Source organism: Dioscorea cayenensis, chromosome 8 (genome assembly GCF_009730915.1).
Source record: "Dioscorea cayenensis subsp. rotundata cultivar TDr96_F1 chromosome 8, TDr96_F1_v2_PseudoChromosome.rev07_lg8_w22 25.fasta, whole genome shotgun sequence".
In the NCBI taxonomy this organism is placed as follows: Eukaryota; Viridiplantae; Streptophyta; class Magnoliopsida; order Dioscoreales; family Dioscoreaceae; genus Dioscorea; species Dioscorea cayenensis.
Genome location: NC_052478.1, coordinates 9593759 through 9737937, shown reverse-complemented (window position 1 = coordinate 9737937; position 144179 = coordinate 9593759). Strand labels below are relative to the sequence as shown.

At 38.2% G+C, this 144179-nt stretch overlaps 3 protein-coding genes and 4 non-coding genes across 7 annotated transcripts; 5 read left to right on the top strand and 2 right to left on the bottom strand.

The window, feature by feature from the left end:
* The first annotated feature begins 3820 nt into the window (after positions 1 to 3820).
* Positions 3821 to 3927, top strand: LOC120268206. Its single transcript, XR_005538874.1, has one exon. It is a non-coding gene; the product is annotated as a small nucleolar RNA R71 (small nucleolar RNA).
* Positions 3928 to 15369: 11442 nt separating this feature from the next.
* Positions 15370 to 15476, top strand: LOC120268194. The gene has a single exon (XR_005538862.1). It is a non-coding gene; the product is annotated as a small nucleolar RNA R71 (small nucleolar RNA).
* A 30869-nt stretch (positions 15477 to 46345) lies between these two features.
* LOC120268154 lies at positions 46346 to 46452 on the bottom strand. The gene has a single exon (XR_005538823.1). It is a non-coding gene; the product is annotated as a small nucleolar RNA R71 (small nucleolar RNA).
* A 39783-nt stretch (positions 46453 to 86235) lies between these two features.
* LOC120267261 lies at positions 86236 to 87763 on the top strand. The gene is made up of 3 exons (XM_039274941.1): positions 86236 to 86292; positions 86389 to 86701; positions 87078 to 87763. Exons 1-3 carry the CDS (start codon positions 86236 to 86238, stop codon positions 87761 to 87763), a joined length of 1056 nt encoding a protein of 351 aa, XP_039130875.1.
* Positions 87764 to 113880: 26117 nt separating this feature from the next.
* On the top strand, positions 113881 to 116888 carry LOC120266347. The gene is made up of 11 exons (XM_039273974.1): positions 113881 to 113941; positions 114180 to 114325; positions 114475 to 114541; positions 114707 to 114760; positions 114875 to 115213; positions 115340 to 115734; positions 115837 to 115936; positions 116027 to 116089; positions 116174 to 116260; positions 116339 to 116467; positions 116545 to 116888. Exons 2-11 carry the CDS (start codon positions 114291 to 114293, stop codon positions 116854 to 116856), a joined length of 1581 nt encoding a protein of 526 aa, XP_039129908.1. The 5' UTR covers positions 113881 to 113941; positions 114180 to 114290; the 3' UTR covers positions 116857 to 116888.
* LOC120266348 (2-oxoglutarate-dependent dioxygenase DAO-like) lies at positions 116786 to 118014 on the bottom strand. The gene is made up of 2 exons (XM_039273975.1): positions 117254 to 118014; positions 116786 to 117168 (listed from the first exon to the last, which is right to left on the bottom strand). The coding sequence occupies exons 1-2, from the start codon at positions 117893 to 117895 to the stop codon at positions 116926 to 116928; spliced, it is 885 nt and encodes a 294-aa protein (XP_039129909.1). The 5' UTR covers positions 117896 to 118014; the 3' UTR covers positions 116786 to 116925.
* Positions 118015 to 129070: 11056 nt separating this feature from the next.
* Positions 129071 to 129177, top strand: LOC120268061. Its single transcript, XR_005538732.1, has one exon. It is a non-coding gene; the product is annotated as a small nucleolar RNA R71 (small nucleolar RNA).
* The last annotated feature ends 15002 nt before the right edge of the window (positions 129178 to 144179 follow it).

The following is a 144179-nucleotide window of genomic DNA, read 5'->3' as shown; positions in this document are numbered from 1 at the left end:
CTAACCCTATCCACACAACATCCTGTACGCGTTCTGAGGAGTTAAAATGCCATGATAATAAGTCAGTAGCCGCCCATACTACTTCGTGTCAGTAAAAGCCTCGTCATACAATCACATCATGATCGAAAACTGTCTAACACTCATAGTGTAATAATATCCAAATACTCAAAACTGTACGATGTCAACAATATCAAATCTGGAATATGAATGGGTGAACTGAAAGGACGCTAGAACCTCGAGTGTCAATACACCGATAATTGGCTCTTGAATCGATAATAGTCTCCTCCAGCTTCCTACGGCCAATAGCTCCTCGATCTCAGCAACTAGTTCACCGCCTCGTTGTACCTCTCTAAGTACATCCAAATCCAAAAACCAAGACTATCTAAACCTAATTTTTGATAACCTCTCAAATCGGACCTGGTGCTCGGGAATAGCTAATCCCATATCCTCCGGCTTAGGGGATGGCTCACCTGGTCGCTTGTCAGCTTGCTTATTCGATCGAGGTGCCATATCTGCAAGAATTGAAGAAGAAACGATCAAAGAAGCTCACAAAGTAATACTACAGAAATACACATGGTCGTGTGGAAATTCCCCACACCCGTGTGGATCCGCGGGGTGTGAAAATAGCACGGTTGCACACCAAGAATTTAAGTATACATCTCCAAGATGTTCCTAAACTACTTCTAAGCATGGAATTACCCTTCTAGAGGAAAAATGAAGCATAACCACCAATTTTAATCCAATGAAAATGAGAAATGGTGAATAAAAGAGGGATTAAAGGCTTATTGATGAGATGAAGATAAAAACTTCAAAATAGGCCGAAACATTGAGTAAAAATCCCTATAAATCAGTGGTGCGAGGTCAGGAGAATGATAAAGGGTGTTCTCGGAGAGAATGTGAGTATAATAAAGAAGAAACGCAAGGAGATTTTAATAAAAAACCTGTGTCTCTTGGAAATCTGCACAACCGCACGGCGTGTGGAAATTACCCACGCCCGTGTGACTCCACAGGAGAGACCCACAGAGGCAAACACATGCTCCTGTGTGCTCTCGGAATAACACTCAATGCTTTTGAATGCGACCACACGGGTGTGAAGAAATTACCAACGGTCGTGTGCCCGACCCACAGGGTCAGATGCTTGTCCCTGTGGCTCCTCTGTCCAACCCGATAAAAACTCTAAGTGTTTCCAACACCCATGCAAAAATTCCCCACGGGCGTGGATATTCACAGGGCCAGTTCACAGGGGCACTCACACGCCCTTGTGTATTCTCGGGATGGAAGAGAGCTCTTCTGCAGAGATCCACACGGGCGCGTGGCAATTACCCACGCCCGTGTTCTTGTCAGAGGGTTATCCACAGGGGCAAATCCACGCCCCTGTGTCTTCTCGGAAAAATATCTCTAAGTCTCTACAGGACGACACACGCACATATGGAAATTGCCCACAGGCGTAGACTGTCACAAGGTCTTCCATAGGGGTGAGTCCATGCCCCTGTGTCTTCTCGGGATGAGCTCGCAGTAAAGACCTACAGCCGTGTGGAAATTCCACACGGCCGTGCGTTTTCTCTGGATGCCTTAGAAAACTCTGCGATGCTCTGCAGAAAATTCTTGAACATATAAATACACTCAGAGCCTATCTTATCATGCAAAATATACCAAGGAAAAACACAAAAAAAACTCTCTCAAACGACCAACAACTTTGCCATAAACATTTAAACACACGATAACACCAAAATGTCCAAGAGGAAATCACAGTAATAGCATCTAAAATTCAACACACCAACACTTAAAGCCTTATTTATGCAATCACTAAACTAAAAACTAGGAAAACAGTAAAAACTTGGGTTGCCTCCAAAGAAGCGCTTGTTTAACATCACTTAGCTTGATGTACCTTGTCTTACCTCACATAGATTCATAGATGAAGGTTCCCTTTTACCCATGACTTGGAAGCATGATGAACATAGTCTTTTGAAGGTAGAGCGAGAGTTGTCAAGGTTGTTACCACTTAAGATTTCATCACCCTTGTTCCATTTTTGCGGATCCCCAATAGCCTTAGGGCGTTTCTTGTGGCATCTCCTAGCTCGGTTCATCTTCTGGAGCATTTTCTTCAAGATCCCTACAGTAGATGCTACCTTCTTCTCTAGACCAAGAATCATCACCTCTTCATTCTCCATTTCTTGGTCTAGCAACCCCTCGTACTAGTCTGGATTCAACATTTCTTGCACATATTCATCGATTAGTTCATCAGTAGTGTCAAGAAAATAAAGAGTATCATCAAAGTCGAGAGAATGTCGCATGGCTTCGGCGAGGCGGTATATGAGTTTGTTACCTCCAACCCTCAGTGTCAACTCACCATCGTCCATGTCGATAAGTACCTTGGAAGTGCGCAAGAATGACCTCCCAAGTATCAAAGGAACATCTACATCCTCATCGACATCCAACACTATGAAGTCTATAGGAAATATGTACTTGTCCACCTTGATAAGCATATTTTTAATGATGCCCCTCGGATGTCTCACCTTTCGATCTGGCAATTGTAATATCATCCGAGTGGGCCTATGCTCTCCCAAGCCTAGCTTCTGAAAGAATGAGTATAGCATGACATTAATACTAGCTCCTGAATCTGCCAATGCCATCTCTTCACCCAAATTGACAATGTTGCACGGAATCACAGAGCTTCCTGGGTCTTTCTTCTTGTTCGGCATATTCTTTTGCAAAACTGTCAAATAAGAGGCATCTAAGATCACCGATGCACTCTCCTCCACTTCCTCTTGTTAGTCAAAAGATCTTTCAAGAACTTGGCATACCGAGGCATTTGAGACAGCGCCTCCACAAAAGGAATATTGATGTGCAATTGCTTGAATAGACCCAAGAACATCTTGCATTGCTCATCATTTTGGTCGTTCTTCAATCTTGAAGGATATAGGATTCTTGGCTTGTAAGGTGAGGATGCCACCTCCTTCTCTTTGTTAGCTCTCTCCTTAACCTCCATGACCTCGGGTGCTTCAACATTGGTCTTCTCACTTGGAAGCCTACCCTCAACCTCACGACCACTTTTCAAAGTGATTGCCTTCACATGTTCTCTCGGATTAGTCTCGGTATTACTCGGCAAGCTTCCTTGTAGTCTCTCCGATAGAGACTTCACGATTTGGCCCACTTGATTTTCTAGATTGTGCAATGAAGTGGTATGGTTACGAAGTGTAGCCTCGACCAATTGGAACCGCGTATCCGATGATTACACAAATCTAGTCAATGCTTTCTCTAAGTCGGTCATCCGGGTTTCCAAGCCTAAAACTCTATTCTCCATTTTCGGGGCTTGTCGTTGTTGAAAACTTAATGGTGCTATGGCCTTTTGCTACCCTTGGTTACTCCATGAGAAATTGGGGTGGTTCCTACACCCTTGGTTGTAGGTGTTGCTATAAGGATTACCTTGTACCTCTCCCGAATTTCCCAGAAAGTCTATTTGTTCAGTTAGGGCTGAAGTAGCAATTGAAATAGGAGAATCAAACGGCATATATGAACCCATACAACCATCATAACTCATGATCGTGGCCATCCTCGGTGAAGTCAATGTGTCCAATTTCTTACTCAATGCCTCTACTTGGGCTGCTAAAGATGTCACCGCATCAATTTCATAGACTATGGCCACTTTCTTCTTTTCCTTGCATTCTATTGGTAGCTATTCATGGCCATTTCCTCTACCAACTGTTGGGCTTCTTCAGGGGGCGTGTTCCCCATTGTACATCCTGCGGTGGCATCTAGAAGTTTTCATAAACTTGGATTGAACCCGTTGTAAAAAGTCTAAATGATCATCCATTCAGGGAAACCATGATGTGGACACTTCCGCAAGAGGTCCTTGAATTTCTCCCATGTCTCAAATAAGGATTCAAGCTCCATCTGAACAAACAACCATATTTCATTACGAAGCTTCACTAATTTTCCTGGAGGAAAGTACCTTGCAAGAAAAGCTTCGACCATTTCATTCCATATCGTGATGGATGCTCGTGGTAAAGAATGTAGTCACTGCTTTGCTCTTCCTTTTAGAGAGAATGGGAAAGCCCTCAATCTTATAACATCATCTATAAGACCGTTAATATTTAGCATGTCACAAACTTCCAAGAAGTTTTCAATATGGTTGTTTGGATCCTCATCGGCCAAACCATTGAACCACACCGACTACTGTATCATTTGGATGAATGCTATTTTTAGCTCAAAGTTCAGAGCTGTAATAGAGGGCCACACAATACTAGATTGTGTCCCCAATACTGATGGTCTGGCGTAATCAGAAAGTGTTCTCTATTGTTCATTTTGTTCTACCATGTTGTCAAAACCTTCAATTTCCACTTTAGCTAGATTCGACGGTTCGTGCACAAGTTCTTTACCCTTTCTTATGAGTATATGTTCAAGTTCATGATAACTTTTAATTAATATTAAAAGGTTCCTTCAGGTCATAACCTGCAGTTACACCAAAATAAAGAAAACAAATCAGAACAATGATAGAATAAGAGGATGTTAAGTAGAATGAATGATGAATGGCTAAGATAACAAAGTGCAAAGTATCTCTAAACACCTACTCCCCAGCAACAGCGCCAAAAACTTGACAACGGCCCTTGCGTGTGACCTCACAAGTGTATAGATTTGTTGAAGTAATAAATCCCAAGTGAGTGGGGTATCGTATCCGCAAGGAGTAAGGAATAAAAATACTAAAATTGCTACTTAACCAAGAGAAGATGAATAATGATTATTTTGATAAAGTGTAATGTAAGCAGAAATAAAAGAAACAAGAACGAGAGACCCAAATAAGTAAGAGGAAAGGCAATTGATAGAAGTGTGGTACTCAAACAGTACTCCCACTAGGACTAATGTTTCAAGTGCAAGATTACAAGGTCCCCTTGCATATATCCCGCAAGTGCACGGGTTTGTCGGAGTAATAATCCTAGATGAGCGGGTATCGAATCCACAAGGAGTAGGAAATAAAAACACTTAATCCGCTTCTTAGCTATGTGAAAGATCAATAGTGATAAGTGTGACAATGATTAAATTCTCAAAAGTAAAATCAACAAGTAAGACAGCACGAGTAAAGGAGAAGGTAAGGCAATCGATAAAGATGGGGTACTCGGATAATGCTCCGAATAGGACGATCACTTCAAGTGCAAGAACCCTCTATTATACTTCCTAATCAATGCAATAGTGAGTCATGGAAATTCTTCATTACATAGTCCAAAATCTAAGGTCAACTATGCCTAACTCTATACATGTCCTGGAGGAGAAATCGAACAATCTCAACACCTTGCACTCGCATAGAGTTGCAATGAGCTCTAGGGATTCCAAGTGATAAATCTCTTTCTAATTATAGACCTAACCCTTTGGTTCAGGTGGAAGGTCCCTAACCACGATTAAGCCCTAGATACTAAGATCACCTCAACGCTTCACTCTGTTGCACTCGCAACTAAGCCCCAGCAGAGGGTCATCCGTAGACCATTCACTCTATTATGGCCACAAAGAACTCAAGGAACGGAGGTAGAATCTATTACGTCAGAGGGGAAAGGGGACGCTCCTGTACCTCTCGACTCATCCTCTCAATCCTCTCCAACCTAGCTTTGTCTAACACTCGTGGTGTGTCACTCACTCACAAGGTTACCAACAAGAACTCTTAACCCTAGTGTCACTCTAGTGGAAATGTTCATACAATCAAGCATTCAAAGTTGGAACTCACAATAAATATCAATTAATTGAAAGCATAATAAAGAGATTCAATGAAATGAATACATCCTAGGGTTCACAAATACCCAAGTACCCACTAGGGGTTTAGCTCTCCATGGAGCTAAATACAATCAAAAAATAGAATGTAAAAGCAATGAATCCATAGAAAAACCCCCTCGATGGTCGTGTCGATGGTCTTATGGAGAGTCCTCTACTCGTCATCCAAGGATTCCCTCGTTCGGTATAGGATACGCCTCGATGGAAGCTCCCCCACCAACCTTCTTCCTAAGGAATGACGATGTTAGAGCCATAGAACCTCTCCAAAACCTTAGCCAATATCCCTCAAACCCCTAGCCAAAGCTCTCTCTCAAGTTAGGGAAAAGATGGAGAAAAGAATGCTGAAATTGGGGCTGAATTGGCTTTAAATAGGGCTGGAGTCGGGTAACTACACGGGCCTTTGGATTTTTCACACGCCCTTGTGGAATTTCCACACGGACGTGGATAATTTCCACACGCCCGTGTGGATTCTCTGAATTCTTATTTTCTCGGGCGGCTGTGAACAATGCTGCTACAGTACCTTGGTACAATATTGCTGCAGTGCTTTGCTACAGTATCCGTCCTGAATAGCTTCCCGAATACATACATTCAATGGGGTAACGCAAACGGGAACATGTTCACGTCGTGGATCACTTGCTTCTTCAATGATAGACAAGTTGGTGGAGCTCTTGTTCTATGTGCATAAGTCGGAATGCTCGAGTGTGACTGCCCTTGTACCCCTCCAAATGGATGTGCCAACTACAATACGAGGAGGTTGCCACACACTCTAGCATCTCACACCCGACCTATGTCTTTGCGTTTGAACCTTAGCAAGATTTCTTCCAAAATAGATGCATTGTGATCCACATTGGCTTTTTTCCTTCATGATCGGCCTCACAACCCCACCTGCACGAAAGTAACATAAAAACACACATATTACTGTATAAATCCGAGAATGCTCAACATAAGGAATGAACGCTTCGCATTCATATCGCACAAACACTTATCACAAGACCTACTAATATGCTTCCAAACTAATGCTTAATGAGTCATGGAAATCTAAAAGCACACAGTCCCAAACCTAAGGTCAACCGTGACTGATTCTACACTATGTCCCGACAGAGAAATCGCTTAGTCTCAACACATCACACTGTGCAAAGTTGCATGGAGTTCTAGGTATTCGAAGTGATAAACCCTGTTCTTATGTGTAGATCTAACCCTTTGGTCCAAGCGAAAGACCCCTAGTCACAATTTAGCCCCAGATACTAAAGTCACTTCAACACTTCACTCTGTTGCTTGCGCAACTAAGCCCCAGCGGAGTTTATCCTTTAGTTCTTCACTCTATTGTAACCACAAATAACTCTAGGAATTGGAGGTAGGATAAATCATACCATAGGAGAGAGGGGACACTCCGCTACCTCTCTATTCACCCTCTCAACCCTCTCCAATCTAGCTTTGTCTAACCCTCATGGCGTGTCACCCATCCACAAAGGTTACCAAGATGAACTCTCAACCCTAGTGTCACTCTAAGGGAGAAATCATTCAACAAGCATTCAAGATTGGAACTCAATTAAAAACATCAATTAAGAAAGGCAAAATAAAAGGTCAAAGACACAATAACATCCTAGGGTTTACAAAATCCAAGCACCCACTAGGGGGTTTAGCTCTCCATTGAGCAAGATACAATCAATAATGAAATTGAAACTAAAAACAAGTAATCCATTGGAAAACCCCCTCGGTAGTCATGTCGATGGTCTTTTGGATTAGCCTCATATTCTCCAAAGGTCCGCTTATTCGGCCTTGGGCAAAACTCGCGGGATCGATGTGACAAGGTCCCCTTGTGTATATCCCGCAAGTGCACGGGTTTGTCGAAGTAATAATCACGGGTGAGTGAGGTCAAATCCACAGGGAGTAGGGAGCAAAAACACTTAATTTGATTCTTAGCTATGTGAAAGATCAATGATAAGGAGTGTGATAATGATTCAATTCTCAACAATAAAAGCAACAAGAAAGAGAGCAAAAGTAAAGAAGGCGGTAAGGCAATCGATAATGATGGGGTACCCGGATAATGCTCCGCCTAGGATAATTGTTTCAAGTGCAAGAACCCTCTATTATGCTTCCTAATCAATGCAATGGTGAGTCGTGGAAATCCTTAATTACATAGTCCCAAATCTAAGGTCAACTATGCCTAACTCTATACATGCCCCAAAGGAGAAATCGAACAATCTCAACATCTCGCACTCGCATAGAGTTGCAATGAGCTCTAGGGATTCCAAGTAATAAATCTCTTCCAAATTATAGACCTAACCCTTTGGTCCAGGTGGAAGGTGCCTAACCACAATTAAGCCCTACATACTAAGATCACCTCAACGCTTCACTCCGTTGAATGCAGAACTAAGCCTTAGCGGAAGTTCATCCCTTAGACCATTCACTCTATTATAGCCGCAAAGAACTCGAGGAACGGAGGTAGAATCTATCACACGGGAGGGGAAAGGGGACGCTCCTGTACCTCTCGACTCACCCTCTCAACCCTCTCCAACCTAGCTTTGTCTAACGCTCGTGGTGTGTCACTCACTCACCAGGTTATCAACAAGAACTCTCAACCCTAGTGTCACTCTAGGGGAAACGTTCATACAATCAAGCATTCAAGGTTGGAACTCACAATAAACACCAATTTATTGAAAACATAATAAAGGGGTTCAAAGAAACAAATACATCCTAGGGTTCACAATACCCGAGTACCCACTAGGGGTTTAGCTCTCCATGGAGCTAAGTATAATCAAAGAAATAGAATGTAAAAGCAATGAATCCATAAAGAAACGCCCTCGATGGTCGTGCTGATGGTCTTGTGGAGAGTCCTCTACTCGTCGCAAGGGATCCTTTGCCCGGCCTAGGATACACCTCGCCGGATCGGTACCGACGAAAGCTATCCCAATAACCTTCTTCCAAATGACACACGATGTCAGAAATGTAGAACCTCTCCAAAAACCTAGCCAATATCCCTCAAAACCCTAGCTGAAGCCCTCTCACAAGTTGGGGAAAAGATGGAGAAAAGAATACCAAAATCGGGGCTGAATCGGCTTTAAATAGGGCTGGAATCGGGCGACTCCACGGGCGTGAATGCTCCACACGCCCGTGCGGAATTCCCACACGGGCGTGGATAATTCCACATGCCCATGTGGATTCTCTGTTTCTCTGGTTTATCGGCCGGCTGTGAACAGTGCTGCTACAGTACATACTACAATATTGCTACATTGCTCTGCTACAGTATTTGACCTGAATAGCTTCCCAATTCCATACTTTCATCGGGGTAACGCAAACGGGCACACGTTCACATCGTGGATCACTTGCTTCTTCAATGGTGTACATGATGGCGAAACTCTTGTTCTATGTGCATAAGTCGGAGTGCTCGAGTGTGACTGCCTTTGTGCCCCTCCAAATGGATGTGCCAACTCGAATACGAGGAGGTTGGCACACATTCTAGCATCTCACATCGACCTATGTCTTCGCGTTTCAACCTTAGCAAGATTTCCTCCAAAATCGGTGCATTGTGATCCACATTGGCCTATTTCTTTCGTACTCCGCCTCACAACCCTACCTGCATAAGAGTAACATAAAAACACACATATTAGTGTAAAAACCCGAGAAATGTAATGCTCAACATAAGGAATGAACGCTTCGCCTTCGTATCGCACAAGCACTTATCAAACTCCCCCACACTTAAGCTTTTGCTTGTCCTCAAGCAAAAATTAAAACCGTTATGTGTATTAATGAAGAAGATATTGGAAGTGCTTGGCCTTAGGTTCACCAAAATATGCAAAGAGAGCATTCTACAAGTAAGGGAAATTCCAACACTAAATACGAAAAATCAATGCTCTAGCTAAAAACTTGAATAAAAAAGGAAACAAAACCTGAAATCGTGTACGTGTGTGAACTCACTCAAAAACAACCCATGGTATACTCCTCAAACTTCTAAGTACAATGGAGTTATTTATCTACAAAGTGACAACAATTTCAATGATGGTAGTAGCTTCACACATCCTCTAAGGTAGCCCTTTCCAAAGCGGCCGCTAAGGTGGCTTTCACACTTTCGAGGTGGTAGCTCTTTATACCGGAGTGGTAGCTTTCACTCATCCTATGAGATAGCTCTTTCTCTCATTAGGGCATAGCTAGTATCCGACTTATGAGAGTAGCTTCATAGTACATAGGTGGTAGCTCTTTCCACCCAACAAGCACCAATAAATAATAAAACTGTTTTGTTCTTTGTTTTCATTTTCCATTTTTTTTTTAAATTTAGCACAAGAAAATAAACCTAACTAGTCTCTTTAACATCATACATGAGTTTCTAATAGAGTTTAAAGAGTGAGTAGTGCACTCAGTATAAATCGGACAAACAATTCCTAGAAATTCAAGCAAGAACTAGAGCATGAAAACATTCAATGTTAGAAATTCTCCTAAACGCAAGAATACAATCATTGCAACTAAGGTGAACCGCCATTGGCTATGTGAGAATATATCAATCAAGAACAATAGAAAAGATGTGTGCACTATGAAACTCCCCCCCACACTTAAGCTGTACATTGTCCCCAATGTACACATTCAAGCTCACTCAAAATACAAATCATTCAAAAGCAAATGTGGGAGAAGCAATCAAAACAATACTCCCCTGACTCCTAGTGTGACATTTGATGAAGCTAGTTCGTTGGGAGTAGGGTTCCAACGGGTTGTGAAGCTTACACGGCCAAGTACCTTAGTACCTTGGTCGTGCCCATGACTAAGTCTCAATTACCAAGAAGACAAGACCATCTGCACGCATACACGAGGGGTTCAGTGAAGCTCAATAAAGACAAAATAAATCGAGTGTATATAAAGGATAAAGCAATGAATACAACTCGATGATGCAAAATGAAAATAAACTCAGAAGGGAAATCCTTTCTGAGTGAAAAAAAAGTCTAAAAACAGGAAAAATAAAATAAAATGCAAGAAAGTAAAGGAAGGGAAAATCAAGTGTCAGTGTCGCTCTCAGGCTCCTGTGCTGCTGCTGCTGGTGAAGCACATAGTGGGTCTACCGGTGCCGGGGTAGAGGATGGAGGTGCTAGAGGAACTGAGGGGGCCAGAGGAGTCCTCGGCCGCAATACAAATGATGAGGCGACGTCTCGCTCTAAAATCTGCTGTAACATGTCGAAACGCGCCATGAACTCTGTATACTGGGTGGCCTACGTAGCCCTAATCTTGGCAACCTCAGCTCGGACAACTCCTATAGCATTCTCGAGCCTCTCAAAGCGATCATTGCCTCTAGATGGTGAAAACATACGCACTAGGGGTGGCTCCTCTGCCACTGGAGGTGCCTTGATCTCCATCGTTGCTGGCTGAGGCTCGGGAGCGGGCTGAGATGCTCCGGCTTCATCACCCTCATCCTCGGCTATCACTGGAGCTGGTAGTACTAAAGTAAAAATCCATGTCCGAACCTTGCGGACCATGCCCATCATCCGCATCGTCTCTAGACTCAGGGGAGCAGGTACACTCGTCTTCTCGGCCCCGTGAATCAAATCCAAGAGACCCATGCCTAACACTAATCTCGTAATGTAGTGGCCCGAGAAGATCGCTCCCAGTCTCGCATAGTGTCCCTTATGTCTGATGTACTCTGCCAGGATGTGCCCTAAATGAATCGGTACACGTTCTACCATCGAGTACAAGTACAGTAGCTCCTGACGGCTCAGGACACCAGTGCTATCACCACAGCCATTCACCGACCTACTCATAATGGCATGAAAGTATCTGTATGCAGGTCGAGAAAGGCACGTGGCCTTGGACACCCCTGGCTCGTACTGACCTTGACCATATAACACTCTGTAAGCTCTCTGCGGGGTCAAGGTTCCAGGGTAATCAGTCAGTAACTGCGCGTACTCCTCTGTATCTGTGAATGCCTCCTCGTACAAGCCATGTAGTACTGAAAATTGTGTGATGGTCAAGCTATGGTGATGTCCAAATACTCTGAACTAAATGGTGTCCACACTGTTGAATCTCGCATACGATCTATCGAACTCGAATGATGAAAGTACCTCCAGTGCAAACTCTCAGATGGCTGGCTCTCTAATCATCAGCAACTGCCGCCAACCACCTTCTGAAACGAGATCCTCGATCTCATCAGCAAACTCTTCTCCCTGATACAGATCTCGCAATATAGTCGTGTCTAAAAATCGAGTCTGCCCAAAACGGAGCCTCGACAGGTGCTCATAGCGAACCTGATGCTCTGGAATTGCAAACCGCATGCCCTCGGGCTCAGGAGATGACTCACGTGGTCTCTTATCAGCTTGTTTCTTTCACCTAGGTGCCATAATCTGCAAGATTTAAATGAAATATATTAAACAAGTTGATAAACCAATGCTGCAGAAATCAACACGGTCGTGTGGAATTTCCGCACGCCCGTGTGGATCCACGGGCGTGAGAACCGCACGGCCACGCTTCAAAAATCCAAAAATACAACTCAACAATGCTTCTAACTTGGTTCTAGACAGAAATCATCATTCTAATTGAAGAAACGAACCATTTACAACCATATTAATTGATGGAAACATTGAATTGGCAAAAATCATGAGAAATGGGGCTTACTAACAAGATGGGAAGAGAAAGTGAAGAATCGGCCAGAAAACCTCGCTAAATTCTCCCAAATTGGCGCTATGGAACCGGAGAGTGATGTGAAAATGTTTTTAGATGAATAGAAGTTATGAAGGGGTAGAGAAACTGTTCTTCTTTTAAAGAGAACTCTCGACCCTTGGCACTCTGTGCAATCACACGGGCGTGCGTTAATTATCCACGCCCATGTGTCCTTACTCCAAAAACACTACAGGGGCATGCGCACGCCCCTGTCTCCTTTGACTCTAACTGCTCTCGCACGGGCGTGTGGAAAACATCCACGCCGGTGCTCCCGAATCACAGGGACATCAGCACGGCCCTGTGGCTTCTCTTGATATCTGAGAAAAATACTAAGTGTTACAGACGCCCGTGCGGAAATTCCCCACAGGCGTGGACATTCACATGTCCAATTCACAGGGGCAACCACACGCCCCAGTGTCTTCTCGGGATGGAGATAACTCCTCTGCAGAGATTCGCACGGGCGTGTGGAAATTACCCACGCTCATGCATGGTTCACAAGGTTACCCACAGGGACGAGTCCACGCCCCTGTGTTCTCTCGGGAAAAATCTGCCCAACTCTGCAGGAATTCACACGCCCGTACGGAAATTACCAACGAGCATGTGACAGTCGCATGGTCGTTCACAGGGGCAGTTGCACGCCCCTGTGCCTTTTCTGGATGGGCTTGCAGTATACGCCCACGGGCGTGTGGAAATTCCATATGCCCGTGTGTTTTCTCTGGATGACTTAGAAAAATCTATAGGCTCTGCAGAATATTTCTGAACATGTTTGCACACTCAGAGCCTGCCCTATTATGCAAATTTTTACGAGTGAAAAACACGAAATAGAACCCAAACGACCAAACTTTCGCTAATTCCTCAAAAAGCACACGATGACTTTAAAACCCACAATAAAATTGCAACACAGCATCTAAAAATTAAGACACCAACACTTAACAATTTATTCATGCAAACGAACTAAACTAAAAGATAAGAAAACAATAAACAATTGGGTTGCCTCCCAAGAAGTGCTTGTTTAACGTCACTAAGCTTGACGTACCTTGCTTACCTCACGGGGGTCCATGAATGAAGGTTGCCCTCTTACCCATAACTTGAAAGCATGATGAGCAAAGTCTCTTGAGGGTAGAGGGTGTACTATCGGGCTTCGGACCACCTAACAATGGTTCATCCAACTTTCTTGGTTCATGTATGTCTCCAACAGTCGTGGAGCGTTTTCGGTGGCGTCTCCTAGCCCTCTTCATTTTTCGGAGCACCTTCTTCAATATCCCCGGGGTAGATATTACTTCTTCAGTCGAACCAAGCATCATGACTTCTTCATTGCTCTCCTCTTGGTCAAACAAACCTTCATATGGATTCAGGTTAAACATTTCCTGCATGTATTCATCAACAAGCTCATCAGTAGTGTCTAAGAAATACAAAGTGTCATCAAAATCGAGAGAATGCCGCATGGCTTCGGCAAGGTGGTAAATGAGTTTGTCATCTCCAACTCTCAATGTGAGCTCTCCGCCGTCCATGTCTGTCAATGCTTTGGAAGTCCGCAAGAACGGTCTCCCAAGTATCAAGGACACATCCGCATCCTTGTTGACATCTAGCACTATGAAGTCAACCGGAAAAATGTACTTGTCCACCTTGACAAACACGTCTTCAATGATACCTCTTGGATGTCTTACCATTTGGTCCGCCAATTGTAAAGTCATCCGAGTAGGCCTAGGCTCTCCCAAGCCTAGCTTTTGGAAAAAAGTGTATGGCATGACATTGATACTTTCCCCTGAATCCGCCAATGCCATTTCCTCACCTAAGTTGCCGATGTTACACGTAATGATGAAGTTTCCCGGGTCTTTCTTCTTGTCCGGCATGTTCTTTTGCAGCACCGCCGAGCATGAAGCATCTAGCACCACTGAAGCACTCTCCTCCAACTTCCTCTTGTTAGTTAACAAGTCTTTCAGGAACTTCGCATACTTATGCATTTGAGCTAATGCCTCTCCAAAAGGAATGTTGATGTGGAGTTGCTTGAAAAAACTCAGGAACTTCTTATACTGTTCATTCCCTTGGTCATTTTTCAATCTAGAGGGATAAGGGATTCTTGGCTTGAAAGGTGGGGATGCCACCTCTTTCTCTTTCTTTGCTCCCTCCTCAACCTCTATAACCTCTGGTGCATGTTCTTTCGGCTTCTCACTCGGAAGCCTCCCTTCAACCTCACGACCACTTCTCAAAGTGATCGCCTTCACATGTTCTCTAGGGTTGGTTTCCGTATTGCTTGGTAAACTTCCATGTGGCCTTTCGGAAAGATACTTCGCAATTTGCCCCACCTGATTTTCAAGATTGTGCAAAGAAGCGGTGTGGTTGCGAAGTGTAGCCTCGACTGATTCAAACCGTGTATTTGCAGATTGAACAAATCTAACCAAGTGCTTTTCTAAATCCGTCATTCGGGTTTCCAAGCCTGAAATTCTGTTTTCCACTTGAGGTGTTTGTTGTTGTTGTTGGAAACCCGGTGGCCCCATGGCCTTTTGTGGTCCTTGGTTACTCCATGAAAAGTTGGGATGATTCTTCCAACCTGAATTGTAAATATTGCTATATGGGTTCCCTTGTTGTCTCATGCCATTACCTACAAAGTCAATGTTTTCCACTGAAGAAACATCACCAAAAGAGATCAGGCAATAGGAGGTAGCATGTCCTCCATCACAACCGGTGCAATTGGTCACGGCCGCAACTCTATTCGAAGCTATGAGATCTAGCTTCTTACTCAGACTCTCTACTTGCGCCGCCAATGAGGTCACCACATCGATTTCATGGATACCAGCCACCTTTTTCTTCTCCCTAGCATTCCATTGGTAACTATTTAACCCCATTTCCTCAATTAATTGACGAGCTTCATCAAGGGTTTTGCTACCTAAGGTACCTCTTGCTACAGTATCCAAGAGTTGCCTTGTACTCGGGTTTAAACCATTGTAGAAGGTTTGAACAATCATCCACTCAGGGAATCCGTGTTGCGGACACTTTCTCAGGAGGTCCTTGAACCTTTCCCATGTCTCGAATAGAGACTCCAATTCTAACTGAACAAAGGACGAGATCTCATTCCTAAGATTTGTTGATTTTTCGGGAGGGAAATAACGGGCTAGAAAAGCTTCTACCATCTCCTCCCATGTAGTGATTGATGCTCTAGGTAATGAGTATAGCCACTGCTTCGCTTTCCCCTTCAAGGAAAATGGGAAGGCTCTCAATTTGATGGCATCATCCGTAACCCCATTTATCTTCAGCATGTCGCACACCTCGAGAAAGCTCTCTATCTGACTATTTGGATCCTCATCGGCCAAACCATTGAATTGTGCGGACTGCTGCAGCATATGGATGAATTCCGGCTTTAGCTCAAAGTTCTGAGTTGTAATCGGAGGACGCGCAATACTCGATTGCGTCCCCAACACTGACGGTCTGGCATAATCTGATAGTGTTCGTTGTTGCTCATTCTGTCCTGCCATGTTTTCAGATTCCTCTCTTTCCAAATCAACTGAATTATATTGTTCTTCCACAAAATCTTTCCCTTTTCTTCTAAGTGTACGTTCAAGCTCAGGGTCTCCTTCAATCAATATTGATGGATTCCCTCGGGTCATAACCTGGAGCTGCAACAAAAAGAAAGAAAAAGAAAATCAGAACGATGATAGAATGAGAAGGTATGAAAAAGAATATATGGTGAAATAACTAAGAAAACAAAGTGCAAAGTATCTCTAAACGCCTTCTCCCCGGCAACAGCGCCAAAAACTTGACAAGGTTCCCTTGCGTATATCCCGCAAGTGCACGGGATTGTCGAAGTAATAATCCCAGGTGAGCGGGGTCGAATCCACAGGGAGTAGGGAGTAAAAGAACTTAATTTGATTCTTAGATATGTGAAAGATCAATGAGAAGGAGTGTGATAATGATTCAATTCTCAACAATAAAAGCAACAAGAAAGAGAGCGAAAGTAAAGAAGGGGGTAAGCCAATCGATAATGATGGGGTACCCGGATAATGCTCCACCTAGGATAATTGTTTCAAACGCAAGAACCCTCTATTATGCTTCCTAATCAATGCAATGGTGAGTCATGGAAATCCTTAATTACATAGTCCCAAATCTAAGGTCAACTATGCCTAACTCTATACATGTCCAGGAGGAGAAATCTAACAATCTCAACACCACGCACTCGCATAGAGTTGCAATGAGCTCTAGAGATTCCAAGTGATAAATCTCTTCCTAATTATAGACCTAACCCTTTGGTCCAGGTGGAAGGTCCCTAATCACAATTAAGTCCTAGATACTAAGATCACCTCAACGCTTCACTCCATTGCACGCGCAACTAAGCTCCAACGGAAGTTCATCCCTTTGACCATTCACTCTATTATAGCCGCAAAGAACACGAGGAACGGAGGTAGAATCTATCACACCGGAGGGAAAAGGGGGCGCTCCTGTACCTCTCGACTCACCCTCTCAACCCTCTCCAACCTAGCTTTGTCTAACGCTCGTGGTGTGTCACTCACTCACAAGGTTACCAACAAGAACTCTCAACCCTAGTGTCACTCTAGGGGAAACGTTCATACAATCAAGCATTCAAGGTTGGAACTCACAATAAACACCAATTTATTGAAAACATAATAAAGAGGTTCAAAGAAACAAATACATCCTAGGGTTCACAATACCTGAGTACCTACTAGGGGTTTACCTCTCCATGGAGCTAAGTATAATCAAAGAAATAGAATGTAAAAGCAATGAATCCATAAAGAAACCCCCTCCATGGTCGTGCCAATGTTCTTGTGGAGAGTCCTCTACTCGTCGCAAGGGATCCTTTATCCGGCCTAGGATATACCTCGCCGGATCGGTGCCGACGAAAGCTCTCGCAATAACCTTCTTCTAAATGACACGCGATGTCGGAGCCATAGAACTTCTCCAAAAACCTAGCCAATACCCCTCAAAACCCTAGCCGAATCCCTCTTGCAAGTTAGGGAAAAGATGGAGCAAAGAATACCAAAATCGGGACTGAATCGGCTTTAAATAGGGCTGGAATCGGGCGACTCCAAGGGCGTGGATGCTCCACGCGCCCGTGCGGAATTTCCATACTGGCGTGGATAATTTCCACACGCCAATGTGGATTCTCTGTTTCTCTAGTTTCTCGGGCAGCTGTGAACAGTGCTGCTACAGTACGTACCGCGATGTTGCTACAGTGCTCCGCTACAGTATTTGACCTGAATAGCTTCCCAATTCCATACTTTCATCGGGGTAACGCAAACGGGCACACGTTCACGTCGTGGATCACTTGCTCGAGTGTGACTGCCTTTGTGCCCCTCCAAATGGATGTGCCAACTCGAATACGAGGAGGTTGGCACACATTCTAGCATCTCACATCGACCTATGACTTCGAGCTTGAACCATAGCAAGATTTCCTCCAAAATCGGTGCATTGTGATCCACATTGGCCTATTTCTTTCGTACTCCGCCTCACAACTCTACCTGCATAAGAGTAACATAAAAACACACATATTAGTGTAAAAACCCGAGAAATGTAATGCTCAACATAAGGAATGAACGCTTCGCCTTCGTATCCCGCAAGCACTTATCACGATGCTGATGAAAGCTCCCCGGATAACCTTCTTCCAAGCGAAACGCGATGTCGAATCCAGAGAACCACTCCAAAAACTTGCCAAAAGTCTCTCATAAGATGGAGAAAATTTGGAGAGATGTATGAAAGATTCTCCAAAAAAATCAGGCTGAACCGCGGCTTAAATAGGGCTGGAATTGTGCATATACACGCCCCTATGGTTTTTTCACACTGGCCAATGGAATTTCCACACACCCCGAGGTCTTGCATCTTCCCGTCTTGGGTTGTAATGTTTTATTTTTCTTGAGGACAAGAAAAAGCTTAAATGTGAGGGTATTTAATAACTATACAATGTTCTCTTATTTTATATCATTTTGTATAATCATTAGTCATGTATTAGAAGTATATTATGGAATTTGATGATAGATTAAGTGTGTTTTGTGTTCTTAGATATCAGTTAAAGATGAGACAGAACCAAAAGAAGCATTCTAGTCCATAAATGTAGAAGTTGGAGCTCTCTTGGCATCAATTGGATAAGGACAAGGCAAATAGGATGGTTTACAGGTAGGTTACAGCTTGACTTACGGCCGTAAGCCTCTTCCAGAGAACCTTGCAGGCATGCTTATGCTCGTAAGCAGGAGTACAAAGATAAATCAAAAGACCTTACGGATAAGATTTTTTCTTGTCAAAATGCCTGTGAGGACCATCCAGCAGAGCTTACGACCAAACCTTATGCCCGTAAGGGTGGTCGTCAAGGTGGCATAGTGAAGCTTGCAGTCTATCGATTATGGCAATAAGCTGGACCATAACACAAACAGAAGAAGTGACGGATGGGACTTATGGTTGTAAGTGTTCCCACAAAGCTGGTGACCCACCATCTTCAACTCCTTATGGCCACATCCTTAAACCCATAAAGTAGCTCATAAGCTACACGGTATAAATAAACCTGATGAGGATTTTAGGGCAATCTTTGATTCTTTCCTTGGAGGCGAGGCTAGGAAAGAAAGAAGGCGAACCTCCAGGGTTTCAAAGATGGTTTTTGGAGGGGATTCGATTCCATCGTCAAGGATAAGAAGATCGTAGCCGTCAAGCTCACCTTGGCGGCGTTCTCGAAAGGTTCCTTGGAGTTTTTTGGTGATCTACTTTAGGCATGATTGAGAAGGGGTTTTTATGTTAATGTTCACTCTCTTCGTGTATTGTCATTTGAATGCTTGCCCTCCATTAATAGGGGCTAATTTCGTAGATGTTTGGGTATAGTTGAAGTCTACAGTTTTATCTTTTGACATTGGTTGTGGATATTTGAGATTTAATTGTTTTCCTAACTGCAATATTTATTTTTGAATATAATTGTGTGTTGTAATGCTTGATTGCTATCATGGTGAAAGCCCTAGTTTTCATACTTGATGTGCTTTGTGATGAGTTGAAATACCCACCTAGTATAGACATACCATGATTGGAGGGGATTGTGACTAAGCATAGAAATAGGGTACTTTAGAGAATTCTTCTCCTTTAATATTCTTGAGTGAGTTAATGAGTATTTATGTGCTCATTGTAATCATGTGGAATAAATTTTAGGATAAATCATAATTCTATTTTATATTTGTATTAGGGTTAATCTCTTTGCAAGAAGGATTACCTACTCAAGAAATTTTTGTCGACTCACATTGAGATTTCACTAACTGTTAATGTGATTATTTGGTGACTATTTCAGCACTACACTAATTCAGTTACTCTTCACTCTTGAAAGATGGATTTAGTATGATTTCGAAAATCACTCGGTTCAAATAGGGTTGTGTGTTTAGACAATCTTTGTCCTATACTTTACAAAACCCTAAGGGGATGTTCTGCCCGGACATCATTTTTTCTCCAGACTTGTCCTCCTTATTTTCATATTATTTGTTTATGTTCTTTATTTCTTTTATTCACACACATCACTATTTTCTTTAGCCTAATTTTTATAAGTAGGGTTACTAATAGTAATCTTATTCTTCCCTGTGGATCGACATCCTACTTTTTAGCATTTTATTACACGATTGGCATGTACACTTGCATTCCTATCACATGTCCTTATGGCTGTAAGTAGCCCATAAATGGTACAATATAAATAGATCTAATGAGGATTATTAGGGCATCCTTTTGGTTTAATTTGGAGGTGAGGCTAAGGGAAGAAGAAGGGTGAATCTCTAGGACTTTCGAGGTGATTTTTGCACTAACCTCATATAGTTTCGCTACACTTTTGAATTTCTAGTCTGTTGGGATCAGAGGTCATGCACTCATCTTCTTTTCTGTGAGATGAACAAGATTGCTTGAGGACAAGCAATGATTCAAGTGTTGGGGTGTTTGATGACTCCATTTTCTATCATGTTTTATATATCTCCAATTTATAGTTTATCTTGTCCTTTAGCATTCTTTTGCTATATTTGATGCTATTCTGGGCATAGTTTGTTATTCTACATAATTTTAGGGCTCAAAAGTAATAGGAATGGAATCAAATGAAAATCAGGATGAAAACAATATTTTTCTAAGTGTTTAAGCTAAGCACAACTCGAGCACGGTCATACTCCTTCGCCGTTTTTATTTTGGTCTTCAGGAGAGCTTATCAACGGTTTAGAGAACCACTTTTGGATATTTGCCGGAGGTCAAGACCAGACTTCAAAACATATTTTGTGGTGATTAGGAGAACATTAGATGGACATTTGAGGAGTGGAACTAGATAATCTAAGGAGTTCTTTGAGTCCAATTGAGGAGATTGAGCAAGAAAGAGGAAGTTATGATTTCTTATGCTTTTGTACCTTTTTTTCTCTCCCAGTCGTATGAACTCATCACGGGCTAACACTTATACAATGCCCTAGACTATGAACCTTATTGCTTAGTGTACTTTGATTTACTTGTTTTTAATGAATATGGAGTTTCATTGTGTTCTTATGTTAAATCTTGTATTGTATAACTTGATGTGCTTGATTTGCATAGTTGTGATTGTAAAACTTGACGTGTGTTGATTGCCATAGTTGTATTCATCCAGTGTGAGTGCAAAAATAGATGTGTGAGAAACTCGTGGTCGCAATTACAAAACTTGATGTATAGGAAAGCTGTAGGTACAACATTGTTTTTGAGCACACATCAGAACCTTGAAATGTACCTAATAATCCTTGGAAGCAAGTTAGTACACTAATGCACTTGGGAATTAGTCTAGGAGATTACTTCTCATTGTCAGTAAATCTTATCTGTTCACACACCAATTTGCATGGTTGTTCTGTAAGTACATAGGTGTCAAAGCAATAAAATAACCGGTGAGTTGGGTAGTCGAATCCACAAGGAACGGAAGTATTAATAGTGACCACTTCTCAGTTCTCTAGTCAAAATCAAGATTATGATGAAATGAACTCAATCTCAAGAATATGAATATCACAAGCAAGCAGACGGAAAGTAAAATAAGAGAAGTCCCAATTAATAAAAATGAGGTACCCGTGCAATGCTCCCCCTAGGATCTAACATGAAGTGTAAGATCTACTAAATGTTTCTAAACCAAGTTAGATGAGTTGAGGTAATCCAAGAAGAATCGTTCCTTGCCTCCAAGTCACCAATACTAGTCCCCTATGAGGTCTGATGTAGTAAAGTACTGTAGTAAATCACTGTAGTAGTTACTGTTCACAGCGCACTGAAAATTCAATTCCTGGAAATTCACATGGGTGTGTGGAAATTCCACATGCCCATGTGGATGCCCGATTCCAGCCCTATTTAAGCTGTGACTTGTGGTTCTTTTGAGAATTTTTTCCCCATCTTTTCCGCAACTTTGGAAGCGCTCGCTGCTATGGTTTAGAGAGGCTTTGGTAAGGTTTTTGGAGTGGTTCTATGGCCTTCAACATCGTGTTCCTTCAGAAGATAGTTATTAGAGGAGCTTTTGTCGGCATCAATTTGACAAAGTGTGCCCTAGGCTTGATGAGGGAACCTTTGGATAAGACGAGGTTACTCCACAAGACCATCGATACGGACTACAAGGGGGTTTTACTTACGGATTGCATGTTTATACTTTAGATTTCATTATTGATTGTATCTTGCTCCATGGAGAGCTAAACCCTTAGTGGGTGCATGGACTTGTAAACCCTAGGATGATATTACTTCATTAACCTTTTTATTATGTTTCTTTAATTTATGATTTTAATTGAGTTCCAATATTGAATGCTTGTTGAGTTGAGTTTTCCTTAGAGTGACACTAGGGTTGAGAATCCTTCTTGGTAATCCTTATGAATGAGTGACACACCATGGGGGTTAGATAAAACAAAGTTGGAGAGGATCGAGAAGGTGAGTCGAGAGATAGCGGAACGTCCACTTTTCCTTCTGATGTGATTTATCCTACCTTCGCGTTCTAAGAGTTCTTTGCGGTCACAATAGAGTGAAGTGCTAAGAGGGAAACTCCACTGGGGCTTAGTTGCTGACAAAATGCCTTTTGCGTATGTACCGCAAGTGCATGGGTTTGTCAACATAATAATACCCTGGTGAGTCGGTAATCGTATCTACAAGGAATAGTGATCAGAAACACAAGGATTGTTATTTAACTAAAGTGAAGATGGATAGATAGTAGTGTGAACAATGTCAATATGAAAAGAAATAAAAATAACAAAAAAGAGAGACACTATAAAAAATGAGAGGAAATGCAATCGATAGAAAGTAGGGCACCCGGATATTTCTCCCCCTAGGACTCTTGCTTCAAGTGCAAAACCAACTATTATGTCTCCTAACTAATGCTTAATGAGTCCGGGAAATCTTAAAATACATGGTCCCAAACCTAAGGTCAACTGTGACTAACCCTACACTATGCCCTGGCAGAGAAATCACTAAGTCTCAACATCTCACACTGTACAAAATTACTTAAAACTCTAGAGACTCCAAGTGATAAACCCTATTCCCTAAAAAAGATCTAACCCTTTCGTCCAGGTGAAAGATCCCTAGTCACAATTAAGCCACAGATACTAAGGATTACTTTAGCGCTTCACTCTGATGCTTGCGCAATTAACCTTAGTAGAGTTTGTCTCTTAGCACTTTACTCTATTGTGACCGCAAAGAACTCTTGCAAAGTGGAGGTAGGATAAATCACACTAGAGTGGAAAAGGGACGTTCCGCTACTTCTCGACTCGCCCTCAAAACCCTCTCCAATCTTGCTTTGTCTAACCCTCATGGTGTGTGATTACCGATGTAGGCTATGAACCCTAGTCTCACTCTAAAGGAAAACACATTCAAAAAGCATTCAAGATTAGAACTCAATTTAAGACATCAATTAAAGAAACAAAATAGAAAGGTCAAAGAAACAACATCATCCTAGGGTTTACAAGTCCAAGTATCCACTAGGGGTTTAGCTCTCCATCGAGCAGGATACAATCAATAATGAAATTGAACGTAAGAACATACAATCCATAAGTAAAACCCCTTTCGTATTTGTGTCGATAGTATTGTGGAGTGGTCACGTCTTATCCAAAGGTTCCCTCGTCATGCCTAGGGCACACCTCGCTGAATCGATGCAGACAAAAGCTCCCCCAAATAACTATCTTCCAAAGGAACGTGGTGTTGAAGCCCGTAGAACAACTCCAAAAACCTTGCTAAAGCCTCTCCAAACCCTAGCCGCGAGCACCTCCAAAGATGGGGAAAAGATGAGAAAAAGATGGGGAAAAATATTCCAAAACGGGCTGAAGTCGCGGCTTTAAAAAGGCTTGAATCGAGCATCCAACAATAATTTACCACAGTACTTTCTATAGTCCTCCGCCAAAATACTCCCGAATTCTCATTTTTCATCGAGGCCACATGAATGGGCACACATCCATGTGGTAGATCGGGTTGCATCTTCAATAAAATCACATTTGACGACAATCTTGCTAGCATTGCACAAGTCGGAACACATGAGTGTGACCGCCTTTGTGCCCCTCTAATTTGCATGTTCACTCAAGCACAATGGAGGTTGGCACACAATCATATAACTTTGAGCACAACTTGTGTCTTCACATTTGTTCACTCCAAGATTTCATCAACAACGTGCATTGACAATCTACTTTGACTTCTTTCTTCCATACTTGTCTCCACAACCCTACATGTATAAAAGTAGCACAAATACTCATGTATGAGCGATAAAATTTGAGAAAAATAATGCTCATTGCAAGAAAAAAATACTTTGTATTACTAATACACAAGCACTTATCAGTTGCGCAATCAACAGAGTGAAGTGTTAAAGTAATCCTTAGTGCTAGGCTTAATTGTGACTAGGGTCTTTCGCCTGGACCAATGGATTAGATCTATATTAGGGAATATGTTTTATTACGTGGAGTCCATAGAGATTCTTGCAACCCAACACAGTGTGAGACGTCGAGAGCATTCCTTTCCACCTTGGCATAATGTAGGGTTAGTCACAGTTGACCTTAGGTTTATGATCGTGTGTTTAAGGATTTTCACGACTCTTTAAATATCAGTTAGGAGATATACTGACTGGTCTTGCATTTGAAGCAATAGTCCTAGGGTGAGCAATATCTAGGTACCCCATTTTCTATCGATTGCCTTTCCTATCATTTTATTGTGTCTCCTTCTTGTTCTTTTTATTCCTATTTGCATCGATATTGTTCACACCACTTTGAATCATCTTCACTATAGTTAAAATGCATTTCTTGTGTTTCTGATCACTATACTCTGTGGATACGACTACCCACTCACCATGGTACTTTATTACTTCGACAACCTGTGCACTTGCAGTACACACTCGCAAGGGGTGTGTCACTCTCTCTAACCAAGGCAACAAATCATGCAATACAAATAAATCTAATAATTAGTACGACATTAAATCAATGAGAAAACAAGATTGAAACTCAAATAAACTTAGATTTAATTGAAAGCATAAAGTAAATCAATATAAAGATATGATCCTAGGGTTCACATGCCCAAATACCTATCAGGGTTTAGCCCTCCATGGGGCAAATTACAAAAAATAATGCAATGAAAAGAATTGAAAACCATGGAATAAAACTCCATTGAATTCGTGATGATGTCATCGATGGGTCGTGCAACCTCTTGAAGGATCCCTTTCGAAGCTAGGTCTACCAAGGCATCCTCGATGCTATGACAGAGAAAAGATCTATCATAGTTGGTGAAGAATATCCCCCAAATTGGGCAAAGACCTTCTCTTCAAACCCTAGCCGCTTTGCCCTTCAAACACTAGCAAAAAGTCTCCAAAGAATAGGGCAAAAGGACTATTTATAGTTATAAACCACGTTTGTCACGTGCCTCCATGTGACCATGTGAGATTTCATGCGCCCGCGTGAGCTTCAAAAATTCCCACATGACCGTGTGGAATTTTCACCCGGTCGCATAAACAGTGTTTTTGCTACAATACTACTACAGCATCTGCTACAGTATTTTGCACCATTACTCTTCATAAACACGGCTCGCACACTCTTCTCTTGGACCACATTGTAGGACACAAGTCCATGTGGTAAGTTATGAGACTTTTCATCGTCAAATTATCATTGGGAAGCTTATGAATTCTTCACACAAATAGGACATGGCAGTGTGACTGCCTTTGTGCCCTTCCAACTCACAAATTGACTTAAATTTTCTTAGAAGTTGGCACACACCCCCATGTACATGAGCTCCTCTTGTGTCTTGATCCTTATGTTGCACAAAAGCTTTGAAAATTCATAACCTATCTTTGCTTCCATTTTCCTTCTTCAAGGAATTGACAACCTAATTGCACAAAGGGATACCAAATACACTTTATGAGACATAAACCATGGTAAAAATGATGCTCAATGCATGTAAAACATATATAAAAATATTTCTACTCAAGCACTTATCATTTGTCTTCACCTACCTTTCATTCTTCTTATTCCAATTCACATAGTTAAAACCAATCCAATTATTGATCGACTAGAAATTAGAGAAAAAACTAATACTAGAACTCCCAGCCCCTGTAGTTCAACAACACTACCCCTCACAGTGTATCACTTTATTACTTATTATGATCCGTGCACTTGAAGAGAGTAGTCATTACAACCCATTTTATTAGAATCTTATTCCATGTATGCATTTATTGATTACTATCATGGCGAAAGCTCTAGTTGTCATTTTTGTTGTACTTTGTGACTAGTAGAAAGCATAGACATGCCGTAATTGGAGAGGATTGTGAGTAAGACGAGCAATGTGGTACTTTGAAGAATTCTTCTCGCTCAATACTTTTGAGTGGGTTAACAAGTTATTTCCACGCTCTTTACAATCATGGGAAATAGATTTTAAGAGAAATCACGTCTCTATTCTGTATTCAGATCAGGGTAATCTCTTTGCAAGAAGGATTACCTATTTAAGAAATTCTTGCTAACTCACATTGAGATTTCACAGAGTGTAAAGCGATTATGTGGTGACTGTATCAGCACTGTACCGATTCAGTTACTATTTACCCTTGCAAGAGAGGTTTAGTATAATTCAAGAAATCTCTCGATTCAAATATGATTGCATGTGTAAACAACTTTTGTCTTGTACTTAACAAACCCTAGAGGGATGTTATGCCCGGACGTTCTTTTTCTCTTGATTACTCTAATCTTTTATTTTATATATCTTGCTTTCGCTTTCTACTTCTTTTGCACAACATCAAAACTTTGATTAAGCTAATTTTCGGGATAGGGTTAGTACTAGGAATCTCAATCTTCCTTGTGGATCGATACCGTGCTTTCACGCACAATTTACTACTGTATTGGCATGTATGCTTGTGTTTTCCCTTATCATAGTGTTTCGACTCATGGATATCCAAATCTTATAACACATCTTGTTAAACCTCCTTAACATGACAGAGTGTGGCTAAGTATTGCCACTAAGTCTATATGTTGGTGCATCTTTCATCAGTGGTAACTTTCTTTAGTGGAGATAATCAACCGGGTTGGAGAGATGGTATACATTCAAAATATTAAGGACACATTAGTGGAGTTAATCTATATATTGGTGCATCTTTCATTGATGGTGACTTTCTTTCTTAGCATAAATTTAAGAATTTGCTAGTAGTAATTATTGTTCATCTCATACACTTAGGTACTCTTTCATCTATGTTGAAGCATCCTACTATGCCGATATTGATGTAATAAGAAAATTTGGTGCACCATGAGTTGGGGTAACCACAATCCTTACATTGTTAATATTGAGTCAAGCCTAAGACCTGAAGTGCAAACTTACCAAATGACTCACTTTACAGTATATTGCATGCATCATTTCCACATATAGAAAAAGGAAGAAACATCCTCCATGCAAGTCCCTCATTTTTAGCTAAGATCTGAAATTTGCATCTGCTACATAACGCTCAGGTCTCAGTTGAGACAAGGTTCTCATGCTTGCCTTTGAAGCCATAGATGATGTTGGGGTACTAGTCAGTGTTACTATAAATCACATGTAAGAAGCCCCACCATCATCTCAACTTCAAATATGCATGATGAGTTGAGTTAGCCATGAAAATGTTTCTTGGGTAATTTTCGTTGATAATTAATAATTTTCTTGTAGTGATGATGAGTTGAGGTAACGTAATGAGGAAAATATTCAACAATTCATGACGGAAAGAACACTGTCACCCAAATTGGTGACATAATTTTTTTTTATCATCGATTATTTCAAAATAATGTCACAAGATAACTTATATCATCAAGAAATACGAGATAAATGTGCATCTATTTATGACAAAAACATGAACGTCACATGTAAAGATGGCATAGTATTTTGCCACTGGTTTTCAGAAAATAATGTCATAAAATATTCTAAATGTGAAATTGATGGTAACATTAGTATATTCGTCACTCAAATAGGTGGCATTTATAGACTCACCAAATATTTATTAATATTTAACATTTCATGATATTTGCTAAATGAAAATATGACATAATTATTTTGTGACCCATTTACCATTCATCATGAATATTTTAATATCATTTTTTCATCACATCATTTGTTAAAATATATAATATTTTATATCATAATATAAAAGAACACATAATAAAATTAATTCAATACAATTTCGACACCGGCTCACTTGGAAACTGTAATAAATATTCAATAAAAAGAATAAATAATTGATAAAAAAAAAAAAAAGGTCGTGATAAGTAAATTTAAAAAAAAATGACATTGCAAGTAAGAATAAAACTAAAACATACTATTACCCAAAAATTATGGCATAGGCATGTGTATTTCATAATCAACCATAGCTTGGGTCATTATTTACATTCAAATAACTAATTTAATAAAATAATAAAATAAAATCATATATATCCAAACAGAGAAGCTTTTAGTCAATTGATTCAATAATAAAATAAAGCAATTGTGATTAAAAACAAAAATTGAATTCACCTAAAACAAGTGATAAATATTTTTTTCTAAATCAAAATGATATATTTTATACATACCTTCTCTTCTTTGTGTGAAGAAGACTAATGGTAGTCTTAGGAGAAAATTTATATATTATTTCTCACTCGGATAGCCAACCAAGAAGATGAACAATGGAGACAAAGGTTTTCTTTAATGAGTTGTGAGAAGATTTGATAAATTTTGGAAGAAAGAGTGATTGCTCCTAATTGGTACAAATTTTTAAAGACTATTTTTGGCGAGGAGTGAAAAAAATAGTAAAATTAAATAAAGATTTGAAGAGATTTGGGGAAAATTGGAGGAGCCAAAATGGTAAATTTTAATTGATACAAATTTTTAGGATCTTAATTATACTTAATTTTAGCTACCGTTTTTTGCAAGAAGAGAGAAATATGCACTTTAATCAATCTTTTGAACATTTGGGTAAACAAATTTATACTTTGCTAAAATTTTAAATTCATAGTATATATGTTACTTGTTCTTGGATCTACAATGTTGGGTATTACTTTAACATTATTTATCTTAATTTATATATTCTAATAAATAAGTTATATCTAACAAAGTAATTTAGACAAGATAATGGGTTAAATGATTTACATAAGTTAGTGAGTTAATTAATAAATTTATTTATCCTCATTGTTTTTCATTAGCATCCTATTATATTTATAATTTGTAAGATAAATTATTATATTTTTATATTTTGTCATATTAAATGATTTAGATTATTTATAACGTTTGATTGTTTTAAATTAACTATAAATTTTAATATAAATCTCAAATTAAATTTTATAACATTATTATAATTTAATCATATTCCACTAAACATACAAATGTAAAGCAAAATAAAAATAAATATAATGAGAGAAATTTCAAGTATTATTTTTTTCAAGTATTATTTCCCTAGATTTTCAAACCCGGACCAAACTTGTCAATCTAACCTTGTTAACCAGTAATTGATTTTAAGACCGATCTTGTTCGACTAGAAAACCTGATTTGGAAGAACCCTAGAGTGAACCGTTTACCTAAGCAGTTGGGCCGGTGAATCAGTGACTTGGTTGAATTTCTTAGGGAGACTCAAATATCACATGTAGAGAAACAAATTTACATTATTCTTTCTTGAGAAAATTTGATGCAACAAGTACAAGAGCACTTAAAGCCAAAATATATAATACAACCCCCAAGAAATCCGGTTTAGATTGCTTAAAATAAGAAATTAAAAAAATGGGTTAACTTGTACCAACCTTTTAATTTTTTTTTCTTCATCGATTTCCTAAAATTTTGATTTAGGTCATAATTCGGAGCAGAGCACGAAGGAATAATTCAAGGTATCTCAACAATAAATACTCACATTAGAATAAAAATGATATCTCATTTGTGAGGAAACCATTATGTCATGCACCAATTAAACAAATGTGATTTTGTAATTCCTTCCACTAATGCTATATATATATATATATAGGTGACACAATGAGCCTATCACAAATACTTATATTTTAGTGACATACATACATGTCATGAAATAATTAAAACATACATGACGAAACCAAATGGTCACAAACAATGTACAATGGTTTTAGTGACATAATGTCAAAATTTGTTTTAAAAAAATGACATTATATGATCATCATAAAAAATGCAAAACATTGATGATGAAATGAGAGTGTTACCAAGTTTATTATATGAGAGTGTCACTAAAAATATTTCCCTCCATCTCTAATTGACGGAAAAATTTGGCGCCACACATTGTGTGACACTTCTATGTGACATTATCAAACATCGTCATGTACAATATTCAGTTTGTGGAATTGAGTAACGATATTTGATTTTTGTTACTTTATATGCTCTTTTGATGACATATGAAAAATGGGTTATATAGAAAATCGTCACTAATCATCACATTTGTTGTAGTGCACTTATGTGTTTGTTTAGAAAGTCCCCACCACCACCACTCATGTGTTTGTTTAAAGGTATACTTAATTTCTAACTAGATTTGGCAAAAGAGGGCCATTCTTTCTTATCTAATAGTAACTTGCCTATGGGTGGATAACAGTAGATGAATTGCTTGTTATTTCACTGGTAAAATGATTAAATACTTATTTTTTTGTGGATAAAATCTGCGGATACCCTTTGGTAAACAAGGTTTTCTATTTTTTTAAAAAATATTTTTTGCCACGACTTTTGCGAAGAATCCTGCATCCATTGGCGTACAGTGGAAATCTCGTAGAAGAACAAGCTTGCGTGCGAAGGAATCAAGGTATCAAACACCTGTATGGAAAATAGCACATCGTGATGAACATAATATATAAGCTAATTTTTAATTCCATTTTAAAGTTTTAATAAATAAATTGTTATGTTTCGCATGCATAGTTTTAATATTGGGTAATTTTTAAAAAGCTAAAAACTATATTGGCTAATATTTACATAATTTTATAAGGACAATATATACAATTAAATACTTAAATAAAAACATATCCAAATATGGTTACTTAGAGATTTAATTGTGCATTAATAACTAAATCAAAATTTAAAAGAATTTTTCCATACACTCCATCACAAGAAATAAAAATTATAATTTGAAAATAAACCCATATGAATAAAACTAAAAAATAAAAAATGAGCCATAAAAATTAGAAGAGTACATAATCATATATGTGGGTAAATGGGCATCAACCCATTTGCCTGTAAATGAGTATGAGTAAGCCATTTATGTATCAATAAAAATGTAATGGTAAATCTTGCCCACATTCATCAACTTATAGGTAAGATGACCACCCTAATAGTTTGCTAGTCTTCAACTAACAACGCTTGGAAGCTTACTTAGGGCCTTGGTCTCTTATGCTATTTGATTACCACCATTTTAATTCCTAAATGGATGTTACCATGTTACCATGAGGCCAAGGTTATCTCCCCTAATTTAGGTTAGGAGAAGGCAACTTGGAGAAAGACGAGGAGTTCAAAAACTTTATTAATGTTATTAATTAATACTGTGAAGAAGAGATATACGCTTATCTCAAGGCAAATAAGGTTAGTGATGAAGCTTTTTCTTGATGATTAAGACTTAAAGGATAGTGAAGATGAAGTATAAAAGAAACAATTTGAGATATTTCTTTAGATTTTTGAAGAAAATTAATGACAAGATAAGCCCTCATGACAAGATAATTCCAAAAATTGATCATTCTAGTGGAATTAACAACCGAGTTTACTTGTCAAGATCCACCCGATCGTTAAGGAAAAGGGATTTGTGAATTAAAACCCTCTTCCTTACTTCCGCTTCTTCCTTTCTTACAACTGAGTAGACTCCAATTGTCATTAACTAACATTTACTTTTTTCGCCACACTCCTAGGAAAAGGAGAATGTTTCCCACTAGAGGGCATTGTAGAGACCTCTTAAGAGGTTCGCATCTCTTGGCACTATCCATTTTCTTATGAAACATTTATCTTAAAACTATAATAGGATGGGCAAATGTTGAAAAGACTCCAGTTGGACCTCTTCATTACTAACTAAGTGAATAATTGTTTCTTCAAGAGTTAATAAAGAATGGCATCAATCAAGCTTACTAAAGATCAATATGTGGTAAATTGTTTGATTATTTCATCATATCTCAGGCAAATAATCTATAGTTTGATTATTTCATCATATCTCAACCAAATAATCTATAGGAGAAATTATTATTGGTTAATATAATTCAATTTAAAAAAGTGACTAGTTTGCTTAGGTGATAAAGGTTTGATTACACATCTTTAGGTGTTACATGATTGAAACAATATCCACTTTAAGATTTTGCCACTCTAGCTGATAACTGTTTGAAAACGCGTATTTTGCACATATCATTTATCCTACATTTAGCATGAGATTTTTCATGTTTTGCACCAAACTAGCACAGAATGTCATTCTTTTGTTCACCATGGGATTTATTTCATCTTAGGGGCTAAAGAAGTAATTATGGAGCTGTTTTGAAGGAAAACATATCAACTTGCTAAACCAAAGCACCATCATGGCTCAAAACGCCCGTGGTCAGATGTTACAACGGATGTTATCCACTTCTATCATGGCCATGATGCAGCTGTGTCAGTGTGGAGCCACAGAAAACATCAGAGAAGTGACAATGGCCATTGTTGATCATAACGCCTGTGGCCAATCCACACAATGCTGAGACATACCATGCCAGCATGCGACTTGTGGCCCAAGCAACAAAATTTACTCACCATGGCCTTCACAACGGGCGTGGTGAGGCCGTGGCTCACACGGGTTATCAATACCCCTAGGTTTTCAATGAGGGAGGATTATTTTGCCGAATTTGGTTAGAGGTAGCTGAATTTCTGGAGACCTTGGTGGTTAGAGATGAGATTCATCGTTATTTCAGTGGATTCTGGTGAGTTTCTCAAGAAAGATTCAACAAACATTGATAGTGGAGGGCGCGTGAAGAGATTCCAAGCCGTCTTGACGATATTCAGATCTTCTCAACCTCAACCATCGGAGACCTACTGGAGGGAATTAGTTTTAGGATTCTTTATTCTTGGTCTTGTGGATCCTTCATTATTTCAATCTTTATTCTTAATCCATAGGACCCCAATTCGAGGGGAATTGTATGTCTATGTACCTTGACTTTTTCTTGTGAATCTTTATTGCCAATTTTATTAACCTTTCTAGTTGTTTGTAATTCAATGCATGATTGTTTAATGTTATTTTATTGATGTTGTGAGGAAGAGATTCTCACGCATTAGACTACACATGCCTTGTTAGATCTATACATGCACTAAGAGATTAGGTATTGCTAGATTTATGGATTATGGTTTGATTAGCCCTTTTAGTAAATTTCTTAAACTTAAGGCAGACATAGGAGGCTGGGGTGGAAGAGATTCCATCGTGAATTCCCTCGGTCCAACACTAGATCAAATTGTCACCTCTTAATGTTATATCACAAGTAATTGTTGAGGGAATTATCATACGATTACCCAACTCCTTCTAATTGCACTTCATGATCCTCAATTGTATTTTATGAATTAGTTTGTAGGAATAGATTTAAGAACCAACATAGACGTCAAGCTATTGATTAAGCAAAAAGGAAAAATAGGACCCTCTCGCTGTTCCTTAAGGAATACGACCCTCGTGCTCAGCCATGAGGTATTACTTGACAACCTGTATACTTGCGGTATATACACACGTAAATTATGTGTCACTAGCCTTCTTTAATTTTGTTGGAATTATGTCTTGTTTTGCCTAGAATTTGACCTTAATCAACCATGTTCTTAGATTTTTCATTATGATTATTCGTGGTACTTTACTAATATTTTTGGCAACTTCTCTAGAACTAGGGTGTAATTCCTATCTAGTTGGTTTTGGTGCATGTTTTTAGTAAAGAAGATGATTGTACCCAAAGTATATTGTGACACATGACGAAAGAGGCATTTGAATCAATTGGCATTTGCAAGAAGTCCATACTTTTAGGTATAGATGCCCCTAATATTATTAAATAATCAAAAGCACTAACTTGCCAAGTGCCTAATAGTGGGTCTATCTTACAATTTCATGGCTGACTTAACTAAAGCTTTCAACATGATAGACTAAGCATTCTGCTTAAAGTCCATGTTACTAACGTATTTGGCATGCATTAGATTAATTGAATTCAAGGCCATCCTTTATTCATCTTAGGCATAAATTCTCCTAAACTTCATTTCTTAGGATTATATTCGATACTAAAGAGATATAAGATAAGAGGACCCTTTGTCTACTTGCATATTTTCTATGTTATGGATGCTCTCATTGTTATATGCACACATTTATTCATCTTTAATAAGCTCTTCGTGGTTTTTCTTCGGCATTTTTCAATTAATAGCTTTTAATTTCTATTGGGTCTCTCTTTGTTGTAGACCCAATTTAGCTTGCTATTGTTTTACTATAGACATTTTACTATAGAAGATTACTGCTGAGTTCTTACTATAACAACTTAGGGTGTTTCTTAAAGCCTTTGTTTGTCTCTTTCTCCTTTCTTCATCGTCATTTGAGAGTTTTCCATAGGAGAGTTTCCTTCCCCTTCTATCCCTAATATTGAGCTTAGGTAAATCAATTTCCAACACCTTCGTTTCTTTCTTTTAAATTCCTAAAAATTTATTTACGTTTTTAAAGGTTTAATTTCCTCAATTGTTAAGTTTTTTGGGATCTTCTAAATTCCTTACATCTTTAGCTAAGTTCGTATATAGACTTATGCTTGAATTCTTTTAGCTTTTGGTTGTTACTATTATATAGCTGGGTGTGATTTTGATGATTCTTGAACGTTGTCATTAGATTTAGGTTAGTAGTTATTGAGTAAGTGAATGGGTTATGAATAATTGTTGCTTTATTTTATTTTACTTTTTGTACATTATTGGAGTTCATAGTAGCCTTGAAATTTATTTATAAATGTTATTCTACTTGGTAAATGAATCTATTCTTCTATAGCTTAATGTTTTTTAAGCTTGGGATGTTGTTTCAAAGCTTGTTGTGTGCGTATGATGATATGGATTTAATTTAGATGTTTAGAATGTATTTAAATGGGCTAGAAGAGCTTGGTAAATTGTTCTTAAGGTTTGCAAGTTTTATGTAGTATGTTTCTAATTTAGAATTGTAGTTTTACTAGTTGTAGTTGAAGGAAAAATTGATGCTAATAAGTTGTTGTAAATACTAGCATGTTTTTCATATCTTCATATGCTAAAATTGAACCTTTCATAATTATTGGTGTAAATACTAGCATTCAGAGAACCCACACGGGCGTGTGGAAATTATCCATGCCCGTGTGGAAATTCCACATGGGCCTGTGAAAGATCCACAGGCCCGTGTGGTCGCCCGATTCCAGCCATATTTAAAGCTGATTCAACCCCAATTTAAGCATTTTTTTCTCCATCTTTTCCCCAACTTGAGAGAGGGTTTCAGCTAGGGTTTTGAGAGGTATTGGCTAAGGTTTTCGAGAGGTTCTATGGCTCCGACATCGTCATTCCTTAGGAAGAAGGTTGGTAGGGGAGCTTCCGTCGAGGCGTAACCTATATCGGACAAGGGAATCCTTGGATGACGAGTAGAGGACTTTCCACAAGACCATCGACACGACTATCGAGTTTGTTTCTGACAAGATCTCCTTGCATATATCCCGCAAGTGCACGGGTTTGTCGAAGTAATAATCCCGGATGAGTGGGTATCGAATCCACAGGGAGTAGGGAATAAAAACACTTAATTCGCTTCTTAGCTATGTGAAAGATCAACTGTGATAAGTGTGACAATGATTCAATTCTCAAAGGTAAAAGCAACAAGTAAGAGAGCACGAGTAAAGGAGAAGGTAAGGCAATCGATAAAGATGGGGTGCTCAGATATTACTCCACCTAGGACGATCCCTTCAAGTGCAAGAACCCTCTATCATGCTTCCTAATCAATGCAATAGTGAGTCATGGAAATCTTTCATTACATTGTCCCAAATCTAAGGTCAACTATGCCTAACTCCATACATGTCTCAGAGGAGAAATCGAACAATCTCAACACCTCGCACTCGCACAGAGTTGCAATGAGCTCTAGGGATTCCAAGTGATAAATCTCTTCCTAATTAAAGACCTAACCCTTTGGTCCAGGTGGAAGGTCCCAAACAACGATTAAGTCCTAGATACTAAGATCACCCCAACGCTTCACTCTGTTGCACTCGCAACTAAGCCCCAGCGGAGGGTCATCCCTTAGATCATTCACTCTATCATGACCGCAAAGAACACGAGGAACGGAGGTAGAATCTATCACGTCGGAGGAAAAAGGGGACGCTCCTGTACCTCTCGACTCACCCTCTCAACCCTCTCCAACCTAGCTTTATCTAACACTCGTGGTGTGTCACTCACTCACAAGGTTACCAACAAGAACTCTCAACCCTAGTGTCACTCTAGGGGAAATGTTCATACAATCAAGCATTCAAGATTGGAACTCACAATAAACATCAATTAATTGAAAGCATAATAAAGAGATTCAATGAAACGAATACATCCTAGGGTTCACAAATACCCAAGTACCCACTAGTGGTTTAGCTCTCCATGGAGCTAAGTACAATCAAAGAAATAGAATGTAAAAGCAATGAATCCATAGAAAAACCCCCTCGATGGTCGTATCGATGGTCTTGTGGAGAGTCCTCTACTCGTCGTACAAGGATTCCCTCATCTTGTATAGGATACGCCTTGACGGAAGCTCCCTACCAACCTTCTTCCTAAGGAATGACGATGTCAGAGCCGTAGAACCCCTCCAAAACCCTAGCCAATACCCCTTAAAACCCTAGCCGAAGCCCTCTCTCAAGTTGGGGAAAAGATGGAGAAAAGAATACTGAAATCGAGGCTGAATCAGCTTTAAATAAGGCTGGAATCGGGCGACTACACGGGGCTGTGGATTTTTCACACGCCCATGTGAAATTTCCACACGGGCGTGGATAATTTCCACACGCCCGCTACAGTATTGCTACAGTGCTCTGCTACAGTATCCAGCCTGAATAGCTTCCCGAATCCATACATTCAACGGGGTAACGCAAACGAGCACACGTTCACGTCATGGATCACTTGCTTCTTCAATGATAGACAAGTTGGTGGAGCTCTTGTTCTATGTGCATAAGTCGGAATGCTCGAATGTGACTGCCCTTGTGCCCCTCCAAATAGATGTGCCAACTAGAATACGAGGAGGTTGGCACAAACTCTAGCATCTTACAACCGACCTATGTCTTCGCGTTTGAACCTTAGCAAGATTTCCTCCAAAATCGGTGCATTGTGATCCACATTGGCTTTTTTCCTTCATGATCGGCCACACAACCCCACCTGCACGAAAGTAACATAAAAACACACATATTACTGTAAAAACCTGAGAATGCTCAACATAAGGAATGAATGCTTCGCATTCATATCGCACAAGCACTTATCAGTTTCTCTATGGATTCATTGCTTTTACATTCTATTTCTTTGATTGATGACAAGATCCCTTTGCGTATATCCCGCAAGTGTACGGGTTTGTCGAAGTAATGATCCCAGGTGAGTGGGGTCGAATCCACAGGGAGTAGGGAGTGAAAATACTTAATTTGGTTCTTAGCTATGTGGATGATAAATACTGATTAGTGTGAAATTGATTCAATTCTCAACAATAAAAGCAACAAGTATAAAGAAGAGGGTAAGGCAATCGATAAAGATGGGGTACTCGGATGATGCTTCACCTAGGATAATCGTTTCAAGTGCAAGAACTCTCTATTATACTTTCTAATCAATGCCATGGTGAGTCGTGGAAATCCTTACATACATAATCCCAAATCTAAGGTCAACTATGTCTAACTCTATACATGTCCCGGAGGAGAAATCGAACAATCTCAACACCTCGCACTCGCATAGAGTTGCAATGAGCTCTAGGGATTCCAAGTGATAAATCTCTTCCTAAAAATAGACCTAACCCTTTGGTCCAGGAGGAAGGTCCCTAGCCACAATTAAGCCCTAGATACTAAGATCCTCGCAAAGCTTCACTCCATTACATGCGCAACTAGGCCCCAGCGGAGGTTCATCCCTTAGACTACTCACTCTATTATAGCCGCAAAGAACTCGAGGAACGGAGGTAGAATCTATCACGCCGGAGGGGAAAGGGGATGCTACTGTACCTCTCGACTCACCCTCTCAACCCTCTCCAACCTAGCTTTGTCTAACGCTCGTGGTGTGTCACTCACTCACAAGGTTACCAACAAGAACTCTCAACCCTAGTGTCACTCTAGGGGAAATGCTCATACAATTAAGCATTCAACGTTGGAACTCACAATAAACATCAATTTATTGAAAGCATAATAAAGAAGTTCAATGAAACGAATACATCCTAGTCACAATCATCCAAGCACCCACTAGAGGTTTAGCTCTCCATGGAGCTTAGTACAATCAAAGAAATCGAATGTAAAAGCAATGAATCCATAAAGAAACCCCCTCAATGGTCGTGTCGATGGTCTTGTGGAGAGTCCTCTACTCGTCGTCCAAAGATTCCTTCGTCCGGTATAGGATACGCCTCGATCGAAGCTCCCCTACCAACCTTCTTCCTAATGGAATCACGATGTCTTTGCCATAGATCTTCTCCAAAACCTTGGCCAATACCCCTCGAAACCCTAGCCGAAGCCCTCTCGCAAGTTGGGAAAAAGATGGAGAAAAAAATACCAAAATCGGGGCTGAATCGGCTTTAAATAAGGCTGGAATCAGGCAACTCCACAGGCGTGGACGCTACACGCGCCCGTGCGGAATTTCCACACGGGCGTGGATAATTTCCACACGCCAGTGTGGATTCTCTGTTTCTCTGATTTCTCGGCCGGCTGTGAACAGTGCTGCTACAGTACTTGCTACATTGTCGCTGCAGTGCTCTGCTACAGTTTTCGACTTGAATGACTTCCCATTTCCATACTTTCATCAGGGTAATGCAAACGGGCACACGTTTACGTCGTGAATCACTTGCTTCTTCAATGATGTACATGTTGGTGGAGCTCTTGTTCTTATATGCATAAGTCGGAATGCTCGAGTGTGACTGCCTTTGTGCCCCTCCAAATGAATGTACTCACTCGAATACGAGGAGGTTGGCACACACTCTAGCATCTCACACCTGACCTATGTCTTCGCGTTTGAACCTTAGCAAGATTTCATCCAAAATAGGTACATTATGATCCACATTGGCCTATTTCTTCATACTCGGCCTCACAACCCTACCTGCATAAAAGTAACATAAAAACACACATATTAATGTAAAAACCCGAGAAATGTAATGCTCAACATAAGGAAAGAATGCTTCGCATTCATATCACACAAGCACTTATTAATTGTACTTAGCTCCATGGAGAGCTAAACCCCTAGTGGGTGCTTGGATGATTGTGAACCCTAGGATGTATTCGTTTCATTGAATCTCTCTATTATGCTTTCAATTAATTGATGTTTCTTGTGAGTTCCAACCTTGAATGCTTGATTGTATGAACATTTCCCCTAGAGTGACACTAGGGTTGAGAGTTCTTATTGGTAACTTTGTGAGTGAGTGACACACCACGAGCGTTAGACAAAGCTAGGTTATAGAGGGTTGAGAGACTGAGTCGAGAGGTACAGGAGCGTCCCCTTTCTCCTCCGATGTGATAGATTCTACCTCTGTTCCTCGAGTTCTTTGCGGCCATAATAGAGTGAATGGTCTAAGGGATGACCCTCTGCTGGGGCTTAGTTGCATGTACAACGGAGTGAAGCGTTGATGTGATCTTAGTATCTAGGGCTTAATTGTGGTTTGGGACCTTCCACCTGGACCAAAGGGTTAGGTCTATAATTAGGAAGAGATTTATCACTTGGAATCCCTGGAGCTCATTGCAACTCTATTCGAGTGCGAGGTTAAGAGGTTATCTAATCTCTCCTCTGGGACATGTATAGAGTTAGGCATAGTTGACCATAGGTTTGGGACTATGTATTTAAGGATTTCCATGACTCACCATTGCATCGATTAGGAAGCATAATAGAGGGTTCTTGCACTTGAAACGATTGTCCTAGGCGGATCATTATCCGAGTATCCCATCTTTATCAATTGCCTTACCTCCTCCTTTACTCGTGCTTTCTTACTCTTTATTTTTACTTTTGAGAATTGAATCATTGTCACACTTATCACTACTGATCTTTCACATAGCTAAGAAGAGGATTAAGTGTTTTTATTCCCTACTCCTTGTGGATTCGATACCCTCTCATCAAGGATTATTACTTCGACAAACCCGTGCACTTGCGGGATATACGCAAGGGGACCTTGTCAATATTCTTGTGATTGAGTTCAATTCACCATAATCTTGATTCGGACTAGATAACTAAGAAATTGTTACTACTAATACTTCTATTTCCCGTCGATTCGACTACCAGACTCATTGGGTACTTTATTACTTTGACACATGTACACTTGCAGTACACGCATGGAAGAGGTGTGTCAAGTTTTTAGCGCCGTTGCTGGGGAATAGGATATTAGGAACACTAGGACTTGGTTACTTCAGTCATTCATTGTTTTCATTATTTTTCTACTTCATACTTCTTGCTTGATTTCAGCTACATGTTATGATCCGAGGGAATCGATCTGACATTGGTTGAAGTAGATCCTAAAATTGAGCGTAGATTGCATAGAAGGGGCAAGGAACCTGCATAAGAATAGAATTTTTAAGCTGAAGTAAAGTTTGAAGAATCTGAAAACATGGCAAAACAAGAAGGGCATTAGAGAACACTTTTAGATTTTGCCCGACCTACAGTTCGTGGGATATAGTCAAGCATTGTTAGGCCACCGGTTACAGCCCAAAATTTTGAGTGGAAGCCAGGTTTTATTTAGATGAATCAGCAGTCTGCACAGCTCAATGGATTAGCCGATGAAGATCCGAACAACCATATTGAAATTTTCTTGAAGTGTGCGACATGTTGAAAATCAATGGGGTTTCGGATGATGCAATTCGATTGAAGGTTTCCCATTCTCATTGAAATGAAGAGCCAAACAGTAGCTCAATTCATTGTGAAGAGCTTCCATCATAACATGGAATGAAATGGTAGAATCTTTCCTTGCTAGGCATTTTACTCTAGGAAAATCAGCGAAGTTTCGAAATGAGATCTCATCATATGTTCTAATGGATCCAGAATCATTATGTGAGGCATGGAAATGATTCAAGGATCTCTTGTGGAAGTGTTCATAACATGGGTTCCCCGAGTGGATGATCATTCACACATTCTACAACAGGTTGAATCCAAGTACTAAACAGCTCCATGATGCTACCATTGGAAAAAAAATTAGGAAACAAGACCCCAGAAGAGGCCTGATAGCTGATTGAAGAAATAGGCTTCAATAGCTATCAATGGAATGCAAGAGAGAAGAAGAAAAAGGCAGGGATTTATGAGATTGATGCGGTTACATCCTTAGCAGCCCAAGTTGAGGCATTCAGCAAGAAATTGGACACTCTAATCTCATCAAGAGTAGCCATTATCAAAAGTTATGATGGTTGTAGGGATTCACATCTTCCATTTGATTGTCCTATTTAAATTGCTATCTCAGCCACAAGTGAACAAGTAAACTTTGTGGGTAATGCGGGAAGAAGACAAGGAAACCTTTATATTAATACCTACAACCAAGGATGGAGGAACTACTCAAATCTCTCATACGGTAACTAACGGCAGGAAAGGCCGCTGCCTCACCAGGATTTTAGCAAACACCATCGATTCTAGAGAGAGTTTTAGAGTTTGAGAGGGTTTTGTCAAAGTTTATTCAGTCAACCGATACAAGATTCCAAAACATAAAGGTAACACTCCGCAATCACACTGCTTCCTTATATAATTTGGAGAATCAAGTGGGTCAAATAGCAAAGTAATTAACGGAGAGGCCCCAAGGAAGCTTGCCAAGCAATACCGAGACTAACCCAAGGAAGCATGTGAAGGTGATCACTTTGAGGAGTGGTCGAGAACTCCAAGAAAAGCTCACTACTGAGAAAAATTCAGAAATTTTCCAAGGAAAATCCCCCATTGGGAAGACTGCTGAAATTTCTCAAGAAAAATGACACACTCCTTGCGTGCGTGTATCACAAATGCATGGGTTATTGAAGTAATAAAGTACCCATTGGGTGGGTAGTCGAATCTACAAGGAATAGATGTCTACAAACAAGAAGTATTGATACTTAGCTAAAATGAAAATCGATTGGTCATTGTGCTTCCAACTATTAATAAAAATAAAAAGATAAGATAAGAGAGTAAGAAAGAGTAATCAGAAGGAATAACCAATGGTAAAATGGGGTACTCAGACAATGCTCACCTTAGGACTATTATTTCAAGTGCAACACTAATATTATGCTTCCTAATTAAAGTTTAATGAGTCGTGGAAATCCAAAGGCACATGGTCTCAAACCTAAGGTCAACCATGACTAGCCCTCTACACTATACCCTGGCGAAAAGGGATACTCTCAACTATATGTGGGCACAGGCCGAGATTTGGCCCAGTCTGCCCCATAACCGGCCTGGGAAAACCCGTCGATTCAGTTGACCCACCGGGCTGGGCCGGCAACCCGTAATTTGCCTACACTGTAGCGGGCCTGGTTACGGGTCATACATTTTGGAACCTGTGACCCGGCGCGTCAACCGGGTTCATCAACCCAGCGAGTTGACTCGGGCAACCCGCCGGGTTGAATTTTTTTAATTTTATTGTTTTTTCTTTAATGAAAAGCATGTTGCTCATGGGATTTGAACCAATGATGAAGTTGGGGAGCAAAAATCAAACCACATGAGCCACAATTTATTATCTGTACATTATTGGAAAGGACTGTATATATAGATAGATGTAAAAGATGGATCAAAATATTTATTGGCGACAACTATGGAATTGCACTTTCACAAATATTTTTTAATTATTTTTTATACTATATATATTAATTTATAAAAAATTAAGAAACTATATAATAATTTTTAAAAAATATATATATATATATAAACAAATTTGCAAAATATCAAAGTACCAAATAATAAATTTTCATAAATATTTTTTTAAAAAGACTAATTATTCTATTAATCGTCTTTTGGCGCATAAGCACTAAGTCCCTACACATGCAAGCTCTTAAATTCTCTTAAATAAAGGCACTCTTATTTGTCACACACACACACACACACACATATATATATATATATATATATTAAATTATTTTGCTTCAATTTATAAAATATAAAATAAAAATAAAAAATAGTTTTAAAATTGTGTATATCAATTTTCAAAAAAAATATAGTTGTAAAAAAAGAATTCATGTTATTTTAATTAGTAATAAAAATATATGAAATTTTATGTTAGTAATTTTTTTCAATAGCAACATGATGAGTATAATAATAACCGTATAGACCAAAGTAAAATATTAGAGCCAGCCCTAATTGTGATAAATAAATAAATTGATGATAAATTCAATTTAAAATAAGAGAACTATTTGATATTTAATTTTTTTCACTTATAATATGCTAATATTTAATTTGATAGCTAAATAAATTAAAATATTACTTTGTTTACCCATTTTAAAATTATTTTGGCATGTCTCAAAATTTTTTAAGTTATTATAGATTTTTTTTTTTTGTTTAGGATTAAATTTAATAAAAAAAATATTTTGTGACCTCTTTATATTTATTTATGTTTTACATTAAGTTACGGAAAATTTGTAGGGCAATTGGTAAAGGTGAAGATGTCCTATTTGGTCTATCTTGGCTCGAATCCCTTCCACCACATAAATTTTTAAAATTTGAATTTATTAATAAACTATCATTTAATATAATAACAATAATAATGTAAAAACCCGCCGGGCTTGGCCCGGACCCTGCGGGTTCTGTGTTGAGCCGGACCCGGCGTTTCTATCGATTCAACCCGGCCCAACGAGTCTACCCTGTAGCACAGGCCGGTTCCGGGTCTGGTTTCCGGTGAACTGGAACCGGTGGGTCGGGCCCGCCAGGCCCGGTTAGCCGGCCCGTGCCCCTCTCTACTCTCAACACCTCACAATGTGTGGGACTACTTGAGGCTCTAGGGGTGATAAGTGCTTGTGTGTTAAGAATGCGAAGTATTCTTTCCTTGCGTTGAGCATTACTTTTATCAAGTTTTAGCGCTAATACATGTGAATTTGTGTTACTTTGGTGCAAGTACATTTGTCGAGCCAAATATATAAGAAAGAAACTAATGTAGATCGTGAATGCATTATTTGATGAAATCTTGGAAGGAACAAACGCGAAGACACAAGTTGGATTTAAAGATACGTGAATGTGTGCTAACCTCCGTGTATTCAAGCAATCACATGGTTTGGAGGGGCACAAAGGCAGTCATATTTGCGTATTCCAACTCTGGAATGATAGCAAGATCTTCACCAATGAGTCTGTTTGTTTAAGAAGCGACGCGATCTATGGCATAAACGTGTGGTCGTTTATGTTACCTCGATGAAAAATGTGGAATCGGGAGCATTTTGATGTGTACTGTAGCAAAACACCGTATGAATTTATAGTAGCAGTTACTATTCACAACCCGCAGAAAATCAGGACTCCAGAGAATCTACACCAGAAATTCGACAGTGGCGTGTGGAACATCCACAGGGCAATGTAGATGGCCGATTCCACCCTATTTAAAGCCGCGATTCAACCCGATTTAAGAGGCCTTTTTCCCATCTTTTCTCCAACTCTTGAGAGTCTTGCGGCTAGGGTTTAGAAGGGTATTGGCAAGGCTTTGGAAGTGGTTCTATGGCTTTGACAGCGCATTTCTCTTGAAAGATAGTTATTGGGGGAGCTTTCATTGGCAGCGATCCTGCGAAGTGTGCCCTAGGCTTGACAAGGGGACCTTTGGAGATGACAAGGCTACTCCACATAACCATCGAAATGAATATCGAGGGTGTTTACTATGGAGTGCTTGTTTTTACTTTTGATTCTATCATTGATTGTATCTTGCTCCATGGTGAGCAAAACCCCTAGTGAGTACTTGGATTTGTGAACCCTAGGATGTATTTGTTTCATTGACCTTTTATTATGCTTTTCTTAATTGATATCTTTAATTGATTTCCAATCTTGAATGCTTGTTGAATGATTTCTCCGTTAGAGTGACACTAAGGTTGAGAGTCCATCTTGATAGCCTTTGTGGATGAGTAACACACCATGAGGGCTAGACAAAGCTAGATTGGAGAGGGTCGAGAGGTAGCGAAGCATTCCTTTTCCCTTTCAATGTGATTTATCCTACCTCTATTTCCTAGAGTTCTTTGCAGTCACAATAAAGTGAAGTGCTAAAGGATAAACTCCGTTAAGACTTACTTGCGCGAATGACACAGTGAAGCGTTGAAGTAAACTTTAGTATCTGGGACTTAATTATGACTAAGGCCTTTCTCTTGGACCAAATGGTTAGGTCTACATATAGGAATATGATTTATCACTTGGAATCCCTAAAGCTTCTTGCAACTTTGGACAGTGCGAAGTGTTGAGACTGATCGATTTCTCCGCCAGGACATAGTGTAGAGTTAGTCACGGTTGACCTTAAGTTTGGGACCGTGTATCTTAGGATGTCAACGACTCATTGAACATTAGTTAGGAAGCATAATAGTTGGTATTTTACTTGAAGGGACAATCCTAAGCGGAACAATATTTGTGTACCCCACTTCTTATCAATTGCCTTTTCCTCTCACTTATTTGTGCCTCTCTTTTTTATTTCTTTTATTTTGTCTACATTACATCTTATCAACTCAATCATTGTTTCATCTTTGCTCATTTAAGCCACAATCTTGGTGTTTCTATTCCTTATTCTAAGTGGATATGATACCCCACTAACCTGGGATTTATTACTTCGATAAACCCATGCACTTGCGGGTCATACGGAAGGGGTGTGCCATGTTTTAGGCACCGTTGTCGGGGAATAGGCATTTAGAGATATTTAGCACTTTGCTATCTTAGCTATTTATTCATTCATTCTGTTTCACATTTCCTTATTTTATCATTGTTCTGATTTGTTTTCTTTCTTTTGGTGCAGCTCCAAGTTATGACCCGAAGGAACCCTTTGATATTCATTAAATGTGATACTGAACTTGAACGTACACTTAAAAGAAGGGGTAAAGAACCTGTACAAGAACCGTCCAATCAAGCTAAAATAGAAGTTTAAGGGTTAGACAATATGGCAGAGCAGAATGAACAACAGAGAACACTTTCCAACTATGCCAGATCTTCAGTTTTGGGCTCACAATCTAGTATTGTGTGACCCCTGATTACAGCTCCAAATTTTGAGCTAACGTCGGCATTTATCCAGATGATTCAGAAGTCAGCCAAGTTCAATGGTTTAACTGATGAGGATCCAAACAATCACATCAAAAACTTCTTGGAAGTTTGTGACATGCTGAAGATCAATGAAGGTTCGGATGATGCTATCAGATTGAGGGCTTTCCCATTCTCTCTCAAAGCAAGAGCGAAGCAGTGGCTTCATTCCTTGCCAAAACCATCCATCATGACTTAGAATGAGATGGTCGAAGCTTTCCTTGCAAGATACTTCCCTCCAGGAAAGTCGGCAAAGCTTCATAATGACATATCGTCGTTTGTTCAGATGGAGCTTAAATCCTTGTTTGAGATGTGGGAGGGATTCAAGGATCTCTTGCGGAAGTGTCCACAACACGGATTTTTCGAATGGATAATTATTCAAACTTTTTACAATGAGTTGAATCCAGGTACAAGACAACTTCTAGATGCCACCGCAGGAGGTACAATGGGGAGCAAGACCCGTGATGAAGCCCGCCAGTTGGTAGAAAAAATGCCCATGAATAGCTACCAATGGAATGCGAGGAAAAGGAAGAAAGTGGCCTGACTCCATGAGATCAATGTAGTTACATCTTTGGTAGCCCAAGTAGAGGCATTGAGCAAGAAATTTAACACATTGACTTCACCGAGGGTAGTCGCTATCATGAGTTGCGATGGTTATGGGGGTTCACATATGTCGTCTAATTGTCCTATCTCGATTGCTACTTTAGCCCCGACTGAACAAATTGATTTTGTGGTTAACTCGGGAAGGGTACAAGGTAATCCTTGCAGCAACACCTACAACCAAGGATGGAAGAACCATCCCAATTTTTCATGGAGTAACCTAGTCCAGCCAAAGGCTATGGCACCACTGTGTTTTCAACAACAACAAGCCCCAAACTTGAAGAATAGAGTTTCAGGCTTGGAGACCCGGATGACCGATCTAGAGAAAGCTTCAACAAGATTTATTTACTCATCGGATATACTTTTTTTCAATTTGTCGAAGCTACACTTCGCAACCACACTGCTTCCTTGCACAATTTAGAAAATCAAGTGGGGCACATTGCGAAGTCACTATAGGAGAAATCACAAGGAAGCTTGCCGAGTAACACCGAGACCAATCTACGAGAACATGTGAAGGTGATCACTTTGAGAAGTGGTCGTGAGGTCGAGGGTGGGCTTCCTAGTGAGAAGCCCAATGTTGAAGCACCCGAGATCATTGAGGTTGAGGAAAGAGCAAAAAAAGAGAAGGAGGTGGTACCCCCACCTTATAAGCCAATAATCCCTTATCCTTCAAGATTGAAGAACGACCAAAATGATGAGCAATACAAGAAGTTCTTGGGTCTATTCAAGTAATTCCACATCAACATTCCTTTTGTGGAGGCGTTGTCTAAAATACCTCGGTATACTAAGTTCTTGAAAGATCTTATTACCAACAAGAGGAAGTTGGAAGAAAGTGCATCGATGATTCTAGATGGCTCTTGTTCGGCTATGTTAATATGCCAAACAAGAAGAAAGACCACGAAAGCTTCATCATCCCGTGCAACATTGGCAATTTGGGTGAAGAAATCGCATTGGTGGATTCAGGGGCTTGGGAGAGCCTAGGACTACTCGGATGACATTACAATTGGCAGACCGAACGGTGAGACATCCGAAGGGCATCATTGAAGATGTGCTTGTCAAAGCTGACAAGTATATATTTTCTGTAAACTTCATAGTATTGGACGTCAATGAGGATGCGGATGTTCCTTTGATACTTGGGAGGCCTTTCTTGCATACTTCCAAGGCACTGATCAACATGGACAGTGGGGAGTTGACACTAAGGGTGGGTGATGACAAGTTGACCTACCGCCTCGCCAAAGCAATGCAACATTCTCTTGACTTTGATAATACTCTCTACTTTCTTGACACTACTAATGAACTAATCGATGAATATATGCAGGAAATGTTGAATCTGGACTCGTACGAGGGGTTGCTAGACCAAGATGTGGAGGAGGAAGAAGTATTAGTTCTTGGTCTAGAGGAGAAAGTACCATCTGTCCCAGGGATAGTGAAGAAGGTGCTCCAAAAGATGAAGCAGGCAAGGAGACACCACAAGAAACACCGCTAGGCTGTTGGGGATGTGCAAGAACGGAACAAGGGTGACAAACCCTTGGGCGGTAACAAGCTCGACAACTCTCCTCCACCTTCAGAAGACTATGGTCATCATGCTTCCAAGTTATGGGTAAGAGGGAAAACTTCATCTATGAGATCCCTTGAGGTAAGATGAGGTACGTCAAACTAAGTGACATTAAACAAGTGCTTTTTGCGAGGCAACCCAAGTCTTTACTAGTTTTCTAGTGTTTAGTTTAGTGTTTGCATGAATAAGGCTTTGAGTGTCAATATCTAGATCTTTTTGATGTTTTTGTTGTGATTTTCTTGTGGATTATTTGGTGTTTTCGTGAGCTTAAAATGTTTTTGGCGAAGGTATTGGTCATTTCAGAATGTTTTTCGTGTTTTTCCCCTAGTATATGTTGTATGCAAGGAAGGCTCTGAGTGTGTAGACACGTTCAGACATGTTTTGCAGAGCCTGAAATTTTTCTGAGTCATCTAGAGAAAACACACGGCCGTGCAGAATTTCCACACGGCCGTGCATCTTTACTTAGAGCTCATCCCAAGGGGACACAAAGGCGTGGACTCGGCGCTGTGAATGACCTTGCAACGGTCACATGCCTGTGGATAATTTCCACACTGGCGTGTATATTCCTGCAGAGATATAGAGATTTTTCCCGAGAAGACACAGGGGCGTGGACTTGCCCCAATGGATGATCCTGTGACAAACACACGGGCATGGATAATTTTCACACGCCCGTGTGGGTCTATGTAGAAAAACTCTCTTCCATCCTGAGAATAGACAGGGGCGTGTGGGTGTCCTTGTGAGCTGGCTTGTGAAGGTCCACGCCCGTGTGAAATTTCCACACGGGCGTATGCTACACTTAGAGAGTTTTCTCGGTTGGACAGAGAAACTACAAGAGCTTGCATCTACCCCTGTGGGTCGGGTACATGGGTGTGGGTAATTTCCACACGCCCATGTGTTGGGTTTTGAGGTTCAGAGTGTTATTTCAAGAGCACACATGGGCATGCGTCTGGCCCTGTGAAGCCCTCCTGTGGAGTCATACGGGCGTGGGTAATTTCGACACGCCCGTGTGGATGTACAGAACACAATAATGCTGTGATTTCCTTTATAAATCTATCAAAACGTTTTCATTATCACACTCCCCAGCACTCACAGAATGCGCTCTCGTACCCTCCCGACTTTCCACCGTCGATTAGATAAGTTTTAATTGAGTTTCTCAGCTGCTTTCAAGGTTTCTCAACTTTATCTCGTTTATAAATACTTATTCTCTCTTTTCTTCGCCATACTCGATTATGTTCGATAAAATCTAGTAAATGTGTTTCATCACGGCTTTTAAATGATGGATGCATACTTTAGAAAGAGTTTGGAATGAATTTGTGTTGGATTTTTGAGTTTTTAGCATGAAGACCGTGCGGCTTTCAAGCCCTGTGGATCTACACGGGCGTGTGAAATTTCCATAGGGCCGTGTGGATTCCTGCAGTATTATACTGTGAGCTTCCTTGATCAATTATTTTTCAATTTGTGCAGATATGGCAACCCGGTCAAAAAAGCAAGTTGACAAGCACCCGCTTGAGCCATCTCCTGAGCTAGAGAATATGGGATTCGCTGTCCCCGAGTACCAGGTTAGATTTGAGAGGTTGTTGAAGTTTAAGTTCAGTCAGATGTGGTTCCCGGATTTGAGTGCAGTGTGAGAGATACAGTTGGCCGATGATATGGCAGATGAGATTGAGGAGATGCTAGCTGTGGGTAGTTGGCGCAGATTGCTCACTATCCGGGATCCTACCATGTGTATGCTAACACTAGAAGTATTGGCATCATTTGAGTTTGACAAATCGTACTCCAGTTTTGATACTAGTGACGCCATACAGTTTAGAGTATTCAGGCATCATTATAGTATGAGCATCACATAGTTCTCGATTCGGTTGGGGTTATACGATGAAGGCTTTACTACCACAGAGGAGTACGAGCAGCTTCCTACAGATTACCCAGGTAGCTTGACTCCTCAGCACACATATCGATGATTATGTGGCCGTGGTCAGTATAAGCCGGGGGTGTTGAAGGCTACTTGTCTGTCCGGCCGAGCTATAGATACATGCATGCCGTCCTGAGCAGATCAATGAACAGACGCGGTGATAGTATAGGTGTTCTGAGCCGACAGGAGCTTCTCTACTTGTATTCTATGGTACATAGCTAGCCAATTCATCTTGGCCACATACTAGCAGAGTATCTGAGATATTAGGTATGTATGCCAGGATCGATGTCCTTTTCTCTAGCCCGTACATCACAAGGCTCATCATCGGAATGTGTCTACAAGACGCTATTAGAGGGACAGAGAAGACGATCATACTTGCTCCTCTAGGTGTAGACAGATGGGGATGTTGCACAGGTATGGGTCGGGAGTATATGTACTGATTGTACCCGATCTAGAGATAGCTGAGGACGGTAGTGACACAGCTGAGTGGTCTTAGTTAGTACAGGATCCTTAGCATGAGCAAATGGAGACCAAGGCACCACCTGCGGTACAGGAACCACCTCCATTACGGATCTTTTCCCCGACTCGAGCCCATGACCAATTTGAGAGGCTCGAGAGTGCGGTAGGGGTACTACAGGCAGACTTAGTTGAGGTTTGCACTGCACAGGCTATGAACCATATAGTGGTGATGACGCGTCTTGATATCCTATAGTAGCTACTCGAGCGCGACGCAACTTCACCATTTGTTATGAGATCGAGGACCTCTCCGGCTCCGCTAGCATCACCATCGGCAGATCCACCGGTACCATTTGATCTATCTCCACTAGTAGCAGCAGCAGTAGAGCCGACCGCCGACGACACCGACACTTGATGCGTCTTTCCTTTTATTTCTTTTATTTTTTTCGTATTTTATTTTTGCACTATCTCTTGGACTTGTATACTCAGAAAGGATTCTCCTTCTGAGTTTCTCTTTTATTTTGTCTCGAGTTGTATTCCATTTCTCTATCTTTCATATACTCGAGTTGTTTTTGTTTATTGAGCTTCACTGAATCCCCATGTGTATGCGTGCAGATGGTATTGTCAGTATGGGAATTGAGAACTAGTCATGGACACGGCCAAGGTGTTTAACACTTGGCCCTGTGTGCTTCACAGCCTGTTGGAACTTCACTCCCGAGGATTTGGCTCCATCAAATGCAACACTAGTAGTCAGGGGACTATTGTTTTGATTGTCACTTCCACATATATTCTTCATTGTTATACTTATTAATAAGCTTGCATGTGTACATTGAGGGCAATGTACATCTTAATTGTGGGGGGAGTTCTCTTTACACATGTCCTTTATACTTATACTTTTATTGTGCATTCTCACGTAGCCAATGGCGGTTCACCTTAGTTACAATGATGGTATTCTTGAGTTTAGGAGAATTTTTAACAATGAATGTTTTCAAGCTCTAGTTTTTACTTGAATTTCTAGGAATTTTCGCTCAATTGACACTTGTTGCACATCTCGCTCATTAAAGTCTTTTGGAAACTCAAGTTTGATGTTTAAGAGACTAATTAGTTCTGTTTCTTGTTTTGTTATAAAAATAAAAAATAAAAAAATAATAAAAAAATGGAAAAAGATAAATAATTTATACTTGTTTGTGTGCATTGGGCGTGGAAAGAGCTACCACTTATGAAGTATGAAGCTACTCTTATAAGTCAGATACTAGTTATGCCTTAATGAGAGAAAGAGCTATCTCATGGGATGAGTTAAAGCTACTACCCCGGTAGAAAGAGCTACCACCTCAAAAGTGTGAAAACCACCTTAGCGGCCGCTTTGGAAAGGGCTACCTTAGAGGATGTGTGAAGCTACTACATTCCTTTATTTTGTTGTGTTTTGTAGATAAATAAGTCCCTTATTATTTAGAACTTTGAGGAGTATACTTTGGGTTGAATTGATTGAGTTTACACACACTTACACGATTTCAGGTTTGTTGTCTTTTTTGATTCAAGTTTCTAGCTAAAGCATTGATTTTTCGTATTTAGTGTTGAAATTTCCCTTACTTGTTGAATGCTCACCTTACATACTTTGGTGAACCTAAGGCCAAGCACTTCCAATATTACCTTCTTCTATGCTTCAATGTTTATCTCTGATTGAGGACAAGCAAAAGCTTAAGTGTGGGGGAGTTTTGTAAGTGTTTGTGTGTTAAGAATGCGAAGTATTCTTTCCTTGCATTGAGCATTACTTTTATCAGGTTTTAGCGCTAATACATTTATATTTGTGTTACTTTGGTGCATGTAGGGTTGTGAAGCCAAATATGTAAGAAAGAAGCTAATGTAGATCGTGAATGCACTATTTGATGAAATCTTGGAAGGAACAAACACGAAGACACAAGTTGGACTCAAAGATACGTGAATGTGTGCCAACCTCCATGTATTCAAGCAATCACATATTTTGGAGGGCACAAAGGCAGTCACATTTGCGTATTCCAACTCATGCAATGATACCAAGATCCTCACTAATGTGTCTGTTTATTAAATAAGCAATGCGATCTACGACATAAACATGTGCCCGTTTATGTTACCGCGATGAAAAACTTGGAATCGGGAGCATTTTTGGGGAGTATCTGTAGAAGGTAATGCAGCAAAACACTGTATCAATTTACTATAGTAGTTACTGTTCACAGCCCGCAGAAAATTAGGATTCCAGAGAATCCACACGCCCGTGCGGAATTTCCATAGGGGCATGTGGAAATTCCATTGTGGATAAGGTTTAGAGACGTATTGGCAAGGCTTTTGGAGTGGTTCTACGGCTTCGGCACGACATTTCTCTTAGAAGATAGTTATTGGGGGAGCTTTCATCGGCACTGATCTGGTGAGGTGTGCCTTAGGCTTAACAAGGGGACCATTGGAGAAGACGAGGCTACTCCACATGACCATCGACATGAATACTGAGGGGGTTTTACTAAGGATTGCTTGTTTTTACTTTCGATTCTATCATTAATTGTATCTTGCTCCATGGAGAGCTAAACCCCTAGTGGGTACTTGGATTTGTGAACCCTAGGATGTATTTATTTCATTGACCTTTTGTTATGCTTTCCTTAAATGATGTCTTTAATTGAGTTCCAATCATGAATGCTTGTTGAATGATTTCTCCCTTAGAGTGACACTAGGGCTGAGAGTCCATCTTGGTAGCCTTTGTGGATGAGTGACACACCATGAGGGCTAGATAAAGCAAGATTGGAGAGGGTCGAGAGGGTGAGTCGAGAGGTAGCACAGCGTCCCCTTTCCCTTCTGATGTGATGTATCCTACCTCCATTTCTTAGAGTTCTTTGCGGTCACAATAGAGTGAAGTGCTAAAGGATGAACTCTGTTGGTTCTTAGTTGTGCGAGTGACAGAGTAAAGCGTTGTAGTGAACTTTAGTATCTGGGACTTAATTATGACTAGGGGCCTTTCGCGTCGACCAAATGGTTAGGCCCACATATAGGAATAGTGTTTATTACTTGGAATCCCTAAAGCTTCTTGCCACTTTGCACAGAGCGAGGAGTTGAGATTGATCGATTTCTCCGTCGGGGCATAGTGTAGAGTTAGTCATGGTTGACCCTAAGTTTGGGACCGTGTATCTTAGGATGTCCACGACTCATTGAGCATTAGTTAGGAAGCATAATAGTTGGTATTTCACTTGAAGGGATAATCCTAGGCAGAACAATATCTGTGTACCCCACTTCTTATCAATTGCCTTTTCCTCTCACTTATTTGTGCCTCTCTTTCTTATTTCTTTTATTTTGTCTACATTACATCTTATCAACACAATCATTGTTTCATCTTCCCTCGGTTAAGTAGCAATCTTGGTGTTTCTATTCCTTATTCCCTGTGGATATGATACCCCACTCACCTGAGATTTATTACTTCGACAAACCCGTGCACTTGCGGATCACATGCAAGGGGAGTGACAGGGGGATCCAAGTATAAACCCTATTCCCTAATCTAGATCAAACCCTTTGGTCCAGGGGAAAGATCCTGAACAATTAAGCCCGAGCACTAAGGATTTCTCAACACTTCACTCTGTCACTCACGCAACCAAGCCCCAGCAGAGAAGATCTCTTAGCACTTCACTCTATCATGATTGCAAAGAATTCTTGCAACATAGATGTAGGATAAATCACATCAGAGGGGAAAAGGAAAATTTCGCTACTTCTCGACTCACTCTCTCAACCCTCTTCAGTCTTGCTAAGTCTAACCTTAATGAAGTGTCACACATTCAAAAGGTTACCTAGAAGGATTCTTAACACTAGTGTCACTCTAAGGGAAAATCAAACCAATAAGTACACAAGATTGAAACCCAATTAAAACATCAATTAAAGGAAACATAATAGAAGTTAATGAAACAAAATCATCCTAGGGTTTACAAATTTCAAGTACCCACTTGGGGTGTAGTCCTCTATAGAGCAATACAAGATCAAAGATGAAATCAAAAGTGAATGCAAAAACTCCACAAAGATAACCCCCTTGCTTAACATGGTGATGATCTTGAAGAGCCGCTTCTACTTCTCTAAAGACTCCTCTGTCAAGTCTAGGGCACATCTCGTCGAATCAATGCTATCGAAAGCTCCCCCAATAACTCTCCTTTGAAAGAAATTGATGTTGAATGCCGTAGAAAAGTTTTAAAATCCTAGCAAAAACCTCTCCAAGACCTAGCCGTGCTCTGTCCAAAAGATAGGAAAAGGATCCCAAAATGATGCTTCGAAGCAGTATTTAAGGGCTGAAATCGGGATTTCACACACCCTGTGGTAATTCCACACGGGTGTGTGAATTTCCAGGCTCTTCATTTTTTACGCGCTGTGAACAGTAAATGCTACAATACTTTACTACAGCGAATTACTATAGTAACTACTGCAGTACTTTACTACAGTACTCTCGAAATCATCTTCTTTGATTGAGGCTGCATGGTTAGGCACACATCCATGGGGTAAATCATGCTGCATCTTCTTTTTCAAACACATTAACGAAGCTCTTAACAATAGTACCCAAGTTGGAGCATATGTGTGTGACTATCTTTGTGCCCCTCTAATTTGTAGATTCACTTGCACATTTTATAGGTTGCCACACACCCATATGCCTATGAACACAACTTGTGCCTTGATCCTTATTTGGTACAAGAGATTTCTCAAAAATCGCGTTCATGATCTATTTTTGCTTCCTTTCTTCCAAACTTGTCTCCACAACCCTAAATGCACAAAAGAACACATATACACATAAATGAGCCATAAAACCAGATAAAAGTGATGCTCAATGTAAGAAAAGTATACTTAATAATACTTATACTCATGCACTTATCAAAAAGCCAAGGGATAGGATGCAAGGCAAGGAGAAGGGGACAACTATGTCACCCCCTTCATATACTCCAAGAATTCTCTATCTAGCAAGTATGAAGAAGGACCAAATTGATGAGCAAAACACAAAATTTCTGGATCAATTCAAATAGTTGTACATTAACATCCCATTTGTAGATGCATTGTCACAAATGCCTCAGTACGGAAAGTTCCTGAAAGACCTTTTGACCAACAAGAAGAAAATGGAGGAGGCTGTAGCTGTGATTTTGGAAGGAAATTGCTCGGCAATGCTTCAGAAAAATCTGCCAAACAAGATGAAAGATCCGAGAAGCTTCATCATACCATGTGTAATCGGAGGCTTGGGGAAAAAAAAGCACTAGCTGATTTGAACCCAGTATTAATGTCATACCATACACCTTATTTAATAAATTGGGGCTAGGAGAGCCAAGGCCAACCTGCATAACTTTACAACTGGCCGATCGCTCAATTCGTCAACCAAGAGGTATAATTGAAGATGTTTTTGTAAAGGTTGACAAGTATATTTTTCCAGTAGATATTGTGGTGCTTGATGTTAATAAAGATGTGGAGGTTCCACTAATTGTAGGGTGACTATTCCTATGAACTTTCAAGGCACTCATTGACATGGATGGAGGTGAGATGACACTACACATAGGGAAAGAGAAGATCACATACCATCTCACCGAAGTAATGAAGCATTCTCTTAACTTTAATGATTCATGTTATTTCTTAGATGTTAATGATGAGATTGCTAATGAGTATTTGTAGGAATTTTTACATCCGGATCCATATGAAGAGTGGCCAGAGGTAAGGACATGTACGTCAAGCTTAGTGACGTTAAACAAGCACTTCTTGTGAATCAACCCGAATTTTTAGTTGTTTTTCAAGTTAGATATTTATTTCTGCAGTAATAAATTTCATGAGTGTGTGCCTCGATTAATCTTTGTTGGTGTTGGACTTTTCATGAAATTTTTTTTGGTGATTTAAATTGTTTTTCATGTGTGTGGCATGGTTTAGAGTGTAATTCATGATTATAGTTGAAGAATTAGTGTTAATTTGGAGAATGAATGCTCACATGGACTGTCTACAAAAATTCTGCAGTTCACACGGTCGTGTGGAATTTCCACCTGACCGTGTATAGTACCTACACGGGGGTGTGGAATTTCCACACCCCCCTTGTGCCTTAGAAGAATATGAAGGGACACTATTCACCTATACAACCCCAAACCCTTCAACTTCTCATTCCTCCATCTTCAAAATTTCCATCCTTTGGACTCCCAAACTATTTTTCTTCAACTTCTTTGAGTTCTAGGAGTATTTTCCCAACTTTTCCACTGTTTTCTTCTCCAATTCACGCTAATAAGCCTCCAACCATCTCCATCATCTCCATGCCTCATGTTTGAATCTATGGAGATTTCTTGGTTTGTAAGTGCTACTTTTCATGGAAATTAATTATGAACACTTTAGAATGCATGCAAATTGAGTTTAAAAGGCTGTTGAGGCCCGACCATGGCATTATGGCCAAGGTCGGGCTCCGACGCCATCGCGTTGCTCACCCACGCGACCGCGTGGGGTGGCCGAGCTGACTAATGCTCCCACACGGTTGCGTGGGCTAGAGTGGCTCCACCAGGTGCAACCACATGAGTGCATGGCCTCCCTAGCACCCCAACTGGCCCCACACGGTTGTGTGGCTCACCCACGCACCCGTGTGGGCTGGAAAACCTACCTAGGAGCCACATGGGCGCGTGGCTTGCCCACACACCCGTGTGGGTTTTTGCACTTCACAAAATCATGCTGAACTGACTCTTTTTGATGTTTAACTTGTAGGTATGGCACCTAGGGCCAAGATAGTGGCTCAAAAAGTTTTTTGTTATGATCAAGAGCCAACCCCACCATTAGAAATAGAATTTACAGAACCTGAACATTAGCAAAGGTTTGGGCATCTCCAAAATCTGAAGTTTGGTCATTCATGTTACATTGATTGGGTCACACTTGGGGAGATCAGACTTGCTGATGAGGTTCGAGAGCTTGTTGATATGGGAAATTAGGACCGACTTCTTACTATTCATGATATCGTCCAGTGAGACATTACTCTTGAGGTCCTTTCCTCGTTCTCCTTTGACCGCTCAGGCACCAATTCGACAAGGAGGACACAATTCATTTCCAAGCTTTTGGGTAGCCCCATGTTTTATACTTGACTCAGTTTGCAGTTATGTTGGGCTTATATGATGAAGACTACAATAGTATAGAGGAGTATACATAGCTTCCTACCGATTATCCAATTAGTATTACTCTGAGCTGAGTACTTTGTGACTTATGTGGTGGCTACCAGTTTACTCCGGACCAGTCGAAGGGCTCTTTACTTACACGACCAGCACACAGGTATATACATGTTGTTCTCAGTAGGTCAGTAACAGGTTATAGTGACGTCATGGGTGCACTTAGCCAGTTAGTTCTTTTGTACCTCCATTCAATGACTCAGAGAGAAACCCTTCATCTTAAGTACGTTGTAGCCGACTATCTTCACCATCAGAGTCAGTACTTGCGGATAGTAGCACTCTTTGCCGGGCCATATATTTCTCGACTCCTATTCAAGATGGGTCTCTAATACGAATCCAACAAGAGCATGGTTCGTCAAGTAATACCTCTCATGAGTGCATGAGAGGGTCATATTCCCAACGGCCCAAGAATCTACTCTTACTTCCTCTTTGCAATGTTATTTAACCTTTAAGTGCGAATGTGATAGATAGAATGCAAGGAAACTAAACAAATGCAAGTAGAATGCTAGTAACGAAGGAATAATATGGGAAGCAATCAGGGCAAAGAAGTGGTCACAGATGAGGATCCCCTCAGCAGCTGCTAAAGTGTGTAGGATGCTAGAACTAACATGCAAGTAGCTAGGTGGACAGAGAAAACCCTAGTTTAGGGCAACCCGATGGTTACGGCAGTTGACCCCCAATCCGGTATGAGTATTGGATACAGAATCTCTTCTGCCCAAATCCTCCTACGATTGCAATGGCAATGGTGGTTTTCTCAAGCTAGGGTTGAAACACAAGCTAGTACTCAACTCTAGAAATGGATGGGTGCAAATACCCGATGGTCACAGTGTATTTATACGTCTATCCCTTCCAAGCATAGTGAGTCTAACACTAGGGCAACGGTCATGCAACCTAGTATTACCTAAGGATTGATACACATAGTCCTCATGCATACCAAAGCATTCAAATACACCAAACATGGATCACAAACAAGCCAAAATGCAATAAATAGAACAAATCATCCAAACAACACAAGTTCACCCCAAAGGTTCACCTACATCCGGTGACCTTGGGGGTTTAGTTGTTCATAGTTACCAAATACACCAAGAGATTCATGTAAATGACCAAACAAAACATAAGAAACACTCCCTTAAAGGATGAAGGCCGGAGAAGCTTCCAAAGACGCCACTCAAAGGGGTGGCTTCCCGTCATCTTCAACCTCCTCAATTCAAGCCCTAGGAGTAGATCTTGCTCCAAATCGCACTCTCCTCACCAAATCCTCCATGGAAATGCCCTTAAAATCCTTCTTCAACCTTGGATCAACAATGGTGATGATGAGCTCCAAGAATGGGTGTTTCTCCCTTCAAAAGAGTGCCCTAATGAAGCTTAGAAAGAGTGGCTTCGGGATGGCTTATGGGTGGCCTCACGGTCAATATACAGCCCATGAGATGCTCCGAAAATGGGATGAGAATTTCATTAAGTTGCTACATTATTAATATAGTAAAACAGCTATAGTAAACTACTATAGTACTGTTGCTCTCTGAATCGCTACCGATTGTCTTCACGGCCGTGAGGTTGCCCATAAGGATTTCCATACTTAGAAATTTTCCAAAGTCTTCATGCTTCAGGATACTACAATGATACTACAGTGCTCAAGGCCCTAAAACGCTATTTTTGGCGTCTATTTCTTCTCAAATTGCATCATTGAGGTCACCTAGGCTTCCTTTGTGTCTGAAACATGAAATTAAATGATTAAACCATGAAAAGGGCATCGGTTCATCAATAAAATACACTAATCATGCGCACACATATGTATAAAATATGTACATTTAGATGTTTATCAGTCTCCTTCGTACGATGCGAGGGGAGGAGAAGATTAGTACTGAGGATATGAGGATACTGATGAGGACTAGTCACTCTCCGACTGGGCATTATGAGGCGCATAGGTTCAGGTGGATATATGCTAGTGGAGTCATCATCTGAGGATGATGATGAAACTACTGAGGATACTGATGCACTACTTGAGGGAAAGCCCATGGATACAAAGGTAGTTATAGCAGCATTGGGAGCATCATCCGATCCTGGTCAATAGTCTAATCAAGCTCATGAGTGTCTTGCTAGACTTGAGGCTACCATGGCCACCATAATCGAGAACCAGGTGAGGATTCTATAGCACCTTGATCACATACAGTAGACTTTAGATGAGGATATCGTCTTTGACTCACCAGCAGTACTAGCACCGGACGATGACGCTTAAGGCATCCCCCTCATGAGACTTTCTTTTATTTTCCGGTGCTTTTATTTGTGCCATTATTATTTTGTGGACTTTTATCCTCAGAAAGGCTTCGCCTTCTGAGAGTTATCTTTATATACTTTTTTTTGTGAGTCTATGCTTTATTGCTTTATATATATGAACTCATGCAACTTTTCTATGTTTGAGCTTCACTGAACCCCTTGTATCCATGCAAATGGCCTCGTAAGTGATGTTGATGATGTTTGGTCATGTCCATGGCCATGTGACATTGTCACACAGTTGTGTGAGCTTCACAACCCACTGAACACAACACACCCATGAGTTAGACTTCACCATAAGATCAATGAGAAGTTCAGGGGAGTATTGTTTTATTTATATTCCCACACACATTTAGCTTTTATTGATGATATTTTTATCGTGCTTACATGCATACATTGAGGACAATGTACATCTTAAGTGGGGGGTAGAGTTCACCTTATACATGTCTTATACTTGTGTTTTCAAGAGCATGCTCTTGTTGTCAATAAAGGTTCACCTTAGTGTTAAGAGTTTAATTCTTAGTTTTTAAATGTTGTAAACACTATGTTTTATCATGCTCTAGTTTTCATCCAATTTTCTTGAATATTTTTGCCCGATTGCTACTTCATGCACTTGTCTTACTCAGTAGATCTATGAAAACTCTACTTCATTATTTTAGGGACTCCATAGTGGTAGTTTTATTTTAAAAAAAAAATAAAAAAATCAGAAAAATTTCATAAATTTTGTTTGTGTGTACATAAGGGTTGGAAAGAGATACCACCTATGATGTATGTACCTACTCTCATAAGTCGGATGCTTTTTATGCCCTAATGAGAGAAATACCTATCTCATGGGATGAGTAAAAACTACCACCGTTGGTAGAAAGAGATACCACGTTGAAAGTGTGAAAGCCACTCTAGTGGCCACTCAAGAAAGAGCTACCTTAGAGGTTGTGTGAAGCTACTACATATTCTTTTTGTCTATAAATAAGCCCAGTTTTTATAATAACTTTGTAGTGGACATAGTGTTGACATGAGTTAAGTTCTTCATACACACATGCTTTTGGAATTCATTACTTTCTTTTGAATGGATTGTTTACTAGAGTATTGATTGTTTCATCTAAAGTTTGCCTCTCTCCATGATTTTAGAATTTTATTCTTGTACCTTCTTGGTGAACCTAAGGCCAAGCACTTTTTTTTTCTTTCCATGAGTTTAATGTTTAGTTTGGCTTGAGGACAACCAAAGTCTTAAGTGTGGGGCAGTTTGATAAGTGCTTGAGTAGACATATTTCTCTATATGTTTTACTTGCATTGAGCATCATTTTTACCATGGTTTATGTCCCATAAAGTGTATTTGGTGTTCCTTTTCCCAAATAGGTTGTGAACGCCTTGAAAAATGAAAATAAAGCAAAGATAGGTTATAAAGGCACATTTTGGGAGTTTTTGTGTAACATAAGAATCAAGACAGAAGAGGAGCTCATGCTCACGGGGGTGTGTGCCAACTTCCAAGCGAATTCAAACTAAATTGTGAGTAGAAGGACACAAAGGCAGTCACACTCTTATGTCCCTAACTGTGTAAAGAATTCAAGCACTGTAGTAAAAATACTATTCATATAACCTTGTGAAATTTTCATGCGGTCACGTGGGAGGCTCACACGATCGCATGGAGGCACGTGACATACCCGTTTTTGACTATAAATAGCCCTTTTGCCCTATTCTTTGGAGATTTTTTGCTAGTATTTGAAAGACAAAGCGGCTAGGGTTTTGAGATGAGGTCTTTAGTGAATTTGGATGCATTCTTCACCAACTTTAATAGGTATCTTCTTCGTCATAGCATCAAGGGAACCTTCGGCAACTAGCTTTGGAGAGGGATCCTTTAAGACCTTGAGCGACCCATCAAGGCCATTATCACAAATTTAATGGGATTTTATTCCATGGTTCTCATTGATTTTCATTGCATTATTATTTGCTTTGTAATTTGCCCAATGGAGGGCTAAACCCTAGTAGGTATTTGGGCATGTATACCCTAGGATCTTATCTTTGTATTGATATACTTTTGTGTTTTCTATTAAATATGAGATTAATTGAGTTTCAATCTTGTTTTCTCATTACTTGCATGTCGTATTAATTCTTGTGATTGATATGTTTGCATGATTTGTTTATCTTGGTGAGAGAGAGGTCTCCATTAGGGCTAGAACTCTTAGATTGGAGAGGGTTGAGAGGGTGAGTCATGAGATAATGGAGCGTCCCCTTTCCTTTCTGATTAGTGCACTCTATCTCCGTATTCCCAAAGCTTTATACAACCATATTTGGTGTAAGGCATGAGATTGAGAGATTTCTCCGCCGGGACCTTGTAGGGGTTAGGGATCTTTCACCTAGAAGTAGGCTAAGGTCTATCCTTAGGAATCAGGTGTACTCTCAAGTATCTCTAGAGTTTATTGCGGTCATATGTGGTGTGAGGTGTTGGGATTGAGCGATTTCTCAACCGGGACCTCGTAAGGGACTAGTATCAGTGGTATAGGAACAGGGGCCGATTATTCTTTGATTACCTTGACTCCTTTATCTCGGTTTAGGAACACATAGTAAATCTTGTGTTTCATGTTGGATCCTAAGGGGAGCATTGCCCAGGGTTCTCATCTTTATTAATTGAGACTTTCCTCATTTCTGCTCTTCGTTGCTTGCTTGAGAGATTTATATTCTTGTGATTGAGTTCATTTCACCATAATCTTGATTCCGACTAGATAACTGAGAAGTAGTTACTACTAATACTTCGATTTCTTGTAGATTTGACTACCCGACTCATTGGGTACTTTATTACTTTAACACTTGTGCACTTGCAGTACACGCACACTGGATTTGTGTCAATGCCTCACACCACATAAGTTTGCTAAGAGCTCTTTGTATATGGAGGTAGGGTAAATCAAGTCAGAAAAGAAAGGGGGCACTCCTCTACGTCACGGTTCACCCTCTTAATCCTCTTCAACCTTGGCAAATCTAATTCTAATGGCGATGGTCACTCAACACTAAAATGATTAGGTTTAGCTCTCAACCTTAGTGTCACTCTATGGGAAAACCATTCAACAAGCACACAACATTGAAACTCAAATTAAAAATCAATTAAAAGGAACACAAATAAAGTCAATCAAAGATTGAATCTTAGGGTTTACATGTCCAAGTACCCACTAGGGTTTAGCTCTCTATGAAGCAATACACCATGCAATCAATTAATGATTGGAAACACATGAAAACCATAGATAAAATCCACTTTTGATCCGTGTTGATGGTCTTCAAGAGATGCTTCATCTTCTACAAGAGTTCCTCCAACGAAGCTAGGTCACACCCATCAGAATCGATGTCATTGGCGGCTCCTCCGATGGCTATAAGGATGTTGGAATCTATGAAAGCTCCTAAAGAAGCACTCTATTGAGTGCAACGACCTTCTCTCCAAAATCTTAGCCGACTTCACCTCAACACTTGTCGAAAAAGATGTGAAAAATCTTGGTCGAGCGGCCTTTTAAAGCTAAAAATCGGGGTCGACACCCCCTTGTGAAAAGGGGTGTTGATTTCTGTTAGCTACTTTAGTAACTCAACTATAGAACTCAACTACAGTACTTACCAATACCTGTGTAAGGCCACATAGCTGGGTGGAAGGGTGTGTGGGATTTTGTCAATCCAAAAGGTTGAGATACTTCTTAAAAACTGCCCCCAAGCTTATACACACACACACACACATGACTGCCTCCGTGCCCTCTTAACATGTCAAATGGTTTCTAAAATCTTCAGTAGTTGGCACATGTGTGCTTGTAATGATCCAACTTGAGTGTTCATCCTTGATGCTTTCGAAATCATCTCAAAACCTTCTCCCCAACCCTTTCTTTGTTTCTTTCCCACCAATTCCCATCACATGGCCGAATTGCACAAAATAACACAAAACACATGCCATTAATGGAAATATCTAAATATAATCATGCTTAAAGTGCATCAGAGATGTGAACAAATATATATTAAGCAAGCACTTACCAATGCACCCCAATTAAAGGGGATGTGTGTAAACCTAGTGGTAGGGGAATTAATTACAGCAATTCTCTTGATTAAGGTTACCATAATTTTGGATTTCAATGGGTATCCATGAAATCATAGGTAGTAAGATTAGGGAAAAAATCTCAATATAGCTTCGTGTAGGCTTAGTTACTAATCACCTTGCAAAAAGGATTAGTATAAATTAGGAAATCTGGGGGTTTAATCCTTTTTATGGGGTTCATAAAGTGTTAATGCAATCTTAGGGAGTCTGAGTTAGGAAGAAGTTCCAATCTAGATCTATGTAGGATTTGTTGCTCATCACCTTGAGAAAGGGGTGAGAATATTTTAGAAACACACATGGTCCAATCAACTCAAATCCAACAAGATATCCTTGTCTAGTACTTTATAGGAGATCCTAGGGGATTTCTTGTTTGGATATCTCCATTTCATTATTGATTTCCTTCGCGCCAGTGCTCAGTAATACAATAGTTTTGAAGATTTTATGGCTCATTCGTGTGTATTTGTGTTCTTTTGTGCATTTTCAGTTGTGGAGACAAGTTTTGAAGAAAGGAAGCAAAAGTAGATTGTGGATGATATTATTGATGAATTTCTTGGATTGAACAAACGTGAAGGCACAAGTTGTGCTCAAAGCCATATGGGTGTGTGGCAACCTCCATCGTGCTCAACTAAATAAACAAAGTGGAGGGGCACAAAGCCAGTCACACTCGTATGTTCTAACTTGTGCAACATTGTCAAGAGCATCACTAATGTGGCTTTATTGAAGACGCGACGCGATCTACTGCATTGATGTGTGCCCATTCATGTGGCCTCAATGAAAAGAATGGATTTGGGAGTATTCCGGTGAAGTACTGTAGCACTTTTCTGTAGCAAATCACTGTAATGATAATGTGGTACACAAAAATATGAAGATAAGAAACTAATTTAGGATTTTGGAAAATGGTAGCCTCTCCAACATTGGAAGTGACCATATATGGGTCCATATTTGAAGCCAGTAAAGCAACCTGATCATATGAAGAAATTTGTTGGTTTTTTTGTATTATTTTTTAACAATGTCACAATGGGTCAATATATATACATGAGAAAAATAACAACAAATCAAGCAGAACCCCACAATGTTATCCACACAGTTTAATATAATAAACACAAAAGCAAAATAATCCAACATGATTTATATATATAAGTAACAATATGAGGATAATAACAACAAATAAAGCGGAACTCATAATGTTAGTGAAAAGCAAACAATAAAATCTATATATAAAGAGCCAAATCTAAATTACCAAACAAAAATTGATATAATCAAGAAAAGAACAAAATAATCCAATATGATATATATATATAACCAAAGCTCAATCACTAAACAAAAACAACATAAACAATAGAAAACAAATAATCTAAGATGTTCTATATATAAAGATGAACAATATGAGGATAATGATAACAAATCAAGTAAAGCCCCTGAAACAAAAATCTAACATAATCGAATATAATGAACAAAAAACAAAACAAGCCAATATAATCAATAGAAACAGCCATAGATATTTTAAAAAAGTTACTCATCATACCCTAGATTTGCCTAAAAAAAACAAAAAAAAACAAAAAGCCCAAAAAAAAAAAGAAAAAGAAAAAAGGAAACCATCGGAACACATCTTACCTCAGCTTGGATAAAAAGCATACGTGAAGGAGATGAAGACTAAGGGGGCATTCATTTCAAGGGAAGTGATATGAAGTAAAAAAGTGGGGGGAAGTACCATTTTTTTGAAGTCGGGGAAGTGGTATGATTTTCACATGTTCCTTGAAGTGATCACTTTTTCATTTACTGTGTTCATTTTACAAACATTGAGATCACTTCAGCATCCAGTTCTATATCATATTCATTTCAACAAAAGTGAGATAAGTCAAAAATAATTGAAAATAATGGCATTTAAAAATTTATTTTAGTTTTATATGGGAATTTTGGTTTTTTAAAATGCGGTCAAATTTTAAATGATCACGTAAATTTTATTTATTTTTAAATCCACAAATTTAATTTTTGAAGTTAAATTTATAAATTGAAAAATTGCTATTTCTTTTATAAGATTAAGGAAAAATAATTTAAATCATGAATACATAAGCTAATATAGCAATATTGGGTGTAATAGTAATTTGACTCCTTGTGTTAACATGTGGATAATGAAAAAACAAATTTCTAAAAAACACTAATCCATAAAAAGAAATATTACTACAAGAAAAACAATAATTGGCTTGGGACAATTCCTAGGAATTGACATCCCTGGGTAAACTTCTCATGGGTGATAAATCCCGAAGGATTTTATAATCCCTCACTAAATAGCAACGAATTATTCTGTGGGTAAATAATACATTCCGTGGGTAATTTTTGTTAACCAATTCATCATAGACAAGGAATTTCCTACGGCACATTTCCCGAGCAATCTCTGGATAATTTTAGCAATGGATGTTTCCTAGATAATCCATTGCTAAATTTTAAAAAATTGAAATGTTAAATCCCTAGGTAATCCATGTGTAATATTTCCTAGAGATTTTTTCCTATGTAATTCATTAGTATTTGGATGGAGTAGCAATGAATCGTAGCCTTGGTAATCGCATGCTAGATATACTTAGGGATTATTTCCCGGGTAATCCTTGGGTAATAAAATTTGAAAATAGGATTATTCCCTAAGTAAGCCCTTGCTAATATAAACCAAAATTTTATTTGTTTATTTTAAAATTATATTGTAAATTATAATACAAAAATATGTATTAAATCATTAATTTAGAATAACCAATATTTTTTAATATAATGTGCTTAAAAAAACAATTGCAATGTATCATAACAAAGTACAAAAGATTTTATTAAAACTTACCAAAGGCATTAAAAAACAACATAATTCATATTGAAAATAAGTGCAAGCACACATAGGTAACATAAGTGGCAAGTACTAAAACTCAAAAGTATCACAAGGAAACAACAAATAGGACAAATAAGTCATAACATAAGATTAACAACTATTAACTAGGTGGAGTAGGACCAAACCTTCATCATGACTTCCATGATTCATATGAGAATGTGTTTGATTTTGAGATAAAAATAAGCGTAGCATCCTCCTCATTTCAACCATCTCTTGTCGAGTTTCTCAAAACTTTTGTTGATGCTACTCTTCTTGGATTTGTAGTTGATTATGCACAAATGCTAACTTATTTTGTAAATCTTCATTATTTTGCACAGCAAAAGAAGTTGGGGCTGAATTATTGACATTTGAATTACAGCATCCACAATAGGAAGATGCTTGAGAGCCAAGACCATATACTTTTCTTTTCTTCTCTCCACCAACAGCTTCAGTATAAAGGCCAATTCATCTACTAGAGTAGGTTATGAGTTTCATGATCTTGATTTTGTAAAAGATGCATGTTGTTTCAAGGTCAACATCTATCTTACAATGACAACAAATGTTAATAATACAGATTTATAAAAAAATGAATGACATTAATTAAAAAGTCATGAGTCTTAGAAACGCTTACATTGATTTTTTTTTTAACTTGAGATCTATAAAAGTTTCCCAATCATATGTTTTAGTATGAGTATGCGAGAAAAACTCATGTGGAGTAGCTTTTTGACCCAATTTAGATTTCTTTAACTATATCAAATATTATAATTCCTCGGCAACATGTAATACATGAATTTGCAAAGGAAATAAAACAAAATAAAATAAACCCATCCCAAATCATTTAAAATATTATATTTATACATACAACCTTCTTCCTATGCACAACATGAGATACTGATCCTCTTGTATGGCATGTTGGGCCAGCAACACTATGTTAATTTTTAGAAGTTATCTCTTATTTCTTCTTAAATACAGACTTATCCTCTACAACTTTCCAATGTTTGTACTCCTCCTTAGTTAAATACTCCGGTTGAGTTGTTGCATCACTTATATCCCTCAATAAATCACTATATCACTATGATGCTTTCAAAACCCAAGTATTTTTTACTTTTGCCTCTTATGAGGAATCCCAAATTAAGTGCTTCTATATATGATAAAAATATTTCAATGTTCAAAAAAAGTAAAAATAAAACAAACAGATAAATAAATTAGAAATGATAATTAATGATAGCCTAAATTCTTCAAAATAAAAATATCTTATAGGTTGTGACACTATCTTTAATGTGTATCCTTCAAATTCAACATTTTCCTTAAACTTTTTTGTGATTATCCATGCACATTTGCTAGATGGATCTAATCTGCCATAGTTTAAGTAAAAAACAAACAATAAATTGTATACATAACAAATAATATGATTGTCAAGTTATGAATACTTACAATCCTTTCACAGCTGTGATACGCAACCTCCCATCAGTGGTTGAAGCATCTTATGTTCCACCATGGTTTCCATGAGTATCATTAATAGCTAAAACATTATGATTGGGTTCTTGAGATCCAATACTATTCACTATTTCCTCAACACTTGGAATATTGGGATTTGAAATTGGTGCACTATCATCATTGCTTGATCCTTCAATGTTTGAATGAGCATGCGAAGTGCGGCCTCCACTCCTTCAGCCTCTTAATCTAGTCCTTTCTTTAACCCTAGCCATATTTGTAAAATTATATAAATATAATTAGTTGATTAAAATAATTAGTTGATAAAAAAAAGGAGTCAACATATGTAAATAATACATGATATAAAATAAAATAAAATGATGTCTTTTAACAAAAGAAATATACCTTAACAAAAAAAAAACTAACAGTTCACAATAATAATAACTTGAATAAAATTGTAAATCATCTACTACAATATATAAAATATATTGTATTTGTTAACCAATCTAATAAGAAAACTAATGATTACAAGTCATTATCATCAGATATGTATTTAGCTTCATCATCTTCTGATTTGTCTTCTATTTCATAATCTAATTCAATTTCATCTTCTAACATACTATCATGACTATCATCAACCTCCATGGAATCTCCATTTGAATCATTTAGAGGTCTCAATACATCATCGACATTGTCAATGGAGTGTTCCTCGATTTCATCTTCTTGGAATGCCAAATTTGCTACTGGAGCATCAATAGCTTGTCTTGGCTTGATTTTGCATATAGTACACCAATTATCTTTATCACATTTCATGCTTGGGTAAGATGCATAACATAATTGTGTCTCTTGTGCAGCTAAAATAAAGGGTTCATCCTCGTTAAAGCTTCTTTTGTAGTTCATATACATAAGATTGTAATCCTTATGAATCTTTATGCCAACATTTCAGTCAAATAAAACCAATCGCACTTGAACAATGTAGTCCTTTTTAGTGGGAGTGATGGATACTCTAATTGTATAATCTCCTTCATATGACCATAATAATCATATGATGTTGCACTATAATTAGAACCCTTTACACACACTCAACTATTGATTGTCATTCTTCTCACACCATGCTCACTTGTGTGGGATTTATACACTATGATGAAATACATTGGATGAGTCATCACAACTTTTAAAGGCCCAATTGCGAGATCCTTCACATTAGATTGGTTACATTATTATTAGGATCCCATGTGTACATAATAAGATGTAATGTTAAGATTAATTAACAATAAATCAATATATGATAATGTTAAATAGGAATACTATATGAAGGTTAAGACTTACATAAATCCTAAACCAGCTAGAAAATTCATTTTCCAATTTATCATCAACTTATGCATCAATTATATTTGGTGTATTTCGCACCATCTCTTTCACAAATATCCTTCATAAGTGAAACCATTTGGGTTAAATAAAAGAAACATGAGACTAAGGGTTTACTTTTTAATTAAATTGAAGTAGAGAAGTATACTTGGCATATTGTTGAACCTCATCATAGTTTAGTACAACATAAGTTTGAGCTTGATGGTACTCTTTATTAGTCAAACGTCTTGATTTTGATTGGTCACATGGTCAACAAGGAAAATTGAATATTGAAAAAAGACCTTCAAATGATTTAATCTCTCCTCCATCATCATTGCGAGGTACTTTTCTTATCTTTGTGTTCACATGAGGCTCAAAGTAATATGAAGAATAAGTTGATTCTTCTTTAAGTAAGTATGCATTACAAATTGAACCTTCAACCTTCGTTTTGTGCTTTATTTTTTAAATGACACAAGAACCTAAATTACGAATAAGATTAGTCATATCAAATTGAAAAAATGGACAATATACAATCGCATATAGGCTGAATTTATATTAAAGTTTACCTCTCCAATGGGTACATCCAATGATATTGAACTACTGATGCTATCCTTGCCTCATATGGTAAGTGAATTGGAAGATGGTCCATTGAGTCAAAGAAATCCAGAGGGAATATAAGCTCCAAGTTGTATAAATTACAGGAATTTCTTCGATAAGCCTATATATGCCTTCGACTCTAATCGTAGCTAGAATAAGTAAGGTCTTTGAAAAATAGGCTTAGCTCTGTCAAATCTTTCCAAACCGACAATGGTAATAAACAATGAAAGGCTATAGGGATTAACCTTTTCATGAATACATGACAATCATTGATATTAATTCCATACAACTTATACTTGCACATATTGACACACCTTGCCACATTTGAGACATACCCAACCGGAAACCAAAGTTGACTTACGCATTGACAAACACCTTTTTTTCCTCCTTACCTAAGCTATAACAAGCTTTAAGATATTTCCCGAACTCTCCATTTTTCTTCGACTCTTTACTCTTGGAATATATTTTGCCATCCTCTCTTGCTTTTGCATTATCTTTGGTTTTGCCTTCCACTTCCATCACAATGTCAAACACATTTTCAAAAATATTTTTTTCAATATGCATGACATCAAGATTATGACGGATGACACTAGTACTTCAATAAGACAAATCCCAAAATATACTACACATGTGTCATCTACTTGACTTAAGACTATGAGCATTCCACTGTTCGGCACCAATTTTGGTTATTTTCTTCAATTTTAAGTCTTGGATTTGTTTCAAAATTTGATTTCCAGATAAACTAGATGGAGGTGGTGACTCTTCAATCTTGTTCTTTAGGAAATTATTTTTGTTTCTTTTGAAAGGATGATGCATACGTAGGAATTGCCGATGATAATCAAACCTTGAAACTTTACCATCATGAACAAGGCTGAAAGCTCTGTATTTATCCATACAATATGGACAAGGGTTTTTGCTGGGTGTAATCCATCCTAATAGCATTACAAAAGCTGGGAAGTCACTAATGGTCCACATGAGTGCAACTTTCCTCTGAATGTTTTAACTCTATTATCAATTGTTGCAAGTACACATCTAACATTTGCTTTGGATTTTTTTGGTCAGGTAGAATAATAGTTAAAAACATATAAGGGGTTTTCATACAAGTGCATGATGACAAATTGTACGGTGTCACAATAACAGGTCACCAATAATATTGCTTGCATGATTGTCCAAATGGTTGAAACCCATCAATACACAACTCAAGTCTTACATTTCGAGCCTCTGATGCAAAAAAAAAAAGGATGTATGTGATCAAAATACTTCCATGCTTTAGCCTCAGAAGGATGACAAATCACAGCATCTTTTTTATCATGCTCTTTGTCCCACCTTATATACTTTGTCGTCATCTTTGAAGCATACAATATTTGTAGCCTAGATGTCAGAGAAAAATAATACATCATTTGATTCAGTGAATTATATTTGTGATTTCTAATGTTTCTTTTCCTACTTTTATATTGAGGGTGGCCACAAACCTTGCAACTTCCTCTGTTACTATCCTCACCCCTATATAACATGCATCCATTTATGCAATAATTGATTTTCTCACATGCAAGACCCAAGCATGCAACATACTTCTTTGTATTATAGAAGTTATCAACCAACTTATTATTAGCTGGTAATGCCTCTTTTATAAATTGCAATATAGCATCCTAACACTACTCTGACATATGAAACTCTTATTTTATTGTTAAAAATCTTACAATAGTAGATAATTAAGTGTGTGTGCTTCACAACTAAGCCATAATGGTTCTTCAGCTGTATCAAGCATGTCATACAATTTTTGAGTTATGGAGTTTGGTATTTCTTCATCATTTGCATCATAACATGGGTCAAAGTTAGGACCAATTGTATTAATAATTATGTCCCTATATGAACTTGATCCTTCTACATCTTGCAATCTCGAAGTGTTGCACTAAGTTTCACTACAATTTGCATATACGAAAGATCCCCCATGATATACCCACTGATGATGATCTTTAGTAAACCCATTCCTCAAAAGGGGCAACTTCACATTATCAACCAATTCATACCTTCAATTTTAACACCTACAACAAGGGCATCTTATTTTATTACCATCCATAAATCTCAATTTGTCACAAGCATATTGGATGATGACTCTACCCCAACCACAAATTCAAGGTTAATGAACCTATGTCCGTGTGTAAGTCTATTATATATTTACTCCCGATTATTTCCCATTTATATTCTATTAACATAGAACAATATGATTTCTATAATTACCACATATCTGTAGAATAAAAATATACTCAAAACACATACACTATATATGCTCACATGATTACTATTGAAAACATATATTTTAAGAGCTAAATAAAATTGCAAAATCAAAATAATAGCTATTTCTACCTAAAAAAAAAAAAAATTAGAAAACCCGATGTTCTTTTAACCCAAAGTGAACCTAACCATAATTAGGTAATCTATTTTCCAAAGGTATCAAAACACATTTTAATTTTATTTTATATAAAAATGTTGTGAAAAATCTCATAATTTATACATGTGCTAATTTTGTGTATTATTAGCTTTATGTGATTAAGCATTCTTCTCATAAAACCCTCAAGTCTCAGTTTTTATATTTATTAATATATTGATATATTTGAAAACCCTAATAAGTTAAAAATGGTTGAGCTAATAATTTCAAATGCTTTCGATAATCTTGAATGGAACCATATAATTTTTGTTTTTATGCCATTTGAATTATACAAATTATATAAATATATATATATATATATTTCAAAATACTATAACAATTACATCATATGCAATGATAAATATTGGCTCTAAAATATGGTATAATTTATTAAACATAAGAAAATATTATTTTTCATAGGTTCAAATTACAAAATATATTTATCATCCTATGGCCTCCACTCAAATATCATTTTTCCTCCTTTTTTTAACCAAATCAGATATTAAAATTTGAAATATATGTGATAAGTGCTTGTGTATTAGGAATATGAAGTATTCTTTTCTTACATTTAGCATTACTTTTCTCATATTTTATTGCTTATTCATGTGTACTTGTGTTCTTTTGTGCATGAAGGGTGGTGGAGACAAGTGTGGAAGATAGGAATCAAAAGTAGATTGTGAATGCAATTTTTTATGAAGTCTTGGATTGAACAAATGTGAAGACACAAGTTGTGCTCAAAGACATGTGAGTATGTGCTAACCTCCATTGTGCTCGAGCGAACATACAAATTGGAGGGGTACAAAGGCAGTCATACCATGTGTTCCGACTTGTACAATACTAGCAAGATCTTCATCAAATGTGATTCTATTGAAGACGCAACACGGTCTACCACATGGATGTGTGCCCATTAATGTGGCCTCAATGAAAAGTGTGGATTTGGGAGTATTTTGGCGAAGCATTGTAGCAGCTTACTGTAGCAAATCACCGTAACAAAATTACTATATCAGTTACTATTCACAGCTCACAGAAATTGAATTCCTAGAAATTCACACAAACGTGTGGAAATTCGACACGCGCATGTGGATGCCCAATTATAGCCCTATTTAAGCCGCGACTTGAGACATCTTGAAGGATCTTTTTCTCTTTTACTAACTTTAGAGGCTCTCGCAGCTAGGGTTTGGAGAGACTTTGGCAAGGTTTTTGCAGTGGTTCTACGGCCTACCACACCGCGTTTCTTTGGAAGATAGTTATTGGGGCAACTTTTGTTGGCATCAATTCGGCGAGGTGTGCCCTAGGCTTGACAAAGGAACCCTTGGAGAAGACGAGGCAACTCCGCAAGAACATCAACACAGAACACGAGAGGGTTTTACTTATGGATTGCATGCTTTTACATTCGATTTCATTATTGATTGTATTTTGCTCCATGGAGAGCTACACCCCCTAGTGGGTGCTTAGACTTGTAAATCCTAGGATGACTTTATTTCATTGACCTTTTATTATGTTTTCTTTAATTGATGTTTTAATTGAGTTCCAATCTTGAATGCTTGTTGAAGTGATTTTCCCTTAGAGTAAAACTAGGATTGAGAATCTATCTTGATAATCCTTGTGGGTGAGTGACACACCATGAGGGTTAGACAAAGCTAGATTGGAGAGGGTCGAGAGGGTGAGTCAAGAGGTAGCAGAACATCTCCTTTCCCATCCGGTGTGATTTATCCTATCTCCGTTTTCCAAGAGTTCTTTGCAGTCACAATAGAGTGAAGTGCTAAGAGAGGAACTCCGCTGGGGCTTAGTTGCGCAAACAACCGAGTGAAGCGTTAAAGTAATCATTAGTGCTAGGGCTAAATTGTAACTAAGGGTCTTTCGCCTGGACCAAAGGGTTAGATCTATATTAGGGAATAGGGTTTATCACTTGGAGTCCCTAGAGCTTCTTGCAACCCCACACAGTGGAGGCGTCGAGAGTACTCCTTTCCGTTAGGGCATAGTATAGGGCTAGTCACGGTTGACCTTAGGTTTGGGACCGTGTATTTCAAGATTTCTACAATTCATTAAACATCAATTAGGAGACATAATGATTGGTCCTGCACTTGAAACAATAGTGGTAGGGTAAGCAATGTCAGGGTGCCCCACTTTCTATTGATTGCCTCTGTTATCATTTTATTGCGTCTCCTTCTTATTCTTTTTATTTCTAATTGCATTGATATCGTTCACACCACTTTTGAATCATCTTCATCATATCTAAATAGCAATTCTTGTGTTTTTGATCACTATTCCCTATGGATACAACTACCTACTCACCAGGGTACTTTATTACTTCGACAACCCGTGCACTTGCGGTACACACATGCAAGGGTGTGTCAATATGTCATAATAAAGTTAATACAATGAATAATAAAATTTTTTAGATTTAATAAAAAATCCAAAAAAAATTAAGGTACTTCACATTCTCCCATGGATTTGCTATGGAGTAAACCAAATGACTATCATTCCTAGGTAATCCCTGGGTAATGTTTAAGTTCAATAATTTTACCTACGGAAGCCAACCTTTTAGTAAATAAAAATCCTAAGAAATAATTTTGTCTAGGGATTAGCTACAAACAAATAACAACACTTAATCTATTAGCTATGGATAAATAACAACGGTTACTTTACTTGGCAAATCCCTGGGAAACTTTAAAGTTATTCAACTTTTCCCAAGAGTAGCTATACATAAATAACAACTGTTATTCTACCTAGCTAATCCTTGGGCATAGATGCCAACTGATAGTTTTTTGTGGTAATTCATTGTTGAATATTCGGCTTATAGTTCCCGCGTGATTTATGAATGGAATAGCTTGAGAAATGTTTTCCGTTGGTAATTTCCTAGGTATTTTCCTATGTAATCCCTAGGCAATACTTCTAGCCTTTATATATAATCCTAATCATTCCTTCCTATTCCCTATCTATACCCTAGCTAATTACCAAGAATTTTTCCTGGGTAAATTCTATTGGTAATTAATAGTTTTCTTGTAGTGAACATATAGCCATTATTGTTAGATGTATTATTGTATTGTAGCTATATGTATACATGCATATATATGTATTGACATATATGTATACTTATCATGCTCTATATGTAGACCTAAAGGGTCACTATTGTTACTTGTTTAAGCATTTACACTTGTTCCATTCTCTCTCTCCCTTCTTCTAACATGGTATCAGACGTCTAGGTTCTTCCGGCCGCCACCGTCGGCCACCGTCACCGGCTCTCTCTCTCTCTCTCTTTACCTCTTGCTTCATCCGATCAGCTTCATAAACATCATCTTTGGCCATCTTATTCTTCATCACCGTCCGTCTCCATCACCGGCCACTTTCATTTCTTAAAAAAAAATAGTACTGGACTCTGGCAGACCATGCTCACCTACTGTCAGTTCATAGCCCCGCCACTGGTCACACCACCGACCATCATCCTCCCACAAGTCACCACCAACGGCCTTCCCATCTCACTAGTAGTGACTGAAAACACTTCAGAACAGCCACATACCATCCTCTTGCAAGTCATCGACACCGGCCTCCTCATTTCTGTTACCTGAGAGCCCTCTCTCTACTCTTACTTCGAATTAAACCTTCACATTTTCCACTTTGTACAATGAGTGTGCTTTTTACTAAAAAAATAAAAACCAAAAACAAAAACAAAAACAAAAAAAATGGATGTTTATGGATCTACTATTGCTCATGCTGAAGGAACCTGCCTTCGGTTTTCCTCCACAGGGTGACAGTACTCTCACTGCCTCCCGATTTTCTTTTGTGATTTCGTACGTCATTTTCCCTGTCATTTCTTCACCAGCTCCACCTCTTCTTCCAACACCTTACTTTATACAGGTTTCTCCTACTCCGTTGTCTCCTATAGATCAGCAGTTTTTAGCTATGTTCTAGTAGTTCAAGTAGGCCTATATAGTGGACTCCACCTCCTCCACTAGACATTCGAATTCCACTCAAGTTGCTCCATTTGCTTCAGGTAGTTTCAGTCCTCTCTGGTTTCTTGACTCTAGTGCTTCTCTCCACATGACCTCTGATACCACTCATTTTCATCATTCCAATTCACCATCTCACGTCACTCGTGTTCATACTGCTGATGGCACACATCTTCCTATTTCCTCTACTGGTCATTTCTCCTCTAGTGCTTTATCAATTCCTTCAGTCTTTCATGTTCCTCATTTATCCATAAACCTTATATCTGTTAGCCAGCTTACTGATTATGATTGTCATAATATCTTTAACCATACCTAGTGTTGTGTGCAGGATCAGAGTTAGTCGGTGATTGTAAATGGACATCGTCAAAATAGAGTTTATGCGTTGGATTCTCTTCATCTTCCAAATTCACCTAAACCCGTTCATCACTGTTATACTGCAGTTTAGCCTCATCATAAGTGGCATCATCATCTTAGCCACTTATGTCCATCTCGTATGTCATACCTTGTTCGTCATGGTGTTTTAGGAGTTATCACTCCTTCTTCTGATGTCATCTTCTTTGGCTGTAAATTTTGTAAGAAACTTCACCATCCTTATCCTTCGAGTATGTCTCAGACTACTACTCCTTTTGAACATATTCACTTTGATGTTTGGGGTCCCGCTCCCTTTGTCTCTGAAGATGGTCATCACTATTATTTTTTTTTTATAGATGACTATACTCGATTTACCTAGCTTTACCTTATGCATCATCGTAGCCAGTTATTGTCTATCTATAGATCTTTTTCCGCTATGATCCACACCCAGTTCTCTATCCCTATTAAGACGTTTCAGTCTGACCCTGGCGGTGAATACAACTCTTACGCCTTCCGTGCCTTTTTGTCTTCTGAAGGCACCTTGCCTCAGTTATCTTATCCAGGGGCTCATCCTTAAAACAGAGTCGCTGAACACAAGCATCGCCACATCTTAGAAATGACACATGCTCTTCTTCTAGGCGCTTTTTCCCCCTCATTTTTGGGCTAAATCTGTTAACACTGTTGTTTATCTCATTAACCTACAACCCTCCCCTCACCTTAATAGTCGTAGTCCATGTGAGTGTCTTCATGGGACACCTCCTCTCTATGATCATCTTCATGTTTTTTGTTGTCGTTGCTTTGTTTTGCTCTCAGCTCGGGAGAGAACAAAGCTAATAGCCCAGTCTGTTTCTTGTATTTTTCTAGGATATAGTGACACACCCCTTGCATGTGTGAACTACAAGTGCACAGGTTGTCAAAGTAATAAAGTACCCCGGTAAATAGGTAGTCTTATCCACAAGAAATAGTGCTCGAAAACACAAGTATTGCTATTTAACTATAGTGAAACGATTGGAAGGATTTGTGAACAATATCAATTTAAATAAAAATTAAAAAAAAAAGAAGAAAGAGACGCAATAGAAATAAGGAGAGACAATCGATTGAAAATGGGGCACCCGGACATTGCTCACCCTAGAACTATTGTTTCAAGTGCAAGACTCCTCGTTATGCCTCCTAACTGATGTCTAATGAGTCATGAAAATCATAAAACACACGATCCCAAACCTAAAGTCAACCGTGACTAACCCTCACACTATGCCCCAATGGAAAGGGATACTCTCGACCCCTCACACTGTGTGGGGTTGCATAAAGATTTGGGACTCCAAGTGATAAACCCTATTCCCTAATATAGATCTATCCCTTTGGTCCAAGCGAAAGACCGCAAGTCACAATTAAGCCCCAGCACTAAGGATTACTTCAACGCTTCATTTTGTTGTTTGCGCAACTAATCCCCAGTGGAGTTTATCTCTTAGCACTTCACTCTATTATAACCGCAAAGAACTCTTGGAACGTGGAGGCAGGATAAATCACATGGTGTGTCACTCTCCAACCTTGCTTTGTCTAACCCTCATGGTGTGTCACTCATCCACAAGGATTAGCAAGATAGATTCTCAACCCTAGTATCATTCTTAAGGGAAATCAATACAATAAACATTCAAGGTTGGAACTCAATTAAAACATCAATTAAAGAAGCAAAACAAGAGTCAAAAAACAAAATCATCCTATCGTTTATAAGTCCAAGCACCCACTAGCGGTTTAGCTCTTTATGGAGCAAGATACAATCAACAGTGAAATCAAAAGTAAAAGCATTCTATCCATGGATAAAACTTCCTTGTAGTCCATATCAATGGTCTTGTGGAGCTACCTCATCTTCTCAAAGGGTCCCCTTGTCAAGCATAGGGCACATCTCTCCGAATTGATGCCGACGAAAGCTCCCCCAATAACTCTCTTCCAAAAGAACGCTATGTCAAAGGCCATAGAACCACTCCCAAGACCTAACCAAAGCCTCTCCAAACCCCAGCCAAGAGCTCCTCCAAAGACAGGGAAAAAATGAGAAAATGATTGGAAGAGAATCCCCAAAAAGGCCTCAAATCATGGTATTTATAAGGGCTGGAATCGGGCATCCACTCGGGGATGTGGAATTTCCACACAGATGTGAGGATTTGTGGACTTGAGTTTTTTTGCTTGCTGTAAACAGTAATTACTACAGTACTCCACCGGAATGCTGCTAAATCTACTCTTTTCATCGAGGCCACATGAATGGGCACACATTCATGTGGTAGATCGCATCATGTCTTCAATAAAACCACATTGACAAAGATCTTGCTGGTATTGCACAAGTCAGAACACATGAATGTGACTGCCTTTATATCCCTCCACTGTGTGTATTCGCATGAGAACAATGGAGGTTGGCACACACTCACATGTCTTTGAGCACAACTTGTGTTTTCACGTTTATTCGATCCAAGAGCTTCATCACAATCACGTCCACGATCTACTTTTTGCTTCCTTTCTTCCACAATTGTCTCCACAACCCTAAATGCACGAAAGAACACAAATACACATGCATAAGCGATAAAATCTGAGGAAAGTAATGCTCAATGTAAGAAAAGAATACTTTGTATTACTAATACACAAGCACTTGCCATATAGACTTGAGCATAAAGGTTATCGTTGTTATGATCTTGTCACTAGTTATATTCATATCTCCCGTGATGTCACATTTGATGAGTCCATATCTTTCTATGTTTCTCCTTCTTCCACTGAGTCCCTATCTCCCTCTATCCCTCTGTCCTTCCTTTTTCCTACCCTTTCAGCTAAGAATGATCCCCCTATGTCTTCCTCTCCTCAATCATTTGATCCGCATGCAGAGTTTCTTTCTTACTCCTCTCTTGACCCCTCTCCTCCTTAATCTGTTGAGTCTCCTGCAGTATCTCCCCCTCCTTTATTTGTCGAATCTCCTGTAGTATTTTTCTCTCCTCTCTCGCTTCCTCTTGGTCACCCACCTATTCGTTTTACATACCACCGTCGAAATCCCTCAGAGTCTCCATCATAGTCGGTCATTTCTAGCATCTCTCCTACTACTGATCCAACTCCTGAGGTACCCTCTCACACTTATTCTTTAAGCGATCGCTCTACTTTACATCCTTGTGTCCATTACGCTTCTGCTAGCACTAGCGTTTCAGATATCTTTGAGCCATGTACTTATAGAGAAGCAGTTTGATTACCTAAGTGGCAGGTTGCCATGGCAAAAGAGCTTGATGCTTTTACTTGGACTCAAACATGGGATCTCATTCCTATTCCTTCTTATGCCGTTCCCATCACCTGTTGCTGGATCTACCATGTAAAGACTTGTTCTGATGGGTCTCTAGAGCGATATAAAGTGTGTTTGGTTGCTCATGGCTTTCAGCAGGAGTATGGCCGTGACTATGAGGTGACTTTTGCTCTAGTAGCCCATATGCACACTATGCTCACTTTGGTTACTTTTGCGGGTGTTCATGGTTGGGTTCTTCATCAGCTTGATGTGAAGAGCGCATTTCTTCATGCGGACTTAAAGGAGGAGGCTTACATAACTCCTCTCCCAAGCCTTCCGGTGCTTTTAGGTTCTGTTTGCTATCTTCGCCGAGCTATTTATGGGCTCAAACAGGCTCTACAAACCTAATTTCAGCAGTTCAACACAGTGGTTGAGGCTGCTAGTTTCAGTCCAAGGATACATGATCTGGTAGTCTTCATTTACTCTTCCCCTCACGGTTAGATCATTCTTCTTCTATATGTAGATGACATGATCCTTACTAGAGATGATTCTCTTCTCACATTAACTTTGTAAAGTAGAAGTTATCCAAGAATTTCTTGATGACTGATCTAGGTCCGGTTCGTTACTTCCTTGGTATCAAGATCGCTTCTTATCCTGATGGTTATCGTCTCTCTCATCAGCGCTATAATCATGACCTACTTGCTTGCTCTAGTTTGACTAATACCCGTACTACCGCTACACCAATGGAGTTACATTTATAGCTTCATGCTTCTGATGGGATTCCCTTATCTGATCCTTGTCACTATTGACATCTGTTGGGCAGTTTGGTCTACTTGGCCTTCACCGTCCTGACATATCACATGCATTTCACATTCTCAGTCAGTTCGTTGAGGTACTGACTTCTGTTCATTATGCTCATCTTATTTAGGTACTATGATATCTCCATGGCACCGTATCTCGTGGTCTACTATATCCACGTTAGTCCACTCTCCAGCTATAGTCCTATTCCGATACATCCTAGACAAATTCTCCTGATAATCGGGTCTCTATCACTGGTTACTATATCTTTCTTGGATCTTCTCTTATTGTTTGGAAGACCAAGAAATAGCCTACCATTGCCAAGTCTAGTGCTGAGGTAGAGGTTCGTGTGTTGGCTTCTATCGTCCAGGAGGTGCTTTGGCTACCTTCGATTCTACAGGACTTTAGTGTACTGATCACCTTTCCCATTCTTATTCACTGTGATAGTACTAGAGCTCTTCAAATTGCTGTAGATCCAGTCAAGCATGAGCTGACCAAACACATTGGTGTGGATGCACACTTCATACGATGTCATGTAAGTTCTCAGACTGTGTCACTTCACTATCTTCCTACAAAGGTCCAGGTGGTTGATTTCTTCACCAAGGCGCAGACACGTGATCAGCATCTATTCATGTTATCCAAACTCAAGACACACAATCCACCTTAAGTTTGAGGGGGGGGTGTTAGATATATTACTGTATTGTTTCTATATGTATACATGTATATATGTATAGACATATATGTATACTTTTCATGCTCTATATGTAGACCCAAAGGGTCACTATTGTAACTTGTTCAAGCATATACACTTGTTCCTTTCTCTCTCTCTCCCTTCTTCTAACAATTGTCAGTTAGCCAATACGACTAAAATAACTGCCATGGTTACGAATACTAGTGTTTCGATGTAAATGAGATTGTCTAAATTGTCATTAGTGATTAGAGATCTATAATTGATTGAGACAAAAAAAAAGTTTTGAATGTATAATATAGTAGCATTAGTAAATATTGTAAAATTTTATCGTATATTTTAAATGCATAAAATCTTTCTTATAATATCATAAGGTTGTACATTAGAGCCAATAATAAAAGAATATCGAAACAAAATTGAACCTTGTAATCCATATATATCAACTATTTAAATTATAAAAAATTCAAATTGAGTTCGTACTTAAAATAAAAATAATATTGAAATTAATGTCATAGCGCACTTGATACCAAAAAAAGAAAAAGAAAAATAAAATATAAAAATGGATCATTTAAACATACAAAAACAAAAGCACATTCATTTCTAAGAATGGATCTACATAATATATATATATATATATATATATATATATATATATATATATATATTCAGGTTCTATATTACCTCAACCAAATTTAAGATTATAGTCGGGCACTCTTCTTAATTAGCAGTGAAAGGATGGTGTTCAGCTAAAACAAAATCCATTATGATGTAAGAAGAACTTATAATTAAATTCTCTCTTGCATTTAGAGATATTTTTTATCTAATGACACAATGCAATATATATACACACACATAGAGGAAAAGGATATTTGCATAAATGGCCACAAGATATAGAAATGGTAGGCATTTACAAGATTTGCAAATCACCACATCAAAGAAGCAATTTAGTTAGTAGATGAAAACATATCTTTATCATGGGTAGTAGTACCTTTTGATAAGACAAAAGCAAATCAATGATATATAACTTCTACTGTTATAGGATTAAGCCCTAGATTTATATAATTTCTATGGTCAAAGGACCGTGCATATAGATGAACATGAATCACAACAAAATAATTCATCTGTTGGACATGGGATAGCTGCTTTGAAGACCAATTTTTGACCCCTAACAGTGAAAAAAAAAACCTCAATTGTTTTCTTGTCCTCTACTATAATCATGGTACTTGATTTGTGTGAGCTAAATGGCACCCTACCATTTTTTTTCTTTTTTTGTATAATTTTGTATTTCATGACTGTTAGTGCAACCACACTATAATTGGCATGATTTGACACATAGTCAAGGTGACGTGGCATAATTGATGACATGGCAAGGAGTCTTAATTTGGATGCAAATATCTTGAAGATCTTGGTTGAGTTATTTTCGGCAATGTATTACAACTTCAAGACAAGATCATATCAAGACAATATTTAAGGTGATTTGATTGAAGACTAAATATGGATGGAGCTTAATCGAAGAAATACCTATCAATGGTATGATTGAAGACTATTGATGGTATGATTTATATAAACCTTAATGAGAATGATTGAGGGTTATTAAGGGCGAGATTTGAAGACATGCCTATTGTTGGCATGATTGAGTTGATTGATTAAAGATCTATTCTTGGGAAGATTTGAAGACCAAACTTGGGTGAATTGAAGATCAAGTTTGGCATGTTTCGTGAAGACGCACGAGGACGTGCGCCCCTTGTGAGGGGACTGGGTTAAGAGGAACTAAGGAGGTATGCTAATTGCTGGCAGTCGGGATCAGGAGATTTGGCCGCATCGACTCAGACCAAGCATAACTGGGAGGTTAATGGGTCATGAGGTCATCCGCAACATAACCAGAACTCAGTCAAGTCAGCAGTCAGGGTCATGTTACAACTTATCTTATAACAGGAGTTGCAACAGCTAATTTCATAAGGTTTTAAATTAGTAGCTGCAGAGATTCTAAAAGTTGTATGTACTATATTTGGGACGTTAAGGCGTCTATATAAGCTATCTTGCTTGTAGATTGTGTGTAGCTCTTGTGGAGGGGAGAGTGTGAGCACTAGACAATCTAGGGAGGGTTGTGATCTTTATTGTTGGGAGAGTGAGTGACAAGTGTTTGTACTCATCTATTTTTTACCTCTTTTAGTGGATTGTTTATCTCCGGGCTTGGTCCCCCAGACGTAGGTGAGTGGACGCTGAACTGGGTTTCCAATCTTGTGAGTCTCCTTCTTGTTTGGCTTGTGTGAGCTTTCTATGAGTGTTTAAGTGTCCTCTAAGCCACAAACCACATCAGTGAAACTAACAAGTGGTATTAGAGACTTGGTCGCTGTGTTCGCTTTGGTTTCAAAGTCAACAAGGTCCTAACAAGTTCCATTGATGGCCAGAAAAGAAGGAGCTTCCGTCACACGACCACCATTGCTAAATGGATCCAACTATCCATATTGGAAGGCACGCATGAAGCCGTTTATCAAATCCATTGATGAGAGTGCATGGATTGTCGTAGAAGAAGGATGGTCCCCTCCTACTCTAGTTGATGAAGATAATAATGAGATCATAAAGAAGAAAAGTAGCTGGAGTATCGAAGACATGTGCAAAGCTAATGACAATGGGAAAGCTCTAAATGCAAACTTTGGAGTAGTTGATGAGAACCAGTTCAAGTATATTGCAACATGTGAGTGTGCCAATAAAGCTTGGGGAATTCCTCAAACCATTCATAAAGGCACCAACTTGGTAAGAGAATCTAAACTTCAAATGTTAACAACTATATTCAAGAATCTCAGGATGAAAGAAGATGAGATGATAACCATGTTCAATGCAAAATTAATGGACATAGCAAATCAAGCCTACCAACTCGGCAAGGAGTACTCATATAAGAAACTAGTCTGAAAGACACTTAGATCGCTTCCAAGATGATTTGATGCAAAAATCTCAGCAATAGAAGAAGCATGAGACATCTCTACTATGAAACCAGATGAGATAACGGGGTCTTTGCAAGCATACGAGATGAATCTCAATCCTGAGAGAAGAATAGAAGATATAGCCTTGAAAGTTGAAGCAACAAAGTAGAAGGAAGTACAGCAGGGTATTGAAACTGACAATGAAGATGAAGATGATAATGATGTTGCTCTTTTGATAAGAAAGCTACAAGATATGATCAGAAAATACAAGTCACAAGACAAGAAATTCCAGAGAAAAATGGTCCGAATAAAGAAAAGGAAGAAGTCGAAGATCATGTCATGAAGATCAAGTGTAGAGAATGTGGAGGCTTTGGGCACTATCAAGCCGATTGTCCTAGCATTCTCAGGAAGAAAGGAAAGTCACTAAATGCTAGATGGAGTGATGATTCAAATGGTAGCATTGAAGAAGATGATAAAGGAAGTCTGAGCAACCATCATATATCCTTTCCTACTATGTTGAATGAATCTAATCTTGTTGGAATATGTTGCAACATCAGCTACGACATTAACTAAAACTGACAGTGAGTTCAATGAGGTAACAGAAAATGATTTTCTTGCAGGTTATAAACTCATCATGAATAAATTCAATGAGATGATATTGCAAAATCAATGATTAGAGGAGGAGTTGAGTGATTGCAAAGAAAAGTTACAACATGCTGAGAAGACCTTGAACTCCATGAACAAAGGCAAAGCCAAGCTTAACGAGATTCTATCTGTTGGAAGAACAAGTAAAAACTGACATGGTATTGGGTATGTTGGGGAAACTTCAAAAGTCAAGACAAAGAGTTCAGGAGTTATATTTGTCAAATCAACTACTCAACAAAATAATGATAAGAAGAAATTCGATGTAAGGAAAGAACCAAAAAGTGAAGTGCCTGCATGTTTTCATTATGGAGAGGCTGGACACATAAGACCCAAGTACATCAAACAAAATGAAGACTTGAAAAGTAGAAGAGTAGTTGGACATGTACAAGCAGTCATCAAAAGGAAAGTCAGAGGAAAGACTATAGTAATCAAGAAATTATGGATCCAGAAAGATAAATACCCAAGAGAAGATGTAGAGGTCTCCAGTTCAGATTTGAAGATGGTGATAAATCAAACAGGTACAACATCATGGTATAACAAGCAATATGTTGACCGAGGACTTATGAAGTCAACAAGAAAAACACTCCAAAGAGTAAAAGTCTCTGAATGTCTCTCAAATATTCAAAAAAATATCAAAAACAAAAAAAAGGAAATACAAAAAAGTAGGAGGAAAATAAAAAATATATACATTCAAAAAAAGGGAGGGATTTTTTTTTAAAAGAGATTTGTTTTGAAAATATGAAAGGGTGTCTTGGAAGTTATAACTAATTAATGGGGCATAAAAAACCCTAAAACCCAATTTGTTTCCAATTTTGTTTTTGAAATCATGAGAAAAAGAAGAAGAAGACGAAGACGAAGATGGTGTTTAAGAAAAGATGAGGATGAAGAGGATGGCCTACTGTGCTCTCGCGATCCCACAAGAAATTGCTGCAGTAAGGATGAGAGGGACCAATTCTGGAGGAAGCCCATCAAGAGGAGAATAAGTAGAAGATTTGTCAAAAGTTATTGTCCCCTTTGTCTCTTCTCAGGATGTCTATTCATCTGACAGAGTGGTTGACGCAGGAACCCCATCACAAGAAATGCCAACATGCATCAAAGACAGAGATGATCTCCTGAGATGGATGTGTGAGTCTTTTCTAGGAACATATGTCCAGAGAAATGAAGAAGTTGAACAGGATAATTCAACTACAGTTCCAGATGAAGAATGTTCAGAGAATCAACAGGCTAGAGCTGAAGATGCTGCAAGAGAAGAAGTGACCCCAACTCAAGCAGGAGAGGCTAGTAGAGGAAAAAGTACAGATGCTCCCACTAGTGTTGAAGAAGAGGTTGCTACTATTCTAAGTAAAGTTCTGGATGATCTACAGTGACATGCTGAAACAACTATAGAAACAGAACATGTCGTAGCACCGGTTATAACATCTTCTGCAACATCTGAATGTTCACACAGTTCTGATGAGATCCCACTCAAAGATTGTGTTGCCTAGATTGCTAAAGGAAAGAAAGAAGTGTCCTAAAAGAAGTCACAGAAGAAGGAGAAGAAAAAATCCAAGAGAAAGTCCTTCTCAGATCCAGAAGAAGAAGTCTCCCCTAGGCCCAAAAGAAAGTGCACTGAAGTTGCAAAATAGGGAGAGAAAATGTCAACAAGTTCTAATAAAGAAAAGAAGAAGAAGGTAACCCAGCAAGCTAAGGATAGTGATGTAGAGAAGTTTTTGGACAGCTTCAAATAAGAAGTTCAAGACTGTAGTTGAGAGAGGACTTGTAGTTGAAATAATAATAGATGAAGTGGCTTTTGAAAAGTATGGGTTGGCTGAACTACTGAAAGAAAGGTATCTTTACAAGTCTTCAACATTTGCTGAAAGCTATAGTTTGTCACTAGTGCAAGAATTTTACAGTAATCTGCTGCCATCTGACAAAGGCATCACTAGAGTTTATGTTCGAGGTAAGTGGATTTCTTTTACTCTAGTTTTCCTGAACAAATTCCTGGAGTTTAAATCGGAGGTGAAAGGTAACTATGAAGAAGGGATAGAGTTGAATGAAGATGTTCTGAAAGATATTACTGGAGGAAGAATAGAATCGTGGGGAGAAGAGACAAGACTTTCAGCCTCCACCCTCATAGCCAAGTACAATGTTCTGTTTAGACTTGGCATTCAGAATTGGTTACCAATCCCACACAATTTTAGCATAGTAAAGGAGCTCGCGCTTCTATTGTTTGCTGTTGGTACCGGCAAGAAGTTCAATCTGGGAAGGCAGATCTTCCAGAACATTGTAAAAGAAACTAACTATACAAGCTCCTCAACATCACTTGGGTACCCTGCACCACTATCACAGTATTTATTACAACATGGAGTACAACTCAGGAAGGGAGAAGCAGTCACAGTAGTGAAAAAACTGAAGATTTCTTAGAAGCTGTTCAACCCAGGTAAGAAGATTGATTTACCTGTAGGGAGGGTGTCTCCACCACCAATGCCTGAACATGCAGAAGAGGGGAATCTATTAATTGAAGAAGAATATGAGAAGATGTTGAAAGAGAAACTAGAAGATGCGGAGAGAAGTCAACGATGATTATCTGCAAAATTATTCATCATTGCCCGACAGAAGTAAAAGATTCTTTCCCGCCTTGAAATCTCTGAGAAGAAGAAGAAGAGAGGAGCTAATGGCCCAGAATCAGCGGGAGATAATGAGAAGGAGGACTGAAGAAAGGGGGAGCTACCGGAGAATGTGTAACAAGACTTGCAATAACTCATGAAAACTTCGGCATCAATTGTGTCACAAAGGGGAAGAAGTTTACTAGCACCAGACTGACTATTTTTTTATCATTTCTTGGACATTTGAACATTTTGGTCTTATGTTTTGGACATTTATGTTTATCAATACTTTTCACTTAATCGTAATTGTCTCACTAGTTGCAGAATATATTATTCTCTCAGTTCTTTGTAAGCAACTAAATGAAATCTTGCGTCAGTCATGTTTTCTGTTCTCCTATTGATGTTGTAACTGGAAGTTGTAATAGTATCAGTCTAGTCTGTATCCAGTCAGTGTTGTAACAGAATATTGTAACAGGAGTCAGTCTGGGTGCACAAGCAATTGTTTCAAATTATGCCAAAGGGGGAGATTATTAGTACAACCGCACTATAATTGGCATGATTTGACACATAGTCAAGATGACATGGCAGCCTGTGTGATGTGGCATAATGTTGACATGGCAAGGCATGGTGACAAAGCAAGGAGTCTTGACTTGGAGGCAAATATCTTGAAGATCTTGGTGGAGTTATTTTTGGCAATGTATTACAACTTGAAGACAAGATCATATCAAGACCATATTTAAGGTGATTTAATTGAAGACTAAACATGGATGGAGCTTAATTGAAGAAATACCTATCAATGGTATGATTGAAGACTATTGATGGTATGATTTATATAAACCTTAATGAGAATAATTGAGGGCTATTAAGGGCGAGATTTGAAGACATGCCTATTGTTGGCATGATTGAGTTGATTGATTGAAGATCTATTCTTGGGAAGATTTGAAGACGCACGAGGACGTGCGCCCCTTGCGAGGGGACTGGGTTAAGAGGAACTAAGGAGGTATGCTAATTGCTGGCAGTCGGGATCAGGAGATTTGGCCGCATCGACTCGGACCAAGCATAACTGGGAGGTTAATGGGTCTTGAGGTCATCCGCAACATAACCAGAACTCAGTCAAGTCAGCAGTCAGGGCCATGTTGCAATTTATGTTACAATAGAAGTTGCAACAGCTAATTTCAGAAGGTTTTAAATTAGTAGCCGCGGAGACTCTAAATGAGGTATGTGCTATATTTGGGACGTTGAGGCATCTATATAAGCTACCTTACTCGTAGATTGTGTGTAGCTCTTGTGGAGGAGAGAGTATGAGCACTAGACAATCTAGAGAGGGTAGCGATCTTTATTGTTGGGAGAGTGAGTGACAAGTGTTTGTACTCATCTATTTTTTACTTCTTTTAGTGGATTGTTTATCTCCAGACTTGGCCCCCCAGACGTAGGTAAGTGGACCCCGAACTGGGTTACCAATCTTGTGTGTCTCCTTTTTTGGTTTGTGTGAGCTTTCTATGAGTGTTTGAGTGTCCTCTAAACCACAAACCACATCGGCGGAACTAACAATGACATCATTTGCCATACCTATCTTGACGACTCTCCCCAAACTATTTTGTATAATTTTGTATTTCATGACATTATTTGCCATACCTATCTTGATGATATATCCAACCAAGAGAATACATAGCAACGCCTAATCTATTTTTTAGCTTGGCAATAAATCTCATCTGTATAAAGAGAAAAGTTCTTTAATTTTAAATTCAAATAAAAGATTTACTCTTAATTACTTAACAAGACATTTTGCCATGAAAAATTATAACCACTAAAAAGATATATTTAGTGTCATTAAAATTCATGAGCTCATAACTTTTAATGCCACTAACTAATTTCCTTTGGTCATTTGTAACTTTTGAGTTTTGCAAACTCGCAGAAAGGTAAAGCTGTTGATGCTTTGGATGTGGTTGTATGTGGCTTTAGAGAAAATTATCAAATCCTTGTAATTTATTTGGGAATTATTTTCTGCATATGTATATATCTTATATGACAAGTGTCCAAGCACTAAGAAGTTACGTTGTGATGCAAATTACTCATTAACTCTCTCTCACGCACATTTTTATCATCTTTTCTTCGAACTCTCACAACATTGATTTATTCTCATCCTGCCTCTTTAGTTTCATCCCTTTTCTCCATTATCGAAAGGAAGAAGCCTCTCTTGTGGGCCCCACATAGTTGTGGGCCCCACACATTTTTTCCCTTTTAATTTCATTTATTTGAGCATGCATGGCGGTTACGGAAAGGAAACCCCCAATTTTTATTAATTTTTTTTTAATATTTATATTTTATTAGGTTTTCAAAACCCTAAACACCACCTTTTTGTTTCTTCCGATATAGATTCTCGTTTGGACCAAGAAAGAGGGAGAGATCTTGCCTCTTTCCTCTTCTCTTTTTTACTTTTGGTGTGTGGCGCCGGCGGCGAGGACGGAGATAGGCCTCTACGTCAAGGGTTATGTCGTTATTGTTGTGAGTTAAGCGTTCTCTTCCTAGCCCTAGGGTTTAAGTGGTGGAATTCTTTTTATCTCCCAGATCTTGTCATGATATTGTTTAATGTTCTTATTTAGGGATTATGTTATGTACTTGGTGGATTGATTTTTCTCAGGATGAAACTAGCCATTGAACAGTAAATTTTCTATATTGATTTGCAAAAATTGTTGTCGCCTATGTTCATGATCAAATTCTCTATGTGTTAAAAACATTATTCTTGATTTGAAAAAAAATAAATAATAAAATTGTTATTATTATTTTTGAAATTAGTGTGGAATTAAGTGGTGTTGGCGTCCACTTTAGCACTCACAAATTTAATAAATGTAAATATATATATATATAGATATATATAAACTTTATTGTATTGGATGGCTGTGTTCATGCAAGTTCTTTATGTATTGTTAAATTGTATTGCTTTTTATAAGAAAGCATAGTTTTGCTTTTGTTTATTAGTAATTTCGAATTTGCAAATTCTACTTAATTTTGATTGATGGAACCCAGGTTATACAGTCCACTTGGATTATAAGTGTTATAATTAATTAATTTTTTTTAGATATTGTATTTGTTGAAGCTTCGTAAAGAAACAGTAATAGTTGTGATTTTGTTTTCTGGTAAGCTTAGGTTAGTTTGTTGATATCATGGGTTGTTAAATTTTTGCTCATATGTTGTAATGCTGGTAAATAGTTTCATTCAATTTCTGTGCATTTTAGGAGTATGCATTAACTAATGTGAATACTATGGATTGAAGCTAGCAAATGCTCTTGGAAAATAGAGTAACTGATTGTGCATAATTATTTTGGTTTGGTTTGGCAAGGCATCACTGTTTGTTTTTTTCTTATAATCGAAGACCATAACTCTTTGTTATGTTATTCTTAATTTGTTTATTTATATTTGACTGATCAAGGACTAAGTACATGGTGTGTGTTTGACTCAGTGTCTAAGTGGCCAACTTGGTTTGGTCAATGGTTATTGTTTTAATTTAACTTTGGAATCTAAGCCAAAGTGTAATGTTTATGTTTAGGGTCTTCTCTCGAATTCTGATTTTAGTGTCCAAGTGGATTGTATAGCTTGGGGATTTTCTTCAGGTAAGTAAACCACATATAAATCTATATATATATATATATATATGTATATGCAAATTTCTAATTTTCAATAATGGTTTATATAATTATTTTGTTAATTTGGATTTTATTGCTTAGAAAATAAAAACCTTTCCTATACTGCTCACTGATTTATGTTTTGATTTTTTTTTTGTGGTTATGTTGACATCATTTTCAGAATTTAGTAATATTTATTAATTATTTAGTGATTATTGATATTTTTCATATTGATGTTATTTAATTGATTTATGATATATTAGCACGGATTATTTAAATGTTAACCCGACATTAGCTATTCATTTGGTTGTTTATTGTTTATTTTGTTTTGTTATATTATTATTATTTGCACTTATCAAATTATTTAAAGAAAAGAAACAAACCTGTTGTTGAGTGTTGAATTGTTTCAGAGACTTTATATATATATATATTATAATCTTATTTATGTAAACAGTATTGTTATTTATGTTAATTGATGTTATCACATATTGGCATTATATTATTTGATATAATTGGAATTATTTTTGTTAGAAAACGTGATCACTGAATTTCAGTATTATTGCTTTGATGATAATTTTAGACATGACATATTTTTGCTATAGAAAGTCATAGTCCGCAATTAACTGTGCAATAACCCTGTCACTAGACGTTAAACACTGACCGTGTCAACACGTACTTCGGACATAGAAAATATAGTTTTGCACCGTTCCATCGGTGAAGAATAACGGCTTCTGATATTCTGTCTTGGGTCACCGAGGGTAAACCTATGAGTTTCTAAATCTAACTCGGGTCACCGAGTTTAAATAAATGAGTTCTGATGTTTTGTTTTGGAATTAGTTGTTTGGGGGACTTATATGATCATTACTTTAGTAAAATAAATTTGTTTTAAATTATTTCTAGTTTCTGGGTTTCTCCTGATATTATTATGTTGTGTTACATTTTGTATGTTTTTAGAAATTGTTGAATTTTTTGAAATCCCGATATTTTTAGTGGTTGCTTACGGGGCTCCCAAGCTCATTAAGTTGTTCTCTCTCTCTTTCAGATCAGGAGTAGTGTTGGGTGGTGGATAGCTTAGCGAGGTCGTTGAGCAAGTTGTCTTCCAGTTCTTTATCAAGATAATAAACTTCCTTTGTTGTTGACTTAGAACTTCTTGTCTTATGTTTAATGTCATGTGAGACACTTGTTATTTGCTTTCGTTGTATTTCAGGCATTGTGCCTCTATATTGCTTTTGAAAGTTAATGTCTTTGTTAAAGGTTGTTTTTGTTTAGTGTGAGACAGGTTTTGAGGCCTTGCGTGCCTACTTAGTCACGGCCTTGTAGGTATGCGGCCGTTTGTCAACACTTCGGGTTAGGGGCGTGACACCTCTCATCTCTCTCTTTTTCTCACTCTATTTGTACATTAATTTTCTTGTTTTTTTTAGTGAACTTGCATCTCTCTTTCCCTTCCCTCTTCTTTATTTTACATCAAGAATGTCACATAAAAGTATCTCTATTTATATATATATATATATATAGACACACACTGTATATGTTCAATTGTAATGTGCAATCATGTAAAAGATCTATTAAGAAATAGATTATATTCTGCAGGGTTCAATCATAGACCTCACAGATAATTTGATTACTAAAGTAACATAAATCAAATAAACAATCCTAGCCAAGTCTCTCTAGAGTTTAAAAAAAAATTGTGAATTTAATTCATATGTTGTTATGTTTTTGCTTACAAATAACACATTATAAATTTTGAAATTTCATCTTCTGTAAACACAGCTGCAACTAAAGCTAAAAATACCTTTGCTTTTTAGTATCTAGGTCATGTACTGTTATGTTTTTGCAAAAAATTACTCTGTTGAAATGGCATCCTTTGTTGGTGCCCATCCAAAAATTACATGCGGATCTGAACAAAAATGAAATAACTATAAATTAGCCAAAGATGGAAGATTTGTTTCTTAAGAACTACACTAGATTTGTGATTTTCTCATCATTGCGTCTCAATTGCCCTAAGTTGATGTGGGGACAAGAAAAGGGCCGCATTTTGACGGTGTCACCAAGCTTGGCCATTGGAGAAGGAGATCAAGAATTGGAAGATCTTCAGATAGGGCATTAGAGAAGGAGATCAGGAATTGGAAGATTTTTAGTTCGGGCATTGGAGAGGGAAATTAGGAATTAGAAGCTCTCAAATCAAGTGGTAGTTCCGGGGTTCAATATGCGGGAGTGGAAGTGGAAGGAAGTAGGGGTTTATACCAAGGCCACTTCACCCACTTTGGTTTATAAAACATGTGGTGGGTTTAGTTCAAATTAACTTTATCTCTGAAGTAGGTGAAGTATCACTTCCCCCATTTCAAAATAAATGAACATATGAAGTAGGGGCAAGTGAGCCAACTTCTTCACCATTTCATCCAAAGTAAATGCCTCTAAGTTGTGCACTTGTCTCGAAAAATGGGGAACATGAATTAACTAGTGTAAAGAACAAAAAAGAGAAAATCCTCACTTTCAGACAAGGAGAGACAGGACTATGGGGGAGGAGGAGTCACCATACCCCTAATCAGGCCTGGATGGGTTTCCAAGTGTAAGATTTGGAATTATGCTCAATTTGACCATAATTCTAAATACGTCCGTCAGAGTGTTTGAACTTTATCATTTGAAAAACCCTCTAATCAAACAAAGGAGTTTTAGAATGAAGTATTTGAAGTAAACTTCAGGCACCACCAAACAAACACTACTTAAATGTTTCTTTCATAAATTACCTTTTTATCCTTATTGTCATGTTTATCAAATATCTTGTAACATTATAAATGCTTTAAAACTAATACCCAATAGAACCATGAAAAAGATAAATGTAGGTAATTAAATTATGGATGAAGGTAAAAGGTTATCAAAGTTAGAGATGTAAGTGTGGCCGGGAATCCCCGTTCCCCTAGGGGACCCGCCCCGATAAGGCTGGGAACGGGGAAAACCCCTCTCCGACTCGCGGGGTGTGTGGGGACGGGGAGTGTATTCCCCGCCCCAATCAGAATACCCATGGGGAATCCCTGACTTGTAAATTAAATATTATATATATAATATTCATTAAAAATATCTCATATGATTAATTTTATTTATTAAAAAAAAGTCAATATTAATATAATATTATAATGTCAGATATTTGGTTTTTAAAATTTTTTTTTTGGGATTTATTAATAATGTTTTAGATTTTTAGAAAACTAGTGTCGCTCCTGTGCAATGTTCAAAGATAAAAATTGTTTTAAAATTTTAATCGAATTATTTTTATTTCCTATTATAGATAAATATATTATATTAAAATTAAGATCAAATAAAATAACATAAGATATTTATCAACTTTACGTAAACCCCAATTTGTAAAAGTAGAACATCTTCTTCTCAAATCCTAACTTCCTCAATCGGCAATTCCCTTCTTCAGTTCTTCATACTATCCATTACTTCATTATTCTCCTTCTTTAGTTTTTCATACCATCAATTACTTGTTAGTACATTTCATTTTTTTCACCCAAAAGTTTTTAAAATTGTAAATTAAAGATTTTTAAACTATCTATAACATTTTTAAACTATCCATAAGATTTTTATGGGTAAGATTTTAGTAGATTTTATTAGTACATTTCATATTTATTGATGGGTATAAAATAATAATAAATGTTGTTATAATAAAATCAAAATTGTATACTCATCTAATTTATTTATGTTAGTTATTTTTTTAAAATTAATAAACTATTTTGATATGACGTTTTATATAAAAATTTTACTTACTAAAATATTTTTAAAATAACAACAAAATATATTAATTAGAAAAATATTGGTAAATGTTGTACTTATAAAATACAAAATTACTTTCAATTTAAATAATTAATTTATAATTAAATATTGAATTTAAAAAATAAAAAAAATACATTAAAGAATGCCTAACTAAAATGGCCCAAACCCTTATCTCTTCTTGCTTTCTTTCTATCTTTCTCTTAGTCGTCGACGTGCCCGTCACTGTCGCGAGTATTTCTTGGCTATTGGGCATTCTATCATTGGCTCCAAAGTCTCCTTCATCTCATTATCCGACTTTGTGTTCTTCTTTGGTGATTATAGCTTCCTTTCTTTGTAGTTTTCCATATGTAGGCTAGATGTTTGTTGTAATGGCCATGAGAAACTGGTGTGCTTGCTTGGTCGAAATTTCTCTTTTTTCCACAGCTTTTTGAGAATTATGCATATTATTGTGTTCTGTGATCTTTCCTTTATGAAATCATGTGAATTATGTAACTTAGATGTTTGTTTTAATGCTTGTGAGATTGTTTTGTTTTCCACCAATTCATTTGAATTGTGTGTGCATTTCTGTATTAATTAATTTTTTATTTTATGATACTGTGCGCATGTTTTAATCAGTTGTGGGTGAACAATTATTAGTTACATTTTCATGTATTCAACACTAGCTTTAGTTTAGGAATTATATAATCTCTAGTAATCCCTGGTGACTTAGATATTGAGGGGTTGTACACTCTCAGGTAGTGTGGACTACTTTGTTTAGTTGATGAAGAGCATATTTGTTTCAACTCATGCTGAATGCTATATATCTGTTGATGCACATGCATTAATTGAAACTTTTACCGTAAACTTCACAGTCTTCACCTCACTAAAAATGATCAATGATGCTACTCAATCTACACAAAACAATGTTTCACCAATGCAAAGTGTTACACAATTAACACCAAGAGAAGAAGATACCTCAACTAAGCTGCATCAACAATCCCTTCTACAGGTCTAAATGAAGAAGAATTAGTTTTGAGTGGTAAACAGGAGTTGAAATCAGAAGTATGGAGTTATTACAAGAGGCAAAAGATTGATAACAAGTGGAAGGCTATATGCAATTATTGTGGAAAAAAACTTGGTGGAGACACAAAAATTGGGGCAAAGCATTTGCATGATCACTGTGCTATATGTCAACAAAAGAATTGAAGAGACATAAGGCAAGCATTGTTGAAATCTAAGGTTGATGCTAGTGGCAAATGATCAATTGGGACTTATGTTTATGATCAAGAAGTTGCAAGGAAGAAGATGCTTACAATAATCATTATGCACGAGTATCCTTTGAAAATAGAAGAACATGTTGGATTTTGAGGTTTTCTTAGTGATTGCTTCCCCGCAAGTGTACGAGATCGCCAAGTAATACCTTGTGTAAAGATACGAGGATCGTATTACTAGAGGCTAATGATCTACTATTACTCCTTCACTACCTATTTTCTAGCCTAACATCGTAAGCATGGAAATTTACTCTACTAGATGTAAGAAAGTAAATATGATATAGTTGCACGAATTAAAGAATTAATCAAGAGATTACAAGAACTATAGTGAAATGCAAAGGCATATGGATGTGGTTCCCTTGAGGGGTCATCAAGATACAAGGATGAAGAACAATAGATGCAAGGATGATTTGGACAGAGGGATCTCAAGATTAGATCAACCCTAATTTCTCGGTGATTGAACCCTAATCCCATACGAATGTTGGATGGAATCTCTTCCTAACCAATATCCCTATGATTGCATTAAGAACAAGATGACCCCAAGGCAATAGTACACTTAACCTAAGTTTACCCCTGAAGAACGGAGGGCTATCGACTTCCAATCGCATGGTATGTCGGTACAAGTAAACCCTTTTAATTCATACATGATCTAATGCACGTGAGTAGGTCACATCGACGTGTACAACTCAATATAGAACTACAAATTTCTCCATAAGTAATTCTAAGCATGAAACACAATGAATTAAATCACAAATCAACCCAAGCATTACAATTAAGCAACAATCATCCAAGATACATGATGAACCCCCAAGGTTCACCGACATCCAATGGCCTTGAGTGTGACATCATACAAATGTGAGCAAGAATATAAACCAAAACACAATGAAAGTTTCATAGATGACACTCCCTAGCTGAAATGATGAAGAAGGAGGTGGAGATCTTGCCGAATGATGCTTCCCCTAGCTGAAGGTCGCTTCCCGGTCCTAGGAACCTTTCTTCCTTGGTGATGGAACTTTCCCTTGAATGATTAAGCTCTTGAAACCTTCTTTAGCCCTAGAATGTTGTCTTCAAAGATATCTTCATTCTTCCTTTTCTATTCTCCAAATGGTGGCCAAAGAGTACCCTTGAAACCTTAAAAACCTGTTTTTATACCCCGGGGCACACGAGGTCGTATGGGGGTAGTATGGAGAGCATATAGTGCCCAAAACATTGATAAATTGTGGCATACCAGGGTCCATACGGCCTTTATGCGGCCCCTTATGGAGGCCGCATGAGTTAGGCAAAATTCTCTGTCCTGAAAAACTTGCATGCGCTATAGTAGCTGCTACATTGAAATTTCTACAGTAATCCAGCTACAGTGCTATGATACCTTGTTTTCTTCTTTTGCAGCCCTAATCGTGTCCTTGTGTTTTCTGTAGCGTCTCTGTGCCCTACAAAGCAAATAACACTCGATTAAGCACAAAATGGGCATTAATTCCTAATAAAATACATGCTAAGTAGATAGAATACATATAATAAAATACATGCATTTAGACACTTATCAAAATATCCCCACACCTAAGCGTTTGCTTGTCCCCAAGCAAACAAATCATAAAAAAAACAAAGAGGATGATAACTGGCTAAATGTATTACCTCAGGCTCTAATGCATACATGAATCTAAGAGCACTAGATAATGATACAAAGATGTTGAGTTACAATCAAGTAACACAAAAGAAAGATCCTGTCTCACCTCTTATATGTTTGTGCCATGTGTGTGAATCGTCTATCTCATTTGCCCTGATTTGGTCTAGCCTACTAACTTCAATCAGTACAGCTCTAGATGCTAATTACTCCACATGCAAAGAGTACTAAGTCTTAAAATGCTAAGTGATACTTCAATAAACAAGTAAGATCCTTCTAACTCTTAAACATGAAACTAAATATTTTTTCTTATCAAAATATCAAGTAAGCAGTCAAAACGATCACTAGGGTTTATATATATATATATATATCTATATTCTGAGTCCAACTAAAATAGACTGAACAAAAATCTTTCTGGAGGATGCACATGTTGGTTAGGTACAATAACCACCCAACTACTCGATTACAGATCTACATAGACATATTCATGCTTCACTGGCAGAGGAATACTGACATAGACTCTTTTTTTCTCTCTTTCTTTCTTTTTTTCATATTCACCCAAGATCACGTCTTTAGACTGCTCTACATGCCACAAAACTAGGACTAGCTCAACAAGACCTAGAAGTTCTTAAGAGTTTATTGAAGGATAGAACTTAGTATTCTAAGGCCAAGTACTCAAAGTTGTGTGTTAAGCATACAAGAGAGTTAAGTAGTCATGTTAGCTATTCCCAGGGCATCAACAAAAAATTCAGTGCACAAGACAATACTAGAGGTGAAACAAAATTCAAGAAAGCACAAAAAGGCATGTAACTCACATCAATCATTAATCCAAGCCAGAAGAATCTCACAAGAATGAATAAAGCCATCATAGGTGACACTAGCATATAAACAATGGGCCTAATACATGAAATACACCCATCCCCACAGCTAGTGTTGTACATTGCTCTCAATATACACTAATCATAAAGAACAAGGCAATATATGCAATGAAAATAATAGGGGAGGGTGAAAAAGAACTTCCCTGATTCAACTTGTGTAAATGGCGAAGTGTGACCCGAACACAAAGTACGACAAACTATACATGTCTGGTCTGGTCTCCATTGAATGTGGAGAGGCTTACCAAACTTCCTTAATGCTCTGCAAGGCAAAAAGGGACATCATCATTCCATAAAAAGAAAATTAAAACACAAAATTAAACACTAGGGAGTAGTCAAACACACAAACTTCATAAAATCAAACAAAGTTCTACAGAAGGTTGGTAGGGTAAAACCCTTGCCAACTTATTAGTAAAAGAAAGAAAACAAATATGCTGAAATATAAATAACAAAAACACACTAAAATAAGCAAAACAAATGTCCATGCTCAAATGTCAAACTAGTCATCGCTGGATGTTGTAGATGTGGTTGTCATGGTGTGCTTCGAAAGTGCTCAAAACCTCCAAGGTTAGTTGGCGATAGGTAGGATCATCAATTGCAAACAAATTTGCCAACAAATATGTGAGATTAACTCCTTGACCCATTCATTCATCCCAATTATTTCCAAGATATCCGATTCTATGTGATAAAATGTGCCAAAAGGTTTGTTCTTCAAAACTTCATACTTCATCTTATGATGAGCATGCTTAAAGTGGGGGTTCTTCGGGGTTGACATTGTGCTTCTTGGACATTTGGAGGCAAGTCTATTGATATTCGGCATTCCAACACATAGATAAACTTAATCAAGCTTCAAGGAATCAAAAACAATCCAAAATGTGGTGTAAAAGATGAAGAAAAATTGGATAAAATGATGGATAATGACCATACGGGTGTATGGGGGTCGTATCGGTACTGTTCACTTCGATAGAACCTCCCCATAAACATGAAAATCAAAATTTTTGAAATAAATTCAAGGGAAACTACATAAATGACAATCACATCACAAAAACCAAGCCAAATGCTTGAAAATTTCCACAACTAAGCTCCAAGAAAGCAAGAAAAAAAATGAAGAAGATAAAACTAGGGCATCAAAGAGCTTACCAACAAAAACTTGAGAAAACTTGAGCCAAACCCTTGGGAAACCACTAGATCTAAGTCTCAATGAAGTGAGGAAGAGATTTAGAAGAAGAAATGAGAAGTTTTGGCCAAGAAATGAGTGAAAGAAAAGAGAAAAATCGTTGAAAAAGAATGAAAAGAAAAGAGACAAAGGTGGTGAGAAGAGATAGTTTTTTTTAAGGCCCAAAAGTCTCATGCCGCCCCCATGCAGCCCTGCATGGAGGTCGCTTGCCCTAGGCAATTCTCTAGTGTTTAGGTCATGCGGCCTCCATGCAGGCCGCATGGAGGCCATATGACTTAGTAGTTTTTCTCTGTTTTCAGCCCCTCTTCTTCCAAACTCCCAAATGAAGCTAAGACTTGATTTAGGACCTTTCCAAATATGAGTGAAATGATTAAAACTTTGATCTAATGCATGAAATACATAAAAAATTTGTGTTTCTCAAGATGATAATCTATTAAACCACAAGAAAAAATGACGAGAAAATTGCACAAGTAATGCGAGCATGAACTTATTCACATAAATAAAACACAAATGAAATGACTTTAAGAATGATAAAAATAACACTTAAAATATGAAAAATGAAAAGTAGACCCCCAAATGCTTGGGTTGCCTCCCAAAAAGCGCTTGTTTAACATCACGAGCCTGACATACCTTCTTTCTTACCTCACGGGGGTTCAAAGAGTTTGATGCTACCCCCGGTGATCTATGGAGAGTTGTTTTTTTTTTTGAAGTATAATTTTATTCTTTTTCCATTCACTTTAAAAGTTCCTTTTTCGGAGTGGGTTACCTCTATTGCTCTGTGTGGGAAAAACTTGAGTAACCTTGTATGGACCCGACCAACATGATTTAAGCTTCCCCGGAAATAATTTCAACCTAGAATTGAATAGCAATACTTTGTCTCCTTCTTGAAATTGTTTAGGGTGCTTGATATGTCTATCATTGTACTCCTTTACTCTTTCCTTGTAAAGTTTCGAATTCTCATATGCCGTGGAGCGCCATTTATCCAGTTCATTCAGTTGGAGCTTCCTCTTGTTACCTGCAAAAGTAGAATCAAGATTTGCAAATTTAATAGCCCAATAAGCTTTTTGTTCAAGTTTAACAGGTAAGTGGCAGGCTTTTTCATAGACTATTCTATAAGGAGTGGTTCCTATAGGAGTCTTGTATGCAATTCTGTATGCCCAAAGAGCGTCATCCAATGCTTTGCCCAATCTCTTCTATTTTGAAAAACTGTTTTCTCCAGAATTCGCTTTAAATCTCTGTTGAACACTTCTACTTGGCGACTAGTTTGCGGGTGATATGGTGTTGCCATTTTGTGGTAGACACCATAATGCTTCATGGTTTTTACAAATTGAGCATCACAGAAGTGAGTGCCTCAATCACTAATGATTGCTAGGTGTGCTCCAAATCTAAAGAATAACTTCTTCAATAATTTTACCGCCGCCCTTGCATCACTTGTTGGTAAGGCTTGAGCTTCCACCTATTTAGATACATAGTTAACAGCCACGAGGATGAATTTGTACCCATGGGAGCTTGGGAAGGGTCCCATAAAATCAATCCCCTATACATCAAAGACTTCACAAGCTTGATTCCAACTCTTGGGCATCTCATCCCGATGAGAAATGTTGCTTACCCACTGACACCTATCACACGATTGTATGAGTTTTTGGGTATCTTGAAATAATGATGGCCAATAGAAACCTGAATCAAGAATCTTCTTTGTTATTCGGTTTGTATTATAATGACCTCTAGTTGGTCCTGATTGACAGTGTTTCAAGATACTTAGATCCTCCATTCGAGATACCCATCATTGAACAACCTAATCAGAACATACTCTGAATAAGTAAGGGTCTTCGCACATGTAGTGCTTGAGGTCCAAAAAAATTTCTTCTCTTGTTGATGTGTGAACTATTTTGGGATGACTCCCCTAACCAAGTAGTTAGCTAACTCAGCAAGCCATGGTGGCTCTTTCTCTGCCACTACTTGAATACTGTAGAAGCGCTTTTCAGGGAATGAGTCATTGATGTCTTTCTCTCTCAAAGCTTCCAAATTAGGGTTCTTCAAATGGGATAAATGATCTGTTGTAAGGTTCCCTGCCCCTCTCTTGTCCTTGATCTCAAGATCAAACTCCTGAAGTAACAAGACCCACCTAATCAATAGCGGTTTGGCATCCGATTTGTTAAGAAGTTACCTCAAGGTTGAATGATCAATATACACCACCACTTTGGAAAGAACTAAATAAGATCAAAATTTATCAAAAGAGAATACCACAACAAGTAGTTCTTTTTTAGTTGTAGTGTAATTCTCCTGGGACCCAGTTAATGTCTTGCTAGCATAATATATAGGATGGAAATGTTTGCCTCACCACTGCCCAAGGACTGCACCCACTGCAAAATTACTTGCATCACACATCAGTTCAAATGGAAAGTCCCAGTCTGGAGCTACCATTATGGGTGCTTGAATTAATTTCTCCTTGAGTGTAACAAAAGCTGTCACGCAATCATTGTCGAACTCGAATGGAACATCTTTTTCCAACAACTTTGTTAAGGGCCTAGCAATTTTTTAGAATTCCTTGATGAATCTTCTATAGAAACCTGCATGTCCCAGAAAACTTCTGATAGCTTTCACTGAATTTGGGGGAGTTAGCCTTTCTATGATGGAGATCTTTGCCTTGTCTACCTCAATTCCATATTTTTAAATTTTATGAACTAGGACTATCCTTCTTGGACCATGAAATGACATTTTTCTTGATGTATTCTCTGCAAGTATACGAGTCGCACACAAGTAATATAGTGGTACCTCGTCAAGGGTAGGGTTGTCGAACCTCAGGGACTGGACTAAAAATACAAACTTAACACTTATCTCTAGTGACAATTAAATAGGTGATGAAGTTGAACAAAATAAAAGAACAATTAAAAGGAAGATAAGAAAGAGAAAGGATGGAAATAAAGGTGATTGGATCAAGTGTCAATAGAAGAGAACAATGCCCCGAGATGTTCCCCTTGCACTCAGGAATGCTCACTCACTCTCAAGTTTTACCAGGTACATTCTAGGGTTCTAGTGTGTGCTCAGTAGCAATGTGGCAACTATGGTTCTCATATACACCAAGTTTTGCTAAAGTAACTATGACCTCTTACACATCAAGTTTTGTAATCACGCAAGGTAATCACAACTACGGCAACCCACACATCAAGTTGTACCTAAGCAACTGTGCAAATCAAACACATCAAGTTATACCAACACAAGATTAACACAAGAACCAAAAGAACTCGGTAGATCAAAGGAGTGTAAGTGTTTTTAGCATCCAAAGTACAAAGTTCCCACCTTGGGGCATCATGGCTGGTTAGCCTCTCATAGGTATGTATAACATGGAGGAGAAAAGACTAGATCTAGAGAAAGAAGATATGACTCCCTTCACTCTAAGATTTGACTCAGATGTCAAGCTCTTTGTGCTAACACCACTTCTCTTGTGCCTCCAAATTGCTCCTTTATGCCCTAGAAGGTGTGGATAAGCTTGATCTTTGTCCTCATCATAGTCCTCCCGGTGGAGAAGAAGATGCTCGACCAAAGATGATGAGGAAACCTTGAAATCTGGAGTTAAAAAGGCACTTTTCGGGCTCAACACGGTCTGCGCATGATCGTATCTCAGACCGTGTCATGCTAGGAGCGAAATAAGTGACAAGGAGTGTCTCAGCCCAAAAAGTTCGATGGCAAGGACACGATCGTGTTGTGACCGTACAACGCTATGACACGATCGTGTCATGGTCAACCCAGCTTGTGTTAATAATTTTCCAATGAATTCGCTGATGGTTTGGGTTTTTTAGGGTATTGACACTATCGTGTCCTAACTGTGTCGATCTTACAAATATCCTTCATTACCAAAATCTCACTGAATCAACAATTGTTTGAGAACTTCGGGGGTATGACATGAGCATGTCCCGCCCATGTCAAGCTTGAACACTTGAACTCCTATGGGATATTTTCATCCCGAATTTGCTCCAAATCGTACTAAGCCCCTGATTTCTGCACATATGACAAAAATATCTGTAATAGTACTGTTCATGTATAAAAATACACTTAAGAACAAGTAAAATAATGAAATTAGGGTATGAAAACATGTATGCAAAGTGCACTCATCAAGTACCCCCACACTTGAGTTGTTGCTTGTCGTCAAACAACCATCAAACATTCAATAAAAAAGGAGATGAGTGCAATGTTTCTGATCTTAAGACAGAGGTGATAAGTTTTAAACAAAGGGGAGACATGGGTTCTAGTAAAGACATGAATGTACAAGAACGATAATACTCCCGCTCCCAAAACCTAGTACGTGTGCGTACAAAACCCTATTCGTGTTGCCCACAGTCAATGTTGTATTTATAATGACACTAAATGGAAGGGTAATAGCTTCACACACCCTATAAGTAGCCTTTTCCTCCGGTAGGTCATCAAATGTACATTTGTGATGCCCAAAATTTGACTACTCAAGATCGGCTTTCACTCATCTAAGGTGATAGCTCTTTCCGCCAACTTTTTACATAACTAAATTTTACAAAATTATTGGTAGGGCATTCCCAACAAGGAATCCTGCTTTCCAACATTTTCTTTTTGATATGTTGAAACAAAAGTGGGGTTAGGTGTCAAAAGTTTTAGGCTAAGGGAATGAAAGTAAGTCATAATTCCACTACAATAGTTACTAAGACACTTTTATCCCCCTAACTTTAAAAACCACCTACTAACTAATCATAGATCGTCATTAACAAAGCACTCAACACCCACACGAGCATGAAACCCTTCCCCACACTTAAAGCTTACATTGTCCTCAATGTAAATAAACAATGCGATGAAATAAGGATAAATGCAAGGAGAAGGGTGAAGTGACTGCCCTGAATGGAGAAGTAAACTGTGTCGATGACAAGTATAATCCCCCATAACAAATATACGGAGAGTGATGTTGCCACTCTCATGTGATCCAAACTCCAAGCTGTTAGGTAATATCGCAAAAATCAAACAACATTAAAAGGGCATGTGGAAGCAATAATATATTTGTGATATATATTATAATTGTTCTAATGAGCACCGTAATTTAATTAAAAGGTCCTAGAAAATTACCTCTTAATGATTTTCTTTCTTTTGATGCGCTGAACTTATCTCTCAGATTGTCGTAGATCTCCTAGCGCCGAACGAAAGTTCCACGCCTCTAGATCACACGCCGGAATTAAGAGACAATCTCCTCTTCTTCTCCAAATAGCGGCTAGGGTTAGAGAGGAAGAGAGAGCTAGGGGATTTTCTCACTAGAGAATTAATTGAGTTAAGTCTTTAGTTGGAGAGGAGTCATATTTATAGAAACTTCATAAAACATGATAAACATTATTCAATTATGAGTTCTATTTGAAATATGAACCTTCATAATATGATAAACATCATTCAATTATGAAGTCCTATTCAAAATATGAACCTTCATAATATGATAAACATTACCATAGAAGTTCTATTAGAAATATGAGTCCTAATCTAACTAAAACCACTTTTATCTTTGAGTCCTCATAATTTTGATTATCCATTCGACTCCATCGAATTTAAATCAAAATTTAAACTTAAGATAAAAACCCTAGACTAATTTACAATTTCACTCATCCCATGAAGTAAAATTATAAATTGACAATTTTACCGCTGTACTCAAAACGAGATTGATTCTTTATCCCTTTAAGCGTGACTCCCTATGTTCGTTCCGATTGGCAATGGGAGGATACCAAAGGACGTGGGTGACACCTAGCCAGCCCCGTGGCCCCACGTCGTAGCCCAACTGAACACGAATGAATAGATCATTACGAATCTTTCCGATTATGATTACCATATGTGTATAAACCTTTCGTTCTTATATCCCAACCGAGTGAGAGCCATGGTAATTGTCAAACTCACTGAACTCGATCACATGCAAATAACTATAGTAGGGTGAGATTACCAAACTACCCTTCATGTCCCACACGATTAGTTTGATCGCCTTTGGCCAAGGTCTTCTAATCTCACATACTTATAGTCGCATAGGATATTGACTCGCTTTACTTCGAGAGAACGAATTCCTTTTTGGTGATCACTCACAATCGCTACCGCCTCGACATAGTCGCACTTCGAGGTCGGCCCTACCAAAAGGTGAACTGAGCCTAACAACTCTAGTAACAGACTAGACGTCACAAGTACATTGTGATCATGATACCTCAGGTCTAAGGTTCACTCATATGATCATAACCAACAATCCCAATCATTGACTGTCAAAGAGTAAAATCCATGTGATTGGATTGTTGCGAGTCATGTTCGAATACACCAATTCCCAATGATGCATTTATGGCATATGCTCCCACTATTCCATAGTGTTCAACTAGCACTCTTTGTCAAAGTATATGTCATACAAATCCTTATGAACCTTTAATGCCCAATTAAAGGTTCTCCGATTTGCAAACTATTTAAGTGTATAAGTACCAAACCCTTCTAGTGCTCTCCTCTTTATTCCACAAAGAGTAGAAGTTTTAACTTAATACACATGGACTATAATATTCAAAACTAATTATAATGCCATCACAAGATTTATATGAATATCAAAATAAATGCCTACTAAATAAGAATGTATAATACAAATGAAATGCCCTAATACAAGTATCCTCGTTGGCATTCGCAGCGCCAACTCCGTGTAGCTAAAGTGGTACTCACGACCAAGGAGTTGGAATCGAATAGTGGTAGGATCGTCCCAAATATGATGGACAAGTTTCCGTTCAAAAGATGCGAGGAACTCCAACGTGAGATCGCGATAAGCGCGCTCCTCCATGGTCAATAATTTGTGCCACCCGCTAACACTCAATAACTGCTCAACATCATCCATAAGTCCGGCGGTTTGCAGCACATCCCAGTTAAGAGAACGAAGGTTACCAAATGAGTTAGTGGAGAGCATGGTGTAGCGCTCACGATGAATCGGGGAAACAAATATAGGCTAGTCAAAGGGGTCGGGGGGCAGGTTGGTGACAAACATCCTCGATGATGAACCAGTAATGATATTCTTCCGCTTCCTCAGCATTACTTGCATATAATCAATATGACAAGTCAGGCCAGGCAGAGGTAAATGAGATGACACAATCGTGTCATGCAAGGCAACACGATCATGCCAATGCGGGTAAGGGGCCCATAAAAACTGATAATGCAGTGATTCATGACGATCGAGGAGTCGGAAGTGATGCGTGAGCCCACAAAGGAAAATGTAAACGCTAGAAACGAGTGACCCCGACCACCACCAAGATTAAGAGAAAGAGCATTACCACCGTCGACGGTGAATGAAATATGAGAGTGGGAGAGAGATAGGAGAGATGAACGAAGCCTGTGAAGATGATTCATCTCCATTCCCTCCATAGCTCCTTAAAAAGAGAGAAGGGGACTCGAACGGCAAGTGGAATGGATAGGGGTGGACGCAACGTTTGAGTGGACAAGCAAGAAAACTAGCCTAAATATTAACCGGTCAAAGTAATCAAAGGAGTCGCAGGGAAATGATCATGCCAGGAGCATGATGGATAGGGGTGGACGCAACGTTCCGATGAGTGTGCTAAACCCCCCATAATCTCTCAAGAATGGCAAAAGTAATAATTCAGCTTTGACACGATCATGTTAGGCCCGTATTTGCCCTAAAGAAATTTACCAAGATATCTGGCTAGTGAAAATTGGGGGCAGTCGCACGCGCGTGTCACTCTCGTGTCGGCCCTGAAAACTAACAAAGAAGCAATTTTTTTTTCACAGCGAACGTCCGAGTAACTAGTTCTTCACCACATACATCAACAGGGAAATCAGATGGAAGAAATCATGATAAAACCACAGAAAAGGGGGGGTGAAAGAATGAAGGTTGGGAGGTAGCGATCCCAAAACTAAAATGAAGAATACAAAAGATGAGCTACAGTCGGCCATCCTGTTTCTCTGATACCACTATTAGGATAAACTTCTCTCTCACACTCTTACACTCTCACAAGATGGAAGAAGAACACAGCAAGAGACAAGCCAATGTTTGAATGAAAAATAGCTTGCTTCATTGACTCAAACTACTTGACTTGCACTACATATAGAGAGGAAACATAACACTAAGGGACATCTTCTGACATAGCATACAACCATTCAAAAAGTAAATAGCAAAAGATAACATGCTAGCTTGCACAGTCCAATCAGCACACAGCAAAAATGTCCTTCTTTCATGTACATACGTGACTAGCAACAGAGAGAAGCAACTCTTCAACAATGCCTCGAGCCTTCTGCACTACTTTCACCTTGAGTCTTCTGAACTACCTTCACCTTGAGCCTTCTGAACTTCTGAGTATAATCTAACACTTCACTCTTGCAATAAATCAATTCAATTACACCATCATTGTTAACATCTCTTAAATAATAAAACTTCATATCAATATGCTTACATGCATCGCCCATGCTAGACAACATTCTTAGAGATTTTAATTGTTGAATTGTTATCACAAAATATTTTGATGGCTTTTGATTGCTTGAATTGTATCTCCTCAAGCATTCTACTTAGCTCAATTGCTTGACAAGCATATGTTGTTGCAGCAACAAATTTAGCCAACAAATGTAACAAACGATTTTCTTGACAACCAACAAATATAATTCTGAAAGATTTTCCATATGTCAACTATTTAAGCTCACAGAAAACATAATGTCTGTTCTTGTATAAGTGATCGAGATACATCAAATTGCCCACAATTTGCTTGTAAAATGTGCTATCAACCTTTTTCTCTTCAGGAACTTTATACAACTTTAAACTAGGATCAATTGGAATGTTTGCAGCATTACAATCTTTCATCTGACATGTATCTAGAATTCCTCTCACATATTCTTTTGAGATTGAAAAATCCCACTATGTGATTACACCACTTCTATGCCAAAAAAGTAATGTATCATTCCAAGGTCAGACATTTCAAACTCATCCATTATAGATTATTTGAATTCTTGGAACATAACATCATAATTACCATTAAATCTGAGATCATCAACATATAGGTAGACAATAAGCATTCTTCCTTTATCTTTAATCTTAACAAAAAAAAAATGCAGGCTCACAAGGACATTTCGAAAAACCAACTTTAATAAAATAAGAGTCAATGCGACTATAGCAAGCACAAGGTGCATGTTTTAGTCCATAAAGAGCCTTTTTTTTTAATCTATAAACTTTATGCTCATTTCCATGTTTCACATAACCAAGGGTTGTTGACAAATACCTGTCCTTCTAAGTATCCATGCAAGAAGGCTGATTTGACATCTAGCTTAAAAATAGACCATGAATTTAGTATAGCACTCATATTGGTAATAACCAAGTTTGTGACAACGGAATCATTCTACCTTTGATTTATCAATTTGTGAATCTCTTCCTTTGCCTTGATTATGATATTGAACAACATGAATTTTAACTTGCCTAGTTACCATCCGTCTTACCATGACCTCCCCTTCCTCTATCTCTACCTCATCCTCTACCTCTCACTTTGAAATAAGAAGAAGTAGAGGCCTTTAAAGCTTGCTCCTCTGTGATTGAACTGCTATTCATCTTCATCTTATACTCGTGTACTAATAAAGAGCTTTGTAGCTCATCAAAAGAAAGTGCATCAATGTCATTCGACTCTTCAATCGAGCAAACAAGATAATTAAACTCTGGTGTCAAAGAGCGCAAAATTTAGCCAACGACCTTTGGGTCTATTGGTACACGGGTCACCGATAGAGCTCTCACCGAGTGGTGAGAGTTCGATTCTTAGCTGAGGGCACATTTTTTGGAGTTGTGAATAGTGGTTGTGTACGGGTGGTTCCAGCGCCCACGTGAGCGCGGCCCCGTTCCCACTTGTTCCACCGAGGCTTGTGCACGTCCCTGGGTCTCTAGTGGGTTCGCCCCGCTCCTCTTTCCCAAAAAAAAAAGAAAAGAGCGCAAAATTTTCTCCACAATGATAACATTATTCATCTTCTCACCATGAAATCTCATCTTGTTGTTGATCTCCATTGTTCAAGTGCAGTAACAAGTGATAGATTCACCATCTTTCAATATCAATGTCTCAAATTCCCTTCTCATGGCTTGGAGCTGGGCTCACTTCACTCTGATAGAGCCTTCATATGTTTTCTTCACGAAAAATACTTTCTAAGATGGGACAATCAATAGCTTGAAAAAGATAATTTTTTGCCTTGAGGCCCTTTAGCTTTCTAGCTTCAAGTTCTACCCTTAGGAATTTTCTGTTAGAGCTGTGTTTGTTACTGGCTCTTGATTGCCAAATTCAACTGCTGACCAATATTCCTTTGACCGCAAAACATTCTCCATTAGCATACTCCAATGTTCATAATAACCATCAAAACGTGGGATGGTTGCAGGCATAAAGTTGGAATTTGTGGCCATTGGAATTTTTACTTTCACATGTGTGATATTTCTGATACCACTATTACACAATAATAATAGAAGAGGAGCTTTTTCAAGTACCATTTTATTCGGATGGCCTTTTTAAATAGGTAAATTCAAAATGAGAATCATAGAAAATTATGACAATAACAACTTTTAAAACAAAAGCAACTAAATTATTATCCTTATCTTGAAGTTATTTAAAACAAACTCAATCTCCTTAAGACAGACTTGTTTTGCAACAACTAAACTCTTAATAAATAGCAACAATCGAAACAAATTAAAAATAGGCAGCAACTTCTTATCAGTGTTATGCCCCAAAAATAATAATAATAATAATAATAATAATAATAATAATAATAATAATAATAATAATAATCTAATCTGATTTAGAATCTTAATAGTTTTGAATAATAGACGACAATGTCGTTCTTTTTTTATATGAATATAAATAGACTCAAACAAAGATCGAAACCCCGACGATGTCAAAGATATGCATATGATAATAGTATAAGAATCCCGAGTGAACAGTATGATGAACAGTGCTGTCGGGGGAGGAATTTGAACCCATGACCTTCCTCTTATATTTTGGTGTCATACCATTGGGCTATCCAATGATTGACTGATGTTAATAGATTAATAGTGAGCAGTTCAAAGATGTGATGAGATACTTATTGAGGCATGAGAATCATCAAAAGAATTCGAGTTTTAAAAAAAAATAATCTAAAAATTCAAAAATATTTTCATCAGATTACTGCAAGAAGCATCATTCACTTTTAGTAAAAATATTTTATAGAAAAAATACGGCCCGTGGCTGAAACTCAGCCCCTCCCGCCTGTAGGCCAGTCATGATAGCCTATGGTTATCTTTTCTCATATTCTTATAATTCTCATATTCTAATTAATTCAGTCTTATCCATTCTATAAAAAAAAAAACATTATTTTCAGCCTAACCATGTAGCACATGGGATTTTGCAAGTGACTAGTGACTACCCAAAATGGACAGCCCATGACATAAGCTGTTGGATCATATTTACAAGAATTGCATGATGTTTGACTATAAAAGAAGTTTCCTGACGGACCTAACCCACCCAACTCTACAGTCAAACAAAGCAAAGATTACTGTTGGTAAGCAAACCCTCAACGGCAACATTCATAATCACCTTATCATAACTAAACCACCATGACATATGACATAAGTTTTGAAGTCAGGCATCGCATCAATTAGTTTTAGTTATTGCTTCAACATTGCATATTTGATCTGTTTAAGCAATTTTTTTATATAGTTATCCATTGATAAAATGTCTGATCTCATGTATACTTATTATATAAATAAAATTAAAAGAAAGTTTTCTTGGTATTTAACAGCCAAAAAGGTTTTTATGTGAGTAAAATTTAAAAAACTCCGTAAAATAACCAGGGCCGGGATCAAAGATAATTAAAGGCCTCACGTCAAAAGAAGGTTGAGATGTTTGTTTAAGGCTTATATAAGAATAAAGAATGTATGATAGATGAGTTTATTTTAATTTCGTAATCAATAACTTAACAAGAAAAACATAAAAAGAAAAAAAAACAATAAAAAAAATTTTGATTTATAATTAAAAAGTGAATGTTAGATTAGTCATGGATAAAAAAAATGCTTCTACTTTTAAAAACGTTACTAAATAAGATAGGAAAAAATAAAAAATTAATTATTTGAGAGAAAATATGACATTGATTAAGTGTTAAATTAAAATATTTACCAACTTAAATTATTATTTTAAATTTTAACAACATGTAGATGAAATTATATGCATCTGATTAAGTATTAAATTTAGAAATTTAACACTTAATTTATTATAATAAATAATTATTATTGTGATTATAATTATGATGTTTTCAAAAAATTAAATTCTTTAAAATTAATGGTGAGTCTTTCAAAATATTGGAAGACCTAAGTCATTGCTTTAGTGGGCTTACCCTTCATCCACTCCTGAAAATATATTAATTACACAAAATATTACTTTACTTAATAAGCAAATAGGTTGTTGCTCAGGCTCATCTGCATATATAAAAATAAAAATAAAACCAAATTCTAGAATAGTTTATAGAAAAACTAACCATTTTATTTGTGATCATAACAATATAAGAACTCTAGTTTCTTTTTTTTATTATTAATTTCACATTTATCTTCATAGTAACAGGAAATTATACAAATACCTTGAAGCCCAATTAATTAATTATTATTATTTAATAATTTATAAAAATAGGTAAAAAAATAATCATTTATATCCTTTATATGGTCTTATCTAAAAAATAAACATTATTATAATCTATTATATGCAGGTATTTTTTTTATGTTTTTTGATATAATTTTTAATAGCTCAAGCAATAACCCATTTTAAAATAAATTTAAAATATAGAAATACATTCATTTACATACTATATTTACACACCTGAAGGTACCCAACAGAACAAAATGCGCAAGGTATATTAGTGTGGGGGCAAAAAGGTATTTTCCATAAATTAATTTAACATTTAAGTGGAATAATCAATTGTTAATGATAGACACCTATGCATGGGAAAAAAAAAGCGTATGCGTGGAAGGACAACCCTTAAAAAATATATGTATAATGTTGAGTTTTGGCAAGGGTATATTTGTAAATCAAATCCCTTTCTAAGTAAAATCCATAATAAGCGAGAGGTTGTTATTAATTCATAAACTAGCATTGCTTCAACCAATCCATTGCAATTTCAAGCCTTGCAGCACAAAAAAAGCTATCATCAAAAAGTACAAATCTTGTTTACAGTACTACAAAAAACCTTGTTGAAGAAATGCATTTACTCAGGTAGGGTCTCCATTGACTGATAAAAATTTACACAGCAGAAGGTACAATGGAAAACAGATGGAAATAAACACTTGTTCTTCTTTCAAATATATAACTAAAGTCCTGCTGCTGCAGTGCAAGGTGCAAGCATAGATGAACAGGTGAGCGTGCATTCATCTCATGCTCAACTTCCCCAGTAAAGAAGAAAAGAAGATTCCATACTGATGTTGGGTTTGTTGGGAGATTATTGCACTACCTTTTACCAGCTACCATAACATAATAGAATTTGATCACCAACTTGCTCTTTCTAGCGCCCTAAATATGTGGGTCATGGTTTATTTAAAAGATTTGGTAATCTTGGTCCCTCACTAGTACTGAATGCTCAGCTTTCTTTGAGCTGTATTGCATTAGCCTTTAGACTACCTCTTCTTGTTACCAAAGTTCATTCATTCATGGTGCCTTTGGAATGGTCTGCAGTTACAGTCTTTGGTTGATGCTCTTTCTTTTCCCTTCTTTTCACACAAAGAATATAGCTTTATGTGTTGTTGTTTTATTCTTTTCTGATATTATCATGGAATTCAGTCAATCTTGTTTGATCTTTTTTCTTTTGTAAATTAATCTGTTATGCTGCTTTTCTGTTTTCCCTGCCAATGCTCTGCTCTACTTTCAGTTTGCATTTTGGTCACTTGTATGCTATAATTCTAATGTCCCAACACTATGTACTTAGATTGAGTTGATTGGCTCTTTGGAGTGAAGAGAAAAGCAAGTGGTCTATATATTCGGAACAAATACAACAAAGGAATTGAGAGCTTTGCTGCAAGATAGGACCATTGAAAAAATGTCGGCTTCCGTCATGCGAAGGCATTCTACAAGGTAAACATTACAATCAACAAACTTGATTTTTGTTATGCATAAATGCTAGAGAATACTAATGAACTTAGCCAAGTTTGAGTGTTGACTAATCATAATCTATATCTTTGCTTATTTATTCTTATTAACATGGTTTCCTCATCCTAACCAAGTGTCATCGATCATGAAAATAAACTGAATGCTTGGCAGGAGTCACCCCAACTATCACATCATAATCAGGTATGCATTCTCCATCATTCTGTGATCCTTTTGATTCCGCAAAAAGTAAATAATTTTATTTTTATTGTATTTCTTTGGGCTAATGCACCTGCAGTTTTAGTAAAACAATTATTACTGCTATTTCTTCCACACTTGTATTTCTTCTCACAGTAAATCTACACACAGGGAAGACAGAATGAAGAGAATTCCTCATCCACTGAAGAGATTCCCAATCAAAAGGTTTATATGCATTTTTTCCTTCAATTTTAATTCAAGTATTTTACTTTCCTAGTTTTAATTTAGCTATAATGTTTCAGTAGAGCAAGCTCACCATATCTCTTTTTGTGGATTTAGCCAACCGCAGCGCTTGTCAAGGAGATTGCAGCTCTTGAGCTGGAAGTAATAAATTTGGAACGGCACCTCCTCTCATTGTATCGCTCTGTTTTTTATCAATGTCATGCAAACTCAGCCGCAAAAATCAACCAGAGTTCTCCATTAGAATTTGAAGATGAATCTGTACAAGTCGGAGAAACTTTTCATGCAAATTCTTATCAACAGTTTGGCAGAAAAAATCATTCACATTGCAATTGTGATGGAATCAAGAAGAACAGAGCTTCTGATTGCAAGCAAATTGAAAAGTCTCCGACTCAGGATTTTCCTACAAATTTTCCTTTATGCAGAGAAGCTAAGATTGTACGCTCATTTTTCCATGAAGTTTGATTTCTGTTGTGGTCTCACTTTAGTGATATGAATTTCCCTGAAGATAGTAAAACAACTGTTGCATTGAACTCTGATATATTTATACTGAACAACATGCAGGATATAAAGAGAAGCTTTTCTGCACGTCGAACCCTTGCAGATCATCTGGGTACTTCTACTCTCATAGATAATCTAGCTGACAAATCTTGCAGACTTTCCGAAGATATTTTGAGATGTGTTGCAGCTATCTACTGCAAACTCTCAAATCCACCTATACGACAGACTCAGCTATTCAACTCAGCAACTCCGTCAGCATCCCCTTCAAGTTCATTCTCACCACAAAATCTAAGTGATAATTGGAGCCCTCAATGCAACAATGATGTCGCATCTAGCCCATTGCGGTTTGAATCAGTGACAGATAAGTCTAGCTCATGCATTAGCATGATTGAAGTTCCAAAGATAAGTGTAGACGGTGAGAGATTTGATTATGCCTCTAAGATGCTAAATATATTCAGGTACTTGGTACAAAACTCAAATCCGTCATTGGTGTCATACATCTTCATGTCAGTGCTGCTTAATTAATTAGTATGCATTCTATTCTGTGTTCTTTGTACTAGATCCCTTATACAGCAACTTGAAACTGTCAATCCTAGCAAGATGAAACATGAGGAGCAACTTGCATTCTGGATAAACATTCACAATGCTTTGGTTATGCATGTATGGTAATCTCGTTATCTAATTAAGCCAGCATGGACTTGTACAGAGATTGTTCTCGAAGTAACTTCAACTTGTTCTGAGATTCTGTAGGCATTTTTAGCATATGGGCTTCATCAAAACCAAATGAAAAGCAGCACATTATCAATCCTAAAGGTAACCAAACAGTGGTCACTCTTCATTAAAATAACAGTGTCATCAATAAACATCATACAAGTTTGTGTTTGCATGAACATTTAGGCAGCGTACAATATCGGCGGATGTTCTGTAAACGCTTATGATATTCAAAGCTCAATATTAAGATGCCAACCTCATCGTTCAGCGCTGGTATGTTCCATGAGCATGCTTCTGTTCATGCTACTCTTGCAATTAGCTCCACTCGTGTTTACTTTTTCATTTTTGCAGTGGCTACGTGTAATATTCTCACCAACAATGAAATTCACAAAAGCAAATGACAAGCACAAGTACACAATTGATCATCCTGAGCCACTAGTTCATTTTGCTCTTTCCTTAGGAGCACATTCAGATCCCGGAGTATGTGTTTATGCCATTTTCTGAATTAACTAAATTCTCTGTCAGGCTCTCTAAATCTAGCTGCATTATATGTTTAGGTTCGAGTATATACATCCAAAAATGTGCTACAAGAGCTCAAACTAGCAAAACAAGAGTACATTCAAGCAAATGTCTCAATTAGAAAAGGGAACAAAATCACCATGCCAAAACTTTTATATCACTATGCAAAAGATGCAAATCTAGAGTTATCAGACATTATAGAGACAATCTGCAACTGCATGCCAGAAACAAGACAGACACACATGCAAAGAAATTTCAAAGGAAGTTTTGACAAGCATATAAAATGGTCATCATACAAATCAACATTCAGATATCTTGTACACAGAGATTTAGCCAAAGATTCAGAATGATTATTCAAGCTTTCATCCGATTGACAAGTAAAATCAAAATCATCTTATTTTTTTTTAAACATGCATCAACTAGAGCAGTAAATGGGGGAGGCTTTCACCAACGCGTGATCCAGTTGAAAGCCGGAGCTGCCGGTAGTTTTCAACAGTGATAGATTTGTACAAACGTGGGTGGTGTGAGTCCACCAGCTCCGACGGCGGCTCCACTGGAGCATCCTTCGGCCCGAGCAAGAACAAGGCAATTGAAATCCTCTCCACTGCCTCCTTACACTGCACTCTATGCTTCAAGTTCTGCAGTCTTCCATTGCTCCACACCTTCATCAAAACCATGCACATATATCAAAACAAAACAAAGTGTCAAAACTAAAACTACGCAAGAAAAAAGAAAAAGGGATTGAACCTTTGCAATGTCCCCAAGATTGATAAGAAAGGAATCAGGAACAGGATGAACCGGAACAAAAGTACCAGTTTGATCCATGATCTCAAGGCCACCAACAGAATCATCCTCTTGGAGAACAGTGAGGAAGCCAGAGTCAGTATGGATCTGAACACCAGAAGAGCCAATTGTTTCCTGAGTGAAAAAGTACTTGTTGAGGCGAAACTGGCAAGGCCAATGCTCAAAAGAATAGTGAGGAACTCCAATGCTCTTTGCTATCTTGTTTGCTATATTAACAACCAGAGCATGGAGCTTAGAGGAGTATGTTGCAATGGTGTGTTGCTGGAAAGGGGAAGCTTGGAGATTGGAGCAGAAGGAGAGGATGTCAAGAGAGGAAGAGGCGTCGTATAGGCCAAAGGCTTCGTAGAGAGGGTTGGCAGGGGACGGAGCGACGTAGCCGCTGCCAGGGATGATGTCGGAGTTGAGGCGCTTGATGTGGGCGGGGATATCGAAGAGGGAGCGCAAGGTGGACTTCATGTCGGCGCGCAGGGAGGATGGGATGCCATGACTGATGACGCGGAAGCAGCCGAGGTTCTCGCAGGCTTGCCTGAGCTTGGGTTTGTCGGAGGGGAAGTTTGTGAGGTCGATGGTCGGGACTTCCGCCATTTTTTGTTTCAGTGGCGTCGTTAGGAACCCTTTTTGGTGTTTCCTGAGATTTACTTGTTACATGAAGTTAAAACTTAAAATCCCTCTTGTGATCCCTCCCCACTCTATTAGTTTTTGTTACCTCCCTTGTAAAAGTTATCCATTTCATCCTTCTCAATTCACTTTACCAAACTGCCTCTCAATTTAATTCGACTAATGGGGCTTAAAATATCAAAAAAAACAAAAAAAAAAATATTATAAAAATTATTATGAATTTAAAAAAATATTGAAAATTGAAGAATAGTATTAAAATTATAAAAAAAAAATTTAAAATATAAAAAGTATTAGAAATCATAAAAACATTAAGAATTAAAAAAAGGTAAATTATTTATTGGTCTCTGTACATTTTCAAAATGGGCGGACAGACCCTCTGACAAAACACATTTCTCTGCAGTCCTTCCTTTTTCAAAGTATCATCTTTTAGTCCCTCCCGTCTTCCTCCGTTAGTCATCGATGTGAGGATTTTTGAGAAATGCCAAGATTGCCCCTTTGCAATCTCAAGGCATGGCAGCCCTTTCTTTTTAATATGCAAAGAGGACCTTTCTTCACCATTTGTTTTCTTAGAGAAGCCACGGGGCACTAGAGTTCTCTTTTCTCATTCTTTATATGATAGGAGTTCTTCTTCATATGGGTAAAATTTTTGAGCTTCTAACGAAGCATAATTGGTCCTCTCTTCATCACTTTCCCTAATTTTCCTCGTCCGCAGAGAGCTTCCGATTTGGTGGAGCTTCTGCCTAGCTGCCACGATAGCATTTCGAAGAAACCCAACACTAAGATGTAGGTTACTGTGGTGGAGTTTACGTCTGACTTACATGGGTTCAAAACATAACCCTTCTTTTTATGTTGCAAGCTTGAGATGAAAATGTTTTATAGTATTGTAAAGTATAACCGGGAGGTCTATGTGTTGGACTTGACTGTACTGACCTACTGAGAGGCTGTATTGAAGAACATTTGCACATACTAGGGCCTAGAACCAAAGGTAAAGTACGTCATTTCAGATAAACAGAAAACATTGAGTTCACAACAGAAGATGAATTCCAGAGAATGTGCAGTATTCACCAAATATTCAGTAAGACTTTGGTTTATAAATGTTTAATGCACCACAGTTGTATATTAATGTTCTGCACATGATTACCATTACTTTAGTCAATAACCGCCTCCTGGCATTAGTTTCCATTGGTAGTGATTCGATTTGTTTCTGTTATTCATTTGTCGTAAGTGTTTATTTGTTGCATGTAAATGTTTAGTTTTGACATGAAAGTGTTTAGTTTCTTTATGAAAGTATTTATTTATCCGCCCTAACTGTTTACTTATTACACTAAGTGTTTATTTATTATCAATTTGGTGAGGAAGCCACTATTATCACAACATGCTTTATCCAACCGATTGTCTAAAGCCCATGCTAAAGTAAATTAAGGATTAACAGTATCCACGTTATGTCGAGATACAGAAGGTGACATTCTCACCGTTGGGCAACATTTCCAAGACACCAATGATTTCAAGAATACACTGTCTGACATTGCCATAAAATGTAATTTCAACTTCCAGTTCATTAGAAACAACCGCAAATAGGGTTACTGTTGCACGTGCCGTTGATAGATGTTAATGGCGTATTCATGCCTCAAAAATGGTACCCTCCCCACGTTTAGAATAAAAACAACAGAAGAAGATCACACATGTAGCGGGGGTATCACCACATGATTACACCCTAGAGCTTCAAAGAAATGGGTTAGCGGGCAAGTGATGAAGAAATTAAGGGATCGACCTCTGTACCGAGCAGTGGATATACAACGAGATATATTACAGGATCATGGTGTTCATCTGTCGTACAAACAGGCCTGGCTAGGTAAAGAGGTAGCAAGGGGAGTTATACACGGAAGTGATGTAGCAAGCTACGATATGTTGATATGGTATGCAGGTAAGGTTGTTGAAACAAATTCAGGTAACATTATTATCATTAAAAGTGACGCTGATCTGTTAAGTTTCGGCGTGATTATTTCTGTTTCCGCGCTTCATTGGATGGCTTCAAGCAGGGTTGCAGACTCATGTCGTAACTAGATGGGACGCATTTGCTTGGCAAATATGGTGGTATCTTGGTAGGTGTTGTAATACCCTTAACCTTTAGATACCTGTAGGAAATTATATTTAGGGTATTATCATAGTTACAATAAGATTTTTTTACAGAGTAATTTTGTTAAAAAAACACCAAGTGGACCTCAGTGTGAAAATTTCTATAAGATTTTGAATTCATGAGTAATAAAAAAGGATTGACATGAAATGTTTTTAGAAACCAAGGACTAGAAGGGAAGGCGGAAGGGACATTTTTGTAATACTGTGCTATAATTTAGGGGCCGTTGGACAGTTTGTGAGGACCTTTTTGAAATATTATTTTTATGATTCAGGGACCATTGGTGACTTTTTAGGAATGATTTTGTAAGAAATTTTATTTTTCAGGGACTGACTGTGAATTTCGTCAGACTTTTAAATAAACGGATAAGGTTGGAATCTTCTAGTTTTTGGGCTTTTCTTCTTCTTCATGGCTGCTACAGTAACTCAAGAGAAGAAGCATAAACGAGGAGAAGAAAAAGAAGGAATGAAAAAGAAAAAGAAAGAAGAAGGAGCTTGGAGGTTTGAGAGAAGAACGAACTTGGTATTTGATTGGTAAGGATTTTATATAATTTTGTTTTGAGATGTATGGGTGTAGGTTTGTATGTTTGTATGTGTGGTTAGTTGATGAAGAAAATGAGGGTTTGGAAGAAATGTTGATGGAGAGGATGAAGAATGTATATAAGATGATTTTATGTGAAAAATATTTGTAGTGGAGATGGATTTTTGTATGGAATGGAGGATTAATTCTCGGTTTTTACTGTAGTGTTACTGTAGCACCGAGATTAGGGTTTTGTTTGAGTGATTAAGTTGATGATGATGGTGGTTAAGTTGATGATAATTATTAAGAAGGTGATGAATGTGTTGGTTGAGTTAAATTGGTTTGGTTGAGTTGGTTTGATTAAATCAAGTTAAATTGGTTGGGAATTAAGTGGTTGGTTTAATTGATTTGGTTGAATTTGAAGTTCGCTTGAATGAGAATTGCTGTGATTGGGTTTAATTGAATTAATTTGGTCTAGGTTTGATCAAATCAAGATGAATTGTGGTTGTGCTTGAATTGTTTTGGCTAGGTTAAGTTGGTTGAGGTTGATTTGGACTTGGTTGAGATTTTGGGCTAATGACTTTGTGGTGAACCAATTCAAAGAGAATTGACTTCAGTTGAACCAAGCTGGTTCAAGAGACTTTCTATAACAATTAAACTTATATCATTGGAATTGAGATTGGTTCAGGTTGGTTCATAATGTTTTAGCCAAAATTGAGTTGGTTTGAGTGCAATTGGAGACCGATATGATTATGCAAGGTTGGGTTTTAACCGGTTGGAGTGAGTTGCCCCAATTAGAGAGTCAGTTATTTATTTCTTGTATTTTCTTTTGAGGTTAAATTCTATCAATAAACTGTATTACTTTTATTTCGTTCTTTTGCTAGGTGTTGTTCAGGCTTGGGAGGGAGTTCCAGGTCTAGCTAGAAACCCAAAGGAGATTAGGTGAGTTGGTAGTGGCTATTATTTTGCATAATTGGTTAATTGATACTATTTTTAAATAATTATTTAATGGCTGCTATTTGGAGATAATTGTTTAATTATTCGATTTTATATTATTTAATGATTTATATTATTAAAGCTTACTGATATTTATTTGCAGTTTGCTATGCTTTAGCAATCATGTGAGTATATTTGGTTTCGACAATAAAATTATGCACAATTCTTCTAAGAGAATGCCTATGATTGTTCTACATTGCTTAAGTAAAGTTTTATTGGTTATTACACTGGCATTGAGACTTTATTGGATTTGAAATGAGTTATTTGTGTATATTTCATACTTAAAAGCATTATTGTTCAAAGGCGAGGACTTCCGGATTGTTACGTGATTTGCAAATTGTGCGTTAATTTATATTAAAATCATTAGATACGCTTGTGCTTATCATTTTTGTGAGGAAATGACAGATGTTTTGGATATTGATTTTTGTCCTGGTTATGGACACCTTGTTGCGAAATGTATGTTTGTTGAGTTTGTATGGTGACCCTACTGTAGTAGGTGGCCACCACGGCCAAACTGTTGAGGTGGCGTGGTAGACTGGCTGACTTCTACGAGGGCCAGTTCAGGTGGGAGTGTAGAGCCCTGACTGGATATTCATCAGGTAGCCGGGGTCACCGACCGGTGAACCGATGGGTCAATGACAAGGTCCCCTTGCGTATATCCCGCAAGTGCATGGGTTTGTCGAAGTAATAATCCCGGGTGAGTGGGTATCGAATCCACAGGGAGTAGGGAATAAAAATACTCAATTCGATTCTTAGCGATGTGAAAGATCAATGATAAGGAATGTGATAATGATTCAATTCTCAACAATAAAAGCAACAAGAAAGAGAGCAAAAGTAAAGAAAGGGGGTAAGGCAATCGATAGAAATGGGGTACCCGGATAATGCTCCGCCTAAGATAATTGTTTCAAGTGCAAGAACCCTCTATTATGCTTCCTAATCAATGCAATGGTGAGTCGTGGAAATCCTTAATTACATAGTCCTAAATCTAAGGTCAACTATGCCTAACTCTATACATGTCCCGGAGGAGAAATCGAACAATCTTAGCACCTCGCACTCGCATAGAGTTGCAATGAGCTCTAGGGATTCCAAGTGATAAATCTCTTCCTAATTATAGACCTAACCCTTTGGTCCAGGTGAAAGGTCCCTAACTACAATTGAGCCCTAGATACTAAGATCACCTCAACGCTTCACTCCGTTACACGTGCAACTAAGCCCCAGCGGAAGTTCATCCCTTAGACCATTCACTCTATTATGACCGCAAAGAACTTGAGGAACGGAGGTAGAATCTATCACGCCGGAGGGGAAAGGAGACGCTCCTGAAACTCTTGTTCTATGTGCATAAGTCGGAATGCTTGAGTGTGACTACCTTTGTGCCCCTCCAAATGGATGTGCCAACTCGAATGCGAGGAGGTTGGCACATACTCTAGCATCTCACATCGACCTATGTCTTCGTGTTTGAACCTTAGCAAGATTTCCTCCAAAATCGGTGCATTGTGATCCACATTGGCCTATTTCCTTCATACTCGGCCTCAAAACCCTACCTGCATAAAAGTAACATAAAAACACACATATTAGTGTAAAACCCCAAGAAATGTAATGCTCAACATAAGGAAAGAATGTTTCGCATTCATATCACACAAGCACTTATGAAACTTCCCCACACTTAAGCTTTTGCTTGTCCTCAAGCAAAAATTAAAAACGTTATGTGCATCAATGAAGAAGATATTGGAAGTGCTTGGCCTTAGGTTCACCAAAGTATACAAAGAGAGCATTCTACAAGTAAGGGAAATTTCAACACTAAATACGAAAAATCAATGCTCTAGCTAAAAACTTGAATCAAAAAGGAAACAAAACCCGAAATCGTGTACGTGTGTGAACTCACTCAAAAACAACCCAAGGTATACTCCTTAAAGTTCTAAGTACAAGGGGTTTATTTATCTACAAAAATGACAACAATTTCAAAGATGGTAGTAGCTACACACATCCTCTAAGGTAGCCCTTTCCAAAGCGGCCGCTAAGGTGGCTTTCACACTTTCGAGGTGGTAGCTCTTTATACCGGAGTGGTAACTTTCACTCATCCTATGAGATAGCTCTTTCTCTCATTAGGGCATAGCTAGTATCCGACTTATGATAGTAGCTTCATACTACATAGGTGGTAGCTCTTTCCACCCTACAAGCACAAATAAACAATAAAACTATTTTGTTCTTTCTTTTCATTTTCCATTTTTTTTTTTTTGAGAATTTAGCACAAGAAAATAATCCTAACTAGTCCCTTTAACATCGAACATGAGTTTCCAATAGAGTTCAAAGAGTGAGTAGTGCACTAAGTATAAATCGGGCAAAAATTCCTAGAAATTCAAGCAAGAACTAGAGCATGAAAACATTTAATGTTAGAAATTCTCCTAAACTCAAGAATACAATCATTGCAACTAAGGTGAACCGCCTTTGGCTATGTGAGCATATATCAATCAAGAACAATAGAAAAGACGTGTGCACTATGAAACTCCCCCACACTTAAGTTGTACATTGTTCCCCAATGTACACATTCAAGCTCACTCAAAATATAAATCATTCAAAAGCAAATGTGGGAGAAGCAATCAAAACAATACTCCCCTGACTCCTAGTGTGACGTTTGATGAAGCTAGTTCGTTGGGAGTAGGGTTCCAACGGGTTGTGAAGCTCACACGGCCAAGTACCTCAGTACCTTGGCCGTGCCCATGACTAAGTCTCAATTCCCAAGAAGACAAGACCATCTGCACGCATACACGAGGGGGTTCAGTGAAGCTCAATAAAGACAAAATAAATCGAGTGTATATAAAAGATAAAGCAATGAATACAACTCGATGATGCAAAATGAAAATAAACTCAGAAGGAGAATCCTTTCTGAGTGAAAAAGTCTAAAAACAGGAAAAATAAAATAAAATGCAAGAAAGTAAAGGAAGGGAAAATCAAGTGTCAATGTCGCTCTCATGCGCCGGTGCTGCTGCAGCTGCTGGTGAAACACATAGTGGGTCTACCGGTGCCGGGGTAGAGGATGGAGGTGCTAGAGGAACTGAGGGGGCCGGAGGAGTCCTCGGCCGCAATACAAATGATGAGGCGACGTCTCACTCTAAAATCTGCTGTAACATGTCGAAACACGCCTTGAACTCTGTGTACTGAGTGGCCTGCGTAGCCCTAATCTCGGCAATTTCTGCTCGAGCCTCAGCCATCTCTGCCCGTATCACTCCTAAAGTGCTCTCGAGCTTCTCAAAACGATCATGGGCTCGAGATGGTGGAAACGTACTCACGGGGGGTGGTTCCTCTGCCACTGGAGGTGTCTCGGTCTCCATCGGTGCTGGTTGGGGCTCGGGAGCGGGCTGAGATGCCCTAGCTTCATCCTCGAATGGTATGTTCAGCACATAAACACCATTTGAATATTTACGGACTAACCCCATGAGCCTCATTGTCTCTAACCCAAGGGGTGCTGGTATTATCGCCTTCTCGGTTCCGCTGATTTTGTCTTGCAGACCCATCCCCACAATGAGTTTGGTAATATATGGACCTGAGAAGATGACACCCAATCTGGAATATTGTCCTTGATGCTTTAGATACTCCGCTAAAATATGCCCCAGATGGACTGGTTCGTTCCGAACCATGGAGTACAAGTACATAAGCTCTTGCTTGTTGATGACTCCTGTGCTATCACCGCGACCATTCACTGACCTGCTTATGATGGCGTGAAGATATCTGTAACTGGGTCGAGATAAACATGAGGCCTTAGACACTCCTGGTTCATATCGCCCATTTTCACATAGTAATGTATACGCCTCAATGGGAGATAGACCCGACATGTCAATTGGAAGATTTTCATACTCCTCAGTTTCAGTATACTCTTCATCATATAGACCAAGTCTAGTGGAAAACTGTGTGACACTCATACTATGATGTTGCCCAAGGGCTCTGAACTGAATAGCGCCGACACTATCAAAATAAGCATAAGAGCAGTCGAACTCAAACGAAGCAAGTACCTCCAAAGTGAGTGCGCGGATAGCAGGATCATGAATATTCAATAACTTGTGCCAATTACCGACCAATAATAATTTCTCGACCTCGTCAGCCATGTCATCCGCTAGCTGCACCTTTCTAAGTAACCCAACATCCGGGATTCGCGTTTAACCAAACTTAAGCTTCTCTAACCGCTCAAACCGAGCTTTATGCGCAGGGAGTGTGGATTCCATGATTTCCGGCTCAGGGGAAACCTTTCGAGGATGTTTGGCAACTGCTTTCTTCGATTTGGTGGCCATACCTGCATGTATTAAAAAGAAAATCAATCAGTTCCATTCAGACTGCAGGAAGATAACAACACACGGCCGTGCGGAAATTCCACACGCCCGTGCACATCCACGGGGCGTGGAAAACGCACGGCCCTTGTAGCCAATCTCCATGCCACACTCTCTATCTCAATTTCAGATCGTCTTAAAGACAAATCATAACCATTTTAACAAGAAGACGGTGTGTATTATCCATTTCAATCGTGGGTAATCAGTTAGATTCAAATGAAATCGAAGTAGAGAGGAAATTAAGGTCTACCAATGAGCTGAACCTAAACACCCTACAATCCACACAATGCGCAATCAATCAACTCGAGGACGACAGTAGGAGGGGACGAGAATGTCGGAAAAATGCTCTTTGGGCGGCTTAGGGTTGTTTGAGGAGAAAGGTGTGACTGTTGTAATGGGAGAACGGACGGTCTTTTAACTCCTGGAGATCCACACGGGCGTGCGGGTATCGTCCACGCCCGTGCGCCCTCAAACGAAGGATTCACAGTGGTAGACACACGCCCCTGTGGCCTCGCTGGATATTCGAGAAAAATATTATACACGCCCGTGCGGAAATTCCGCACGGGCGTGGACATTCACACGCCTAACTCACAGGGGCGGTCACACGCCCCTGTGTCTTCTCGGGATGGAGAAGACTCCTCTGCAGATTTTCGTACGAGCGTGCGGAAATTACCCACGCCCGTGCATGGTTCACAAGGTTACCCACAGGGGCGAGTCCACGCCTCTGTGTGCTCTTGGGAAAAATCTACCCAACTCTGCAGAAATCCACACGCCCGTGCGGAAATTACCCACGGGTGTGTGACAGTCACATGGTCGTTCACAGGGGCAGCCGCACGCCCCTGTGCCTTCTCTAGATGAGCTTGCAGTATACACCCACGGGCATGTGGAAATTCCACACGCCCGTGTGTTTTCTCGGGATGACTTAGAAAAATCTGCAGGCTCTGCAGAATATTTCTGAACATGTTTGCACACTCAGAGCCTGCCCTATTATGCAAATTTTACCAGTGAAAAACACGAAATGGAACCCAAACGACCAAACTTTCGCTAATTCCTCAAAAAGCACACGATGACTTTTAAAAACCCACAATAAAATTGTAGCACAAGCATCTAAAAATTCAGACATCAACACTTAACGATTTATTCATGCAAACGAGCTAAACTAAAAGATAAGAAAATAGTAAAAACTTGGTTGCCTCCCAAGAAGCGCTTGTTTCACGTCACTAAGCTTGATGTACCTTATCTTACCTCACGGGGTTCATGAATGAAAGACGCCCTCTTACCCATGACTTGGAAGCATGATGTGCAAAGTCTCTTGAGGGTAGAGGGTGTATTATCGGGCTTTGGACCACCTAGCAATTGTTCATCCAACCTTCTTGGTTCATGTGCATCTCTAACAGTCTTGGAGTATTTTCGGTGGCGTCTCCTAGCCCTCTTCATTTTCCGGAGCACCTTCTTCAATATCCCCGGAGTAGATGTTACTTCTTCAGTCGACCCAAGTATCATGACTTCTTCATTGCTCTTCTCTTGGTCGAATAAACCTTTATATGGATCTGGGTTGAACATTTCCTGCATGAATTCATCAACAAGCTCATCAGTAGTGTCTAGGAAATACAAAGTGTCATCAAAATTGAGAGAATGCCGCATGGCTTCAGCAAGGCGGTAAGTGAGTTTGTCATCTCCAACTCTCAATGTGAGCTCTCCGCCGTCCATGTTAATCAATGCTTTGGAAGTCCGCAAGAACGGTCTCCCAAGTATCAAGGGAACATCCGCATCCTCATCGACATCTAGCACTACGAAGTCAACCGGAAAAATGTACTTGTCCACCTTGATAAGCACGTCTTCAATGATACCTCTCGGATGTCGTACCGTTCGGTCTGCCAATTGTAAAGTCATCCGAGTAGGCCTAGGCTCTCCCAAGCCTAGCTTTTGGAAAAAAGTGTATGGCATGACATTGATACTTGCCCCTGAATCTGCCAATGCCATTTCCTCACCTAAGTTGCCGATGTTACACGGAATAATGAAGCTTCCCAGGTCTTTCTTCTTGTTCGCATGTTCTTTTGCAGCACCGCCGAGCATGAAGCATCTAGCACCACTAAAGCACTCTCCTCCAACTTCCTCTTGTTAGTCAATAAGTCTTTCAGGAACTTCGCATACTTAGGCATTTGAGCTAATGCCTCTACAAAAGGAATGTTGATGTGGAGTTGCTTGAATAAACTCAGGAACTTCTTATACTGTTCATCCCCTTGGTCATTTTTTAATGTAGAGGGATAAGGGATTCTTGGCTTGAAAGGTGGGGATGCCACCTCTTTCTCTTTTTTTGCTCCCTCCTCAACCTCTACAACCTCCGGTGCGTGTTCTTTTGGCTTCTTACTCAGAAGCCTCCCTTCAACCTCACGACCACTTCTCAAAGTGATCGCCCTCACATGTTCTCTAGGGTTGGTTTCCGTATTGCTTGGTAAACTTCCATGTGGCCTTTCGGAAAGAGACTTCGCAATTTGCCCCACCTGATTTTCAAGGTTGTGTAAAGAAGCGGTGTGGTTGCGAAGTGTAGCCTCAACTGATTCAAACCGTGTATTTGCAGATTGAACAAATCTAGTCAAGTGCTTCTCTAAATCCGTCATTCGGGTTTCCAAGCCTGAAATTCTGTTTTCCACTTGAGGTGCTTGTTGTTGTTGTTGGAAACCCGGTGGCCCCATGGCCTTTTATGGTCCTTGATTACTCCATGAAAAGTTGGGATGATTCTTCCAACCTGAATTGTAAGTATTGCTATATGGGTTCCCTTGAGCTCTCATGCCATTACCTACAAAGTCAACGTTTTCCACTAAAGAAACATCACCAAAAGAGATCGGGCAATCGGAGGGAGCATGTCCTCCACCACAACCGGTGCAATTGGTCATGGCCGCAACTCTATTCGAAGCTATGAGATCTAGCTTCTTACTCAGACTCTCTACTTGCGCCGCCAATGAGGTCACCGCATCGATTTCATGGATACCAGCCACCTTTTTCTTCTCCCTAGCATTCCATTGGTAACTATTTAACCCCATTTTCTCAATTAATTGACGAGCCTCATCGGGGGTTTTGCTACCTAAGGTACCTCCTGCTGCCGCATCCAAGAGTTGCCTTGTACTCGGGTTCAAACCATTGTAGAAAGTTTGAACAATCATCCACTCTGGGAATCCGTGTTGCGAACACTTTCTCAGGAGCTCCTTGAACCTTTCCCATGTCTCGAATAGAGACTCCAATTCCAACTGAACAAAGGATGAGATCTCATTCCTAAGCTTTGCTGATTTTTCGGGAGGGAAATAACGGGCTAGAAAAGCTTCTACCATCTCTTCCCATATAGTGATTGATGCTCTAGGTAATGAGTGTAGCCACTACTTCGCTTTCCCCTTTAAGGAAAATGGAAAGGCTCTCAATTTGATGGCATCATCCTTAACCCCATTTATCTTCAGCATGTCGCACACCTCGAGAAAGCTCTCTATATGACTATTTGGATCCTCATCGGCCAAACAGTTGAATTGTGTGGACTGCTGCAGCATATGGATGAATGCCGGCTTTAGCTCGAAGTTCTGAGCTGTAATCAGAGGACGCACAATACTCGATTGCGTCCCCAACACTGAAGGTCTGGCATAGTCGGATAGTGTTCACTGTTGATCATTCTGTCCTGCCATGTTTTTAGATTCCTCTCCTTACAAATCAGCTGAATTATGCTGTTCTTCCACAGGTTCTTTTCCTTTTCTTCTAAGTGTACGTTCAAGCTCAGGGTCTCCTTCAATCAATATTGATGGATTCCCTCGGGTCATAACCTGGAGCTGCAATAAAAAGAAAGAAAAAGAAAATCAGAACGATGATAGAATGAGAAGATATGAAACAGAATGTATGGTGAAATAGCTAAGAAAACAAAGTGCAAAGTATCTCTAAACGCCTAATCCCCGGCAACGGCGCCAAAAACTTGACAAGGTGCCATTGCGTATATCCCGCAATTGCACGGGTTTGTCGAAGTAATAATCCCGGGTGAGCGGGTATCGAATCCACAGGGAGTAGGGAATAAAAATACTTAATCTGATTCTTAGCTATGTAAAAGATCAATGATGATGAGTGTGATAATGATTCAATTCTCAACAGTAAAAGCAACAAGTAAGAGAGCAAAAGTAAAGTAGGGGGGGTAAGGCAATCGATAAAGATGGGGCACCCGGATAATACTCCGCCTAGAATAATTGTTTCAAGTGCAAGAACCCTCTATTATACTTCCTAATCAATGCAATTGTGAGTTGTGGAAATCCTTAATTACATAGTCCCAAATCTAAGGTCAACTATGCCTAACTCTATACATGTCCCGGAGGAGAAATCGAACAATCTCAACACCTCGCACTCGCATAGAGTTGCAATGAGTTCGAGGGATTCCAAGTGAATCTCTTCCTTAATATAGACCTAACCCTTTGGTCCAGGTGAAAGGTCCCTAACCACAATTGAGCCCTAGATACTAAGATCACCTCAACGCTTCACTCCGTTGCACGCGCAACTAAGCCCCAGCGGAAGTTCATCCCTTAGACCATTCACTCTATTATGACCGCAAAGAACTCGAGGAACGGAGGTAGAATCTATCACGCCGGAGGGGAAAGGAGACACAACTGTACCTCTCGACTCACCCTCTCAACACTCTCCAACCTAGCTTTGTCTAACGCTTGTGGTGTGTCACTCACTCACAAGGTTACCAACAAGAACTCTCAACCCTAGTGTCACTCTAGGGGAAATGTTCATATAATGAAGCATTCAAGGTTGGAACTCACAATAAACATCAATTTATTGAAAGCATAATAAAGAGGTTCAAAGAAACAAATACATCCTAGGGTTCAAAATACCCGAGTACCCACTAGGGGTTTAGCTCTCCATGGAGCTAATTACAATCAAAGAAATAGAATGTAAAAGCAATGAATCCATAAAGAAACCCCGTCGATGGTCATGTCGATGGTCTAGTGAAGAGTCCTCTACTCATCGTCCAAGGGATCCTTTGTCCTGCCTAGGATACAGCTCGCCGGATCGGTGCTGACGAAAACTCTCCCAATAACCTTCTTCCAAATGACGCGCGATGTCGGAGCCGTAGAACCTCTCCAAAACCTTGGCCAATACCCCTCGAAACCCTAGCCGAAGCCTTCTCGCAAGTTGGGGAAAAGATGGTGAAAAGAATACCAAAATTGGGGCTGAATCGGCTTTAAATAGGGCTGGAATCGGGCGACTACACGGGCGTGGATGCTCCATGCGCCCGTGCAGAATTTCCACACGGGCGTGGATAATTTCCACACGTCTGTGTGGATTCTCTGTTTCTCTGGTTTCTCGGCCGGCTGTGAACAGTGTTGCTACAGTACATACTACAATGTTGCTACAGTGCTCTACTACAGTATTCGACCTGAATAGCTTCCCAATTCCATACTTTCATCGGGGTAACGCAAACGGGCACACGTTCACGTCGTGGATCACTTGCTTCTTCAATGGTGTACACGTTGGTGAAACTTTTGTTCTATGTGCATAAGTCGGAATGCTCGAGTGTGACTGCCTTTGTGCCCCTTCAAATGAATGTGCCAACTCGAATGCGAGGAGGTTAGCACACACTCTAGCATCTCACATCGACCTATGTCTTCGCGTTTGAACCTTAGCAAGATTTCCTCCAAAATCAGTGCATTGTGATCCACATTGGCCTATTTCTTTCATACTCGGCCTCACAACCCTACCTGCATAAAAGTAACATATAAACACACATATTAGTGTAAAACCCCAAGAAAAATAATGCTCAACATAAGGAAAGAATGCTTCACATTCATATCACACAAGCACTTATCAGTCAACGTTAAGGACATGAGTTCCTTGACGATTCTGAATCCAGCCGCGGTCACGGCAAATGTTTAGTGAGGTTTGTAGACCATGTTATGCTGGGTGAGTGTTGGGTATTGCTTTATACTGAATTTGAGATTTATGTTATTTTGGATTATGATGAGGAGGTGAAGCCAGCTGTCGTTCTTAGGAGGACAGTCTCTTACAAAATTCGTGTTTTCTGAGAAAATTGATTTGATGTCGATTTCTGTTGAATTTATGTTTCAAAAGCTCTTTAAAGTGGTATTTTGCCAAATTTCTAGTCTTTGTGAAAGTTTGAAAGTTATTTGGGAAAATTGACCTTTATGTACTTTATATTCGCTATATTTAATTGTTTGAAATTATTGAGCCACTATCGACCAAGTGAATGTGGTGCAGTTGTAGGAACAAGACCCTACTAGCTTGCCTGTGCGAGTATAGAGCCAGCTTAGGCTGAGTTGAGGGTTACAGTGGATCCCTTTTCTTTCTTCTACAAGTGTCGTGATTGTGTAGCGGTTGAACCCTGTAACCATGTAAAGTTGGTATTATGCCATGTAAGTCTGATTTGGTTTTTCATGTGTGTCAGTTTTCAGGTTAAAATGGGTTTTTAACTGATGGGTGCCACATTTACCTCGGTAGAAGGGGTGGGTGTGATAGATGCAACCGGCAATGACAGCAAGGAAGGATTATTCCATTTAGCATTCACTATTGTCGATAATGAAACCGATGATAATTGGACATGGTTCATATCGAAGTAATTAATATGTCGGTTACGTGTTTAGTATCATCCTTAAAGTGTTTATTAATCATGCGTTCGTGTTTATTATCAGCCCTTAACTGTTTAGCATCCGTTTTAAGTGCTTATTATCCATTCCAAAGTGTTTCTTATCATGTTTAAATGTTTATTATCATGCTTAACTATTTATGCGTACATAGTTTATTATCATACCCATTAACGATTGTTCTTGTTTATTATCATAACCAACATTATAGGTACAAACTGATGAACATAATGTACAACTGACATGAAGCTTGCCAGCATTGGGAAACACATCTTTCCCCATGGTACATAAGAAGATAGAAGGTGTAATTGATGAAAGTAGGTGACTAATCATGCAAGCCAAAACAAACATCCATCGTTATGTGGATGATTATCATACGGTTGCATCATATAGGATCACGTACGGGAGACAAATCTTCCTAGTACCAGATCATGACAAACCATGTAATGAATCTTGCCCCATACGAATTCGACCACCAATCTCAAAGAAGAGGCCCGACAGGCAGAGGGTGGTTTGAGTCGCAAGCCTTTGGTATCTCACAATTATGTTGTAGTCGGTGTCATGAGGTCGGCCACAATCGAGTAATATGTAATGAAGTAATCGCAGAATGAGTGTGGCCATGATTAGGGCTTTTTTTGATGTACAAGAAACACAAGGGTTTAATGACTTACAGACATTAGGAGTATTTATACAATATAATAAACACTTCCATGTAATACTAAACAGTTTATTGCAAATAATGCATATTTAAGGCCACTAATGAACACTTTATAGCAAATAATGCATATTTAAGCAAATAAGGAACACTTGCGAGGAATTAACACTCAATATCATCTGATGCAATTGTGAGTTGTGACCAAACCCTGCTGGTCGTTTGTTTCAGGGAATGAAATTTGATTTTGGAGGAGGGGGTTTTTTGTACTTCCACATGATCGGCTTCTTCCTTACACCCTGCTTCGATAAAGGAGCCCACGGTTGTTAGCATGGCTGCCATAGCCTTATCCATGGAATCATCATCGTCCCCATCATCCCCTGAAACTATGTTCCCAGTCTTCAGTTTTGCCTGGGACTCATTGGCAGTGTCGATATGATACACTGTTTCAAAATGGAGGGCTGATGTAGCGTCTCAAAACCAAGGATGGCATGGTTCCTTACTCGTCTCTTCTCCTTCCTTCCTGCAATGGCACCCTCCAAAAATGGTACGCCAGTAAAGGCGGTCTTTGAAGGAATCTGGAGAAAAAACTCCTCAAAAAATGGCAGTTCTCCTTTTCCTAGGCCTATAAAGTAGGGTGATGGGACTGGAAAATAACCACCCCTTTTTCCCATATGCATTGGAACTCCAACTTCACCAAGGGCATCACTGTCATTTCCATGGCAAGTTAACACCGGCTGGATGGAGTTGACTGAAAAGCAAATCATTTCAAAAGGAGGGGATTTTGGCCATGTGAGAAAGATAGAGGCACCTTTTGAGCAATTCCTCTAAAAAAAACTAAAAAGTATTAAAAATTCAAAAATAATATTAAAATTATAAAAATTGTAAAAATATTAACAATTTGAAAAAAAAATATAAATTATAAAAAATATAAATTTATTAAGAAAAAAAATCAAAGACTACCATGTAGTCCTGTGTTGGCATGTCATCCGTGTAGCAAACTCTCCCAACTCAAAACCCTAAATTAACTCCCTAGTCTATCATCTACAATTCAAATCCTAATCTTTTCTAACCACTTGCTACGGGTCAAGATTGGTATATAAAAAAATAATTATAAAAAAGTATTCAAATTTATATAAAATATATTAAAATTATTAAGAATTATTAAAATTATTAAAATGTATTAATTATTTTTTTTTTTATAACCAATGCCAACCAACACCATGTGTTAGAAAAGATTGGGATTAGGGTTAGAGAAGATAGGTTGAGTGGTTAGTTTAGGTTTCGAGTTTTTGGAGTTTCTATATATAGATCTGAAAATGATGTGGCAATATGTGACTAGTACATGGTAGTCCTTTTTAATAATTTTTATAATTTTAATAATTTTAATATTTCTAATAATTTTGTTTATTTTTAAAATATTTTTTATAATTTTGCTAATAATTTTTAATATTTTTTTATATTTTAATTTTTTTATTATTTTTTATAAATTTTCTAATTTTATATATTTTTTTTAATATTTTTAATAAATTTTTATAATTTTTTATTAATATTTTAAGTCGCAGGCCTGCAAAATCTAATGGAGGGAGTTAATTGTCCCATAAAAACATTGAGGATGAAATTAGTAATTATAATTATAGAAGTAGGGATGGGCATGGGGCGGGGTGGAGCGGGGGGACGGGGAGTGTCTCCCCATTCACTCCCCCACCTTGGGCGGGATTCCCCATCCCCGTCCCAGTTGGGGAATCGGGGAGGAGGAAGTCCCCACTCCCCGCCCCGGCCTCCCAACATAATTTTTTATTAAAAAAAATCTAATAATCTAATGCTTAAATTCATGCACTTAGATATTAATTAAGACCCATCTTTATTAATAACAAACATGATATTATATTATATTTTTTTATTTTTTATTTTAACATATTTCTTAAAAAAAATCCAATAATCTAAGGAAAAAACCTATGAAATTAGATATTAATTGAGACTAATCATTACTAATAACAAACATGATATTATATCATATACATTTTTTATTTCTTTATTTCAACAAATATTATATATATATAACATTTCCGGGCGGGGAGGTCACTCCTCACCTCTGCCCAGCCACATTGGTCTGGGAATTTATTCCCCTGTCCCCGTCCCTGCAGGGGAGGAAATCGGGGATTCCCCATCCTGAACAGGGCGGATCCCCGCGGGGGAAGGGGACTTATCGGCTCATGCCCATCCCTACATCGAAGCTATAATAAAAGGATTATATTAGGGATAGGGATTTTACCTTATACGAAACACTTTGATGGGAGACAGGTGGGTCCCACTCATGTTTGATTGGGTTGAAAACAAGAGTTTTGTGAACGGAATTGTGGGCCCTGGGTTTGTCCAAAGAGGGATAGACCTAACCCAAATTCATTAACATTATTTGTGTTTACCTATTAATAATTTCCTATATCAAAAGAACCCAAAAAAAATTCTTTAACATTATTTGTGTCTACCTATTAATATTAATATTCATATTTCGGGTAGCACCAGCCTCCATTTTTAATAGGTCCAGTCACGGGTTTAGGCTTTTCAACCCTTTCAACAGTGGGCCCTCTAGCCCGGCCTAGTCAACCAAGTTCTTTTCTTTCTTTTTTAGCTTTTAAGATTTTTTTTTTTAAAGTAAACATGTGTCTCACGGGATTTGATCCCATGATCTCTTCCTCACCAAATGAGAGCAGAATCGCTATTCTCTAGGCTACAATTTTTTGTAATATATAGTGTATATATATAATAGTTGAATGTCGGCTTTACTTAAACTACACCTTTCGATTCACTGATAATTTCAGCATGAGTATAAACCTCAATGTGCTTGAATCATGAGAAGATAATAAAAACTTATATTTGTTATGAATGGATGCATTAAGAATTAAATATAGATGCATTTCTTCTCCATTAATATCTCTTTCATTACATTAATAATGTACACCATGAATCTTATATATAGGGGTTCCGATGTTGTCTGTATATACAAGTGTCTTGAATGTTATAACTTTTCTTCTTACTATATTATTTCTCATTTATTTCCATTAGGCAATCTAGGTATATATTTTACTTTCATTTATTTATTTCTATTGCTAATTTATATGCCACAAATTCTTTAGTTTTTAACTCGTTATCAGCACGAATTTGCTCATGTACATATCCAAAATAGGTTGGCGGAGTCATTAATTAAAAGACTCCAAATAATTGTTCACCCAATGTTATTAAGAACAAAACTGCCTACATGTGCGTGGGGTCATGCTATTTTACATGCTGCAGCTTAATATAGATTCGACACACTGCATGTAATTCATATTCACCACAACAATTTGTTGTTGGTCAAGAGCCTGGTATTTGACATATAAGAATATTTGATTGTGTAGTATATGTGCCAATAGCACCACCAAATCATACAAAAATGGGTCCACAAAACAGACTTGGTATATATGTTGGTTATGATTCTCCCTCAATTATATGATATTTAGAGCCATTAATGGGAGATGTATTTACTGCAAGATTTGCAGATTGCCATTTTGATGAATCTATCTTTCCTTCATTAAAGGGAGACATGGTTATTCAAAATGAACAGAAAGAAATTGATTGGAACTCGCCCCAATTATATACATATGATCCTTGTACGAAAGAATGTGATCTTGAAGTTCAAAGAATTATTAAATTACAAAATATTGCAAATAAAATACCTAATGCATTTACAGATGCAAAAAGGGTAACAAAGTCATATATACCAGCTGTCAATGCTCCTGCAAGAATTGAGGTACCTATTACCCCATTAAAATCAAAACAAAAAGAAAAAAATCAGGCCAAAAATGTGGAAGGCCAATAGGTGCCAAAGATTTAGCTTCAAGAAAAAGGAAGCAAAAAACATAAAGCGCTTGAAGTAGGAGATCTCCTATGTGAATTAGGAGAGGAAAATACGAAACCCTCAGAACATGTCAATGAAAAAGAATTAATGGGTTATGATATATTTGAAAACACTGATAACTTAATTTGTTATGTAGATGATGATAAAATAATAAATTGGTGTGAGACCGATATAAATGATATATTTATTTAATAATGTGGCTACAAACATAGAAATAAATACAGATAATGATCCAGAGCCACGATCTATTGATGAATGTCGACAAAGAAAGGATTGACCAAAATGGAAAGAAGTTATCCAGGCTAAACTAAATTCCCTTTCAAACGTGAGGTGTTTGGGCCGACAGTGCCAACACTTGAAGGGATAAAACCAGTTGGTTATAAATGGGTATTTGTGAGAAAATGAAATGAAAATAATAAAATTATAAGATACAAAGCAAGATTGATTGCTTAAAGATTTTCCCAAATGCCTGGTGTTGACTATGAGGAGACATATTCTCTTGCAATGGATGGGATCACTTTTCGATTTTTTATTGCCATGACAGCAAGTAATAAATTAGATATGCAGTTAATAGATGTTGTCACAACATACCTATACGAATTACTTGAAAATGACATATATATGAAAATCCTTTAGGAATACAAAATGCCAGACGCTTCAAAGCAATGGCATTTGTACTCTATTAAAATACAGAGATCTCTTTATGAGTTAAAACAATCTGGACAGATGTGGTATAACCATCTTAGTGATTATTTGATAAAAGAATGGTACCAAAATGATAATATATGTCCATGTGTATTTATTAAAAATTCTACTAACGGATATCATACTAGGGTTTACAAGTCCAAGCACCCACTAAGGGTTTAGCTCTCCATGAAGCAAAATACAATCAACAATGAAGTCAAAAGTAAAGAGATGAAATCCATGAATAAAACCCCCTTGGTATTCGTGTCGATGGTCTTGTGGAGTAGCCTCGTCCTCTTCAAATGTTCCCTTGTCAAGCCTAGGACACACCTCGCCGGATCGATGCCGACAAAAGCTCCCCCAATAACTCTCTTCCAAAGAAACACGGTGTCGATGGACGTAGAACCACTCCAAAAACATTGCCAAAGCCCCTCTAAACCTTAGCTGTAGGCCTCTCCAAAGTTAGGGAAAAGATGGAAAAGAGCCTTCTCAAATCGGTACAAGTCGCGGCTTTATAAAGGGCTGAAATCGGGAATCCACACGGGCGTGTGGAATTTCTACATGCCCGTGTGAATCTGCAGGAATCTGATTTTCTGTAGCCTGTGAGCAGTAACTACTACAGTAAATTGCTACAATATTCTGCTAAAAACACTCCCGAATCCACAATTTTCATCGAGGCAACATAAACAGGCACACGTCTATGCTGTAGATCGAGTCGCTTCTTCTTCAATAAGGGATAAGATTAATGAAGATCTTGCTAGCACTGCATAAGTCAGATTACGCAAATGTGACTGCCTTTGTGCCCCTCCAAACCATGTAATTGCTTGAGCGCATGGAGGTTGGTACATATTCATGTATTTTCGAGTACAACTTGTGTCTTCACGTTTATTCACTCCAAGATTTCATCAACAAAGTGCAATCATAATCTAATTTGGCTTCATTCCTCTACATTTGGCTCTATAACCCTACATGCACACAAATAACACAAGTACACATGTATTAGCGCTAAAATCTGATTAAAGTAATGCTCATTGTAAGAAAAAAACACTTCGTATTATTAATACGCAAGCACTTATCAGTCATCGACTTGGGCTATGCATTAGAGTTGCAAGCCATTTAGCCTATCCACCTTCTGTTGCGGGAGTCACCCGGGCATCGACTCCGTCGATGACTTCATACCATCCACCGACCGACTTTACATCCTTGGAAGCGGTCGAGTATTGATTCTTATTTCATTTTGTATTTTCATTTTAGACTTTGTATTTATTTTTGGCGAGGGTTTGCCCTGCCTATTTTGTATCTATTTTGAGACTTTTAGTGGATTTTACTTTTTGTTTTGTTATTTTATTTTGTTGAGCTTTAATATTCTTTCATTATACCTCACAGGACTTATTTGCAACACCCACCATTCTCAATTATAAAGGGGATGCTCACTCGGTCATTTCTTAACCTTAAGTAACCCCCAAACTTCTAGGGCACAATAATGGACACACTAGGCTGGTTCCAAGCTTCATTTACATCACATATGTGAACCAGGGAAGTAATCGTATTCCACTTCCCTCTTATTATTGTTTGCATTGCCTTGCATGCTTCTCTTTTACACACATTGAGGATAATGTATGATTTAAGTGTAAAGAAGGGGTTTAAGTTTCATTGTTAACTCTCTTACATACCAAGTTTGACTTATGATGATGCATTTAAAGTATAAAGGAGTTTCTTAGTATTAGGGTGGATACTTACAAGTTTTTTCTATTTTGAGCTCTATTTTTTAAGTGTGCATTCTATTCTTGGCTATTCACCTAATTAGAGAACACAACTTCTCTATTGTAACAACTTAGACCATGTTTGCCTTCTTTTAGTTTAATTCATTGTAATTCTTGTGGTTGATTTGAGAAAAAGTTTTGCAAATTTGAAAGAATTTGTTTCAAACTAGAAAAGAAAGAAAAGAGCTGAGAAATGGAAAGAGCTACCCCTATTTAAAGTGTGATGCTAGTCTTGACAAGTTGGATACTATGTATGTCCTAATGAGAGAAAACGCTACCTCTTTAGCTAAATGAAAGCTACCCGTATTTTTAGTAAATGATGTGGAAAGAGCTACCTTTTTTAAGTGTAAAAGCCACTCGTTGAATGTTCATGGGAAATGGCTACCTTGGGAGATGTGTGAAGCAACCACCTTGTGCTTAAGAACTTTTTTTTGTGTGATTGTCTGCTTTTGGAAGTTTTCTAGGTCAAAAGAAGTGAAGTAGAGAGTTGCAACACACACAAACACACACAATGATAGTCTTGAATAGAGTGTTCACTATTTGTGGGACATGAAGTTTTAGCATTCTTGTATTGTGGAAACCCGAATTACTTATGAAACTCCTAAATTATTGAGCACCCGAAGTCTTGTAATTTCTCCACTTGGTCTGTAATGTTCTATTTTGCTTGAAGACAAGCAAAAGCTTAAGTGTGGGGGAATTTGATGAGTGTACAATGTTAATGTATTTCATATCAATTTATACACTCAATTGGCATGTTTTAGAAGCATATTGTGGAATTTGATGCTAAATATAGTGTATTGTGCATTAACAGGCTTAGGGCAGCACTTAAAGAGAGAGAGAGAGAGAGAGAGAGAGAGAGAGAAAAAAATATGGAGTTCTCTCATCATCATTAGAACAAGGACAAGGCAAACTGGGTGTCTTACGGACAGCTTACGGTCATAATTCAATTCCAGAAGACTTTCTGGGCATGCTTATGCCCATAAGGGGGATTGAAAGCCAATTTAGAGGACCTTACTGGCAAGTCTTACACCCATAAGGATGCCCTAACGAACATTCAAAGGTGTTTATGATCACAACATACGCTTGTAAGGGCGATCGCAAGGAGCAGAACCTTGAAGCTTACCATCTAATGCTTCGGCGGTAAGCTAGACCGAAACACAAACAAAAAATCTTACGGATGGGCTTACAACCGTAAGCATTCCCATAAGGTGAACGACTATCTTCTCTAGCTCCCTTACGGCCTGGCCCTTACGCTTGTATGCAGCCGGTAAGAAGTTGGCTATAAATAGAACTTATGTGGATTTTTAGGGCATTCTTTATTCTATCATTCTATTCTTTGGGGGTGATTATTGGAGGGAAGGTTGAGAAAGAAAAGAGATGAATCTCCAACATCTAAACAACAATTTGGAGAGGGATTCAGATCTATATTCAAGGGGATTGAAGATCATTGTCGTCAAGCTCATCTTGGTGGCGTGCTTGGAAACTTCTCCAGCGATTCTTCATCGTAGGGATTGAAAAGGGGATTTTCATGGCTTTCATGTTTTCCTCCATTATTTGTATCTTGAATGCTTTTCCTCCATTAATGTAGGGCTAATTTGTAGATGCTTGGGCATAGTTCAACTCTAGGGTTTATTTTCTTAACTTTTGTTGTTGGATCTTTGATGCTTAAATGATTTATTATTTTGCAATCATATATATTTGAGTCTAATTATATGACTGAATGCTTGATTGCTAATGAGGTGAAAGCCCTAGAAATTATACTTGGTATTGCTACGCGACGAGAAGAAATTCCCACTTAGCATAGACTTATAGCAATTCAAGAGGATAGTGGGTACAACTCTGGTTAGGGTATCTCGGAGACTTTGTCTCCCACAATCCTTCTGAGTGGATTGATGATAATTTTCGTGCAATTGCAATCATGTGGAGCGGATTTTAGAAATCACATTTCTATTCTGTATTCGGAGTAGGAGTAATCTTTCTCTTTGGCAAGAGTTTATCTACTTAAGTGGTTATCATTAGTGGACAATAAGGTTTCATAGAGTGTTAATGTGATTGTGTGGATGTCTGTATCAGCTCTGCATCTATTCTGTTACACTTCGCCTAAGAAATCAGGGTTTTGTATATTTTTGGAAACCTTTTGGTTCAAATAGGATTGCATGTTTAGACAACCATTGTCCTGTACCACATAACCTTAGGGGGATGCTATGCCCGGATATTTCTTTCTTCCTTGATTTTTCTCCTACTACTAGTATTTTCTTGTGTCCATTTGCTTTTATTCACACACACACATCACTTGATCATTTAGGCTATTTTTTAGGTCTAGAGTCATTACTAGCATTCACCTTCTTCCTTGTGGACCGACACTCTGTACTTACATACACTATATTATCCAATCAGCACGTACACTTGCATCCCTATTAATTTTCTAATCACAATCAACAATATGAATTTGGGCTTTTATCCTGGAAACACCTTCCTCAATCTATTTTTTACCAAAATAGCAAGTGTGTAAACTTATATTACATAATAAAATTTGTATTACAATCAAACTTGTTGATGGTAAACTTTATTCACTACAAGAAAATTTACTTTTTTCCATGACTAGTTACTATCGTAAACGTTCAATGCAGTCGCAAAATGTTGCATGCCATCGTATGTTGTCATATGTGCTTCCATAGCAAAAGATATTTTTTTACAACCAACTATCACAACCAACTATTGCAAAAACTACTTTTTGCAATAGGGAAGCATTGTCGCAATGGTAGCCTATTGTTGTAAATGGTGTTGTTTGCAACAAAAGGCAGACTATCACAAATGGTATTATTTGCAACAACGCGTAAGCCATCGCAAATGAATATTATCTATGACCAACTATTACCCGTCGCAAATGCGTATTATTTGTGACCAAATTTTTGGTGTCGTAAATGAATATTTTTACAACCAAAATTTTTTATAGTTGCAAATAAATGTTGTTTGTGACCAATTGGTTATCTTCACAAATAAATGTTATTTGTGACCAATTGGTTATCTTCACAAATAAATGTTATTTGTGACCAATTGGTTATCTCCGCAAATGAGTATTCTTTTGTGACTAATATTTTCGATCGTAAATGACTATTGCTTGCAATGATTTTTTACTATAGCAAATGAATATTGTTTGCAACCAATTTGGGACATTGCAAATGTGTATTATTTGTGACAAAGTGGTTTCAAATACTTTGTATAAATTAGGTAGAATATACCACATTAAATAGGCTCCTATATTACAATATGATTTAAATTATATAACCACAAGCTTACACAATATGAACTCATTTACTACAAAACATTAACTCAATTTAAAATGGGAGCTCAATAATAGGTTTACACGTATTCATGACTAACAAAATTAAGTATTATAGACTTATACAAAACATTGACTCAATAAATGTACAAAACATAAACTAAATAAAAGTTGAATACATACAAAATGTGAAAAATCTTCGATCATCATCGTCATCATCATCATCATATCATCATCATCATCATCATCATCACCACCACCACCACCACCACCACCATCATCTTCATCACTATTTTTATTATCATTGGCATCATCATCATCTTTTTCATAATCTTTCTCCAAGCTATTCTCATTATCCTCCATAATTTTTATTGGCATATTCATGAGGCCCATATGTTATTTTTTTCTTAAGAATTAACTATCACATATCTAAGTTCATTATCACTTCACTACACACAAAAATAATTTAGAAATCAACATTAGACTTTAATGAAAAAGTCGTACGTACATTGAAGGAAAAAGATGAAGATAGATTAGGTACGGATTTACTATAAACATAATAGTAAAGAATTTTAAATAATATTAATAATGAGATAGTAAATTATAGGTATGGGTATAATATCAACATAATAGTATTAAAGGAAAAGGAATGGGAGGACATAATTTAAATAACATAAAGACAATGAGAATATAACATTAGAAATGTGATAGTTATTTAATGTTACTTAATGTTCTTCACTATTAACTATCACATCTCTAATGGATTAGAAAGGAATGGGAGGACAAAAATTAAAATAGCATAAAAGCATAAGTCACATTAATAGTAATCTAAATATAGTACAAACATAACAGAGAAAACATTAAATAATATTAACATACTTGGGTAGCTAATGATACATTAGAGAATCCCAAACTTTGCAACACTACTTGAACTATAACAGGAACTTGATGTTACAATTTATCGATATTAAATTCCATTTGCTTGAAACGGCCTTCCCATTGCTTTTTTACTTCCTCTGTGAATTTCTTTGCATCTTTTGTTACATGTTTGATAGGAACTATTACCACACACATTTTTTTTCCTTTAATACCCATATCTAATCCAAGTGCATGACCATGTCTAGGCTCTTCTGTAACATCATGATATATTTCCCATTCAATTGCCATTGAATCCTCGAATGCCATAGTTGACCTAAAATTAACTATTTGATCCTACCATTGAAAAAATAACTACAAATATTTATTGTAATAATTAGAGAGTTAAATGATAACAAAAAAGCATCTATACCTATAGGTGTTCTGCTTTCTTAGTAGCCCAAGTTTCTATATCTTTTTTGTGTGGAATTTTTTTAAGCAATCAATTAGACCTAGCTT

Excerpts from the sequence above, each read along its gene's own strand:
- LOC120266348 (XM_039273975.1), bottom strand. The coding sequence starts at position 117,895 with ATGGCGGAAGTCCCGACCATCGACCTCACAAACTTCCCCTCCGACAAA. Across the intron at positions 117,169-117,253 it reads ATCTTGGGGACATTGCAAAG|GTGTGGAGCAATGGAAGACT; the intron begins GTTCAATCCCTT and ends GTTTTGATGAAG.
- LOC120267261 (XM_039274941.1), top strand. The coding sequence starts at position 86,236 with ATGAGGATGAAGAGGATGGCCTACTGTGCTCTCGCGATCCCACAAGAA. Across the intron at positions 86,293-86,388 it reads TCCCACAAGAAATTGCTGCA|GATGTCTATTCATCTGACAG; the intron begins GTAAGGATGAGA and ends GTCTCTTCTCAG. Across the intron at positions 86,702-87,077 it reads AGAGGTTGCTACTATTCTAA|CTTCAAATAAGAAGTTCAAG; the intron begins GTAAAGTTCTGG and ends GTTTTTGGACAG.
- LOC120266347 (XM_039273974.1), top strand. The coding sequence starts at position 114,291 with ATGTCGGCTTCCGTCATGCGAAGGCATTCTACAAG. Across the intron at positions 115,735-115,836 it reads AAGATGCTAAATATATTCAG|ATCCCTTATACAGCAACTTG; the intron begins GTACTTGGTACA and ends TCTTTGTACTAG. Across the intron at positions 115,937-116,026 it reads ACAATGCTTTGGTTATGCAT|GCATTTTTAGCATATGGGCT; the intron begins GTATGGTAATCT and ends GAGATTCTGTAG.